At 44.7% G+C, this 143,101-nt stretch overlaps 5 protein-coding genes and 1 long non-coding RNA gene across 7 annotated transcripts; 5 read left to right on the plus strand and 1 right to left on the minus strand.

The window, feature by feature from the left end:
* Positions 1–11,348: 11,348 nt before the first annotated feature.
* LOC119863163 (putative methyltransferase DDB_G0268948) lies at positions 11,349–15,887 on the plus strand. Its single transcript, XM_038420980.2, is given in 6 exon segments — positions 11,349–11,533; positions 11,996–12,156; positions 12,646–12,859; positions 15,234–15,334; positions 15,745–15,775; positions 15,777–15,887. Coding segments are annotated over 6 exon segments (729 nt in total). The 5' UTR covers positions 11,349–11,422.
* Positions 15,888–17,489: 1,602 nt separating this feature from the next.
* Positions 17,490–28,587, plus strand: LOC119863726 (putative methyltransferase DDB_G0268948). Of its 2 annotated transcripts, none has more exons than XM_043505704.1 (7): positions 17,490–17,620; positions 21,015–21,143; positions 21,356–21,537; positions 22,027–22,240; positions 25,486–25,586; positions 25,997–26,134; positions 27,173–28,587. In XM_043505704.1, the coding sequence occupies exons 2-7, from the start codon at positions 21,033–21,035 to the stop codon at positions 27,288–27,290; spliced, it is 864 nt and encodes a 287-aa protein (XP_043361639.1). In that variant the 5' UTR covers positions 17,490–17,620; positions 21,015–21,032; the 3' UTR covers positions 27,291–28,587. The 2 variants fall into 2 exon arrangements, with proteins under 2 accessions (XP_043361639.1, XP_038278470.1); XM_038422542.2 differs by having other exon boundaries at positions 21,377–21,537.
* A 9,208-nt stretch (positions 28,588–37,795) lies between these two features.
* On the plus strand, positions 37,796–76,837 carry LOC119863636 (interferon lambda-3-like). Its single transcript, XM_038422346.1, has 7 exons — positions 37,796–37,861; positions 73,017–73,144; positions 73,932–74,098; positions 74,541–74,618; positions 75,087–75,230; positions 75,504–75,581; positions 76,003–76,837. The coding sequence occupies exons 3-7, from the start codon at positions 73,937–73,939 to the stop codon at positions 76,099–76,101; spliced, it is 561 nt and encodes a 186-aa protein (XP_038278274.1). The 5' UTR covers positions 37,796–37,861; positions 73,017–73,144; positions 73,932–73,936; the 3' UTR covers positions 76,102–76,837.
* LOC122458201 lies at positions 46,604–88,255 on the minus strand. Its single transcript, XR_006278112.1, has 3 exons — positions 87,233–88,255; positions 52,160–52,337; positions 46,604–47,785 (listed from the first exon to the last, which is right to left on the minus strand). It is a non-coding gene; the product is annotated as an uncharacterized LOC122458201 (long non-coding RNA).
* On the plus strand, positions 85,362–90,375 carry LOC119863164 (interferon lambda-3-like). Its single transcript, XM_038420981.2, has 5 exons — positions 85,362–85,635; positions 86,704–86,781; positions 87,815–87,958; positions 88,790–88,870; positions 89,942–90,375. Exons 1-5 carry the CDS (start codon positions 85,480–85,482, stop codon positions 90,038–90,040), a joined length of 558 nt encoding a protein of 185 aa, XP_038276909.2. The 5' UTR covers positions 85,362–85,479; the 3' UTR covers positions 90,041–90,375.
* Positions 90,376–104,435: 14,060 nt separating this feature from the next.
* On the plus strand, positions 104,436–118,384 carry LOC119863165 (speriolin-like protein). The gene is made up of 5 exons (XM_043504841.1): positions 104,436–104,637; positions 109,352–109,696; positions 110,696–111,034; positions 114,434–114,579; positions 116,877–118,384. The coding sequence occupies exons 1-5, from the start codon at positions 104,436–104,438 to the stop codon at positions 117,201–117,203; spliced, it is 1,359 nt and encodes a 452-aa protein (XP_043360776.1). The 3' UTR covers positions 117,204–118,384.
* The last annotated feature ends 24,717 nt before the right edge of the window (positions 118,385–143,101 follow it).

The following is a 143,101-nucleotide window of genomic DNA, read 5'->3' on the forward strand; positions in this document are numbered from 1 at the left end:
CATGCACCAGTTGTGTGTTGAATAGATTATGGACTTGTTGGGGCAGGGCCTGTATACCCAGCCATGACAGTTCAGACATCTAGGCACTATTGTAATGCAAATAATAACAATTGGATGGGCTCTAGTGAACCGAAAAATCCTTGATTTGTTGATTCGTTTCTCTGCCAAAGAGACTTTCCACCATTGTAGAAGTCTTTAACATTACTCAGAAACCTGGGGAATACATTCTCTATCAATTTAAACTGTTGCCCTTTAGACAGAAACTGAACTATATAAAAATACCCAACTAAAATGAGACGTTTCAAATTCCTTTGCTCTTTCTCATGCTAATAAATCTTCCTAAGTTTTTTTCCCCCTGTTCAAGAACAAAAGAAAAAGCAAGCAGTCTCAGAAGAACCGCATGTGAGCCATAGTGGGATCATAAAAGCAAATAATAAAGATAAGCTGAAATATTGCAGAGCTCATTACATATCATGCTTTAAATGACCCACAGGGTGCTTCTTCCCATCTGCAAATGATGCATGAGGGGAACAAACTTTTACCATTTCCTCCTTTTTATTGCACACTACATGGCCTTATCAATTTGAAGTGTAAATAATTTTGATGGCTCACCTTTTAGGAACAGCGCAGACCAGAGACACTAGTAATACTTTTACTGATTCAAGAGACCTTTTCCCAGTCGGGGCCTGTGCTTTTATACCCTCATTATTCCTCCCCTGCATCGCTGGAGTATAAATGTGTCTCCTCTAACCTTTTGTGGCCTCGGACAGAAAGGGCCCAGTCATCAGTGTCACCCTTGAACCAGTGTCTCCTGTGCTAATGCACTAGAGCCCAATTCTAAAGGCCAGTGAAGTCAGTGGTAAGACTCCCACTGACTCTGGATCAGGTCCTTACTTTTTCCACCAAACCAAGCCGTAAATTGATTAACTAATTGTGTGGATCAAACTGCCAGACTAGTTCTCAAAGTCTGGAGGCAATCAACAGCAGAGGGATGCAGCTGCTAACCTCCGCATTGGCTCTCAAAGCATCTGGAAAGCAGGGATTGTGATTCATGCTGTAGGAAGATGGATATTTTATAGTAACTGCCCTCTGGAAGATTCTTGAAGCAAGCCTCACATTGTCTCTTATGGCAGTGTGCTGTCTGTTTCTTTCAGTATGGTGCAGTGAGAGATCATTTACCTCCTTATGCCAAGCCATTAACTCTTTTTGCAATCTCTCTTTTGTTAAAATGCAACATGCTCTGGCAAATTTTCTTCCATGTGCACTGAATAATTGACCTGAGTGGAAGAGAAAATTTTAATTGTGAGGCTCAAATTTAATACTAGTGAAAGGAAATTCTCGCCCCTCCCCCCTCCCCACAAAATACAATTAGAACATAAGAACAGCCATAGTGGGTCAGACCAAAGGTCCATCTAGCCCAGTATCCTGTCTTCTGATGGTGGGCAATGCCAGGTGCCCCAAAGCAAATGAACAGAACAGGTCATCATCAAGTGATACATTCCCCTGTCGCCCATTCCCAGCTTCTGGCAAACAGGGACACCATCCTGGCTAATAGGATAGGATAGGAGGATTCATCAGTGGCTATCTTCCATGAATTTATCTAGTTCTGGTCAGTGTTTATACAGCCTTGCTAAAGGTTTTTGCAAAGGTGGGTAAATAAGTGGAAATGTTCTGGTGCTGTGCGTTCTGAAACGATCAGTAGAACATCTGGGATGCCACACTTACTCCTGCTGATAGCCGTTCTTGGTAGACAATGCAAAGCACAGCCTTGAAGAATCATGCACCGATGCACAAATAGGCTGTGACATATGCAGCAGCGTTACTAAAATGTGAACTAAGCTTTTAGGAACATGTCCTGGAGTAAAAAATCAAACAACTCAAAGAAGATTATATAAACATAGGAATTTAGAATAGTCACACTGTATCAGATCCCCTTGTCCAGTATCCTGTGTCCAGCTGTGGGGAATAGAGAATGGCTGAATGGAAGTCACCAGTCATGTTGTTACCTAGAACCATTCTTGGCAAGGGTGGGGGACTATAAAGGTGAAGGAATCATGTCCAGCATTACTGCCAGGCCCTTCTATTCTGTCCCACTGGGTTTTCTCCCTAGATTTACTGTCCTTTGTACAGGAAGCCAGGGCTCAAATGATCATTCAGTTACCTTGATTTTTGAGGACTAAGAATTAAGGAAGAGATATACATCCAGTGTATTCATTTAAAACCTCAGTAAATATTTTCCAGCACTGGCAAATTGAGGTAATATCACTGAGTAAGAGCATTCCTCGGTTTCCAAATCCTATCCCCTGGAAATTAATTGCAATACAGGGAATGCCAAGTGTTAGTCCAATCAATGCCACTAATAACTCATTTTGTATCACAGAATAATCCCTCTGTCTGATTGCAAAGATACACGGCAGTGTGTGTGAGAGAGAGACTTATTATCATAGGGCAGATACGGATGTTTAGACAAGAATGTGTCCATCTACACTTTTTTCTATAAAAACAGCCTCCATTATAAACCATAGTTAATCAGGTGGTTTCAGAACTTGTGTATCTAAGGTTGGCATTCATTTATTAGGGCTACAGCAGATTACTGGAAACATTTTGAATGAGCTTGTATTAAAAGGTGACCCAGACTGAGCAACGTGCAAATACAATCTAAGGGCCTGATTTACCACAGAGAGGGTAATTAACCTTCCCAAGGGATGGGTCATTTCTCCATCACTTAGAGACTTTAAATCAAAATGTGATGTCTTTCTAAAAGACATTCTTTAGTCCCGCCCTGTGTTCTTGGACTTAATGCAGGAATCACTGGGTGAAATTCTGTGGCCTGTGAGATGCAGGTCAGACAATGCTAGGGGAGGTCAGATAATCATAATGGCCCCTTCTAGCCTCAGAATGTTTGAATCTATAGAACCACAAGTTTCATGCTAGTATATCTCCAGGGGATGCCTCAGCCCCAGTGGCGGTGCAATGGTATAAACTGCTGTAACTCAGTGGTCAGTCAGGCCCTGCAACTTTGTTAAAGGGAGCTGTGATTAGAGGAAGATTAAATGTCTCAGGATTAGAGAGAATGGAGAACTCGTTAAGACTTTTAAGGCACCTCTATGAGGCAACTGACAAGCCCAGAAGAATGATAGCCTATGGGCTTATAGCACAGCCATAGTCAAATGCAATACATGAGAATTAATTTTCTATTTATAAGGAGTAAACATGATTCATTAGAAGGCATATGCCAATTTACATCGGCTGAGAGTCCAACCCTATAAATATATTCATTTTAAAATTAAAGAGGCAATAAATGCCATTAAATCCCAAGTGGACTGTCAATTCTGACAAACTCTATACTGTTCAGACCAGTCTCACTACTGCAGCTTAATGTAAAAATCTTTGCCTCGGGTCTTAGCCATAAAAATGGACAAAGTGGTATGGCTGATAGCTGTTAGAAATGGATCAGTATGTCTGGTAGGAGGGTGTGCAGCAGATGAACTACACTGGACCCTGGGGCCAATCCATTCTGCTGATCAAATGTAAAGACCGTCTTTTATATTTAGTTGTTGATTAAAGACTTATTCACACAGAGTGGGCCTGCTTCACAGAAATGTTAGAATGTAATGCACTAAGCCAAGCTTACACAGTTCAGTACATGCCCCCTACTTTGATTCATTGGCTCATTTTATGGCAGTGTGCTAAGAGTCGAAGGGAACGTTGTCTATGGATGTAAAACAGAATAGCATTTACTGCCAGTGTAACTATGGTATTTTACATCAGCTGAGTATTTGGCCCAATGACTCTAATCTAGGCATTGTCCTTGATCTATGATGACAGCTTGTTGAAAAGGTGTGTGAGAGAGAGATGATTGAGACAGGGCAGGAACAAGGAAATAATATCCAAACAGCTGTAGTTTTCTGGATGCCATTGGTTTACTATTTTTGCCAAAGGTTCATAGTCCTTGAGAATCTAACATCCAGGAGCTGATGTAAACACAAGAGAAAATCAAAGTCCATAGCAGCTATAGATAAGCAGTTAGAACTTAATCAAGTTTGTAGGTTTCCTGTCTTTCATTTCCTTAAATGCATGAATAAACCCTACTAGTATGTGCCAGTGCTTTGAGTTGGGACTATACTTGTGTTCACTGCAGTGTCCCTTTGGAGTTGATCCAAAGCCCATGACAGTCAGTGGAAGGATTCCCATTGACTTCAGTGGGCCTTGTATCAGGGCCTTGATGAGCATGCCAGTCAAAAAAAATGCTTGTCACCAGGAAAGGTTTTCCTCCTTTCCCCCCCCTGCTGCTGGTGATGGCTCATCTTAAGTGATCACTCTCCTTACAGTTTCAGAGTAGCAGCCGTGTTAGTCGGTATTCGCAAAAAGAAAAGGAGTATTTGTGGCACCTTAGAGACTAACAAATTTATTAGAGCATAAGCTTTTGTTAGCTACAGCTCACTTCATCGGATGCATCCGATGAAGTGAGCTGTAGCTCACGAAAGCTTATGCTCTAATAAATTTGTTAGTCTCTAAGGTGCCACAAATACTCCTTTTCTCCTTACAGTGTGTATGATAAAACCCATTGTTTCATGTTCTCTGTGTGTGTATATAAATCTCCCCACTGTATTTTCCACCAAATGCATCCGATGAAGTGAGCTGTAGCTCACGAAAGCTTATGCTCAAATAAATTTGTTAGTCTCTAAGGTGCCACAAGTACTCCTTTTCTTTTTGCGAATACAGACTAACACGGCTGCTACTCTGAATGCTGCCACTAACTTTCTTTCAGGCATGGTAGCTGCTAACTGACAATGAATGCATTAGCTTGCTAAACCCAGGGTTGTGAGTTCAATCCCTGAGGGGGCCATTTGGGGCAAAAATTGGGGATTGGTCCTGCTTTGAGCAGGGGGTTGGACTAGATGATCTCCTGAGGTCCCTTCCAACCCTGATATTCTATGATTCTATGATTCTAATGCTGCTCAATCATTGCATGATTGGTAATGTATGCAGTAATTCTTCCAATCACTGACACCTTTGCAGAACATTCCCTACTTTTTGGAATCAGAAAACAGATGGCAATAAAAACAGTACACTTTCTTCTTGGAAGGTGAATAGATGAGCCATTCTCGCTTGCCAATCTGTTTGTTAGGCTTTGCATATTCAAACATTGATTTGGTCAGATAACAATTCTGATTGGTGTACTCTTGCTTTGTCAATGAAAAGTCAGCATCTAAATTTTGGCATTTCTGTGGGCCTTTCTCAGTCTAATATGCCATGAGATCTTGAGAAGTCATGTCCCAGTCGCCTGGATCGCTGGAGAAGGATAGATTTGTATTACTATCACTGGGAAAGACTTGAGAGGAGTAGGGTGAGACTGCAGCTAGAGAAGTCATAGGAGGCTGTTCCTTTTCATCAGGCACAGGTGCAGCAGGTTCACTTGGGCTGGTATGTGGACTTCCTCCCCACCAGACTTAGTAGGAGGCAAAAACGTTAGGAGAGAAGGAGTTCCTTTCAGCACTACATCTTGTCTTTGCCGTCTTTCTTTGGTCTCCTTCAATTTCTGCCATCCTCCTTTCTTTGACATGGTTTCTATTGGCCAGCGTAGGCCTACTGTGTACAAAATTCAATATGGCTTGGGCCTACAAACACTTACTTAGCCCACAAAGACAAAATCACAACCACCATTAATTAAATTCACAATCTTGATAAATTAATTTGTACAAAGCAATATCTAATGAGACAAAAAAATTCCCATGGTCCCGCTACCATCGCTCAGCTTCAATATGGAATGGAGGGCCTACAGTAGGGCCTAAAAATAGGAGGGCCTAAGACTATAGCCTTATTAGCCTATGGGTTAATCTGGCCCTGGGCCCAAGCCAATGATTAATGGGAGTTGTTTCATTGGCTGTGATGGGCATTGGATAGGGTCCCATTTGCCTAAGATCAGTAAACTATTAAGCATATGTAAGCCCAGCGGCCTGTAATTCTGGAGGGGAAAGCACTCTCTTCTCCCATCTCTTGGTGAACAAAGGGAAGAATTACCACAGAGCTGATTTGTCTGCATAAGCCGGGTGGCCAAACTGTGGCTCGCAAGTCACATGCAGCACTTTTATCATTAAAGTGCAGCTCATGGAGCCCCCCACGTTCCCCCCACCCCATTCTCCACCTACCAAACCGGCGGTGGGGAAGCTCAAGACCTCTGCCTTGCAGCAGGGTGGTGGGGTAGGGGCTTCTGGCCAGCAGGGTGGGGGATCTTGAGCCTTCAGCCCTGTGGGGCACACCTGCTGGGGCTCGGGGCTTAAGCAGGAGCGGGCCTGAAGCCACAGGAGCCAACTTTTGTTGGCACCAGTGTGAGTTCGTGCCCCCCCACCCCGATTCTGCTCCCTCCCTGCCCCTATTGGATCCCTCCCCAAATGCCCACCCTGCCTCTCCCAGGCTTGCCGCACGAAACAGCTGTTCCGTGGTGCAAGCACTGGGAGGGAGGGGGGAGAAGCAGGATGCGGAGGTGAGCTGGGGTGGGGGGGGGCGGGGAGCTGCCGGTGGGTGCAGAGCTTCCACCAATTTTTCCCTGTGGGTGCTCCAGCCCCGGAGCAACCACGGAGTCGGCGCCTATGCCTGAAGCCCCGAGCTGGCAGGCCCCTCCCTCAGGACTCAAGCCCCAAGCCCCGGCAGGTGCGCCCTGGCTCTGGAATTTCTCAAGGTTGTTGTATATTGTACGTTGAAGGTTTACTTGGAAGATCAGTAAATTTGGCCACCCCGGCACAAGCTCTTTACTCAGAATTGCAAGTGAACAGAGGCTCCAGAGTGGAAGGCGCTCTCTGTCCCCATCTGCTGGTGAAATGAGAGACGTACAGCTACATTTGCCGAAGCCTTCCCCCGAGAACTCCTCCAGTGATACTTTGGGAAGTCAGCCTAGCTACAAACTCAGAATTGGCTGGAATAAGTGGTGGCGCCTCAGGTTAGGACCAGACAGCACTTCCCAAGAGACCGGAGACAGGCTTGTCCGAGTGCCCCGAGATCACGCTACCCCCTGACACAAACCCAGAAGTGGGGGTTAGTGGATGGGAAAGGAGGAAGTGATGTAGTAAAGGATGTTCACCTATTGGTTATTCATTCCTGGTGGCTGGGGAGCTGGTATTGGGCTACTGGCACAGTTCCTGGGGGGAAGGTTTTTATTTATCATTCATGTAAATGTATTGTTGCTGTGTGTCATAGGGTGGCTGGCCCTCTTAAATGAGGTATGTCCTGCTCCCCTGTGTCAGCACAGGGGTTCCCAGGTTAGCCATTAAGAGGGCAAGGCAGCACCTGGGGTTATAAAGGATCAGGGAGAATCAGCCAGGGAAGAGGTTCCTGGAGGAAGGCTGGAAAGGAGCAGAGGCTTTTGCCAGATGGTCTCCCCAAGCTGAGAGCCAGGGCCGAAGACAGAAGGGGAGCTTTCCCACTGACATCTCTATGCTGGAGAGCTGGGGCCAAGGGCCAGACAGCTGAAGGCAGGGGAGCAGCGGAAGGGCTTTCGTGCCAATATTTGAACACTGGAGAGCAGGAAAAGGCTAACGGAGCAGGCGAGTGATGGATGCTCTTCTAGTGAGGGTGAGCGCCTCCCAGCCGAGAGGCTGTGGGGTTCCCGCTGGGGAGAGCAGGGCTGCACTCTGGCTGGAAGGGCTGAGGTGGCTGTCCTGGCCAAAGGATGGGAGAGGGCCAAAGAAGGGCTTGGGCCCAGTATAAGACACCAGAGCATGGTATGTGCTAGGCTGATGGGTTATAGGCAATGGGATTTTAAGGACTATGTGCGCTGGGTGTGATAAATGAATTATAAATGTGATAAACATTGTTATGTTATCTTGTTATGGATTATTTTCAGCTTGTTTTAATTATAAACCGACCCCAAGGATGGGTATTATTGAGACCGGGGAGCCTGTGGTGGAGTCCTCAGAGGCCCAAGAGAGGAAATGAGACCTTAACCCTGGAGTGACCACAAGGGGGCACTTGGACATGAGGGTGAATCGTTCACACTACTTTCCCCTAACGTTTTCCTTGTTTCAAATCCAGGCCCACTGCCCGCAGTGGAGAATGGTTCCCTATCGAGGATACCTAGGGAAAGTATTTAGTGATCCCAGAAACTCTGGATGGGGCTTGAGCCAATGGTTTTTGCCAGTTTGAAGAGGGACTCCTAGCTTTTTGAACCCAATGCTTGTTGCTGGTGTCAACACCCTGGCAGACGGGTTACACCCAAAAGAAAGAGAACTCCCAATAGCAGGTAGTTGTGAGAGGACTGTGCACACCTTACGCTGAGTGATGTACGCTCCAGATGGGCAGTTCCTTGTGTACCCAACTTCAAAGTCAAAGTCTGGAGAGATTTTGCAGGACACCTAATGGGCCTTCGCTAATTAGAGCTTCTGTCTAGTAGGTGGAGAAGGGTGAGATCAAATAAAATTAACAAAGAGAAATATACTCAGCTGTCCGTTATTTTTCTGGAAACCTGAGCAATAAAGTTTTGATTCAGCAGTCCTACCTTATTAGCAAAGCACTTTAAGTCCATGCTTATCTTCAGATGCATGCTGAAGTCCCATCGGCTTCAATGAGACTTAAGTATATCCTTAAAATTAAACAGGGGCTTAAGTGCTTTGCTGGATAATAATGGACCTAAGAACATTGGCTAGTACTTTACTGAATTGGAAGTGACAGATCCTCAGCTGCTGTAAGTTAGAGCTCTGACTTCAGGTATAAATCAATGTACCTTCATTGACTTTATATGTAAACTGTTATAACTCTGACTCTGGCCAAGCTACAGTGGTTTTTACCGACTGAGGATTTGTCTCTAACATGTTCAGACATCAGTGATTTTGCTTTTAATTTAGGTATTAGAAATTCTAAAGGGTGAATGAAAATCTGTCCCTTCCATCCCGCCACCAGCCCATTGCACAATACAAAGGGGACACTCAACAAAACTAAAGGGTGGGACATTTGGAACCAACTACACAGTCTGCAGTCACTGGGATTCACTGCTGCAGCAGTGCAGTGAGACAAAGTATGTGAGCCTGATTTTCCACTGGTGGGCACCTTCTGTAGCTGTTTACATGTGTCTAAAGTGCCTGCACAATGCTCCAAACTCAGCCTGACTGTGCTTTGCATTCATCTTCCACAGGACTCAGTGACTGCCCAAGGAGACCAGGCGTGTGATGGATAATTTATCTCACACTTCAGGAACAATCCCCTGGAGGCACCAGAAAGAGATTCCCCACATTGCACTGTGCAGTATAGCACAGTGCTGCTGGTGGGATCACTACTGAGGATGTCTCCTTTGAAGCATTGGGTACTGTCCACTTCTGAAGGCAGCAGACTGAACGAGGCTAACCAATGAGTTGATCTGTTATGACAACCTCTCGGCCAGTTGTACAGCAGTAACTGTATCAGTAAAGTTAAAGTGATACAATTTCAATGTGTTGACAAGCCCTTACGGTCGGTCGAAATGAGTAGATATTGCTCCTACTTCATTGGGCAGTAGAGGGAGCAACTTTCCTATAAATCAGAGAAGGAACTGGGATATATTGACAGAGCTTCAAGAATATGCAGTCTTCTTGTAGCTGTGTGAGTCCCAGAATATTAGACAGACAAGGTGGGTGAGGCAATATATTTTATTGGACCAACTTCTGTTGCTTCAAGAGGGGTTTCTAGTTATTTGACCTCCCACTCAATTTAGTTTGGGGCAGAGAGTCAATTACTAACTGCATTTTTCAGAGAAGTCTTGGATTACAATGATTTTGTTCTTCCTTCTTTCAGATGGGTGTTAAATTATCAGACATGCAGGATTTTGCATTCACCACTATTGGTATGTCTACACTTTGAGCTGGGGGAGGGGCCGATTCCCAGCTTGAGGAGACATACCCACGCTAGCTCTGAATGAGCTAGCTCACTAAAAATAGTGCAGCCGTGGCAGCACAAGCAGCGGGAGGAGCTAACTGCCCCAAGTAAGTCCCTAGAGTCTCAGGTGGGATCTTGGGGCAGCTAGTCCCTCCCACTCCTCATGCTGCTACCATTACTTTATTATTAGTGCACTACCTCGATCAGAGCTAGCGGGGGTATATCTCCAAGCTGGGCATTAACCCTCCAGCTCGAAGTGTAGACATAACCTAAGGGTGAAACTCACCCCCATACAGTGAAGATATCCTTAAAACTGGTGGTTATTAGTATTATTAATTATTTGTATTATCGTAGTGCCTAGGAACCCTGCTCTTAGACCAGAATTTCATTGTGCCAGGTGCTATACAAACACAGAACAATAGTCACTACATTCTCGGACAGTTTATTATGATTGCATTTAATATTCCAGTAGCATCCTGTTGTGCCAGGCATTGAACACACACATACAAAGGCCTGGTTCTGCCCCAAACACCTAACTGTCTAGGGCCCTGATCCTGCTAACAGTTTAACATGATTAACTTCACTAACATGGCTTCAGTGGAATTATTTATGTGCTTAAAGGTTAGTAGGTGTGATCTGAAAACGAAAAAGCTAAAGGAAGTGCCATCTGCCCTCCAGCCAGCAATCACTGGCAGATTTGGCAGGGGTAGACCCTAAGGAGGGGTGTGAAGGAGAAGAAGAGACTGACGACCTTTTAGTTTTTTTAGCCACTCATTTGTTAGCTGTTTGTCATTAGTACAGCCTTTTAATTACCAGATTTTGGTTCTGCCCAGACCATGAATGCAAGAACAGCCTTTTGTCAATATTTGTTTTCACTTCCACTCTTGGCTTAAACCAGAAAGCACAGAGATTGGGGGGGGCGGCGGGGGGGGGTAGTGTTAAAGTGAACCAGACTTTTTCTACCCCTAAAAGAAGGAGTTCAAGTTCAGTATGAGTTCTGGGCTAAGAGCTGGTTCTCATTTTGTTTGAAGTCATTTGCCTGTCGCACTAAATGACCTACCGAACTCAGTATTTGCTGCAGCAATGTAAAGTTATTTCACTGAAGTAAGCTTGTAGAAAATCTAAGTTCACTAAAAATAGCTGCAAATTGAGTACACTACCATTAGAATGGGTGGAGGAGGAATAGATAATTGATATTTCTCGTATGATTTATGTTCACAAATCTTTCCCATGGTCAGGAAAATTTCCCTTACATTTCAATGAATTTCTTTTTTGTGCATAGTAAAATACACCCAGATTTCAAAGGTAAGACAGGAACACTTCTTAAGCTGTTTTCAGTTAAGCCTGCAGCTGTTGGGGGATGTGGTTCAGACCTGGCACTGTTTGTGCAGCAGGCAAGCATGTCTGGCTCAAACCAATCAGGACACTGAAGTCATAAGCTGGCAGGGAAAACAGCCTCGGGGATAGTCGAAGCACATCAGTTGGCAGTCACAAGGAGGTTTCTGTGATCCAACCTATCACATGGCTAATGTAACAAAGTGAATTTGCCTAATCACCTTAGGTGCCAGTTTGCTGGAACATGGCTGTGCGTTTGTTTGAGGCATGACATCATGCAGTTTCCTATCAGAAATACAGATTCTCTCCCTCTGAAAATCTCCAAAGTGTCATCTTCTCCTACTTGGAAGAAAAGGTAAGTGACCCTGTCAGGCCCTAGGCTGAGAATACTGTGGAGAAGACCTATAGAATACAGTAGGAGTGAAACCAATAGGATACTACAAACATTACTCTAATTACCTGAAAAAAGAAAAGCAGTACTTGTGGCACCTTAGAGACTAACAAATTTATTAGAGCATAAGCTTTCGTGAGCTACAGCTCACTTCATCGGATGCATCCGATGAAGTGAGCTGTAGCTCACGAAAGCTTATGCTCTAATAAATTTGTTAGTCTCTAAGGTGCCACAAGTACTGCTTTTCTTTTTGCGAATACAGACTAACACGGCTGCTACTCTGAAACCTCTAATTACCGGGAGAATCAAAGCCTTTACTCTGTGACTAGGACTGGGTACATATACAGGGGCATAAAGAAGACTATGATTTGGACCTTCATAAGAATTTGTGCTCCACTTGCTGAGACGTGTCTGTTCTCTCCTCAGAAAGTACACCCCGTTCGGCTGGCAGTGGATGTCGGTTGTGGGTCGGGACAAAGCACTTGCATACTTGCAGCTCATTTTGAGAAGGTAGTTGGAACAGACATCAGTGAAGCTCAAATCGAGGCAGCCAAACAAGCTCCCTCCTTCCCAAATGTTTCTTACCAGTAAGTGTTCCAGAAAAGGATGCTTTTCCTTTGGGTGTATCCAGAGTGCTGACCTTTGCACAAAAAGCAAGCATTTCATGAACAGGACAGATACAGGCCATCATTTTCAAACAAGGTCAGTCATTTCTAGGTGCCTGATTTCAAACACATTTGGTCTGCTTTTTCACAAAGTACCCAGAACTCACGACTCAATCTGAAAGTCGGCAGGAGCTGCAAGTGCTCAGCTTCTGAAAATCAGGCCACTCCTAATTAAATGCCGAAATATGGATTTTGGAGCTCCGATTTTGAAAACTTGGGCTGACGTTCTTAGGCCAAACTGCTCTTCGGTTCCAAGGGAACAAAAAAGTTAGGCTTTTCAATGTCAGATTTTCAACAACACCACATTTCCTCTCAGCAGTGTTCACACCTGACAAGTTTCATGCATGTCAGACCCCAGTAGAGACGACTCCTTCTTCCCATTTGAAATATCTTCCCTGTTTCCTTTTATAGTGTGTGCCCTGCAGAGGAACTGCCATTTGAGGATGGTTCTGTGGACCTCATTACTGCTTTTACAGCTGCCCACTGGTTTGATATGCCGAGGTTCATGAAAGAAGTGGATCGAGTTCTCAAGCCACATGGCTGTGTGGCCCTTAGCACGTACACTACAGACTTCAGTATGCACTATAAAGACTGCTCGGAAAGGCTTACAGAAATCTTCACTGAGGTGGGAGAAGAAAACAATCCCCTTTTTTAAAAAAAAAGACACTCTATATAGTGGGAAGTGTATAGTATATTTTAAGGTTGCCAGACCCTTTCCAGTATAAGACCCTGTTTTCAGCTGTTTATAATTTTGACAGACCTTAAGCGTTTGGGCTGAAATTTTCCTTTCTGCCTATCTCCCACAGCAAAACCCATCAGCCATTTCCAAAAAACAGAAATAGAGACTAATAGGTGCCTTTGCCCATTTCAAAACAAATTCTTATACCCATTGTGTTGAGAAGTTCTAGCTCCTCACCACTCTGGAGCAGAGCTTGGAATTTGCAGAGTGGTTGTGCGAGGGATGGGCCTTCAGATTTTTTCCCCCTGGGAAAACCACCCAAACTTGGCTGAGTTATAACTCTTTGAAAAATTTCAGCTTGAACATTCTCAGTAGAGGCTTTGGCAGCTAAATTTTCTAAAGATTCCATCTGCAGTGAACATGCTCCAGCTCCTGGTGCTCGCTCACAGACTGTGAATGCACCATCCCCACACAGCAATTGAGTGTGCTCCATCCTGAAGCTGTTGGGGTTGAGCTGGATGTTTCCTGCTGCAGGTCACTGTGGTGCTGGGCACCAGTCCTCAAAGCAGGGACACTGTCTTCAGTGGTGCCCTGGTAATGCCCAGGCAGATGAGCAGGAAGCAACCTGGCTCAATTCAGAGAGGACACGAGTCATGGTAGTAGAGGAAGTAGATTGGGACAAGAGCTTGGGGAGGGCGAGGAGTCTAGGGCTTGGAGCCAATGAGAACAGGGTAATTGGGCATAAAGCACGTACAGGCTGGCAGCTATAACTGGTTGGCAAGGAGAGAAGGACAAGGTGCCCGAGAGTGAGATGAGGGGGTACTCTGAGGTGGCATGAGGAGCTTGGGGATGGAGACTGGGATTTTTAATGTTTGTGAAGCTCTCAAACACTATAGTGGTGAGCAACACAGACAAGCCCACAGGGAAATTAATACCTGTGCATGGCAGGGTTTGAATAGTATGCAGGAAATAAGGCATGAGGCCACACGTTGGACAATCAGGATAAAGCAAAATATTAAATAGCTATTCATTATGTGAGCATTGTCCATCTTGTTCACTGAGTTAGGCAGGAGGCCTGTGGAAAAACTAGTATCCAGTCATGTAACTTAAAGACTATATCATAAAGAAGGTGTACGATGGAGGCAAATTAAGGTTACACAGACAACCTTAATTCTGGCTTTTCCTAGCTTTGAGTGCTTGACTTTGTATCCTGGATCTTTTAATATAGCTTTGGGGTTGCATGTAGGGCCTGAGCCAAAGTCCATGGAAGTATGCAAGAGTCATTTGACTCCACTGGGATTTGGATCCGGCCCTTATGGAACGCTGCCAGGTGAAGTGGTACATTTGGAAAGGCTGGCTTATGTTCAGATAGCTTCCATCACATAAAACCCATTCCCAGACAAAAACTACCTTCACACTGAGGTATGGTTCAGAGTACATATGAATTACTTGGGATAAATTACATTATTGGCTGTTGTAATTATCACCTAATAAAGTATTACAAACCAGGACATTCAGAATTATTGTTAGACTTAAGGTAAGGAAATGACTGAGGTAAGGTACCCAAAAAACATTAATTCTGTCCTCTATTGATATCATGTAATGCCAATAGAATTCTGACTAAGGCATTATAATGCTATGGTCTCTTTAGATTGAACTGATTGTAAAGACATATTAGCTTTCTGTCTTCTCCCTCCTCCATAGTGTCACTCAGTTAGGGGGCCGTTTTGAAAAGGGTATCTGAGAGTAAGGCTACACTATGCCTCAACAAAGATGGCTGCTGTCTCCATTCACTTGGTCATCATAGTATTCCTGTCTGCCTCCTGATGGCACAGGTGGCCACCATCTTCCCTGAGGTGGCTTCATACTCATTGCATGGGCAATGATTATTTTGATAGAGGCCATCTTAGCTGAGGTCAGCCTTATGGCCTAAGTCCCATGTAAGAACAATGGAAGAAGTTATGTCTGCCATTTTGAAGTAGTGCAGTTTTTCATGGATATTCTCTGTAAAAGAACATTACTATACCACGCCAACAGAAAGAGATTCGGTCTAGTACAAACAATAATGGGTGGGTGGTTGAGGGGGAGGGAAATGACCATTAAATCCAAAATACAATTGTTCAGATGTAGCCCATTCACACAACTTCTGTGAGTATTACATATCGGGAAGTCTGAAGGGTCTGTATTATTCCATTATTCTCCTGTGTAGCTCTAACTGGCCCTCAGGCCAGGCAGCCCTGAATCAGCGAGTGCAGCTCAGATGCAGTGGAGGATCAAGGCCTTACATAACATTTTTGCTGTTTCTGTTCTGACTTTACAGACCCGGGACCTGCTTCTTGAATATGCAGATGAAAAAGTAAAACTTGTCATTGCAGAGTATAAAGAGCTGTTTGAGTCTGTGCCTTTCCAGGACAAGAGGAGGTGAGAAGACAAGGACAAAGCTGAATTTTATGTAATCTCTTGCATTGTGGTCTGTGTGAGCCCTGGAATGTTGGGCACTCGGGCAGCATTCATTGGTCTTCACTTTGAGACTGCAGGTTGCAGAAGATTCATAGAGTTTAAGGCTAGAAGGTAGCCCTGACATCATTTGGTCTGATCTCCTTCAAACACATCTCCAGTCCCTGGTCTGTCTGGTTTATCTGTGTGATCTCCTCATCAAATGAGAGAGGTTTCCCCATAAACAAATGCCCAAAAAGGGCAAGGGATAACAGATCATGCCCCACATCTTAATAATCAGCATGAGCCAGGTCCTCAGCTTGTATAAATCAGCATAGCTCCATTATCCTCCAGGCTTACTTCTCCAATGCTCTGGTTTCTTCTCACTCTTGCAGAGTTACCCAGATCTTAGACAAAATTCCCATAGTCTGTTTCTGGGGTGATCGGGTTATTCCAGTCCTTCTCCATGTATCAAGCCTTTCTGAGGAGCAACCCTGAAGCAGCAAAATCCCTCCTCCAAAAAACTGAACAAAGGTAAAAACAATTGAAGAAAATGAGCAGAACATGGGCAGCTCTCTTGTATGACATAGGTGAAGAGTGAGGTTGCAACAACTCCTCCAACACTTGGGGGTGGGGGAGGCAGTCACTGCACTGGTGCAGCCCTCTTTGCTCTGGGTCACTATTGTGAGTCTGGCTTTTTATGGGCCAGATCCTCAGCTGGCTTAAATCAGCAAAGCCCCATTAACTTCAATAGTGCTATAGCAATACTTCAGTGGTATTATTTAGGTACTTAAAATTAAGCAGATGTGATTTGAAAACAAAAAAGCTAAAGGAAGTGTCATCTGCCCTTCAGCCAGCAATCACTGGCAGATTTGGCAAGGGTAGACCCTAACGAGAGGTGTGAAGGAGAAGAAGAGACTGACGGCCTTTTAGTTTTTTTAACCACTCATTTGTTAGCTGTTTGTCATTAGTGCAACCTTTTAATTGTCAGAGTTCCAGCAGGTCCTGGTTCTGCCCAGATCAGGAATTCAAGAGCAGCCTTTTGTTAATATTTGTTTTCACTTCCACTCTTGTCTTAAACCAGAAAGCACAGAGATGTGGGGCGGCAGGAGGGGGTATGTTAAAGTGAACCAGACTTTTTCTATTCCTAAAAGTTCAGTATGAGTTCTGGGCCAAGATTTTCCCATTTGGTTTGAAGTGGTTTGCCTGTCCCAACAAATGACCAACCAAACTCCAGTATTTGCTGCAACAATGTAAAGTGATCTCACTGAAGTAAGCTTGTGGAAAATCGAAATTCCCTTAAAATAGCTGCAATTTGAGTACACTGATTAGAATGTGTGGAGGAGGAATAGATAATTTATGTTCCCAAATCTTTCCCATAGTCAGGAAAATCTCTCTTTCATTTCAATTACTTTCTTTTTTGTATGTAGTAAAATACATCCAGATTTCAAAGGTAACATATCAGCTCCCAGAAAGTAATATGCTTCCTTAGATACGTTTAATCTCCCAAAGAGCAGAATAAAAAAATGCCCCATCCATCATTCCTGGGCGTTTGTCTTATTGGAGATAACAGAACTTTACAGAAATCACAGAGGCTAGCACTACACACACAGCAATTCACGTGAAGCATAGGCATATTACCAGGTGCTCCAAAAGAAACAAGAACTTTTCTGTATAGAAAGTGTGGTAACTGGCTGGAAAAGCTTTCCAGTTTCACATCTCCAGGGGACTGTTACAGCCAAGAGTGAGGAAAGGAATAACAATTAAACCCTCCAAGTACCTGACAGTATCCTTTTGCATTCGTCAAACTTAATTCTATGTAAGGTTCCAAATGCAAATCTCGTTGTAAAATTCAGAAGTAGTCAAAATCACGCTATAAAATATATTTACTTTAGAATACTTGGCAGAGTTAAACTTTGTTTCCCAGAAACACATCTCCATAAAGAGATGTCTTGGTCTAACTGACACAGGTTTTCCAAGAAAGAGAAGAAACATCATAAATGAGAGTTCTACTGGCCAGTTCTTAAAATTCATTTGATTGGTTATATTTATTCAGCTGAAAACCAGCAGCCAATGGAATCTTCTGTTCTCAAGTTTCCAAAACAATGGATTGCGCTCAGCTGACCTGGGCATTAACAAATCAAAGCTTCTGGGTTCACAGGTTGGCTTCCCCCAAGCTGCAGAAAGAATACAACTAATTCATCAACTACGGCAGGAGTTCTTGCTTCTTGGGCAGGGAATCCATCTGTTTCAGTGACATACAGATACAAGGTACATTTCCTTGAATTCATTCACAGTTTCTTTTGGTGTTTATCATATGCTAACTTGTGCCTGGCAGGGCTTCTCAGATTCAGAAGCTTTTATCTCTGTGAAAGAAATGCACAATTAGGGATTGCAAAACAATTGACTGAAAATGTTTTTGTCCAGTGGGCAAATGATGATGCCTCAGCCCTAACTTTTACCTCCTATAAATTGTTATAATTCATTATGTCTCTATGTCCTTTACTCTGCTTCCTGAAGCGTTTTTCTTTCAATGCCTTTTTGGCTTTGACAATAAAAGCATGAAAAACTGAAATAAATTGAAATCCTTTAGAGACAGAATGGTAGTTTCTAGTCTATAATATTCAGGTACTGATACCAGTCCCATCATAGCTGAGCTTAGAGGTCTTAAACGCTCATCTTCCTTGATATATTCATCTGCACCCTGTCCCCATGACAGATTCAGATACGGGAAGCTGAAGTTTCAAACTTTGTAAAGGGCTGTAACTGACAAGTTTTCCAACAACCGCTACTACACACAATCCTTTGTGAACATAGTTTATAATGATATTAACCCCTTTTCCCTCTGCAAGGCTGAATGCCATAGCACACCAGTGGGTTGCAGAATTAGCTAACTTTTAACTTCAAAGTCAAATATTGTCTACAGAAATCTGATGTGGAGACAAATAACCTACCCAGAAGTCCCCTTATGCAAAAATGCGACAGACTGCACTGAAGATACAAGCAAAGATATTTTGATTAATGCTGTCTTATAATGTATGGATGTACACAGAGATGGCAAGGTACTTTGGTTGGCAGCTATTGCTAGCAGCCTTTTGGCAGTAGGAGACTTAAACCCATCACAATGCCTCTTCCACAAGAAGATATTTTTGGCAGCCCAGAAGGAAAATCTGGCTGTTGCTAAATTTCTTCACTGTTAGATATAGGGGGAAAAACCTAATAACCAAGATAACAGGGGAGGATACACAGTATCTATTTCTGTATCTTATCCTAGATTCTATCCGAGACGGATGTAAATATCAGTAAATGAAGTGATATTGCTTTCTGGTATCGAGATTGTTCTATATCCAAGGTTTTATCATTTTGCATAATGTACAGGTTTTTTTATTCAGCAGATTTCTTTCTAAATAGAATGTGATATGCCCAGTGACTTTGCATTATGTGGTTATACCACTGATCATATAGGCAGTGTTATTTCATCAGATATGAATGCCTTTGGGACTATAAACTGTTCAGACCTGGCTATCCTGTCCGATTGTGCAACTCAGCTGCCACAGAGTATTCCTGCTTGCTTGGGACTCACCTGGCATTTGGGGGACCCAGGCTGCCATCCCTTAAAACAGGCAGAGCAGAGATTTGAACGAGGTTCTCCCATGTGAGTGCCCAAACCACTAGGCTATATACAGTAGTAGTTCTTATGCTCTCTCTGTGTGGCCCAATGAATGTTGAATTGCTTATACACAGTGGAACTGCTTCAACAAGCCAGAATGAAATTTGAAAGGTGGTTCTCATTTTACTGAAATGCCCTCTTTTTAGTTTTTGCTACAATGTTTTTGTAGTTTTAAAATATTTTTCCAGGTATTTTTGTCACTTTCATTTTTTGGGGGGATTTCTTTCCTTTATTCCCCCATCCCCACAGTTATTTCAGAGGCAGGAGGGAGACAATTTTCAAAAATGAGTGAGGAGGGAAAAAAGGGAGGAGAGAAGGTAAAAGAAAATAAGAAAAACCAAAAAATTAATAGAAAAACTTATTTTAAAATAACAAAAAAAGAAAATGTCACATTTTGCAATGTTTAAGTGACTATTTTTTTGACAAATTGTCAGTTAAAAATAAGTATTTTTGACAAAAAATAATTTGACATATTTTGACCAGCCCTGCTGTAAACATAGGCCCAGATAATCGGCTGGTGCAAATCAGCATAGCCCATTCTCTTCTGATTTCCAGCACTAGATGATCTGGCCCACATCGTATTTCCTCCCACAAACCCCTGTATTCTGCTTTTTACATTTACCACCTATACCCAAGACAAAGACACTTTTTAAAAGCAAAGTTCACTGACCCATACTGAACAAGAAGTATCTTTGCCCTTCACTGATTCCAAGGGTTAGAACTTCAGTACGTAACTTGAATAATATTTAATTGAGTTAATTACATAGTCAGTGGAGTTTGATCTTACGGCTTGTGATGTTGCACCCCATTATGCTTTATGAAAATATGCTTATGAATGTATTTATGACATAACTGAAATATGTTTTATGCTACATATGCTGTTTAACATATCTCTGCAAAGGTTATGATCCACTCAATATATTCATCCTATTTCTATGCATGTATCATTTTTGTATTCGAAGTTATGAATATTGGCTGCGTACTTGTTTAATTTTAAGTAGCCTTAGTAAAGCATTTGATCAGCTTCTTTAGAAAGGAATTTGCAAGTTAAGTGCCCAGTCAAGAAACACTTAAGCTAACAATGAACTTGGAGACGTCAATCCACATCTGAGTTTTCCCAGGAATGTGGCCTGGATGGTAAGGATCTCAGTCATGCATGGACATGTGACTTGCCCATGTGATTCCAAAACGCCATCTTGGAGCTGGATTTTGCATAGGAGAGAGGAGGGAGTCTCCTGGGAGGCCCCTCCATTTGGTCTTCAGCTGGCTTAAGAGAGAGCCTCTCCACCCCCAAAGGATACCTGAAAGAAACTGGAACAAAGGACAGTAACCACGGGGGTGTGAGTGATTGCTGGACCCAGACTAGAAGGAGCCTAGTCTCCAAAAGAAGCTTACTGGAACATCTCTGAGGGTGTGATTTCATCTGTAATCATTGTCTTATTGTATTAGGTTTAGACGTGTGTGTTTTGTTTTATTTTATTTTGTTTGGTAATTTACTTTGTTCTCTGTTATTACATGGAACCACTTAAATCCTACTTTTGGTATTTTATAAAATCACTTTTTACTAATTAATTAACCCAGAGTATGTATTAATGGGGAGGGGGGGCAAACAGCTGTGAATATCTCTCTATCAGGGTTATAGAGGGTGAAGAATTTGAGTTTACCTGTATAAGCTTTATAGAGGGTAAAACATTTTTATTTGAGGTTTGGACCCTATTGGGAGCTGGGCATCTGAGTGTTAGAGACAGGAACACTTCTTAAGCTGTTTTCAGTTAAGCCTGCAGCTGTTGGGGGATGTGGTTCAGACCTGGCGCTGTTTGTGCAGCAGGCAAGCATGTCTGGCTCAAACCAATCAGGGCACTGAAGTCATAAGCTGGCAGGGAAAACAGACTCGGGGGTAGTAGAAGCACATCAGTTGGCAGTCACAAGGGGGTTTCTGTGATCCAACCCATCACATGGCTAATGTAATAAAGTGAATTTGCCTAATCATCTTAGGTGCCAGTTTGCTGGAACATGGCTGTGCGTTTGTTTGAGGCACGACATCATGCAGTTTCCTATCAGAAATACAGATTCTCTCCCTCTGAAAATCTCCAAAGTGTCATCTTCTCCTACTTGGAAGAAAAGGTAAGTGACCCTGTCAGGTCCTAGGCTGAGAATACTGTGGAGAAGACCTATAGAATACAGTAGGAGTGAAACCAATAGGATACTACAAACATTACTCTAATTACCTGGAGAATCAGAGCCTTTACTCTGTGACTAGGACTGGGTACATATATAGGGGCATAAAGAAGACTAAGATTTGGACCTTCATAAGAATTTGTGCTCCACTTGCTGAGACATGTCTGTTCTCTCCTCAGAAAGTACACCCCGTTCGGCTGGCAGTGGATGTCGGCTGTGGGTCGGGACAAAGCACTTGCATACTTGCAGCTCATTTTGAGAAGGTGGTTGGAACAGACATCAGTGAAGCTCAAATCGAGGCAGCCAAACAAGCTCCCTCCTTCCCAAATGTTTCTTACCAGTAAGTGTTCCAGAAAAGGATGCTTTTCCTTTGGGTGTATCCAGAGTGCTGACCTTTGCACAAAAAGCAAGCATTTCATGAACAGGACAGATACAGGCCATCATTTTCAAACAAGGTCAGTCATTTCTAGGTGCCTGATTTCAAACACATTTGGTCTGCTTTTTCACAAAGTACCCAGAACTCACGACTCAATCTGAAAGTCGGCAGGAGCTGCAAGTGCTCAGCTTCTGAAAATCAGGCCACTCCTAATTAAATGCCGAAATATGGATTTTGGAGCTCCGATTTTGAAAACTTGGGCTGACGTTCTTAGGCCAAACTGCTCTTCGGTTCCAAAGGAACAAAAAAGTTAGACTTTTCAATGTCAGATTTTCAACAACACCACATTTCCTCTCAGCAGCGTTCACACCTGACAAGTTTCATGCATGTCAGACCCCAGTAGAGACGACTCCTTCTTCCCATTTGAAATATCTTCCCTGTTTCCTTTTATAGTGTGTGCCCTGCAGAGGAACTGCCATTTGAGGATGGTTCTGTGGACTTCATTACTGCTTTTACAGCTGCCCACTGGTTTGATATGCCGAGGTTCATGAAAGAAGTGGATCGAGTTCTCAAGCCACATGGCTGTGTGGCCCTTAGCACGTACACTACAGACTTCAGTATGCACTATAAAGACTGCTCGGAAAGGCTTACAGAAATCTTCACTGAGGTGGGAGAAGAAAACAATCCTCTTTTTAAAAAAAAAAGACACTCCATATGGCGGGAAGTGTATAGTATATTTTAAGGTTGCCAGACCCTTTCCAGTATAAGACCCTGTTTTCAGCTGTTTAAAATTTTGACAGACGTTAAGCGTTTGGGCTGAAATTTTCCTTTCTTCCTGTCTCCCACAGCAAAACCCATCAGCCATTTCCAAAAAACAGAAATAGAGACTAATAGGTGCCTTTGCCCATTTCAAAACAAATTCTTATACCCATTGTGTTGAGAAGTTCTAGCTCCTCACCGCTCTGGAGCAGAGTTTGGAATTTGCAGAGTGGTTGTGCGAGGGATGGGCCTTCAGATTTTTTCCCCATGGGAAAACCACCCAAACTTGGCTGAGTTATAACTCTTTGAAAAATTTCAGCTTGAACATTCTCAGTAGAGGCTTTGGCAGCTAAATTTTCCAAAGATTCCATCTCCAATGAACATGCTCCAGCTCCTGGTGCTCGCCCACAGACTGTAAATGCACCATCCCCACACAGCAATTGAGTGTGCTCCATCCTGAAGCTGTTGGGGCTGAGCTGGATGTTCCCTGCTGCAGGTCACTGTGGTGCTGGGCACCAGTCCTCAAAGCAGGGACACTGTCTTCAGTGGTGCCCTGGTAATGCCCAGGCAGATGAGCAGGAAGCAACCTGGCTCAATTCAGAGAGGACATGAGTCGTGGTTGTGGAGGTAGAGGAAGTAGATTGGGACCAGGAGCTTGAGGAGGCTGGGGAGTCTAGGGTTTGGAGCCAATGAGAACAGGGTAATTGGGCATAAAGCAGGTACAGGCTGGCGGCTAAAACTGGTTGGCAAGGAGAGAAGGACAAGGTGCCCGAGAGTGAGATGAGGGGGTACTCTGAGGTGGCATGAGGAGCTTGGGGATGGAGGCTGGGATTTTTAATGTTTGTGAAGCTCTCAAACACTATAGTGGTGAGCAACACAGACAAGCCCACAGGGAAATTAATACCTGTGCATGGCAGGGTTTGAATAGTATGCAGGAAATAAGGCATGAGGCCACACGTTGGACAATCAGGATAAAGCAAAATATTAAATAGCTATTCATTATGTGAGCATTGTCCATCTTGTTCACTGAGTTAGGCAGGAGGCCTGTGGAAAAACTAGTATCCAGTCATGTAACTTAAAGACTATATCATAAAGAAGGTGTACGATGGAGGCAAATTAAGGTTACACAGACAACCTTAATTCTGGCTTTTCCTAGCTTTGAGTGCTTGACTTTGTATCCTGGATCTTTTAATATAGCTTTGGGGTTGCATGTAGGGCCTGAGCCAAAGTCCATGGAAGTATGCAAGAGTCATTTGACTCCACTGGGATTTGGATCCGGCCCTTATGGAACGCTGCCAGGTGAAGTGGTACATTTGGAAAGGCTGGCTTATGTTCAGATAGCTTCCATCACATAAAACCCATTCCCAGACAAAAACTACCTTCACACTGAGGTATGGCTCAGAGTACATATGAATTACTTGGGATAAATTACATTATTGGCTGTTGTAATTATCACCTAATAAAGTATTACAAACCAGGACATTCAGAGTTATTGTTAGAATTAGCTTTCTTAAGGTAAGGAAATGACTGAGGTAAGGTACCCAAAAAACATTAATTCTGTCCTCTATTGATACCATGTAATACCCATAGAATTGTGACTAAGGCGTTATAATGCTGTGGTCTCTTTAGATTAAACTGATTGTAAAGGCATGTTAGCTTTCTGTCTTCCCCTACCTCCATAGTGTCACTCAGGCCATTTTGAGAAGAGTTTATTTCTTCCATTGCTCTCAATGAGAGCAGCTGCTCTCTCCATTCACTTGGTTATCACAATATTGCTGTCTGCCTCCTGATGGCACAAATGGCCACCATCTTTCCTGAGGTGGCTTAATTCTCTTTGGGTGGGCAGTGATGATTTTGATAGAGGCCATCTTAACTGAGGTCAGTCTTATTGCCTAAGTCCCAGTAAGAACAATGGAAGAGGTTATGTCTGCCATTTTGAAGTAGGGCAGTTTTTCATGGATATTCTCTGTAAAAGAACATTACTATACCATGCCAGCAGAAAGAGATTCTGTCTAGTACAAACTACGGAGATAAAGGAAGAAGGAGGCATGCGTCAGGACCCTAATTGGGCCCTGGGTAATTGCTACTTCCCACTGCCCAACACAGATGTACTGAGGTTGAGTAGTGCCCATATAAGAAAAATTAAAACTACTGATTATTCCTCAAAAAAGGTTTTTTATGACTTTTGACTGTAAAGGCAACAAGAATAAAGAAAAGCAAGAATAAAGACCAACACTGAATAAGGATTAATATAAATGGCAAGTTATACTGAAGACAAGCACAAGTACATGTAAAGTTATTATTTATCGGCTACTTACTATATTCTTAACACTATAGTATCGATACAGACGTGAGATCAATTTAGCTCGAGCAACCAGACTTCTTTGCTCCATAAACTTATCCTGCATTTGTCCGAAAATACGTTACCTTTCAGTCGGCCATTTTCTACACTGGCCAGGTACAGACAGTCGAGAAGTGCATGTCCCTTCAGTTCAGGGAGTGTGGGTCAGGTTTCCCTTATGACCGAAACACACACACAGTGCCATGCTTTAGTACCTTTTATCTGATTTGTTGGCCGTGTTTTAAAACAGAGCAACCAATTAGGGTAGGCGAAATTTTCAGTTTGGTTAGTATTGTCATTTTGACTGTATAATTTATGCTTACTTATCTCCGTGTACCCAATTTTTTTATAGATGATTTTACCACATAGAAGTCAGCATAGATTGTAATCTAGTTGCAGCAGGTTTTGACCACAAATCTTAGCTTCCTTTTGCAAAGCTTGCTTTTTAGAGCTTCCAGAATGAGGCCTAACATTGACAATACTTTTGTTTAGTTCAAGCTTGACAATACAATTATTCAAATTATTCACACAAACAATAATGGGTGGGTGGTTGGGCGGGGGGTGTGGGGGGGGGAAAGAATGACCATTAAACCCCCCCCCCAAAAAATTGTTCAGATGTAGCCCATTCACAAAACTTCTGTTAGTTTTAAGTATCGGGGAAGTCTGAAGGATCTGTATTATTCCATTATTCTCCTGTGTAACTCTAACTGGCCCGCAAGCCAGGCAGCCCTGAATCAGGGAGTGCACCTCAGATGCAGTGGAGGATCAAGGCCTTACATAACATTTTTGCTGTTTCTGTTCTGACTTTACAGAGCCAGGACCTGCTTCTTCAATATGCAGATGAAAAAGTAAAACTTGTCATTGCAGAGTATAAAGAGGTGTTTGAGTCTGTGCCTTTTCAGGACAAGAGGAGGTGAGAAGACAAGGACAAAGCTGAATTTTATGTAATCTCTTGCATTGTGGTCTGTGTGAGCCCTGGAATGTTGGGCACTCGGGCAGCATTCATTGGTCTTCACTTTGAGACTGCAGGTTGCAGAAGATTCATAGAGTTTAAGGCTAGAAGGTAGCCCTGACATCATTTGGTCTGATCTCCTTCAAACACATCTCCAGTCCCTGGTCTGTCTGGTTTATCTGTGTGACCTCCTCATCAAATGAAAGAGGTTTCCCCATAAACAAATGTCCAAAATCGGGAAGGGATAACAGATCATGCCCCACATCTTAATAATCAGCATGAGCCAGATCCTCATCTTGTATAAATCAGCATAGCTCCATTACCCTCCAGGCTTACTTCTCCAATGCTCTGGTTTCTTCCCACTCTTGCAGAGTTACCCAGATCTTAGACAAAATTCCCATGTGTGTTGCGGGAGTGATTGGGTTCTTCCAGTCCCTCTCCATGTATCAAGCCTTTCTGAGGAGCGACCCTGAAGCAGCAAAATCCCTCCTCCAAAAAACTGAACAAAGGTAAAAACAATTGAAGAAAATGAGCAGAACATGAGCAGCTCTCTTGTATGACATAGGTGAAGAGTGAGGTTGCAACAACTCCTCCAACGCTTGGGGGTGGAGGAGGCAGTCACTGCACTGGTGCAGCCCTCTTTGCTCTGGGTCACTATTGTGAGTCTTGCTTTTTATGGGCCAGATCCTCAGCTGGCTTAAATCAGCAAAGAACCATTAGCTTCAATAGAGCTATGCCAACTTAAACCAGCTGGAGATATGGCCCAGTATTTCTGCCAGAATCCCCTATGTGCATTGCTGTCACTGGTGAAGTCTAGCTTGATACTTCATAAAATAGGCAGCTTAGCTAATTTCCTCCTTCTGGTACTTAATACTGAGTATTTCCTTCTGGCACATCCTGAAGTTTAATTAGCAAAGGAATAAAATATTGAGAGCTTGAGCTTCTAGTTCCATCTTATACCCAATAAACCACAATCTCTTGGTCTATATGGTGGCTTCAGGCTCTTTGTACAAACCCAGTAACACCAAAAGTTTCACAAATGGGCAGCCTACCATACGGTCCTTAGTAATTACGATTAATGACTGGCACAGATAATGTGCTAAAACTGCTTTTGACATAATAAGTTTCTCTTGAATTCCCCTTGTGTATCCATTTTTCTGGTAAGAGTAGAATGTTTTTGGTGGGACAGGTATGTCTTAGGGCTTGTCACCCCCCGAGTGACATAAGTTACATCGACTTAAAGCAGTGTCCACACCACACTGTTGGCAGGACACAATCTCTTATTGATACATCTTCCACCTCTCATTGAGTTGGAGTGATTATGTGGACAGGAGAGCGCTTTCCCACTGGCATATCATGTCTTCACCAGGTGCACTACATTGGCACAGCTGATCAATGCAGCTGTGCCAGAGTAGCGCTGTAGTGAAGACAAGCTCTTAGGCTGCGATGCTAAGAACTGGCCTGGCTGTTACCTCTACCTCTGGTAGGACAGGAGTCTGTCTATGCACTGAGAAAGTAAGTGACCCTTCCTCCATTTCTTGTTTCAGGTTCCTGGACACCATGGGAGTTTGCTCTAATGAAACCCAGGTAGAGATCAGGATAAGGAGTGTTTGTGTTCTAGGCTACAAGGGGCAAAGAATGGAAAATCCAGCAATGACCCTATAGCCAGAAGAAAAATCCCGATTTTGGTATCTACTTATAACCAGATCGATAAAGACAAGGTAACACACCATGGAAGGGATCATTTGAACTACTCATACACATTGCTGGGTTCCAGGTTAATCGTATCGGCTCCAGAGAGAGACCTCGGCATCAGTGGAGAGGAGTAAACAAAATATTAAGATGCATGAGGAGTGGGGTTGAAAGTAATACAGCCTCCCTAGGAACTCTGTGCTCAGTCCTGGGCATTCTGCTTCAGAAAGGAGATCGCAGACAAAAGTGTTCAAAAATGGGTGATGAAATTATTAAACGTCTGCAGAAACTTTGAAGAAAGAGATCTGATACTGGCCACTACTGGAAACAGGCTACTAGAAAGGATGGACCACTGATCTGATGTGCTGTAGTATTTTTTGGCTTCCCATGGTGAGGCAATGTCTCAGCTTCTCACGTACCACTCTCATAAATCTGTCCATTTAAAAAAATATATATGTAGTCCCAATGGATGATAATTATACAGGGGGTCAGCACAAAGCCTATGAAATGCTTAATCCCTATTTTGTTCTGGCTCTTTGCATGAGGTGACTTTCCCGTACTGAAAACAGGATAATGGACACATTCTCTTTTAGGATCTTCTCTGAGCTGTTCCTCAGTTTAGCATTTCAGAACTGCTGTTATTTTATAGTATGCAGAAGGAACGGGGGAGGGATGGTTACATACACCAAAACCATTTCTTTGGACATTAAAGAACACTTCACAGCATAAACACTGTGAGGAAATGGCAATGCAGCAGTCTCTAAAGTGCAATAAACTTTACAGCTACAACACATTTACAAGTCTGATAAATTTGAGTCTTTTTCCTGGACCTGGATGTGTTGCTGTGACCCTGCTGGTATGTCACTGCCCAGGATGGTTTTGGAATCTATGCAGTGGCACCCTTTCTCCAGCCCACCTGTCCAGTGACCTCCCCCTCTGAGGCTGGCACTTGATGCAGGGTTTAGAGAGCATGGCCCATTTAAAATGTTGCCCGAGGCAGAGGACGTGCTGATTGTTCCAGGAAGAGGAAGTGCTGGTTGTTCCAGGGGTGTGGAGAGAGGGAGAGTAACAGGGAGTGTGTGCCTGGAGCTCCAAACAAGAGGGCTGTGATGTTGTATGATTAAAGATGACCATTTATATCATTGATGTTGCAGTTGGATAACAATGGCAATATCAAATCTTGCACAAAGTGTATTATGTAAGGTTTCCATGGAAAAATTACAATCTATTGAGTATGATTCTCCTGATTAAATCACTGTATCTAAAGTTATGAATATTGGCTATGTATTTGTATCTCCAACATGTGGTTTGTTCCTGGGTGACACCCTACAGATTTACATCAGGCTAGATAGCTATGTGTTGATGGCCCATCAAGGACACTCCAGTCACACAAAGGCCTGTCATCCTGTCCAGATAGCTCTTCCTGCAGATGCCTGAGACAGCAAGGGGCTAGTGGCCACCCCTGTCATTCAGCAACACATGTAAAGGCATGTGGTGTGGACATGTGATCTTGGATGCCATCTTAGGCCAGTAACTTTCCATCCTGGTCTGTGGGCTTTGTTTGGGGCCCTTGAGACACCTCCATTTTGTCTCTTTCCTACTCTAGTTCTCTGGATTGTGGATTCACAACTGTGGTTAGATGTTTGGCTCTCTGTGTGTGTGTGTGTGTGTGTGTGTGTGTGTGTGCGTGCGCGTGTGTGTGTGTTCTCTGTGTTCTCAGTTGGCACGGCAGACCTCAAGCGGACCACCCAATGACTACACGATCAGTTAAGGGATGAAGGCACCAGGCGAAGCACAGTACTAGTATCCCATAGACTCTACCGGACCACTAATACATGTATGCCCGTAACAATGGCATTGCTCCACACTACCCCAAATTCGACCCAGCGAGGTCGATTTTAGCGCTAAACCCCTCACCGGGGAGGAGTACGGAAATTGATTTTAAGAGCCCTTTAAGTCGACAAAACAGGCTTGGTCGTGTGGACGGGTGTAGGGTTAAATCGACCTACCGCTGCTAAATTCAACCTAAACTCGTAGTGTAGACCAGGGTTTAGACTTGGTTGTCTGGATGGCAGCCAAGGGCTGGAATGCGTAAAGGGGACTGTTTGGCTTCTGGTTAACCAGTGTGGCATTGCAGAAGCCCTTTTGTTACTGGCTTGATGAATCTAAATTATAGAACAAACCATCAGTTCTGGGGGATTGTCTGCCCTATTTCTCACAGTCTGCCCTTTGGGTGGCATTCTCAGTGTGGTCCATCCGAGGCACCCAATCACAAGGGCTACAGCAAGCAGGCCCTCACATAATGAAGCAACCAAAAACCTACCCAAAGCCTGGGAAGGACAGAGCGGCTGACCAGGGATGCTCCAGGACAGAAGCCAGGAGGGGCACTGCAAGAGTGGAACCAATAGGAACTCCAGGGGAGGGGGAGGAGTTTATACCTAGGAGATTGGGCGCCACACTGAAGAACTTACCAGTGGAGCAGGACAAGGAGCCAAAGGGTTTGCTGTAAGAATTGTGTTGCAGGGACTTTGCCAGTTGGATTTAGGCTCCTTCACCCTACTGGAGAAGAAGAGAACTAGAATTGCTGCAGGCTGTGCGAATTGCAGGCTGTCTTTGCAAAGACTCAAGGGGAGTTTGAAGGAGTCTGTGCGACTATCGTCTGTGTCCCTCTTTAAGGAGCTGGCCATGCCCTCCAGAGGGTTTGGACGCTATTCAACAGAGACTGAGAAGAGTGAATCCTCCCAGAGAAGGGCCCTTTAATGCTATATAATATAGATAGCTCTCTATATCAAGTTCCTGAAAAGACTAATCTCAGGTCTGTACCCTAGCAGACGGATAAGCGGAGACATAGGAAAGGGGAAAGAAATAATATACTTGACTTTAGCTCAGTGCTTTCCCTGAGCCGGTTACACTTACAATCCAGGGCCTTTACGCTGCAAACACTTTTGCACGTGCTCAACTTTACTCACATGACTTTGGTAGGATTGGTTATGTGCTTATAGGTAGGTATGTCTGTAAGTATTCGCAGGATCAGGGCTTAAGCAGACAAGTGACCAGTCAATGGGGGGAGGGCAGGAATACAATCAAATGTATAGCATTTTAATATGTCTATATGCAGGGGAGGCTAAGCCTGCCCAAACGGGGCAAGAAATGCTGGAGGTGGTGCACCTCTCTTTGGAGGCCCACCACCTTTGGATCGCCGCTGCCCGCAGCTCCCGAAAAGCAGGGGGGCCACCAGCATCAGGACTGTGGCCCTGCCTGTGCTCCACCCCATGGCCCTGCCTACGCTGCGCTTCTTTCACCTGAGACTCCACACCCACTCTGCCTCTCACTCCACTCCACCCCCTCTCCCCATCCCTCACCCTTAAGGCAGGAGGGGGCAGAAAGAAGTGGGTGGCAGGGGGCTCGGGGAGGGGGCAGAGAGGAGATGGTGGGGGGCCTCGGGGGAGGGGGCATAGAGGAGCAGGCAGAGGGGGCCTCGGGCAGAGAGGAGCAAGTGGGAGGCTCTTGGGGGTGGTGAGGAGCACATGGCAGGTGGGGGATCCTTGTGGGAGGAGGCAGAGAGGAGTGGGTGTGGGGGTGAAGAGGAGTGGGTGGTGGTTGGGGTGGGGCCTTGGGGGAAGAGATAGAGCAGGGGCAGGAAGAGGTGAAGCGGAGGCGGGGACTTGGGGGGAGAGGCTGAGTGGGAGACAGGGCAGAATGGAGACAGAGCCACGGTCCAGGTGACAGTGGCCCTTCCCACCTCTAGGGAACTTCCAGCGCTCGCGCCCAGCTTCCCCTAAAGCAAGAGTCACGCGTTTCCTATGCATATATACTTTGGCAGTTTTCAGAAAGACAAAATGTGTGCCAGCTAGTCCCATTTGCCCTCAATAACTGGCAGATTTGTGAGGGATCAGTCCTGAGGAGGGATCTGATGGAGAAGACGAGAATTGCCTCTTCTTTAACCTCTAGTTTGTGAGGTGTTTCTGGGCTCACGCCTGCAAGTCACTGAGCACCGTGACCATGATCCAACATAGCACTTAAAGTAGAGACTCACCTTTGAATACCTGAATGGTCCCAATGACTTTCCTTAAATGTTGTTTGTTCTTTTGTTTGATGGTACAGATCCCTATTAACTTGTGATCCAGTTCAGATGAATGTCCAAAACCTTGGATACTTACGTGAAGCTTATCCAAATCACATTTTCTGGCTGGAGTATCACTCGTTCATTCTTTTAATTCCAGTAGTTTCAGTATGTTCTGGTTGAACCCAGACCAGAGACACTTCAAGAACAAGCTAGGAACGCAACAAGAACAGCCTTTTGTGCAATATTGCAGTTCTTTCACTTCCAGTCTTGGCTTAAACTAGAAAGTGCAGAGACCCGGCGGGCGGAGGGGGGAGACTTTTCAAAAGTGAGACAACTTTTTGTTCCTCAGAAAAGTTCAGCATGAGTTTAGATGAGGGGCCAGTTCCCATTTTATCTGAAGGGGTTTGCCTCTCCTGAGAAATGACCCGCCACCTAACGTGATCTCACTGAGCACACAGTTCGAGCACAGAACTATTAGGGAAGGAATAGGTCATTAATATTTCTCTTACGTTTATAGGTATTTTATGTGGCCATATCTTACCCATACTCAGAAAAAATCCTTTTCATTTCAATGGGAGTTTATACATAGATATATTAAATACAACAAAATACATCCAGATTTCAAGGTAATTTAGCAGGCCCTGAGTCTCACATGCTGCCCTAGGTGCAGGGGTCAAAAAGAATACACCATAACTGGGTGGGAACCATTAGTCTTCTTAGAGATAACAGAACTGCACTGAAATCATTGAGGCTGGCTCTATAGGGACAGGAATTCACATGAAGTGAGCATGTTAGCAGGAGCTCCAAAAGAAATAAGAATTTTCAATCTACAAAGATGGTAACTGACAATATAACTGATAATATACAAAGGCGGGAAAGCTTTTGGTTCCACATTTCTAGGGGACTTAAGTCATAACAGCTGAAAGGAACAACAATTAACCCAACAAATACCTGACAAGATCCTTTCACATTCATCAAACTTCATTCTGTTTAAGGTTCAAAATGCAAATCTCATTGCAAATGTCAGGATTAGTCAAAATTACCTATAAAATATATTAACTCCAAAATGCTATAAACGTTTTTCTTTGTTGTCTTTGTTTCACATCCTGAAATGATGCAGGGCCATCTCAGGCTGCCAGGCATGGGTTTTCCAAGAGAAAGAAGAAACACTTCTGAATTAGAGCACTATTTGTCATCTCTTAAAATTCAATCAATTGGTTACATTTATATAATCAGAAGCCAATGGAATCTATTGTTCTCATGGTTCTAAAACTAGACTGCACTGAATTGAAATACATAATTAAGATGCTGTCCGATTCAAAGGCTGGCCTCCCACCAATGTGGAGAAACAGTGCAGTTAATTAATGACTTTAGCACAGAATCTGTCTGCTTCAGATTTCAGTGACATACACGGATACAAGGCACTTTACTTTACTTTACTGTTTTGCTGTTTCTTCCAGACTGTATCATATACAAAAAATTTTCTGGTAGGGCTCCTCAGTAGAGCTGGTTGAAAATGTTTCAGTGGAATAGGTTTCCATTAGAAAATATTGTTTTGTTGAAATCAAAATGTTGCACAGGAAAGTGTCAATTCCAACAGCAATTTTTATAGAAAAGATTCAAAATCAAAATGGAATACTTTTTGCTTTGTTTTGACATTCATTTTGAATTTTTATATTATAATATCTATATGATATAATTAGTTACATTTTGATATTGAAACACAACCTTTTGCCTCTATCAAAATGAAACATGTTGACATTACTGAAACATTCATTTTGATAAGAATTGTTAGATTTTTCCAGAGCAAAATATTTCAGAATATTCCATAAAAAACATTGACTTTTGGCCCTGATGCACTGTTGGGATTTCCCACCAACTCTATGTCACAGGTTGAGAAGCTTTTATCACTGTGAAAGAAATGTACAATTTAGGGTGAAAATAAAATTGTCTGAAAATATTATTGTCCAGTAGGCTACAGAAGGGCAGATGATGGTAGCTTAGTATCTTTAAAGAATTACAACTCATACTCAATGTGGATCACATCTTAAAAGAAATCTTTCTCAAAACCCCTCCTCTGGCCTTCAAACAATCCCCCAACCTCTCCAAACTCATCATTAGAAGCAAGATCCCTAGGACCAGAAGCCGCCAACTCAAAACCAGAACAGATGCAAAACCTGCAGACACATCTCCCCTGCTACAATGATCAACACCCCCACCCCCAATCCACATTTCAAGATCCATGGGTCCTTGTGATGTAACCCCATACAGGACTGGAAGGGGTTAAGGTGGCCAGGGAGGCCTATTAACTCCACAGGCTGCACCTGGAGGAAGAGCCAGGGAGCAGGGAACTGATTGCAAGCAGGCTCAGCTGGGCAGGAAGAGTTGGGGCCTATAAAGCCAGGAAGCTGGCAACAGACTGGGGCATCAGTCATTCCCTGGGAGGAGGGTTTGGAGCTGGTACACCCAGAGAAAGGAACCATCCAGGAGTGGTCGGAAGCAGTTCTGGGAAGGAGTAGTGAGGGTTGGGAGAGGAAAGCCCAGAACTGCTGGGTTGAGTGTCCCTGGACTGGAAGCCAGAGTAGAGCATGGGTCCGGGTTCCCCTCCCAGCCACTGAAGGAGTGACACCCGAAGCAGTGAATGGGCAGACTGCCTAGTACTGCTGAAGGAAAGACTTTGAAATACCCTCGAATGAGGGAATGCTGAGTGACCTGGCTAGAGGGCTGCGTCATGAAGAGGATGCTGTGGTTCCTGGAGTGAGAGAGGGGTTGCAGACCAGAGAGTGTGATGGAGTAATGGCATGCAACTGCAGGAAGGGCAGGATCCTGATGGGAGATGAGAAAAGGGACCCAAGCCAGGAAAAGGACAAGGGGTCCAGAAAGCACCAGGAGGAGGCACCAGACAAGCAGTGAATGGAGCACCCCATCACAGTCCTACACATGCTTATCACAACGTGTGGTGTACCTCATCTAGTGCACTAAATGTCCCAACACCAACGATGTGGGTGAAACCAGACAATCACTGTGCTCTTGAATGAACTCTCACAGGAAAATGATAAAAGACAAAAACACCCTGTCACCTGGGCTGAACATTTCTCACAAAACGATCACTCCATATTGGACCTCTCAGTCCTCGTCCTCAAAGGAAACCTGCCCAGCACCTTCAAAGGAGGAGCCTGGGAGCTTACATTCATTACTCTGCTAGACACTAAAAATCACGGGCTGAACAGGGACACTAGATTTATGGCTTATGACAACAACCTGTAACCCACTAACCCCGCTTTTTGTCCTAGGACTGCAGAGGTGTTAACGGACCACTCCACATTGAATGGTCCGTTAGAATATGTGTTAACTACTTATTCTACCTTTTATAAAGCTGTGACACTCTGAGCATCTTTCCCAGCCTGAAGAAGAGCTCTGTGTAGCTTGAAAGTGTCTCTCTCTCTCGCCAAAATATGTTGGCCCAATAAAAGATCTTACCTCCCCAACCTTGTCTCTCTTATGGCAATTATAGTCATACAGTTATACCATATAGCTCCTATGTGGATACTCTTACCCTGGTATATAAGTAACCCCAGTGGGGTTATACTGGTATAACTAGGGAAACCTCCTTGTGGAATCACAACCTCATGGCAAATCTACACTTAAACTGCGGCAGCGGCCCAGCTCTATTGCTTGAGTGAAGTAGCTAGCTATGCCAACAGGAGGGATTTTCCTGTGGTGTCACTACTCCACCTCCTGGAGAGGTGATTAATATGTCAACAGGAGAATTCTCCAGTCAACCTAGCACTGTCTAAACTATGGGGTAGGTTGCTTAGGGGTGGGGATTTTTCAGCCTAAACTAAGTCGTCCACATTTTGTAGCATAGTCAAGCCCTTAATGTGTTGAGTTGGTCACTCCTGGGTTTAATTTTCAAACCTCCTTGATCTAGCCATATAGCTAAATATCTCTTTCTTGGGGAACACTAAGTCCTTCTGTGCTCTGGCATGTTACTGAGCTTCTCTGCCTCCATTTCCCCAGCTATAAGGTGGTGCTGATGTTTACCTCCCTCCTAGGGATGTTGTGAAAATTAATTATATGGAGCCAGGTTTCAGCGGGGTCACTGTGTTAGTCTTTATCAGCAAAAACAGCAAGAAGTCCTTGTGGCACTTTAGAGACTAACAAATTTATTTGGGCATAAGCTTTCATGGGCTAGATCCCACTTCATCAGATGCATGGCGTGGAAAACAGAGTAGGCAGGTACAAATACACAGCATATGAAAAGAAGGGAGTTGCCTTACCAAGTGGGGGAGGATCAGTGCTAATGAGGCGAATTCAATCAGGATGGATGTTGCCCATTTCCAACAACTGACAAGAAGGGGTGAATATCAACAGAGGGAAAATTACTTTTTGTAGGCCAATTTAGATATGGCCCATTCTCAACAGTTGACAAAAAGGTGTGAGTATCAACAGAGGGAAAATTATTTTTTGTAGTAACCCAGCCACTTCCAGGCTTTATTCAGGCCTAATTTGATGGTGTCAAGTTTGCAAATTAATTCCAGTTCTGCAGTTCCTCGTTGAAATCTGTTTTTGAATTTTTTTTGTTGAAGAATTGCCACTTTTATTGAGTGTTATTTATTGTCTGTTATTGAGTGTCCAGGGAGATTGAAGTGCTCTCCTACTGTTTTTTGAATGTTACAGTTCTTGATGTCTGATTTGTGTCCATTTATTTGTTTGCGTAGAGACTGTCCCGTTTGTCCAAAGTACATGGCAGAGGGGCATTGCTGGCACACGATGGCCTATATCACATTGGTAGATGTGCAGGTGAACAAGCCCCTGATGGTGTGGCTGGTGTGGTTAGGTCCTATGAGGGTGTCCCTTGAATAGATATGCAGACAGAGTTGGCAATGGGGTTTGTTGCAGGGATTAGTTCATGCGTTAGTGTTTCTGTTGTGTGGTGTGCAGTTGTGGTGAGTATTTGCTTCAGGTTGGGGGGCTGTCTGTAAGCAAGGACTGGTCTGTCTTCCAAGGTCTTTAGATGGAGCCAGATTTTCAGACCTCTGCTCACCTTTAGGCACCTAAACAAAGACTAGATTTTCAAAAATGTGCAGTATCCAGCAGTTCCTCTTGTGACACCTAGAGCTGAATTGTTCCCAGCCCTGTGCTGGAGCACTAAGCAGAGGGTAGGGTCAAAAGATCACTCCCTATTCAACCTGGTGCATACATTAAGGGGCCAGTTATAATTCTAACATACTGGGTATTTCGATGACCCTTGGTCTGTAAACTGAAGCCACCATTTGTGTGAAGGGCCAGAGAGGAGACCAAGAGAAATGGGGTTGGAGAGAGAAAGAAGGGGCAAATTTGGATCTCAGTTGCACTGGTGTAAATTTGGAGTAACTTTTGGAATGTAGGACTCTCCATACTGGATCAGACCAGGTCCACCTAATCCAATATCCAGCCTCGGACAACGGCTAGTACCAGCTACCTCTGATAAAGGTGCAGGAAACCCTGCGGGAGTGGAGGCAGTTATGAAATTAGCTGAAATAGTTAGCAGCTGTTTCATGGCATGAGACATGAGAGTTTATATCATACCCCAAACTCCAATTTGTTGCTTTAATCTTTACTATTATAACTCTGGCCATTCTTGTTATCCAGATAGATGTCCAGTCCTTTGATGGCTTCTGCTAACACTTGGCCTCACTGCTATCTTGTGGCAAGGAGTTCCACAGGTGAACTGTGTGGCACACTTATTTTCTTTTTCCAGTTTTAAGGTTGGTGCCTTTCAATTATAGTGCATGCCCCATGGTTCTTGCTTTACAAGAAAGGGCAAGATCAGTATCCAGCCCCATGCTGCTCAATTCAAAATTGGTTCCTGAAGCAACTAGTGAGCAACAAAATCATTTGAGGACGGGAGTGGTGTGTGCTTGGTTCTACATGTCAGAAGGCAGGCGGCGTTCTGTACATGCTGGGGCGTGAAGAGGCTGAGGCTATGCAGGATCTGTCCAAGGGTCTCCCCAGTAGGGAGATGGTCAGGGTAGTAAAGGCAAGTTTTGTTGCATTGTACCCCCAAATCAGCTGGCAGTAGGGCGGGACACAGTTCCTTCTCCATTTCATAGGGACAGAGCCCAAGCCCCTGTATCCCTATTCAAGGCCTGGTTCAACAAATCGCTTTTAGCACATGCTCCACTTTAACCACATGCTTAAGTCCGCTGAAGCCAATGGGACCCAAGCATGGGCTAAAGTACTTTGGTGAATAGGAAGGTGTAGCGGGGTGCTCACAAGCTCCAGCCCTGGAAAGAGTTAAAGCCAGCCCTGGGAGAGGGCTGGGGCTGTGAGAACCAGCTGGGCTGATGGAGATGGCAGCCACAACTGGGGCCACGCCCCAATCAGGTTGCAGCTGGCCCTATAAAAGGCCCATGAGCCAGGACTTTAAGACACTCTCTCTCTAGCTTTTGAGAAGGAAGGACATGGCTGCCTGGGAACTGAGCAGGGACCTGAGGTAGGTCAGTGCTGGGGGAAGGGCAAGAGGGGCTGGGGAGCTCCAGCCTGACAACCCCCCAGGCAGCAGGGCCTTGTGTGGGGCCTAAACCAGGTGCTGAGGCTGCAAAGGGGCAGCCCGGGGCTAGGCAGAGGCAGCAGGTCCTACTCCCCTTGCCAACGATGAGTGGCCATTACTAGCTGCGGTCGGCACCAGTGAGTGGGGGCTAAATGATGACTGGCAGTAAGCACTGAAGCAAGGTGGGATTAGGGGGTTGGGGGTTTCCTGGGGAGGGGAGACCCATGGACTGAGGGGATACTGCTGGGACAGAACCCCCAGACAAAGGGGCAAGAGGGTCTGGCAGTGGCGATGACACTGGCCTGCAGGGGCCTCTCCAAAGCTGGCAAACGAGCTAATTCCCAGACAGCCAGCAGGAGGTGCCGCAGGGGTGAGTCCCGCATTGTTACAGAAGGGGATTGCTCCTGTACTTAAAGTTAAGCATGTGCTTAGGTTAAAGAGGGGCTCTGGTGATAATGGAGCAGAAAACGATCGATTAAGTGCTCCTCTCTGACTAATGCAAAGTGATCAATCCCAGTGTGCTTTGACTTCCTTGATTAATGAACAGCAGAAATGCTGCTACAAGCTGAAAAAGTGCTTTGCATAAAACCCCGAGTCAGCTATAGCCAGTGAAAGGCATGGAGCGGAGTAATCACCACTGGAGCTGATAACATCCCATTTCCAGGGTGCCCAATCTGAAAACAGTCACGTAACACAACCCTTTTAAAGAGTCACCCTTTAGAAATGCCAAGGTGAGCATGCATGACAGAGAAAAGCAATAATGCTCCCAGCTGGGGAAGACACAAGATTTGGGGAGCAGTATTGTTTTGTTCGTTCTCAGGCCACAAGTATCCCACACTAACCCACAGAGTGAAAGCCAAAGGAAAGATACCAGAATGGAAATAATGACTGAGCAAACTGGCCACTGGACTGAACTTTTACATCACTGTGGAGGAAACATAAGGGCCAAATCCTCAGCTGATGTTCATCAGTGTTGTTACATCAGCCCCTCTCTATCCTCATCCTGAGCAGAAAGCGGCTAAAGGATTATGCCAGTTTATACCAGCTGAGGATCTCGCCCAGTGTCTTTAGTTTATATAGATAAAAATGTACATATATGAATAATATATTTTCACCATTTAAAATATATTGTAAAATCTTTTTATAGTATATAAAATATATATCTATGTTTTGAAGCTCTGATCTATCTATAATCCTGTGGCTGTAAACTATGTTAGATATATAAATTGTCCACATAAACCTCATATAAATTAGTGTATTAAAATTTTACTACATACATATGGCTGTAAAATTCATTAAGTCAGTATCTGCTATATAGTAGATATCTTAGTCCCATCTATTGGAAATGATAGGTGCCAGGTGAGTATTTCATTTAAAGAATGTCATCTATTCACTCATCATACAGGATGGGCGATTAATGTGTGCCCACCAAAACCAGGTATTTCTAACAAATGTTGCAATCCTATTTGATTAAAGTTATTTCTTGAAAGGAGTATTTGTGTGATCAAGTGTGGGTAGAGTTGCCAACTTTCTACTCGCACAAAACCTAACACTCTTGCCCCGGCCATTCTCCGAGGCTCCACCCCAGCTCACTCCATCCCCACTCACTCTGTCGCTCGCTCTCCCCACCCTCACTCACTTGCTCATTTTCACTGGGCTGGCTCAGTGAGTTGGGGTTCAGGAGGGGGTGAGGGCTCCAGGGTGGGGCTGGAGATGAGAGGTTTGGGGTTCAGGAAGGTGCTCCAGGCTGGGACCAAGGGGTTCAGAGTCCTCTTGCCCCGCACTGCCCGGTCCCTTTTTGACCAGGCGTTCCAGCTGAAAACTGGACACCGGGCCATCCTAAGCATGGGGTCTGCTTTTTGAGGATAGTTTGCAAAATACAGGCTGAGGATAAAATTCAAAATGCAGCATTAGGGTGTGAAGAGCACTAGCCCCTCCTACATCCCACTTAAGCCTTATTACAAGGGCTTTAAGTGGCACCCGATATAAGGAAAGGAAACAACCAGCAACAAATGAATGGGAAGGAAGTAATGGGTGACATCGGGGTAAAAGGAGATGACAGACTACTTATAGAAACAGAGATTCATTACGTTCATGACCGAAGTAATAAATTGTATGTTTCAAAGAGGAAAGAAAACAGAATCCGAGAATTATAATTAAAACTGCTGCTAAGTACCTATGGGCTAGCAACCTACATGAAGGAAGTGTTGAAGATTAAAAGAATGACTATTTTCAGCTGGAATGCCCATAGCCTAATAGCACAGAGGCAGGAATTAAAGAAAAATATCCAATGACATGAAACCACAGCCTGCTATAAGATGCATACAAGAGACTTGGACTAGATGACCTCCTGGACTCTCATTCCAACCCTGATAATCTATGATTCTATGACTTGGCATGACAAGCAAAAATGGACTATACGTTCCTGGGATATGGCTTATATAGACATGACTGCAAAATAGAAAAGGGTGGGGGTGTCTGCACCTTCATTAAGGGGACCTGAACCAACTTGAAGTAGAGGTTAAAAAGCTAAACATAATGCTACTGAGATACTGATACAAAACAACTCTGCTTCTCTGATTTTATAATGTTTATAATACAGGCAGGAAACTAAAGGTGATGAACCTAAAAGAATTAACTGCAGAGATCACATGCCTGTTCATTATCTGTGGTGACCTGAGGTAAGGTGGGGAAGTGAGGAAAATGATAAAAAGGGGAAATGTTAAGAACAATTCTTTGAAGAAAATAAGTTAGCAGTATTAAATGATGGAGCACCTACCAGGGTCAATACATCTGGCAGAAGCTTCTCATACATGATCTGGGAACAGCTTCAGGCACCATTGCTAGGAAATGCAGCTGGGAAATGTACAGAGAGGAGGGAATGGGTAGCGACCATTTCCCAACATCAATTACATAGCAAGGAAAAGGAAATACTGAAGACAAGGAAAATATCCCCACTTGAAATCTAAACAAAGCAAATTGAAAACTCATTAGAAACAAAAGTGAGGAACTTGTGAATGAGCAATGTCTAAATGAAGATATTGAGGAATTCTCTTGCAATGTTACTAGGGGAATCGTAAAGACAGCTAGCCTAGCTATTTCTAGGATACCAAGGCTATGTAAAGATAGGAACAGTGCACCATGGTGGAACTAGGCATGTGAAATGGCAATTAGGGGAAGGAAGAAGGCATATGTGACAGCAAAGAATTCATTAAATAGAGGAAATGTGAAAAAATAATGAAAAGGCAGTTGCACAAAGGGCAAGAAGAGAAAGCTGGAGACCATACTGTGGTAAAGTAAATAAAGATACCAATACAGCAGAGGTATATACACAAATTAGGGAAATGGATGGAATGAAGAATAAGAGCCATATAATACCAAGCCTTGTGAAAGTCAGTAATGATGAACTCAGAGGATAGAAATTAGGGAGAGGAAAAGATGCATTCAGGATGATTATGAGATGATGAAGAGGTGGGAGGAGAATGTGGCTATTATTTTAAATGAAAATGTTAGTATGAGAGAACTCCCCAAAGTGCTAAAGAAGCAAAATGGAGTAGTGGGTAGACCTGGAGTAGTGGGTGTGCCTAGATCTTCTCCCCCCCCCCCCGGCCACAGTCAGGGTGGCTAAAACCCTGAGGCGGGGAGTAGCCCTGAGAGGCATCCAAAGAGCCAAAAGAGGGTGAGTAATTATGGAACTTAATTACCACCCCCACCTCACCAGAAGGGGGCTGAACTATAAACAGTGACTTAGCTGGAGAGCTGGGACGCCAAGCAAAGAGTCTCCAGGGAAGAAGCCCTGGGGGCACTGCCAGGAGTGCTGGGGGTGTTGCAGCACCCCCTGGCTTGATGTGGCTTCTGTCATATATAGGGTTTGCAGTTTGGTTCAATGGTTCTCAGCACCCCCAATATTAAAATCACTCCAACATCACTGAGCACTGCTGCATATCAGAGCAGGGGATGATACCTGCGTGAACCAGAAGGGGCTGAGGCACTTTGAAAGCTAGGCCAGGAGGGGCAATAACCAGGGTACTGTGATAGGCTTTGTTGGACCGTTTACCCTGGAAGGGGTCTGTTTTGTGTGTTTGTTTCACACGTGGACTGTGTGTGACTTGGCTGGAGGGCCGAGTCACTGGAAAGCCACCAGGGACATTTAATGGCCAGCAGGGGTCACTACAAGCAGCACTACGCAGAGGGAGTGCAGGTGCAGGCACACCTGGCTGGGAGGGGCACTCGCATGAAGAGAGGGGACCCCATCACAGGGTGATACTGAAATGATATAATAGGAGAAAAGGTGAAATGCTTAAGGAATGGAAACATTCAATGATTGTCCCAGTGAGGAAAATGGGTAAATCGTGCTCAAGACTTGAAGCATACAGATCAATTACCCTCCCAGCCTGTAGAGGTAAAACTGTCATGCTGTCTGGAGTGGTTCATGACCGTGACTGCCAAATTCAGGGCAGTGTTGTAGCTGTCTCGGTCCCAGGATGTTAGAGGCACGAGGTGGGAAAGGGAATTGTGACGGGTTGTCACCCCCAGGGTGCAGTCTGGGGGCCGGGGGAACCGCTGTGCCCTCTAACCCAGCTGGGCAGGCCTTTCTCACTCTGCTTTGCAGGAGATTCAGCCACTCCAGACCCTGTTATCACCCAACATGACAGCAGGTGGCGCCACATCAACTGAGTCATCTGACAGGTTTCAGAGTAGCAGCCCTGTTAGTCTGTATTTGCAAAAAGAAAAGGAGAACTTGTGGCACCTTAGAGACTGACAAATTTATTTGAGCATAAGCTTTTCTGAGCTACAGCTCACTTCATCGGATGTAAGCTCACGAAAGCTTATGCTCAAATAAATTTGTTAGTCTCTAAGGTACCACAAGTACTCCTTTTTCTTTTTGAGTATCTGAGTGCATTACCTAAGCCTCTCAAGGACAGATAGGATACAACAGCCAAATTTCCAGCTCCCCAGCCTTGCCCCCTTCCTGGAGTATAAACCCAGAATGATACTGTCTTGCACTGCACAGGGATCTGTATAATGTCAGATCATTTATATATTTGCTTCTCTCTTGAGGTGGGAAAGATGCAACAGCCTTTGCTCACAGAGCTGAGATTTTTTCCCAGACACATCACTCAAAACACACTGGTTAAGAGAAAGCATAAAACAAGTTTATTATCTACAGAAAGAGATTTTTTTTAAGTGATAGCAAACAAATCAACACAGATTACCTAATAAATAAACAAAACCGCAAACTAAGCCTAAAGGACTAGATAGGATTTGAATCTGTAATCTCTTACCCTGACTGATATTGCAAGCAGGCTTGCAGCTTCTTAAAGCACAAGCTGCACTTGCTTTGCAGCTTGGGCTCACCTCTCCCATCCCAAGTCCTTTCTTTCACTCTTCTTTCAGGTGTTGAGCTGTGGGGGAGTGAAGACTAATCATGATGTCACTCCCCACTTTAGATAATCAGGGTAGGAGCCCTTTGTTTCCAGCTAAGTTCCCAGCCCAGCTTGTGGAAAAATACAGGTACCAAAATGGAGTTCAGTATCATGTGGTCTGGTCACATGCCCTTGTTGAGCCCTAGGAGCCATTACTCATAGGCTGGCTGAAATGTTCACAAGCAGGCTAAGCTCTTCCATGGACCATTGCTTTTGCTTCTTCCTTGTTGTTCCTGAAAGTCTGGTTGTGGTTGTAACCCAGAGTAAGCACGTTTGAAATACAGATCCATAATCAATTGAGAGATTAGTAGCACACTTGGAAAGAAATAGGTTCCTGGATGGCATGCAAAGCAGGTTCAGCAGAGGTAGAAGCGTGATTGACCACATTGTCGGTAGAGACAGAAGCACAAAAAAAACACTAGAAGCAAAGAATTCATGATCGTAACCTAGGACGTAGGAAAAGCCTGTGATGTGTTAGAGAGAGAGGGACTATGTCATAAAGTGGCCTCCATGGGTATTATAGGAAGAATGTATAGATGGATAAGGGACTTGTTAAGGAAAAGAAAGATACACAGAGAAAGCTTGTTCCAGTGTATATTCAATTGGAGGGAAATTATTAAAGATAAGTGCAAAGGTAGAACTAATTTATTTAAAAGTACCTCAGGAACATCCTAGGGAGCAGATAAAAACACAGTGGAAATGCTGTACAGAGCGCTAATTAGACCAATTATTGAGTATGGAAGCCAGCCCTTTGGGTCAGCAATGAACACCACTCTGAGAGAACTAGACTATATCCAAGCATAGGCACTGGATATCAGATGTGATGCCTATACCTCTATGTGTACTACAGAGAGCAGCCAGTGAAATGCCTATATCACTCTTAGGATAAAACTCCTAGACTTAACTTTTTGGGCCAGAGTACTAGGTAATAGTGAAGAAGACAACATGAAGCTAACACATAGTAATTGCTGGGAATTACGGGGAGGACAGAAATTCAAAATTCCCCCTGGAAATAAGGTACAGAAGTGAATAAAGGATCTTAATGAAAAGAAAGGATTGAAAAAGACCAAAATCTACAGCTATGGGAAAATACTCTATCACTGGAAAACCATCGCCCCACAAGATAGACATGTAATTATAAAATGAATTAAATAAAAGGAGAAGACTGATACAGAAAGTATCAGATCAATGTGTGTGATAATAAGGATACGATTGCCAAATATGTGCAGATAGCTCCAAATAGGAAGGGACAGAGAGTGAGAATAACTTTCTGCTTGCCTTCCCTCAGACTCAAGAAAGTCGTGAGGCTAATTAATTTTGTATCCATCTTTACAACTGAGCTAACCGGGATTATGCTAGCACTAAATTAGGCTTTAGATGTACAGCCAGCTGCTGTGGCCATCTTGTCTGATTTCTCATCCGAGCTGTAGGCAATTTACAAGGGTCAGTCTGACAGCATAAATGATATTCTTAATGAAATATTACTGCTAACTGAACTGGCGCAATTGGACATAACCATAGAAATACCATGGATCCCGGTGCACGTAGGGATAGCAGCCAACAAACTGGTGAATAAACTGGCAAAAAGTGCTGTTAATCATGAACAAGACTACCTAGGGAACCCCTTAAGCAAACAGGAATTTAAACACCCAATCAAAAATGAGCTGAGGAAGAAATGACAAGAATTGTGGGCAAATGAAACAAAGGGGAAAAAAATTAGGAGAAGTTATGTCCAGCAGTTTAAAATGCTGATCTAACCCCAGGCCCTGAGAGGAAGAGCAAAGTGGCTTTATCTAGAATTCTACCATGACATTTTGGATTAAAAAGTAATTTATTTCTAATTAACAGTCATAAAGGGGGATTATGCATAGCAGATAAGGTTCAGGAAACAACAAATCCAATCCTTTGGGATTGTAAAGACACTACCAGTGAAAGGAGGTGATTGTACAGAAAATTCAGAGGCCATAAATTATCTATTTTCCTTGCAACCTCTATCAACAATACAAGGAAGATGGGGCCCAGTGCAGAAAAAACCTTCTTGGCGATTCTTTAAGAATACCAGGAAAGGTGCAAGTCATGAATGAGATACAAAGTACAGTGCATGGCAGTCCGATAGACTCCAGAATCAAGTTCTTTGCCACAAAACCCAAGAAGAGGAAAAAGAAGAAAGGGGGCTGCAGGGAGAGAGTCTGTAGTCATTCTCTGGGGAACAGAAAAGGTAGGAAACGGTACAGGGAGACCATAAGGAGTCTGAGAGTTTAGACCTTGGCTACTGCCTACAGGGTCCCTGAGCTGGAGCCCAGAGTAGAGGGAGACCTAGGGTTCCACTATCAGCCACCAAGGAAGGTGGGATGAAAACCACTGAGGTAAAGGGTGCAAGGACCACAGACTCCAGAAACCAATGGAAGACCTGCTGTAAAGTAATTGGACTATGTTACCCCAGAAGGGATGGACTTAAGCATGACCTGGCCGGAGGGCCAAGTTGCAGAAAGAGAGACCACCACAGTGATGGAGCAACTGTTGTCAGGGGTTGTCATATGGGCAGAGAGCCACTAGCCCACACCTGGCCAGGAGGAGGTGCTCCTCCAGTGAATGAACCCCTTACAAATACCTCTTTCCTCATTCTGTGTCATTCTTTCAACGAACGACGTGACGCACAAATAACTGCTTCAGAGTAGCAGCCGTGTTAGTCTGTATTCGCAAAAAGAAAAGGAGTACTTGTGGCACCTTAGAGACTAACAAATTTATTAGAGCATAAGCTTTCGTGAGCTACAGCTCACTTCATCAGATGCATTTGGTGGAAAAAACAGAGGGGAGATTGATATACACACACAGAGAACATGAAACAATTAATTTGCAAACTGGATACAATTAACTTAGGCTTGAATAGAGACTGGGAATGGATGAGTCATTACACAAAGTAAAACTATTTCCCCATGGTATTTCTCCCCCCACCCCACTGTTCCTCAGATGTTCTTGTTAACTGCTGGAAATAGCCTACCTTGCTTGTCACCATGAAAGGTTTTCCTCCTTACCTCCCCTGCTGCTGGTGATGGCTTATCTTAAGTGATCACTCTCCTTACAGTGTGTATGATAAACCCATTGTTTCATGTTCTCTGTGTGTGTACTTCAATCTCCCCTCTGTTTTTTCCACCAAATGTATCCGATGAAGTGAGCTGTACCTCACGAAAGCTTATGCTCTAATAAATTTGTTAGTCTCTAAGGTGCCACAAGTACTCCTTTTCTTTTTGCGAATAACTGTGTGTGTTTTAGCAGATCCCTCCCTGAGGATTGAGTGCACAGGACTCTGAAACAGTTACTAAATCATTCATAGCCTGCTTTTGCATAGTCCCTTATCCCTGAACATCTTGAGGTAAAAAGTCCATAAAAGCAAACGAGGTTAAAAGACAAGGCCAAGGGAAAGAACTTGTGTTATCAACCCCAACCCATCTTCCCTGGAAAGGTGCACTCACATTAAAATCACAGTCTGGTGCAATATGAACATGGCACAGAGGTATTGACAATTGAAATCCAAATTGCTTTTATTAATAATAGCCCAGAAGGATGATGGATTTGACCATTAGGTCTTATCTACATGTGAAAACTCTCAGGAAAATTAATTGGAATTAATTTTTGAAGTGGATTAGCAAAACTGCATTAAATCTGCATTTTGGGAATGAATTAAATTAAACAAAACTAAAGCCACTTAATGAGAGCATCCATACAGTGTTTTAATGTAATTTAATTAATCCACTTTAAATTCACACCTTGAGCTAATTTGTATTAGTTTTCCCGAGTTTCGGTGTAAACAACTCTTTAGGCGGGGAGATAACCACCAATTGTCTCCAGACAACATACCAGGGGTACAAAACTAACATCTCAAAGAGAATTCTGTTGCTAATACGATTTGTGCCAATATTACACGAACATAATTTGGCTGAGCAGAGAGAACTACTTCAGATCATTAAGGGTGAAATTCAGCCCTGTACAGACAGACAGCTCAAGGCTTATGCACCTTTTATGACCTTGAAACTAGCCTTTAGTGGGATATAAGTGATATGCAGGCCACATGCTACTCTTCTGTGCAGGGGTGAATCTCACTGTAAATGAATAAACCCAGTTTTAACAAGCCAGGTTAGTGCATCACGTAATGGACTTGGCTAATTTATTTCCACCACTGGCATTTAGTTTGAATTATTTATAATGCTTCACAAGTTACAAGTAAATGCACAGCTGTGTAGCTAGTGAGTGTGGGATGTGAGCTTGCGCCAGCCTTCCGCGGTGAATTCTTTGTGGAGCAGTGGGGAGAGAAGGTCGGTTGTTGTGAGTTGTACGATGTGTGGATTAGTGAGTCTCCAGACTCCGGCATGAGTGTGTTTGCAGCCTGTCATGCCACAGGGAGGAAGAACGGAAGGATGCAGTCCGGTGGGGTGAAACCCGTCTAAAAGAGTTAAACGCACATTAATCACAGTTACCACAGATGTGCTGGAATAAATTAGTTGCTTCTCAGCCAGCAGGGGTGAGACTCAGATGTCGGGTGATAACTTACTGGAAAGCTGGGCCTCAAAAAAGGCCGAGAGAATAGCCCAGAAAGGGAAACAAAGGCACCGGCTTCCTCCAGGCTCCTGGTGTGCTCAAACCCCCATTCCACCCCACAGCTGCCCTCATTTGACCTCTTCCCGCTCGGTTCGACCTCCTCCCCCACGTGTGCCCTGTCCCTGCTCCTCCTCCTCCCTCTCCCCCTCCCCTCAGCGCCTCCTGCACGCTGCAGAACTGGTGATCGTGATGGGCGGGAGGCGCTGGGAGGAGTTGATCGGCGGGGCTGCCAGCGGACAGGAGGTGCTGGGGGAGAGGGGAGGAGCTGGCTGCCTGTGGGTGCTAAGCACCCACTAATTTTTTACCATGGGTGCTCCAGGGCTGGAGTACCCACAGAGTCAGCACCTATAAAGGGGAATGAAGATGGAGCACAGAGGACGGGGTGAGTTGTTGAGAAACTTTGAATGTTAGCCCTTGCAATGAGAAGCTCTGGCACTAGGAGGCATTGAGTCCCACCACTTATGTGCAATCCTGGGGTGGAGTTTCTATCTTCACTGTAGTAAATGCTACCCTAGTGGCTGTCTAACACCAAACTGGAGGATGCTGGAAACTATAAAGATATCCACAGACACCCAGCCATAGTATCTTAGGCCCAGCTCCTCAAAGGTATAGAGAACCTGGTCCTTATTACTCTAATGTTCATTCACACAGTTGTATTATGGCTGCTCCAGATAGGTGATCAGAGCCCTGTCCCACCTCCTCATCGCCCTTCCACGCAGCTGGTGACTGTAACTGGGCGGCGTGTGCTGCCTGCGTGCAAAAGGGAGGGGAAGCCAGAGGGTATTTGCACTTCTGGCAGCACCGAATAGCTCCGACGGGGAGTTTCTGGGCTGGGGGGACTGCCTGAGGGGAGTGCATTCTACGCCTCGCTAAAAGGTGTAACAGGGCCACCAGTGAGCACACTGTCCTCAGGGTCCCAGCAGGTGTTACACTGACCCCCGCTCTATGCAGACTCCCTGGGCCAACTGCATCTCTAGTGTATGTTCCATTCAAGCCAACTGAGTTACACCAGAGAGGAATTTGGCTCAATGCCGCCAGGCATGCGGCACTCCTCGGAGCATTACCACACCACAGGGCTCTACCTGTCAGTCTTGGTGCAGCCCCATGTGATGTAACAAACCCCTTGTCGTGGTGCCCAGCTGGTGACAGTGAGTAACAGGGGTTGGCAAGGGTTCCCAGTCCACTTGTTGGAACCAACTGGAACTGTTGGATGAATTTCGACAGAACAAATGGGCCCAAAGAGTTAAAGATGTTAACCTGTCCCTGTCGCTGTCCACAATCATGTGACACATTCAGGGTGTGTATACAGAGCCCTCAGCCTGCTTAGCACCCTGGCAAACACACCATCCTTTTGAACCTTGTATTAAAGGCACAGAAAAGAAGGGAAACCAATGAAAGCATTTGAAATATAAAGTATTACGTGTGGCGTTCAGTGTTGCAACATCCCTTGTTCCCTTTCCCATTAGCTGGAGAGAGTCTTTAGAAGGACTTCTGCCCTCCTTCCACCCCTCCCCCGCATTTGATAGTCTTTTCACTAGTATTAAAGATGGGAACAACCGTCCAATTTGGGGGGAAGAGAATTTAGTTGAAATGGGCTGGAGCCGTTGTTATAGCTACTAAGATTGAGCCGGCTTCCTTGAAGACCAAACAAAACACACACACAAAAGTTGTGGGGTGGGAGGGCAGGGAGAACTAAAACAGCCAAAATGGAAAACACAGCTTCTGTCTCTGGTATTGACTCTCCCTTGCAGGATCACTGCTGGAGAAATACCGGCACAGCCAATGGTCTAATCAGCCACTTTGAGCCCAGTATCAGCATCAGGCTATATGTATGTTGCAAAATATCCAGTCTTGACTGGCTAAGCCAGGCTCTTATTAAACAGATGGCAAAAAAGAGAGAAACGGGGAAGAAAAGGACACACAACAGGGGTGGGAGTGACAAAGTCTCACAGCCCAGATGGTTTGGGTGATTTAGGTGAGGCTGGGATTGGTGACAATGTCAGCTGGGTCCCTCTTTTGGTCTGGTCAGGGCATCTCTCAGGATCAGGACAGTGAAGGACAACGGTGTCCCAGTGGATTCTGGGGGTCCCAGAAGATAGTAGGAGGGCCAGGCAGGATGGTGAAGCTTACCCCTTCCTTTCTCCTATCTTTCACTCAGCCAGCATCTCCCCAAAGGACCCCAAAAGGGAGTGCTGGGGAGAATTGCCCAAACTCTCATTATTTTATCCACCAATTAGGCCTCATTTCTGAGATACCAGTTTTGGTTCATTGACTCCCAGTCCTACACTTCTCTTTTTTTCCCAGGCCTGATCTTAGCACAGGCCTTGAGTCGTGTCAGTCAGCCTTTTGGTTTGGACAAATGCAGCTTTTCTATCTCCTTTTCCAACCAATATTTATTGTTTCAGATTATTGTGGCCTTTAAAATTTTTATCTATTTCCCCATAGTTAGGTTCACAACTGGGGTAGGATGCCAAAGCCCCGAGTACCATTACAGTCCCCTGGGTGGGGGAGTTCTGTTTTCAGGAGTGACCCTTTTAATTCTTGCATTTTCTCAGCCTCAGAGGCTTTTCTCTAAATGGATCTGTTCAGCTGATGCTCTATGATTTAGAGGCACTAATGTAGAGACTCATTTTTTCCCAGATGAAAAGCTGTATTCTTTTTATTGGAGTCTAAAAATCTTCACGTGACATAAAGGAAAAAGCAATAATTCTCTTTTTTTCCCTAGTAAGTCTAGTGTATAACAGACTAAGTAACTTATGGATCACTCAACTATATAGCACTAAGTTCAGTTTGTTTGTCCCCTGAACTCTTTTCCCCTCTGGATGTACCCATAGCAAGAATTCACGTACACCTGAATATAGTGATGCCTAAATACCTTTGAGGATCTGGTATATTCCACTATATTCTACTGTATTTATCTATTATGCTAGCCTGCAACTAGCCTCCCTCTCAGACATCAAGAACATTTTATAATTACAGTGGCAGAGCTCAGTTGGAATGGGAAGCAGAAGAGCCTAAACATCTGTAAAAGAAAATCACATTTCCAGCTTTGAATTTGAAAGCAAGCCCCTTTCTTTGGTGCTAAGCTCCCTGAGCCTGATTCTGAGCACATTTACGCCCATTTTAGACGAGTTACTCAGCTGCACAATGGCAGCTAGTGGTGAATCGGACTCTGTGAGGCTGCAGATCAATTTTTTTAAAAAGATGATTGAATCTAATGAAGTTTATGACTGAAAATCAGGAGCCAGGTGCTCAGCTGAAACAGGCTGGACTTGCTCCATTGACTATTATAAATGATGTGTATTACATAACACCTATAAGCCACATTCATTGACCAGGCCCCACTGTGTTAACTGCTGTATAAATGCAGAACAAATATCCGGTGCCTGCTCCAGAGAGCATGTATAGCACGCGGCATTACTGTTTGGCTAACGGAGAAACATGGGGAGAATGCATATGCCATAGTGCCCTGCTCCTATATCACTGAATGCTTGGGACCATCCCCGCTCCCTTGGGGAGGGAGGTATCCTTATTGGAACAGCTCTAGACTTCTGATTTTGCAATACCTTCCCCACCCCCACTCACGCTGGCTCCCATGTTAGACTATATTTTTAAACCCTCCCACTCTTGCTCCCAAAGAAGAAACAGCCTTGCGCTGAAATCAAAATGTTTTTTGAACAGGTGGCTGGTTTCCTTTGAGAGAGTCTGCCGTTCAGAGGAAATTGCTCAATTATCCCTTTACTGCTCTGACAAGGATAGATTGGATCACGCTGTAATAAATTAGAACTGAATATACTAATTGGAAGTAAGTGTCAAACACTCCATGTTTATGTGCCAGGCACACTGCAGTTTTACCCCTGAATTTAAAAGTGCCAGCATTGACCCTGGTCAGCATAATTGTGCCTGGAGCCATGCAGTATGCAGCCTGTCTTGGAGGTGGGCTAATGGACAAAGGGTATGTTTTCTTCACACTTAGTGAGCTTATGGAAGAGGATGTAATTAAAGAAAGTAGGGTCAGATCCCCAGTGAAAGCAAGGCAGGCTTGCTCTGTTGACTTCAGTTTCCCCTAACTGGGATGGTAAGATTAGAGGGTAGAATCCATTAGAGAGAGGAGATGGGACTGGCTGCAGCCCCAGGAACCAACTTCAACACAAAGCGGGTCAATGGAAATACTCAGTGATGTGCTGTCAGTCATACTCTTTCCCATTAATTTACATACCAGGCTTGGCTGCCATGATCGTATTCAAACTGGACTGGCTCAGGACAGCTACACACACACACACACGGGTGCCCCCGGGAAGGAGAGAGTCTTGTCACAGGTTGCAGAAGCTCCTCTTCCTGTCCTCAGATGTCTGAGCCAGGCCTGGATGACATCAGGGCAAGTTAGAGGTGGGGACCTAGGGGGAAATCTCTAGGTAAATATGAAGTGCTGAAAGGATCTTCATGGCTATTTACTTCTTGGCTCCTCCAGTGCTACCCGAGCTCAGCTAAGCCCCTATCCTGGCTGTGTGAGCAATTTCACACACACCCCTTGCCAGCGTTAGACAGGCTGGTTCAAAACCCGGCTGTCGGTCAAGATGAAGCATGGCTCGTTGTGCTTGTGTATTTCTTTACAGCTGGCAAAGAAGAAAGAAATGATTTTGCCGCATTTCATTGGATGTAGGACTAGAACTGTTCACTTCTAGATGCTTGGGCCTAGGTGAAGCAGCTGTACTCTGAAGCCTGGTGAGAGTAAACAGATAGAGACTCCAATTTACAACTCCATTGCCTGGTTTGGGGTACAACTTAGCCCACCTCCGCAGGTGCAGAGAGTTCTCTTGGATCGGAATGGTTCTTGTTCAGCTGTGCCTGGGGGTGGGGTTGGTGGTCACACAGAAAGGTTGGAGGCCCAGCAGAGCAGGGAAATGGCTGAGGGATCCACTAGTACTGCCTTTCCCGACATAGCGGGGCCTGGACGGTGTATACATTAAGATAGCATGTGACAGAGTTAAAAGGAGCATCAGTAGGTTGCATTTGTCTGAAGAGGGGCTCAGCTTTCAAGACGCTGGAAGATGCTGGACTATGGGTGCTAGGGCCGGGGCACGGGCTCTGCTGACTGGGTGATTGGTTGCAGTGGCAGGAGTCGGAGCAGCAATGATGCCATTCTGCAGCTGTGGGTCAGCGGGGAAGGGATTCCCTCCCGCTCTACCTTGCCGACTTCCCCAGAGCAAGCCTGTTTACTCCAAGGCCTTGCCCATTGCCATAAGCTAAACTGTACTAGGCCTGCTTTAAACAAACTACACATGTCTATGTAGCCTTCTTCACTGACTTCACTTTTGGGGTTTAAAAATCACTGGCTAAATTAAGCCAGGGCAACTTTCTTGTGCAGATAAGGTGTGAATCAATGAAATAGCGCCTCAGAGCCAAATTCTGCTCCATTACACCCAGGCAGCCCTTCTGAAGTCAATGACATTGGAGCAGAATTTCAACCCAGGTCTAGATTTGCCCCAGAGTCTTTAGAGAAGCCTGACAAACCTGCTGGGCTCCGCTTAGTCTCTGAGCAGCCTGGGACTCACGAAGATTTTAACTGCACCAGAACCAGCCAAAGATACTCTCCACTCTTACCGCTCAGTGAACTCATCCTGAGTCAGTGGAAGCAGCAGTATCTGAGATTCCTGTACTTCTTCCCTGCTCCTTGAAGAGAAGGAGGCATCTGTGATAACAAATAACTGAGCTGGATTTTGATCTCATTTACATGGGCATAACCAAAATCAGGATCTGTCCCACCATGTGTTAGATCATTGCAAACAATTAAGGGCTTTTACTGTTTTACTCTGGAAGACATTTCTTCTACTAATGACATCACTATGTAACCTTGTCAGTAGCTCCTCCCACCCCCCAAAAAAATCCCAAAGACCCATGAGGCCTGTTCCAAAGACTCTTCCCTCTTGGCCATACTTCCTACACCAGGGGCCAAAATTGGTAGGAGAGAGGCACAGAGCCATTACTGCATCTGCATCCCCTCCAAAGCTGCTAGGTAAATTCCAGGTTAGCAGTTTGGCAGCACAAAGCTTGCTGCGAAGCTGTCATAAGTAGATACAGCAGCTGGAATGGAACTGAGAATCGGCTCCCAGAGCAAAATGTCAGTGTTGATTGGAACAGAGCTGATGTAAGCCGTGTAAGGACATGTTATTCCTTGACTTTAGCAAAGCTTTTGATACAGTCTCCCACAGTATTCTTGCAAGCAAGTTAAAGAAGTGTGGGATGGATTAATGGACTATAAGGTAGATAGAAAGTTGGCTAGATCATCGGGTTCAACAGGTAGTGATCAATGGCTCCATGTCTAATTGGCAGCCGGTATCAAGCGGAGTGCCCCAAGGGTCGGTCCTGGGGCCGGTTTTGTTCAATATCTTCATTATTGATCTGGAGGATGGTGTTTGCAGATGACACTAAACTGGGAGGAGTTGTAGATACGCTGGAGGGTAGGGATAGGATACAGAGGGACCTAGACAAATTAGAGGATTGGGCCAAAAGAAAGCTGATGAGGTTCAACAAGGACAAAGAGCAGAGTCCTGCACTTAGGACGGAAAATCCCATGCACTGCTACAGACTAGGGACCGAGTGGCTAGGTAGCAGTTCTGCAGAAAAGGACTTAGGGGTTACAGTGGATGAGAAGATGGATATGAGTCAACAGTGTGCCCTTGTTGCCAAGAAGGCTAATGGCATTTTAGCTGTATAAGTAGGAGCATTGCCAGCAGATCGAGGGATGTGATTGTTCCCTTCTATTCGGCACTGGTGAGGCCTCATCTGGAGTACTGTGTCCAGTTTTGGGCCCCACACTACAAGAAGGATGTGGAAAAATTGGAAAGAGTCCAACAGAGGGCAACAAAAATGATTAGGGGGCTGGAGCACATGATTTATGAGGAGAGGCTGAGGGAACTGGGATTAGTTAGTCTGCAGAAGAGAAGAATGAGATGGGATTTGATAGCTGCTTTCAACTACCTGAAAGAGGGTTCCAAAGAGGATGAATTTAAACTTTTCTCAGTGGTGACAGATGACAGAACAAGGAGTAATGGCCTCAAATTGCAGTGGGGGAGGTTTAGGCTGGATATTAGGAAAAACGTTTTCACTAAGAGGGTGGTGAAGCACTGGAATGGGTTACGTAGGGAGGTGGTGGAATCTCCTTCGTTAGAGGTTTTTAAGGTCAGGCTTGACAAAGCCCTGACTGGGATGATTTAGTTGGAGATTGGTCCTGCTTTGAGCAGGGGGTTGGACTAGATGGCAGTTGCCTGATTTAGGGTGTTAATAATATTAATTGGGATAGTATGGGTTTTAGGCTTGCCAATCTGTTTGATCAGAAGATAAAAGTTCTTGTTCCAAATCAGGCTCCACAGAATTTACAAAGGACCCTCAGGGGCATGACAGGAAGCTCACACTGAGACAGATATAGCTGTAAAGACTTTTTATTAAAATCAATGAAATAGTAATTAAATGGTAGAATAATCAGAGTTACTAAGTTACAATTGCATTACTGCTATTCAAAAGATACATATGGTATTAGGGTATTATTTGCTACAAAGCTTTGGTTAATATACTCACACCCTTCCTTGATAACCTGGTGGTAAGAGACACAGGACCAGGCTCGCGGTTCAAGTTTCTCAATTCTTGAGTGAGAGATGCAGTGCTTAGAAGAAGCTAATGCTAAGAGCTATCAAAGCAAACTTAGAATTTACTTGACTAATTTAAACTTAAAATCAAAACCTAATAAACAAGTATTTATGGGGACAGTTTCAATGCCATTTTCATAAAGATGATAGGCTGGGTCAGACTGAATAATGGTAATGTTTTCAAAAGTGGGAATAGGGGAAATAACTTAATTTCCTATGAAAGTACATTGCTTTGGAGTAAAACAAAAATTTGGTTCTGTGACAGGACACTCCAAAGGACCATACTGGTACCTCTTTTGGTTGGTAACCATGCAAAATTGGTTATTTCTAGCAAAGGGTCACCCTCTCCATTGGAGTTTTCCACTTGGTCACCAGGCATGACGATGATAAATTCCATACTTTCTCTTGCTGCAGTCCACATAGAGCAGTGTCTGCTTCAAACACATTACACCTACAGATGTACTGAGGCCCTTTTTCAGAGCAACAGGCCATCTGTGGCACTTTCCAAGTCTAAGTTGGAGTGTGATAGATCACCAGGGGAGGTGCATTTATGCGTTCCCTATAGATGTCATCCTTGAGGTGACCTATAGAATGGACAGCAACCAATTGCCTGTACACATCCTTGTCTGGGTCAAACACTGGTAACGAGACTGTGAATGAAACATACAAGGATTATGCCATCATACAATCTTTAGAAAGAAAACAACTGTCTCGGTTGCGGTGAGGTGTCACAGATCCCATTTCTCTCAGAGCACCCCCTGATAAATGATGGCATGAATCCAAACATGTGGATCATTCCTTTTTTAGTTTTTGAAAAAACTTGGGACAGTACCAATTTAACAGTTGCTCATTTTTAATTAAGTTAGGAACCTTTCTCAATCTTAAGGATTGTAATGCATCAGTGCTTGCGTTTATGACGTATTCTCCATATGCAGAGCATATAATCTTCTTTCCTAAATGTTGATCCCTGTGCTGATCATTGTTTAAAGTGATCAGCTGATTAATTTTACATTGGGTCTCATTAAACAGTTGGGTTATGTCATGCATGTTATAAACAGTAAATTGCTCTTCCTGTGGATAAGTCCTGGGTTGAGTATAATAGTCCGTTTCTTTTGTATTAGTATGTCCTGTTTCACGTGCTCAGGCAATTGAGCACGACCGTGTCATCTGGTTTCATGGGGTTGTAACAGTTCAGTCCCAAATTTGTGATTTTGGCTCAGTTTTACCCTTAGAGCAATGATAAGGGTGTAATAAATCAGAAATATCAATGTCCATTTCAGGCTGCAATCTGCTGGACTCCAGTTGTCACAATTCTGTCAGATGCTGTTCACTTAAATCCTGAGGAGGAAATTGCTCCTGCAACCTGAATGATCGATACAGCTTTAACTGATTAGTATGAAAGATTCTGTCTCTATTACACTTGCTTCCTGTTATCCTAATTTTATACACTGCTGAACTGAGTTTATCAATGACTCGGAAGGGTCTGATCCATCGGTTACACAGCCCATGTTCTGGTGTTTTATATGATAACAGCATTACTTGGTCTTTAACCTTCCAAGTATTCTCTCTCTGATTTTTGTCAAAGTAAGTCTTTGCCTTTCTTTTGGATTTTCCCAATTTGACTGCTACTTGCAAGTGGATTTTATTAAATGTTTTTTCAGATTCTGCAGGTAGGTATCCATTTTTATTCCCTCTAATTGAGTGCCACTGGTGTGCCAAATTAAATATTTTGGTAATCACATTGTTCAGCCTGTCATCACTTTAAAGGGTGTTTTATCAGTAGATGCAGCCAGTGTTGCTCTCAATGCCATTAAAATTAGAGACGTGAGAGCATCCCAGTTATGTCCATTGGCATCAACCAGTTTCCTCAATATCACTTTTTATAGTCCGATTGGTTCATTCCACCATCCCAGATAACTGTTGTCTGTATGGAATGTGTAGTCTCTGCAGGACTCCCATTAATTTAAGACAGTCCCTAAAGAACTGTCCAGTGAAATATGATCCCTGGTTCAATTCTACCTTTATAGGGATCCCCCACTGAGAGAAGACTTGCTCTACTAGGACCTTGGCAGTGGCTTTTGAAGTATTGGCCTTAAGAGGAAATGCCTCTACCCACTTTGAAAAAGGATCGACTACCAATAGGTATTGGTTACCTCGTTGAGTGCTTGATAAAGGACCTACAAAGTCAATCTTCAAAGCCATCCCAAGGACCTTCATACACCTGAGACTTTAATGGTGCATTTCTTTTCGATGGAGTTGGATTGGCTTGGGCACATGCCAGACAGTTATCACAATATTGTTGCACATCCATCCTAAGAAGTGGCCACCCTGGGACAATGATAGTAACTGCTAACTGGTGCACATATTTTATCAGCGATGCATACCTAATAGGTGCGCCATCAGAAGATGTGAACCCATTTGTCTCCCAACATGGTAGAAACTCTTTGAGAGAATTGCATACCCATGTGGAGTCTGAAAACAGACAGATACTTTTGGATGTGGTGGTGATGGAGAACTGCACACAGTACTCCAATACACAAGCCACTGCTGCTAATTCAGCATATTGAGCTGAATGTGTAATGCATGAATATACCTTCTCCCAAGGCTCTCCTTTCTCCTCGAGAGGAACTGCATAGATTTCAAACCCGATATAAGGTTTGCCTTGATGGTAATAACTAGAACCATTAACAAAGAAATGATACCTATTAATGGAATCTGTTTCCTGGCTCAATGGTTGGAAAAGCTTTTGTTTTTCTTCCCCCCCTTAGATCCAATTGATCAAGATTGGGACACACATATGGCCCTCCTTGATACAGTAGGGCAGTTGATAACAAAGATAGTGTCCTAATAGGTTTTACTGCAATATCTTTTCCTTGCAGCAGTAATGCCTGGTGGGCTAGGTGAGCATTTGAGACTTGCCCATCTTTTACCCTGTTGGACAGTAAGAACTGAAGGGGAGTTTGCGATGAATGTAATATGATCGGGCTGAGACCAATTAGAAAAGAAAAGTGTTGTATGACCCAACTGGTTGCCAATAGGTACTTTTCACATTTGTCATACTTAAGTTCAACTGACAACATTAAATGTGAGGCATAGGCCACAGGTCTGATTTTTCCCATGCCTTTCTTGTGAAGCTACTGCCGCTAACGCATTAATACTCACCGATACCACCAGATGATAGGGTATCCAAAACTTGTTACTGATGTCAAGGACAGTAAACCACACAGCCTCTGTATCAAAGGACTTGATTAGATCTGGAATCTTGGCCACTGTAGGGGCACAAGTGGGTGTGACTTGATTCAGGTGTCTGTAACCAATTGTGAGACACCAAGAACCGTCTGGTTTCTTTACAAGCCAAATAGGGGAATTGGTAGTGGGAAGTACATCTACATAGTACTCCCTGTGTCAATAAAGACTTAATAGTCTTTTCTATGTATGAGCTTGCCTGTTCTGGGTAAGGATATTGTCTTTGGGCTGATATATCTTCTCCTTCCACAACCATAGTGACTGCCATACATCCACAATTATGTTTGTGTTTAGCAAAGGCATCTGCATGCTTGCGAAGTAACGCCTGTAACTTAGGTTGGTCTGCATGATTAGCCACTATTTTGTTTAAATCATACCCCTCAGGTTCAGAGTCCTTCACTGGAGATACCATGGCACACTCAGGTATGATCACTGTTGAGTTATCCTTTGCCTGTTTTACAGTAAGACACAACAATTGGTTATCCAAATTAAGAATACATCCCTGTTTGTATAGGAAATCAGTTCCCAATAGGCTATTCCTTGGGACTGCTAATTTCATCAATGCAAAGGTATGAACCTTTCTTAGGTGACTTATTTGTACTTCAATGGGTTTAGAAAGTGTGGTAACAACCTGATTACTTGTAAAAGTTGCAAGTGTTTTTGTACGCCCTGATGATAGAGAAGAGGATCTAGGATCCTTGACATGGATAATGCTAATTGCTGCCCCAGTATCTATAATAAAATTCCTGTGGTGGCCCCCTACCACCGCAGATACAGGGTTTCCTGCTTGCATGCCTGCCTAAAGGGGCTATGACTACGCATGGAGCCGACTGGCATCATGATGAGTAATTTGTAGAGTATGCAGACAAATAATCTACGGGTTTTCCCTGGATCTCTCCAGAGGCTGTATGCCGAGAGAATGAAATGGGTCAATCGAGGCCACCGGAAGGTTCAAGGATGCTGGACCTTGGCCTTCCATGATCAGCTCATTCATGTGGGCTTGGAGTTCCCGGATATCCGGTCGTTGAGCCTCAAACATCTGCTGCATTGTTTTAAACATCATTACAACTGAGTCCTCATCTTTGTGGGGAGGCGGTGACTTGGGTCTCTGCAGGCATGAATTGTTCTGTGTGGCATTTGAAAAGAAAGGAACACGGTCCCGGGCCCGTACATGGGATCCAAACACATAATCCTGTCAAGAGGCACGCTCACTTGAAGGTCCAGGGTTACTACGTGAGTTAGGGTCATTTTGCCAATGCTAGCACCAAGGGAATTTAGGAACACCTCAGCCTAACCCTGGGGGTCCCTCAATCCTCACAGTGGGATTAGCTCATGGTTCCTGAAGTATTGCAACAGGGCTCCACGCCCACCTATTTTGGGGCCTCCCTGAGAATATGCCTTGGCCAGTAAGGCTAATGCCTTCTTTAAAGAAGTATGATCAGTTATATGCATGTTAATCATTTCCCGTAAATGAGGAAGAGAGTTATTAACTAACAAACTAACGTATAGTGGCTCATCTGTTTCTTCTTTCATGTAACCGTGCCATGCTGCGCTTAACCGCAGGTGAAATTGTTGTGAAAACTGAAGAACTATACAAGTTCTGAGTTATTGCGGCCTCTTGGCAGCAATTAATAAATAGATTTATCAACTCCCCCGCCACCACTAGTGTGAGTCATTGGGCCCAATACTACTGCTAATATCTTATTGGTACCATTTGTTAAAACTTCAACCTTTAACAAAACCCCTTAAATGCATGTATCGCTTTCAAGAATAACACTATTAGTCTTTATCTTGCAAGATTAAATTTCAAAACCTCTAATCTAAAACTCTAAGTTAAACCACAATACAGAACAGGAAATACTGGGATTGGTGCCAAACCACAGCCACAGGAAATCAGGTTCCTGTGCTCTTAAGAGTGAGGGGTTAAGACAAACAATCTTGCTCTCTAATTCTCTGTAACTTTAACTCTTTACTTATGCCTCTGGTGAGATTCTCAGGGGTCTAAGGATGCCTGGAATCCCTGAAAATTCCTGTCACACACTCCTCGAGTCTCCTGGCTGGCTCACCAGTCTGTTGCCTGATTTATGGTGTTAATAATATTGATTTGGATAGTATGGGTTTTAGGCTCGCCAATCAGTTTGATCAGAAGATAAAAGTTCTTGTCCCAAATCAGGCTCCACAGAATTTACAAAGGACCCTTAGGGGTATGACAGGAAGCTTACACTGAGACAGATATATAAGAGTTAAGAGCTATCAAAGCTAACTTAGAGTTTACTTGACTAACTTAAACTTAAAATCAAAACCTAATAAACAAAACTAAGAACAAAAGCTTAGGGAAACCAAGCTTAGCCTAGTCCCCTTGAAACTTAAAAAGTTAAGAAAAACAAGTACAGTCTACTAATAGTAGTAGTTGTAGTAGATAGATAGAATAGAATAGAAAGAGATAGAGGAATAGAATAGAGTAGAAATAGAAAAGGAGTACTTGTGGCACCTTAGAGACTAACAAATTTATTAGAGCATAAGCTTTCGTGAGCTACAGCTCACTTCATCGGTCTCTAAGGTGCCACAAGTACTCCTTTTCTTTTTGCGAATACAGACTAACACGGCTGCTACTCTGAAACCAGTAGAAATAGAGAGAGTGAGTACTCAAGCAAGGTGGGTCACCTCTTTTATAGGGCACAAGTGCCAGAAATCCTTCCCCCATGCCCAAATTTCATTCCTCACTCACAAAATGTTAGGGTATGCTTATTCCATAGGCTACTATGTTTGTGCGAATTGATGACATGTATATACACACACATGATTTTTTTGTTCTTTTTCGTCATGTCAGTTCTTTCCTTGTGGTGTACCTGTTAAGTCTGTGGGTACAAACTTGGAAACCCCTTATACCATTCTTCCATTATCTATCTGTCCAGATAAAAGTTCTTAAACATATGTGTCGGTACTTATCTAGGTAAAAGGCATTCGTATAAATATGATAACTTTGCCTTAGCTTAACATACAGGATATCGCCTGTAGGTCCCTTTGCATTAAAGCCAAATTTATTTTAATACAAATTTATATAAACCTATTACAATAAACCAAAATACTTAAACTATAAGAAAATATATATATACAAGCAAGCAAGTTAATCCTATAGGCTACAATGACCTCCTGCGGTCCCTTCCAAACCTGATATTCTATGATTCTAAACCAATGGTGAGTGTGTGATGCATGTCCCTGATCCAGAGGACATGGGTCTGCTACAGATGCAGCTAAGGATGAATGACTTTTCAGCTTGAACTGTAACAGCTCGTGCTTTTGTCTCGGGGGGCTTGTTTCAACCCCAGGTGTGTTGAACAAGATAGCTGCTATCACATTAGCACAGCCCATTTTTCTCCTCTCTTTGCAAAGCCAATGGGCAAGGGGTTTTTTGAGTGCTCCTTCCCTGAATACATATTCCAACATGTTTGTTTTTTTTTCAATGAAAGAAAAATTTATATTGATCAGACAGCAGCAAAAATATGTGGATACACAGTGCAGTGAAACATCTGTCATACAAAATGTTAAGAGTTTGCCTTCAAAAAAGGTTATGATGAACGGAGAGGTGATTTTTAGAACCACGAAAAGAGTATTGCTAACTCTCAGGACTTTCTCGGGAGTCTTGCAGCAGACAGTGTTTTTGTTCGAGCCCCAGCTGCTGGAATCAAGTTACTACTGGAGAATCTCAGCTTTGAATGGTTTAAAGTAAGTTCCGAGCCCTCATGGTTGCAGAGAAAGGCATGAAAATGTTCATCCTAAATGCTCCAATTCTTCAAGGCAACTACAAAGAACCCAACATTTAATCTCACGATTTTTAAGACAATCTGGTGAATTTCCAAGGCTTGACTCATAATTTTTAAACACCTGGGGTTGCAACACTATCACAAGTGCCTTAACTGTATCCCTTTTGAAGGGAAAGTGGGAATGTATAAAAATCCAGAATCAGTTGCACTCATTGCATTGGCTAAGGGAGCATTACCGCTTTTCAGATACCTTAAAACCAAAAATACATTTGTGTCACCTACTATTAATGTAGCCCTTCTTGTCAGCCATAGCAATTATCCATCCTAGGTTTCTTTCATGTAAGGTAAAATATGGCTAGTGGGTGAAACAAAAGTATCCATAGCTCAGCTCCTCAAAGGTATTTAGGTGCCTAACTCCCAATGGAGTTTGGAGCCTGAATACCTTTAAGGAGCTGGGCCCACATCAATAAATTAAACTGGGCCAGATCCACTGGTACTTTCTAGCTGCTGGGGTCCACTCCAGTGACTCAAAGCAGCCAGGAACTCTGCTTACTGATGCCTTGTGCTGTCTGAGCAGCTGGTGCGTAGCAGTGAATCTGCCTCACTCTCTTTCCTCACAGAATTACTGTATCTTCAGAATGCAGCTTGACATGGTGATTACTGCATGGATTTGCGAACAGAATTTTCCCCTTTGGGACACAGTATTGATTCATAATTGCCTTAGGCCCTTGCTAATATTTTAGCTCAGTGTTAACCACTCCATAGCAATCTGAATTACAACAGCATTTATAATAATCACATGTATCATTGCACCAAACAGTTATTCTTTGTGTTAGCTAGTGTATTAAGTATGTAATGAAACTGGAACACAGAATGAGCCATTGATCTCCCTGTGTCATAAATCAATACCTAGGTTACATGGTGGTAACATTTCACTGCTTTTAATTAAAAATGATATTTGGAGGATACGTATTCTGCAGGGGCTCTTTTACACTCTCTAAGTTGGAGGCCCAGTTGAAACCCGTTTAAAATGTGGGCCCAGATTCTCAAAGATATTTAGGCTGCTATCATCCATTGAAATCAGTGGAAGTTAGGTGGCTAAATACCTTTATTGCAGGAGAATATTGTACATTGTTCTTGGTGTAAAGGAACAAAATGAAAGTAGTGCTTGAGAGAGATTCCACTAGAGTGGAGTGTGAAGTTGATTTTATCTGCAAATATATCTGGGCATGCTACGCACATGAGCGTTTCTATTGCAAATACATTGCAAACGAAGTTTGCAGGCGTAGAAGAGGGGATTTTGATGTAAATGATAGTCCAGTAAGAGTTTGACTGAGAGACTCAGATCCACTAAGGCATCAACTGATTTGAATGGGAGTTAGGCACCAAAATACCTTTGAGGAGATCTGAGCTAAACTGACTAGGTTGTTTACCATCGTTGTTTGCAGTGTTGTAGCCAGGGTATTAGAGAGGCACGGTGATGAGGAAATTTCTTTTACTTGACCAACTTCTGCTGGTGCAAGGCACAAGCATTCAAGCTACTCAGAAGCCTGGAAGAAGAGCTCTGTGTAGCTCTAAAGCTTGTACCTTCCATATTGTTGCAATACAGGATATTACCTCACCCACCTTGTCTAGCTCATTTAAATCTACCACTGACCAGCAATCAGATGGCACGAAGGTGTGGGTATGAATCTGGACTAGATTCAAACAAGTAATTGATGAAAGGCTAACTCTCCCATTACCAGTCACAGGAACCATCTCTTCCCCTTGTGTCTTCACAGCAGAAAAGTGATTAGCTGTCAAACAAAAGTGAGTCTGAAAACAGACATCCACAAAATGGAGGCAGAGCAGACTTCCCGTGGTGCTCCCACAACCCAAAATTAACCCTGCAGACATAATCTCTGGACATCCTAGAGCATGGGAGAAACTCTCATGCCAGCTGGCCTTACCAATGCTATATTCATTAAGAACAGCAGGATGATATTTACTTGATCCTGTGTGAGCACAGGGAGCTGGACTTGGTGACATCTTGAGTTCCCTTCCAGCCCTACATTTCTGTGATTCTGTGTTGACAGACAATATTACAGTAAAGTGTCTCCTTTAGATACCCAGATGGAGCTTCACAGACTGCATTATCTTCCATTTTCTGATGTATAAATAGAATAAAAATTATTAGCAAATGCACATACCCCTTCCCCTGACCTGACTAGCCTCTGGGAGAGAGATCTCATCTCTATTCTCAACTGCCCCATTTCAGTGCCAGTGATGAATGTGTTCACGAACACAAGGGATAAAAGCCCATAAGTGACTTAGGAGCCTATTTCCAATTGACTTTCAGGGAAATGTGGACCCCCAAAGGCCCAGATTCTGAAAGGTATCTGGGCCTGGAACCCCCAGTGATTTCTGTCTGGGCCTTAAGTCATTTTTGAAAATGGGGCATAGACTTCAAAATCACGTAGGCCCTTTTGAATGTTTTTTTTTCCAAAATCCCTCACCTAAAACAAACACACAAACAAAATACCTGTCAAATAAGAGTGACCTATATATGGCCAAAACACGTTAATGTGGGCCTGGAAAATGTTTTAGTCAAATAACGAATTATATCTACAGTATCTAATGTTCCTTAGAGTAAAAAATACAGTTTAAGAAATTTGTGTAAGTGATAAGTCTCCCTGTTCTCTGGAGGTCTCTTTCATGAGCTGTACGTTCAGAGATACCATCTTCATTTCCAGGAATTAAGGTGAGGAAGTTGCTTGCAGTTGTTTTGTGAACAGTGAAAAGGGAGTATACTGATTCACAAAAAGATGCTTACAAATGTACTCTGTTGTTTTCCAGATCATGTACCCTTTCCCCTGGTATATTTCCTAAGTACTATGACAGGGTCCAGCCAGATGGCTACAGGAGAGTGATAGAAGGCAGATATATTAGCCCCAGGCTAAGCAGGTCCCTTTTCCCTGGATAAGGTAACAGGAGCAGTTCCAGAACAGTTAGGAACTTGCTGGAACCAATTAAGACAGACAGGCTATTTAGGACACCTGGAACCAATTAAGAAGCTGCTAGAATCAATTAAGACAGGCAGGCTAATCAGGGCACCTGGTTTAAAAAGGACCTCACTTCAGTCAGTGGGGGCTGCACAAGGAGCTGAGAGTGAGAGGGTGTGCTACTGGAGGACTGAGAAGTACAAACACTATCTGGCATCAGGAGGAAGCTCCTGTGGTGAGGATACAGAAGGTGTTGGGAGGAGGCCATGGGGAAGTAGGCCAGGGAGTTGTAGCTGTCATGCAGGTGTTACATGAAACACTGTAGACAGCTGTGATCCTCAGGGCCCTGGGCTGGAACCCGGAGTAGAGGGTGGGCCTAGGTACCCCCCATCCTCCCAACTCCCTATTGGATACAGGAGGAATTGACCTGGACTGTGGATCCCACCAGACGGAAAGGTCCCTGACCTGTCCCCCGATCCACTAGGTGGATCAGCAGAGACTGCGGGGATTGTTCTCCTTCCTTTTCCCCATTTTGGCTAGTGATGAGGTTAGCTGGGTGAATGGCAGGTTTGAGCCACTAGCAAAAGTGGCCAAACTGAGGGCTGAGGCGAGCAAATCCGCCAATAAATGCAGGATCCACCAAGGCAGAGGAGGAACTTTGTCACAACACCCAACGCTCTCCCAAAGGCTTCACTACTGGGAATGGCAAAGTGTTATTCCTCAGCATCTTCAGGGCATGTCTGAATGTGCTTTCATCAAAGACAATACATGTGGGAATCACAAATCTGCATGGCAGGGCCCTGTGACTTTGACTTTACCGGTGGAAGACGTGCCTAAATAATTGTCTGTGAAACTTTCAGTCCTTATTACCCTATCACATGGGGTTTGACCCCTTTAGGGGAGATGGTCCCCACCCGTGACTAATTAGCTGCCTCACAGGTAAGACTGAGGGGCCAAGGGTCAGAAGAGCACCTGGTCCTTATAAGAACCAGGAAGAACTGCAGATTAGTTGATTGCAGGAGCAAGGGAAAGCAAGCAAGCCTGTCTGGCTCTTGTAGGAGTCCCAGGCTCAGGACAAGAGGGTGGGTGGGCTGTCTCTGGGAACTGTAGCCCATGTTGGGCTGAGGATCTACTTTGTTCTGACAGTTTTGACAACACTTCTGGTTAGCCAATACATTATGCCCTGAGGCAAGAGCCTGAAACAGTCCCTGGAGTGATATTGATGCTTCCTTGGCTAGTGGGAGCCCAGCAGCTTCCATATGGTGGAGAACGGGGGCCACTGATTGCGCCCTGGGTATCTGCTGGGCCCCCATCCGCACTCCTAATAAATGGAAAGGATGGAGGGCATTCTCTGCCTGCTGATGGCTCAACAGGAATAATAGCTCCCCTCCTGCACAGTCAACAAAAGAAGAAGGAGACTCGAACACCAGCAGCAGAAATTATTCCTGAGACATCCTGAGAAACAGAGCCCATAAGAAGACCATGAGGCCTTCCTCTGCACCTTTGAGAGGGTGACCAGTGCCAGTGGGAAGAGTCTACGTGGGCAGCCCCAATCCTTTCCATAGGGCTTTGGAAGAACCACCAGCCCCCCCGCCCCGCCAGTCATTCCCACAACCTAGTGGGAGCTTTTAAACCTCACTGTCAGCTGCATTACTTATGAATTGCATGTCAAGAGTTAAGGATCCAGCATGCTGTTAGCATTAAAGAAGCTCATGTGGAAATATAGGGCCATATTCTGGCTTCCTTTGAGATTTTTCCCCCACGGGGCACTGTCCCGGGTCAGATCATGGGCAGCCAGACCTAGTGGTCAGAGCTAGGGTCCACAGTCAGGAGCCAAAAATCAGCTGGGTCAGGATACTGGGAGATCAGACACAGGAGACAAACCAGAGGTCAGGACCACAAGTCAGAGGTCAAGATGCCAGGAAATCAAGCCAGGGGAGAAGCAGGCACAAGGAACACAGTCCAGAGCAGGGTGGATCCCAGTTGTTCAGAAAGTTTCCTGTTGCTGGCTTAAGTAGGGCCAGTGGGCCAATCAGCTGCTCTGGGACTCCACCAATGGGACATCAAGGGTGGAGCCTCAAACTGGGGCTGGGCTTCATGGGTTCTGGGTCAGCAGTTGTCAGCAGGCTGCCCAGTGGAAAGTTGAAGTGTGGTTGCTCCTGTGAACCCTATGGACCTGGGTCTGAGGGTCATGACAGGCACAAACTAATGTAGTTTTCACAACTGTATTTTGCCCCAAATTCTCCCAGCCAGGTGTGTACATTACATCATCTAGGAAGAAGAGTGATCCACAGAGGCGGGAAGTCTTGTAGCTGCTGGAAGATGGGCTGGATCTCAGTTGAGCAGGCCCCCGTACTGATTCTGTATGAGATGGCCTCTCTGAGATCCAAATGGAGGGCTTATGAGCACTGACTGCTTTGCATTTTAGTGTGGTCAGCACAGGGGCACAGCTATGGTGGCCCAACTAAAATTCACACAGTCAACACAGGTTTCAGAGTAGCAGCCGTGTTAGTCTGTATTCGCAAAAAGAAAAGGAGTACTTGTGGCACCTTAGAGACTAACAAATTTATTAGAGCATAAGCTTTCGTGAGCTACAGCATTTGCATCCGATGAAGTGAGCTGTAGCTCACGAAAGCTTATGCTCTAATAAATGCTCTAATAAATTTGTTAGTCTTTAAGGTGCCACAAGTACTCCTTTTCTTTTTACAGTCAACACAGGCTCTCCATGGGCTGTCCAGCTGGATCTCAGAAGGGTTTTCCTGGCTGCACCTGCACCATGTGTAAAATAGCCAGCATTGGACCCAAGATAAGGAAAATGTTTGACTCTGGGAGGTAACAGACATAATGGTGCTGTGAAAAGGATGTTGCTTTGAAACTCAGGTGACCATGCTATATTTTGATCTCGATACAATGAATTAACTGCAGCTTCTAGTTAATAAGAAGATTAGAAGAGAATTAGAACTCAAAACTCAGAGATATTACAGCCCAAGCAACCATAATGCAACAGGGTCTGTGAGTTCAGAGCCTTGCTGATGAGAGGCTGAGTCCTAATCATGGAAATCAGCCAGGAGATGAAATTCAGCTCTTTTCAGTTGCTTCTTAGCAATACAGCCAACTATTAATAAATGCTTGCCCTAGAAGAGAAATGTGGACTTTTGCTATTATTTTGTCTCGGCTTTACTTTCAGTGTGTTTGTACTCAGAAATGAAAGATGACTTTGATTGTTTCCATCTTATTCTCTGACAGGGTGAACTCCAACTCACCAAATGTTCCCCAGCTAATCTTGGTTTTGCCTACACATGTGAGAAGATGCAGCGCAATGCATGCAAATAAGGAGATACACACACAGAGAAATCTCGTCCATTTACAATAACTCTGCCTAGCACCTTTCGTAGCTAATTATTTATGCACTCCTCCTCCTGGTTATCTGTACAACACTTCGCTTATTACCCACCCTGCCTATCATTTTCCATCAACTTGCCCTTGTAGTTGTTGAGCAGACAGTCTCCTGATTTAGGGGCTGATCCAGCTCCCACTGAAGTCAGAGGTACAATTATTATTGCCTGGCTCTGACCATTAGCTCTGGCTGCCTATGGCCTGGCACTGACAATGGGCCAGGATCCCTTTGCGCTAGGGCGGTACAGACACAGAACAATGCTCAGGTCATTTATTTCCTGTGTTCAGAACATACGAACAGCCATACTGGGTCAGACCAAAGGTCCATCTAGCCCAGTATTCTGTCTTTTGACAGTGGCCAGTGCAAGGTGCTTCGGAGGGAATGAACAGAACAGGTAATCATCAAGTGATTTGTCCCATGTCACCTATTCCCAGCTTCTGGCAAGCAGAGGTTAGGAACACAATGCCTGCCCATCCTGGCTAAACGCCATTGCCGGATCTATTCTTCATGAACTTGTCTAGTTCTTTTTTTAAACCTTGTTATAGTCTTGGCCTTCACAACATCCTCTGGCAAAGAGTTCCACAGGTTGACTGTGCATTGTGTGAAAAAATACTTCCTTTTGTTTGTTTTAAACCTGCTGTCTATTTATTTCATTTGGTGACCCCAAGTTCTTGTGTTATGAAAAGGAGTAAATAACACTTCCTCATTTACTTTCTCCACACCAGTCATGATTTTATAGACCTCTATCATATCCCCCCCTTAGTCCTCTCTTTTCCAAGCTGAAAAGTCCCAGTCTGTTTAATTTCTCCTCAGATGGAAGCTGTTCCCTACCCCTAATCATTTTTGTTGCCCTTTTCTGTACTTTTCCAATTCCAATATATCTTTTTAGAGATGGGGTGACCAGATCTGCACGCAGTATTCAAGATGTGGGCGTAACATGGATTTATATAGAGGCATTATGATTGGAGTGTTAGGGGTTCTCCTTTTGGATCATATCACATCCCATAGTATAGCACATTATTTCTTCCTGTTTGGTTTTGTTCACATTTTTGAAGCTTCTGTTCTGGCGGTGCCCACATTATGCCTGTCAGCTTTCTGTCTTTCAGCTGCAAAGCCCTTAGAGTCCCGTAATGGCTCTCTAGCAAACGTGCTTTCCACACTTGGGGTCAGATCCAGTTGGCCTGACGCATGCCACTAGACTTCATTGTGACTTGCATAAGATGAGCAGAATTTTTCCCTTAATGGAAAGTATTAGGGTTCTATAGTGACCTTAAAATGGAAGTGTTCTTCTCCCGCCCCCGCTCCTTTCCTATATAGCTGCGTGCATCTGCCATGTGTCACCTAGTGATTAGGGAACTAAACTAGAATGCAGGAGATGTGGGTTAATTCCCAGCTCTGCCAGTGGTTTCCTGTATGACCTTGGCCACATCAATTCCCTCATTCTGCCTCAGTTTCCCCATCTGTAACATGGAGATGATACTGACCTCCTCTGTATAGCGCTTTGAGATTCAAAGATGAAAGTGCTGGATAAGAGCTAGGTACTATTATTGCTAGTTGCTTCTAAAGCTATCATAGCCACAATAGGCAATTAACAATCCTGAATTATTAAACACCCCCAAAAAGTTCTTTAAAATGTCTTGTGAAATAATAGCTACATACAAATGGGTTGAAAATTTCTTTGGAACATTTCACTTCTTCAATACCATTAATCCATTTCTCGTTCTTGAATAAGTTGCCTGCATAGCTGGACTTCGGAAGCAATATGTTGATGTAACTGAACCAGTTTCATTTTTGCTTCATTAGGTCCTAACCTGATCTTAGCAAGGCATACGTCACAGAGTCCTGTGTTGATACATGCAGTCGAATTGGATTCAGTGTATTGTATGGTCTGCTAATAAGAAAAGGAGTACTTGTGGCATATGCTCAAATAAATTTTAGTCTATAAGATGCCACAAGTACTCCTTTTCTTTTTTGTGAATACAGACTAACACGGCTGCTACTCTGAGGTCTGCTAATAGTGTCCAATACTGTTTACTTTAGTGGTGTCAGAAAGCTGCTTTTCAAACATCAGGAAACGTCTCTCTTTTGTCAGCTACCTCAAAGGGTCCCACTGACTGAAACTTTGAATTATTTGGGCTAAGAATTATTTCCATATAGTTGTGGATTTTCCTGTTACTCTGAATAAGAAGCCCTGATCTAATACATGTTCTGGTTTGCTTTGCACACGGCAAAGGCAATGAAATTTACAGGCCAGGAAGTGGAAGGGAGCAAAATCTTCTAAACAAATTGTTAGTTTAAAAAAATCATCAAATCCCACTAGTGAGAGAATACACAGAGACTTAGGCATGGGAAGCTGGTTAGCTTTGGGTCTGCAGTGCTTTCATAGGCTGAATACCACTGAAGTCAATGGGTCTTTTGTCTGAGTAAATACAGGCAGACAGGGCCCTTTAAAGCTGAATCAAAAGGTTTTCCTACCTTCCAAAACCTGCGTGTAGTCATTCAAGAGTCTGTTTCCTAGAAAGGAGCGATCTGCGTTTTTCAAGTGTTACTAGAGCCCTTTGCTCTAGTCAAATGCAAGCCCCTGAAATCCAAGTCTTTTCAGAACTGGTACGTTGTACTGCTTTAACTATAGCGGTATACTGGTGTGGCTAAACAGTACAGACCTCGTTACTGTTCCCCTCAGCCCCCCAAAAAGAATGCAGATGCTTTATACCAGCAATAGCTCTGCCTGTACAGGTAGAGACAAAACGATACTGGTATAAGGCACCGTTATGCTGAGATAACTGCATCCACACTTTGTTGAACTGGTATAATTGTATTAATTAAGAAATCATAGTCAGGCCTGGGTGACACTTGAAAATCATACCATTCTATGTACTGACAGGTAAGCAAAGGGGAAACAACTTTTAAAATATATTTATTTTATGTGGTGTAGCTTTATTATTTCAGAGACCCGTTTGGGTCGCATTTAAATGAGGAAAGGGAGCATGAGATCTGTTAATTTAAAAGTTGTCTGGCTCTAATACTCAGACTATGTCTGAATAACGGAGATCAGCCTTGACCGAGGCAAGAAAACGACAGTAGAATACAGGCATTGAATACAGCAGAAAGATCACAACAAAAGACTGGAAACAGATGATAACACACATAGGAGAACAGCCTGAGGTCTCGGGATGGCAGGCAGGGGAGCGGAGGACTGCAAAGAGCTGCACCTAGGAGGGGAGACAATCACTCTAATGTACTCTTCATTAATCCAAGCAAAGCTTTGCTCCTATTACTGCCATCCTTGTCTCTCCCCCTCACGTGTGTTCTACAATCCCATTGTGCCAAGACTCCATTTAGACTGTAACCTTAGAGAGGGGATTGCCTTTATTTTGTGTACAATGCTTATATAATGAGGCCCTGATCCTGCCTGGGGCCTCTGTGCACGAGTGAAATAAATGCTACTGCAGCTAACTGGTAATGCTAGAGTACAAAAGACCTCCACAGAGATAGTACGTTCTTGTCTTTTGTGGTGAAAAGTAAAAGAAATGGGATGGATAACCGAATACCCACCCAGCCCGAAATTACTGCACGTCGGCCTTTACTGTAGTCCTCGGTGCACATCTGTGATGTGTCTAGACATAAAAGGCCAGCCCTGGCTTGCTGTGAGTAACCTGGGATCTGTAGGAGATTGGTGAGAAGGTTCCAACCCACCTTCTCATTTTACATATTCGAGGCTGTATCTGCAAGGAAGAGGACTTTAACAACAAAAGGGGCTGAGATTCTTCTCTACACTAGACCCCAAAGGGCTTTGCAATTCAGCATACATACACACCTACTCTAGGCAGGGAACTCTTACATAGTTCACTCGTGACATCACGGTGTTTTCTTCACCTGGAAATCCCTCAGTACTCAGAGCTCACCTGTAATACCTGCCTCACTTTTGCTTTCCCTTTCCCTTTCCAAACACTTGGCTGCTCTTTGCTGGGTGACAGCAGAGCTGGGTTTTTCTGCCCTAGACTAAAGCAAAATGACGTTTCATGTAATTTTTCTTAACCAGAAAGAGCCTTTTGGTATAAAAGCAAGAGCAATGGAGAAGAAAAACCACATTCAGAGCCAAGAGAGCAGCAAAGCAGCCCTGAGACACAAGAGGCAACTAAAGCAACGTCCCAGCAAATACACGGCAAGGTAAGGGTGACTCACCTGCAGCCTCTCCTTACGACACGATTTCTCTTTACTGAGTGCTTCTATTGTGCATGGATTAAAAATAGGTCAGTCATCAAATTATGGAGCCGAAACAATGTCATGGGATTTAGGAGCCCAGCAACAAAATATACAATGACGATCAAATTGCAAATAGACAAAAAAACAGTCAGTAGCCTGAAAATTATTTATCAGAACTATTTGGCAAGTGGCAAATATATATTTGCATAAAATTAGGATTAGTTCACACTTTGCTATACTAAAAGAAGCAGGCTCAATTTATAACAAATGCTATAGGATGATGGATCCTGCTCCACCGATTAGCTACTTTATTGTTTGACTACATAGTGTGCAAGTAGTTACAACAGCTGACGTCCGAAGGGTGGTCTGAAAAGAACTGATAATTCTGCTGAATCTCAATACGTTGTTTTCTTCTTTTTTAAAAAAAAAACTGTCACATCTGTCAGCTCTTTAATTTAACAATCAAATGGTTGTCTTGAGGAAGACTTGAGAAATGGTAACTATTCTTTGACTTCCCAGTCCCCCATAGGAAGCCACAGATCTCAGCTGGGCATTTCATTGATTCTGATGTGTCACCAGCTGCCTCCTGCAGTAGATTTAACAATGTTTTAAGAAACAGTAAAAAGAAAATGTAGACCTAGGTTTATCTCCAGTGCAGGCCTAGCTTATGAGACACCATCCAACTCGCTGGCTGGTAAGCCTTGCAACCTGGCATGTCAGTTATGTATTTCTCCCGTTCTGTCTCCGTTAGGGAAAATGGTGAACGTAGGCTACAAAGTTCTCTTTGCTCTGGCCATCTGGACGATGACTACAGAGGCCTTTCCAAAAGGCACTGAGAGGACAACATGCCACCTCACAAAATACAAGTCCCTGCCACCTCAGGAACTGGAGGCCTTCAAGAAAGCCAAGGACAAATTTGTAAGTGTGAAGAACACACACTGGGCAATAACAGCACTGTGAGCCCTGGGCTGTAATCTGAACAGCAGCCCTCTCTGCGTGTCCCTTTGGACTCAGGGAAGAAGCTCAAAACCAATTACCAAGGAGGATTTGGTTTTTCAATTCTCCCAGCTCTAGCACCCTGTTGGCAAGCAGCAGGGCTCTAGAGCAGCACCTGCTGAACCCAGGTCCTCTCCTCACTGGAGTAGGATGACAAAGCACAGTTTAAAGTTTGTCATGCGTATCCCTGTCATATCCCTTGGGGATACCAGCCCTAGAGATACAAGGGAGACATTTGATGTCAGCATCTCTTCTCCCTGCATCACCACTGGGATTGCATGGATAGAACTGAGGGAAGAACTAGTACAGGTTTGTTCCTGCTCCTACATACATATGGGTCTCTGTTCTTTCCTTCTGCCTACAGGAGGACATCATGCTGTTGTCAGACCGAAAATGCAGTACCAGGATTTTCCACCGGAACTGGGAAGTCCAACAGCTGTCGGTACGAAAAATCTCAGTCAAGGGGTACAAGAAGGTCACATGGTACCAGATGCTTGTCTCCTCACGTGCCCCCTCTGAATCTGATCTCACTTAGCCCTATGCTAATCTGACACGTGGCACTCTGACCATTGACTTTGAAGAAACTGATTTAGTCAGGAGCATGTCCGATCTGACTGTGGCTCTTTCTCAGTGTAAATAAGGGTCACCCCTCACCTTCAGTTCAGGTGCCTTGTCACTGGCTATAAACTGGTGTCAAGAAAGTCTTGTGGAGATGAAACTGTTTCCAGTCAGGACTTGTTTTAATATTTTATTTATTGACAAATCAAGAAAGCCCTGAGTGGCTTCGGAAAATCTCCTGTTTCAACCTAGTCTACCCGCCTCTACGCATGGGAATTTCTAGTCCTGTATCTGCACAGCTGTGTATATTTCTTCCACAGACACTGTCTGATCTACAAATTTCTCTCCCCAGGAGCACGATAGAGTCATTCTGGTAGAGAAGGAGCTGGACTTTACCATTAACGTGCTGGAGAACGTTGAGGACCCCAGTCTGTCCAAGCTGCTCTCAAGGCCTCTAGAAATCCTGACGCAAATCAGAGGGGACCTGAGGAGCTGCGTGAGTATTCAGTGCCAGATGTGAATCTCCTTAGGAATTATCCAAATGGAGCTGCTTGACCTTGTACCCACAAATACTCGCATGTGGCTCTTGCTTTGGGCCCATCCTTATATAGGACATTGAAAGCAGGGGTAGTTGATACGATATGCACAAGGATAGCCATCTAGACTATGCCAGGGCAAGAACTGCTCTGCGCCTGGAGAGAAAGGGCTTTGGTCCACTGTCGGCTGAAATCTCTGGGCACCAACCAGTCTGTATCAATTTTGTTTTCAGATCAGAGAAACTCATTCTCATCGACACTCCAGGAAGCTGAACAATTGGCTCCAAAATTTCCATGAGCGCAAAGAGACGGTGAGTCATCAGTCGAGACAATGAGGAAAGTAAACTTCCATGCCCATTAAAGAAGGAACAAGCCTACTAGGTTCCCATCCCAGAGGCTAGGGCGGGATTTCTACAATCTATTCTCTGGTGCCTTGTCCAGTCTGTTTCAATAATCCCAGAACTGTAGTTGTGCACAAATCTAGTAGATCTCAATAAAAAAAACCTATTGTGTCTGCTGCTACACTGACTGCATCTTCCGAGCACCGTCTGTAAGAAGATTATACCACCAGGGATTTTGACCCTCTGCAATAATCAGGCTTTTTAGGAAATGCGGGAGGAGGGATGAAGCAGGGAGATTTCTATCCTTATTATCTCTCTTCATTTTTAAGAATGGTGGCTTTAATTTAGACCCATTCACACTTCCTGTTGTAAATAATCTCTCATTTCCCAGGAAATACCTGGCTGCCTGGAAGCATCTGTGATCCTCAACCTCTTCCAACTGCTGAACAAAGACTTAAGATGCGCAGCCTACAGGGAGCTCTGTGGGTAGCCATCTGGTCTCTGCAGTGCCTGTGTCCACATCTACTTAGAGACCGGGGAGTCCCCAGCCTGAGAGCACTGCATACATATTGGGAGAAGACGTGTGTCAACCAGGAACATTCATCTTCTCTCTCTGGCTTCTGCTCATAGCTCCCCAAGCAAACTGATTCCATCCTTTTATACCACAGAATTACACAACAATTGGCCTCCAGGTTGCTCCAACTTCCAGCGGGTGCCGCACTCTACATTCCTTACATTAGATTAATTGTAGGACCATTTTTCATCACAGTTGGAATTTAGGACTTCAATAGGATTTGGCCCTCTGGGGATATTATTTACTGAATGTAATTGTATTGTCACTATATGAATGCATTTTAGCCAAGGTTACATATCCAAAAATATTGGAAACATTTAATAAGCTTTAATTTAAAAAAACAAAACAATGCACTCCAGTTCTAGGATTTATACACTAGTCACAGCTTCAGATCTCTTAGAAACAACCTCAGGAAATGCATTCTTACTATAAATATCCTTGACAGATGTATTTATACAGAGTATATTTTTATCGTGCTGCTTCTTTATGTATTATTACCCAACTAAGAAGGGGAATTGATTTCTATAACTTCCAGACTTGAACCAAAGTGTTATTTATTATGGATCAGCTATTTATTATTTATGTATTTATCAATCACTAAGATTATGCCTTTTTATTTATAATTGTGAACAAATAAAATTGTTTTCCCAGGCCTTGTATTCCTGTCTTTCAATTAGAAGCATTTTGTAAACAGAAAATTGGGTGCACTGTAGTAATAATACCCAGCTCCTGTAGAGTGCTGTGCAGCAGTCGATCCCACAGTGCTTTACAAAGGAAGTCCTTCTCATTATTCCTGATTTTACAGATGGGGAACTAAGGCACAGAGAGGCAAAGCGACTTGTCCAAGATCACTCAGCAGGCCAGTGGCAGAGCCAAGGATCCTGAGAGCCGGTCTTATACTCTAGCCTCTAGGCCACATTGGCTCCCTCTTGCATTGCAAAGCTGCTTGCTTTTGGATCACCCTCACTGCATTTCCAAACGGGCAACTAAAGGCCAAAGAGAGCTGTGAATCTTGTCTTTCTCTTTCCTTTTGGCATTACCATTAGAGCTAGACAAATGTTCCCTGGGGAGTCCTCACCACAGAGCTGGTACAGGAGAACATGGCTTGTTGTCAGGAGTAAACTAATAACGGAAACAGAAGGAAAACAGCAACAAAGGTTGCAGACAGAAGGAACACAGCAAGAAAGGTTGCAGGTTATCAATATGCCACTCTTCAATGCCCCAGAGAACATCCGCTTTGACAAACCTTCACAGTGGACAGACTGGAAATAATATTTTGCAAGATTTCACATTGCTACCAAGGTCCACAGAGAAACTGGAGATTGCAGGTATCTTCTTTCATTTATGCTGTGGAGACACAGGCAGAGCATAACTCTAAATCCTTTTCATTTTTACTGAAGACAGTCACAAACGTGACTATGCAAGCATTCTAGCTCGCTTTGATACATTCTTTATACATCAGAGATTAGTGATTTATGAAAACTAGAGAATTCAAGAGCCATGGGAAAATGTTGACTTTTTCATAAGAGTTCTGCATACTCTGGCTGAAAACTATGATTAAGGGAATGCAAAACATGAAAAGAGACAGGCTAGTTATTACAGTAACTGATTAAAAACCTTTCTCAGCAGCTACCATTGAAAGATTTAATTTTAGCCACAGCTATTCAAATAACAAAGCCATCAGAGCTGGTGAGACAGGAAAACCAAGAGCAACTCTCCAAACTTGAAAAGCAAAAACTAGCTTAGAAGCTGTTAACAGATGCAGCGTGAGTATTAAAAGTCATTACCAAAGAGCTCCCTGAGTAAGAGGGACAGATTCAGCCTACGTCAACAAAGTGTGGAAAAAGTCATAGTCCAAGAGATGATGCATGTCCAACCAGAGGCACACGGTGTACTAAATGCACAAAATATAGACATTTTGCACCTGTTTGCTGCACCAAAGCAGTCAGGGAGTTGACTCATATTACAGACAATTAAAAGCCATTCTTTCTGGGATCTATCACTTGTGATGATATAGAGCCTGCTTGGAGAGTGAAACTGAATATTTATGGCAAGACTGTTGACTTTAAAATTAACTCAGGAACTGACATGGCAATCATCTCAGAGGGGACCTGCGAGCACCTTCAACCCCTCACGGAGTTCAAGTCACCAGACACAGCTCTGACCTAGCCCTGGAGGGATTCAGAACTGGATGGGCCAGTTCGCCACAGAAATAACTTACAAAGACCAAAACTATGCATTCACAGTGCATGTGTTCAAAGGATCAAAGACCAGCAACCTTCTCAGCCACAGCATGGCAGCCATATGAGCCTAGTGAGAAAAATAGAGGAACTCGATGAAGGATTTGATAATATTGGACTTCTCAAAGAAAATCCAGTACAAATCAACTTAAGTGACAATGACGGATCATGTAGTGTACAAACACCTCTACCAGAGAGACCTTGAAAGAGACTAGCTGCATATTTATGTGACTTCAGAGGACATCATTACCTGGTTGTTGTGGACTGTTTTTCCAGGGATATAGAAATAAATATACTTGAAGGACATAACATGTCACAGTGTAATCGAGAAACTAAAGTGCACTTTTGCTCACTTTTGGTATTCCACTACAACTAGTGACAGACAACAGATCACAATTCAGTACAGCAGAATTTAAGTCAGTCTGAACAAAATATGATTTTGAACATATTACTAGCAGCCCACATTACCCACACGTGAATAGAGAACTGAGAGAGCTGTCCAGACAGCCAAGAAAATCCTACATTCTTTGCTCTTCTGAGTTACCGATAAATACCAAGAGCAACTACTGCATATAGTCCAGCACAACTCCTCTTGGGACAACAACTCAGACCTGTTGTTCCAACGCTGGAAAAAAGTCGTCTCCAAAGTGGCCAGACATGAAGTCAGTGGCCAAATCACACAAAAAGGAGGCAGGGGAAGGGAAAGGTTACAAACACGTTTACAACAGACATCACTCAGAGAACTGCGAGGTCTAGAATGTGGCGACTCTGTTGATGTCAAATTGGATAGAGATAAGGAATGGACAACTCCAGCTGACATAAAGAAAAGAATTCACCTCCAAGATCATATATGATTGAGACCAACAGAGAAGAGTTCAACAGAACCATCAACATCTACAGTTTCTTCCTCAGAAAGAACAATTAACAGAGCAAACTCTACAGATGGCCGATACAGAACAAGAAGACGACAGTTCAAGAAATGCAGATGAACCAAGTCATTGCAACTAACGGACTGCCAAATGACCAAGTTGGTATGCATTCGGGTTGTGCAATTTAAAAACCAGTATGATTCAGAGACACTTAACAGACTGATCCATACTGAACTTCAAAGCTAGTATGATAGTATAAGTATTCGCAAAAAGAAAAGGAGTACTTGTGGCACCTTAGAGACTAACAAATTTATTAGAGCATAAGCTTTCGTGAGCTACAGCTCACTTCATCGGATGCATTTGGTGGAAAAAACTTTTGGTTTTTGGTGCAAAGTTTTTTCCACCAAATGCATCCGACGAAGTGAGCTGTAGCTCACGAAAGCTTATGCTCTAATAAATTTGTTAGTCTCTAAGGTGCCACAAGTACTCCTTTTCTTTTTGCGAATACAGACTAACACGGCTGCTACTCTGAAACCTATCATAGTATAAGTATTGTAAATGGTAGGAATGTAGAACTGATAGGAGGAGCTGGAATGGAGTGCTAAACTGTATTACACTGTTCAGCCACAAGGTAATGCTGTGTGTAAAATTCCTTATTGAAAGCTAACCTTAGCCATACCTGCCAGAGCATCTGGTGGGTATAAACAAGCTCTGTGACCATCCATATCTGGTACAGAAGAACATGACATATGCCACACTACTGTTCAGTGGAGTCTGGGATAGCATTTGGCAACCACACTGTCGGTTCTGATCAGCTTTACAAACCACCCACTAGGCCAGAAGGTTAAGGGAGAGCCTGAGGGGGCAATGGGCCCTGACCCACTACAGCTACAGAAGGTGTCAAGCCTGGAGTGGGGAGTTACAAATGCTGAACTTGGCTCAGGTGGGACCTGACCAGGAAGGAGAGCAGATCTCTGATTCCCACGCAGGAAGAGAAGCTTGGCTGAAGTCAGGGCGCTGCATGGGACCACTGGTAGACAGAGCCTCCCTGAAGGAAGGTGGGGCTGCAGCAGCGAACCAAGGCAGTGGTGAAGGAAATCAGGGGGAAGTGAGTGCACCCAGGATTCTCTGTGCTGATGGAGGGCTTCAGGGAGCAGGAAGACTCCAGCTGGGTCAGGGACTGCCCTGCCAGGGGCACAGAGAAAACTCCATTGCAGCAGAACCAGCCGGGTGGCAGGAAGTGCTGAGAAGCTGTGCACTCAGCCCAGGGAAGAGGCTTAGAGAGAGCAGAGCTGAGACCCTAGGAGCCTGGCAAGAGGCTGAGTCAAAGGCCCACGACAGGGCCAGGTAGGAAGTGTTCCAGGCAGGTCACAAGGAGTCTGCGCAGCCCCGTGTTCACACAGAGACTTGGATTCAGAGTTCATATGCCATCAAAGTGTAGGTTGCATCAGGGTTGATCTCAGGCCCACCTCATTGTTAACCTCTGTTCAAGTTATCACCTGGTGGCATCCTAGATTTCTCTTTGATCCATTTCATCTACAGCCCCAACTTTTAAACAAGGGTCCCTCTGTCTGTCTGTCCGTCTGTGTGTACTTGGTGTGGATGACCCCCACAAGTTAATTAGCAGCCAAAAGCACATCACCTGCCAAAGACGAAACGCTATGAACTGCCGTTCCCCAGGCACCGCCATGGAGCTGCCAACACCAATGGTAGCTCCCAAACTAAATGAGTCTGTTTGCAGGGGTTTGAATAGAGGGATAAAAAACATTCAAAGAATCCATGGGAGTAAGATGCTCACCGGGCATGACATGCATAGGCTGAGTGCAAGTCAGACTGGGTAGAGGGTTCTGAGCTAGATGCAGCCAGAAACAGTCCGAGATGTGACTGGTATGAAAGAACAACGGAAGAGGTGTTAGGCCGAAGAGAGAAGTATTCTGCAGAGTCTTTGTCAACCAGCTTCTCTCCCCAACAGACCCATGCACTCACAGCTCAGCTGCAACGATTTCTTACTAGGTCTGGACGAAAGAAAGGCTGCGAGTTCCCTCACTACAGTGGTTTGAACGGTTACAACAAAAGATGCATGTGCTAGTTCCTAACTCTGCGACTACGGCCACTCCTCATGCTGAATGCCAGCGTATCCTTGCCCTAGGGACGACTCAGGCCGAGACCTTGGCCTGCCCTTGGTAAGCCATCCCTTTTTGGAGGGAAATTAAGTATTGGCTTGTCGGTCCCAGTCCCACTGGCCACAGATCAGGCTTGTTCCGGGTGATTTAAGTGGGAGTCTCTGTGAGTTGTCTTCCTGTTGGCCACCTGTCGGAGCCTCTGTTGCAAACTACCTGCTTACAAACCCCTCTTGACACACGGTCCTGATTTATGTCGGTGCCTCTGAGAACACACAGCCCCTCCCCAGTGGTGAAAAGGAGTCCTTCTCTAGACCAGTGCCCTGAGTCTGGCGGACCTTGGAAGGCTGTTACCTCCGTGCCCCCCCCCCTCCAGTCTCTGCTGATTCCCCCGGGCTGTATTGTACTATTACTGCACCTTCCACTAACCTCCTCCCAGCCCCAGCCTGCTCCCCTGCCACACTCTCATTCAGCCTGGCCCAGCTCTCAGACAGCCTGTGGCTGGCTCTTCCCCCTTGGACCATTGCCAAAAGTGCTTCCCAGGTTTTCCTTCTCCCAGCCATTGCTTCCCAGGTAAATCACAAACATGGATCATTAACCTGGATCTTATCAAGACTGCGAGGGGAGGCTCCCTGCTGGGAACAGTCCCTTTCTGCCCATTAAGAAAAGGAGTACTTGTGGCACCTTAGAGACTAACAAATTTATTAGAGCATAAGCTTTCGTGAGCTACAGCTCACTTCATCGGATGCATTTGGTGGAAAAAACAGAGGAGAGATTTATATACACACACAGAGAGAACATGAAACAATGGGTTTATCATACACACTTTAAGGAGAGTGATCACTTAAGATCAGCCATCACAAGCAGCAGGGGGGGGGAAAGGAGGAAAACCTTTCATGGTGACAAGCAAGGTAGGCTAATTCCGGCAGTTAACAAGAATATCAGAGGAACAGTGGGGGGTGGGGTGGGGGGGAGAAATACCATGGGGAAATAGTTTTACTTTGTGTAATGACTCATCCATTCCCAGTCTCTATTCAAGCCTAAGTTAATTGTATCCAGTTTGCAAATTAATTCCAATTCAGCAGTCTCTCGTTGGAATCTGTTTTTGAAGCTTTTTTGTTGAAGGATAGCCACTCTTAGGTCTGTAATCGAGTGGCCAGAGAGATTGAAGTGTTCTCCAACTGGTTTTTGAATGTTATAATTCCTGATGTCTGATTTGTGCCCATTCCTTCTTTTACGTAGAGACTGTCCAGTTTGGCCAATGTACATGGCAGAGGGGCATTGCTGGCACATGAAGGCATATATCACATTGGTAGATGCGCAGGTGAACGAGCCTCTGATAATGTGGCTGATGTGATTAGGCCCTATGATGGTATCCCCTGAATAGATATGTGGACAGAGTTGGCAACGGGCTTTGTTGCAAGGATAGGTTCCTGGGTTAGTGGTTCTGTTGTGTGGTGTGTGGTTGCTGGTGAGTATTTGCTTCAGATTGGGGGGCTGTCTGTAAGCAAGGACCGGCCTGTCTCCCAAGATCTGTGAGAGTGATGGGTCGTCCTTCAGGATAGGTTGTAGATCCTTGATGATGCATTGGAGAGGTTTTAGTTGGGGGCTGAAGGTGATGGCTAGTGGCGTTCTGTTGTTTTCTTTGTTGGGCCTGTCCTGTAGTAGGTGACTTCTGGGTACTCTTCTGGCTCTGTCAATCTGTTTCTTCACTTCAGCAAGTGGGTATTGTAGTTGTAGGAATGCATGATAGAGATCTTGTAGGTGTTTGTCTCTGTCTGAGGGGTTGGAGCAAATGCGGTTATATCGTAGCGCTTGGCTGTAGACAATGGATCGAGTGGTATGATCTGGATGAAAGCTAGAGGCATGTAGGTAGGAATAGCGGTCAGTAGGTTTCCGATATAGGGTGGTGTTTATGTGACCATCCCTTATTAGCACCGTAGTGTCCAGGAAGTGGATCTCTTGCGTGGACTGGTCCAAGCTGAGGTTGATGGTGGGATGGAAATTGTTGAAATCATGGTGGAATTCCTCAAGAGCTTCTTTTCCATGGGTCCAGATGATGAAGATGTCATCAATGTAGCGCAAGTAGAGTAGGGGCATTAGGGGACGAGAGCTGAGGAAGCGTTGTTCTAAGTCAGCCATAAAAATGTTGGCATACTGTGGGGCCATGCGGGTACCCATCGCAGTGCCGCTGATTTGAAGGTATACATTGTCACCAAATGTGAAATAGTTATGGGTGAGGACAAAGTCACAAAGTTCAGCCACCAGGTTAACCGTGACAGTATCGGGGATACTGTTCCTGACGGCTTGTAGTCCATCTTTGTGTGGAATGTTGCACATACCAAACAGACTATGCTGACAGCTTGTGCCACACACTCTCAAAGAAACTGCGGAACCACCTGATCAACATCCTCTACAGCAAAGAGGGAAAAATTAAGAATGAGCTCTCAAAACTGGATACTCTCATAAAGAACCAACCTTCCACACAAACTTCCTCGTGGCTGGACTTTACAAAAATTAGACAAGCCATTTACAAAACACACTTTGCTTCTCTACAAAAGAAAAAAGACACTAAGCACAAGAACAAATCCGCACAGACACACCCCTAGAACCCCGACCTGGGGTATTCTATCTGCTACCCAAGATCCATAAACCTGGAAATCCTGGACGCCCCATCATCTCAGGCATTGGCACCCTGACAGCAGGATTGTCTGGCTATGTAGACTCCCTCCTCAGGCCCTTCGTTACCAGCACTCCCAGCTATCTTCGAGACACCACTGACTTCCTGAGGAAACTACAGTCCATTGGTGATCTTCCTAAAAACACCATCCTGGCCACTCTGGATGTAGAAGCCTCTACACCGACATTCCATACCTTGCTTGTCACCATGAAAGGTTTTCCTCCTTCCCCCCCCGCCCCCCCCGCTGCTGGTGATGGCTTATCTTAAGTGATCACTCTCCTTAAAGTGTGTATGATAAACCCATTGTTTCATGTTCTCTCTGTGTGTGTATATAAATCTCTCCTCTGTTTTTTCCACCAAATGCATCCGATGAAGTGAGCTGTAGCTCACGAAAGCTTATGCTCTAATAAATTTGTTAGTCTCTAAGGGCCACAAGTACTCCTTTTCTTTTTGCGAATACAGACTAACACGGCTGCTACTCTGATTTCTGCCCATTGTGAGAGTACTGAGACCACTGTCCTCCCACCCTTCGCTGATCAGCGATGACTCGCAGAGTCACTCCTGAGGGCGGGGGAAAAAATGAATGAAAGGGCTGCTCGGTGGATCATTACGGTAACACAGCAAATCTGGAAACTGGGCAATGCTAAGATTAGAATCAGAACTCGCCTACTCTAGGCAGGGAAGCCTTGCATCGTTTGGTCATGATGTCATGCAGAGTTTCCCTCACCTGGGAATCCCTGGTAGTGGCACACGCAACTCAGGAGGGCAGAGGGTTATGAGCTAGATGCATCTGCCGTACTTTCACTTTCCGGTTTCCATTGATTCCAGCCGCATGAGAGCGTGGGTTTTTCTCCTTTGACAAAAGGAAAAGAAGATTTCGTTTTATTTTTTCCTAAAGAGTATAAAAGCAAGAGCAATGGAGAAGAGAGGCTACATTCACAGACCAGAGGGAGGCCAAGCAAGCCTGAGGAAGAAGAAGAGACTAAAGCCATTTCCCAGCAAACATGCTCCAAGGTACGTGCCACTAGGTCTGGGGCTTCTGTCTAGCACATGGGCTTACTAGACTGATCTGCTATGATCTACTCTAAAGAGTAAGGATCAAACATTATCCGTCCCCCTAAGTCTCTTACCTTGTTAGTATTAGTGCTGGGGGCCATAAATTAAGAGGCCTGATCTGAAAACATTTGTGAATAGAAGAGTTGAGTTTGCTCAGCTGCGATCTTTGGGGTCAAGCCACCAATGTATATATTTGATTGTAGTCCTCATCTTCCTGCACCCCCTCTTTCCCCACCTTGTCAGTTTATAGTCAAAATACAGTTTATAATCCTTGTAACCTGGCAATGGAGTGATGTGTGTACTTCCCCTCTCTGATTCAATTAGGAAAAATGATGGCTTGCAAACTGCTCCTCGTCCTGACCCTATGGACAATGTCCACAGAGGCCTTTCCCAAAGGTGCTCAGAGGAAGATGTGCCACCTCTCAAAATACAAGTCCCTGCCACCCCGGGAACTGGAGACCTTCAAGAATGTCAAGGACAGATTTGTAAGTGCAAAGAAGACACATAAGTAGGGCAATAATGGCAATGTGGCTGCTAGGCTGTAGTTTCAACCGCAGCCTTCTCAGCATATTACTATGGGCAGATGAAATAAGATGGGAGGAATATGCTTAGGTAAGTTTGGGGTGTAGGGTTGCAGACAAAATAGAGAGAAGTCTCTCTGCCTGGATCTTCTTTGTTGGTGATCCCCCACCCAGTCTTAGTTAAGAAAGGGCAAAGCTCAGAATATTCAGCTCCGGCAAGAGTCAGGGAGAGGCAGAGTCATGGCCGGGGCAGGAAAGTGGGAACTGATCTAAAGCAGAATTACAGATTAGACAATAGCAAGGGAAGAACGGGTTTCTTACTATTAGAAAGGAGCGAGGAGAGAAAGAAGGGACAATCTGTCTAAGTGGGTGTTCCTGATTCGAGTCAGTCTAAGGAGGTGAGGGCCTGGCCAGCTCAGATTTCTTACAGAGTCAACCGTCCTTAATCTTAAATCTCGGAAAGTTTTGAAAGGGGTTCAAACTCTGTCCTGAGTTACAATCAAACCTAGAGAATGAGACCCAGTTTTTAACTATAGGCGATCTTTCCCTTCCAAAGAAAACTGAGTCTAGTCCCTTAAACAGACAATCTGAGGAGCCCAAATTCATGTCAAGCCATCAAGCAGCATTAGAGAGATCAAGTCATTTATTTTTCAGTCATGAAAACATTCCACGTTAACCAATGCTGAAGTGGAGGAAGTGCTCCACTCAGATGAGTGGTCAAGAGTTAAAGGATGCCGCTTCTCAGTTAAACTCCTGCACAAATGCAGTTCACAACCTGAAACCAGCAAACCAATATGACAAGCGCGTGTTGTTGACATCTGTGTCATATTTGGCACCTTCTCGGAAAGAGCCAGGACTCCAGTACAACAGCATTGTTAGGGGATCGAGGTGTTGAGTCAAATTGTGCCAGGATTTTGCACCTTTGCATGGCTGAATGGGGTTATATGATGTAACTGAGGGCCAAATTTGGCACTTTCTCCCCTGCTTTGCTTCCTTTACACATGTCTCTGCGTTCTTATTTTGTGCCTCCAGGAGGACATCATGCTGTTATCAGACCGAAAATGCAACACCAAGATTTTCCACCGGAACTGGGAAGTCAAAGAGCTGTCGGTAAGAAAGACCTCTGCCAAGAGAGACAAAGTTACAAAACAGCACTAGCTTCTTTCCAAAGTTGCAGTACTGTCTCTTTCTAAGCTGGATGCTGCTTTCACGTGATCCTTTTGTAGAGTAACATGGAGAGGGAATTTATTCCCAAATGACACAGGCGTCGTCTGAGGTTGGAATCCGGCCCTTTTTCTATATCTATATATTGTATACCCTTCGGGCTGGGAAGCCAGACAAACGTTGACACTGTGGATCAGTTAAAATATTGCAACACAATATTTAGCACATGATAAGGCAAGCCACTGAAAAACAGGGGCAGCAGACAGAACAATATATTGTCTGGCTTCAGATGGCATCAAATAATTGAGCCAGGAAACAATTTACATCTCAGCATCTCTAGTTTAGCCCTGACAAATGGAAATCACTGTTCCCTGTTAATACAAGGCATGATACTAACCTTAACCTCAGTGCTCAACAAACCAAAGGCTTTGTCACCACCAACTCATCCACACCTGTCTTTACCATCTATTTCCAGACTGAATTGGTTAATCTCCCTCACATACGCAGCTCCAGGTCATATGGCAGGAAATCCTTAGTTTCTGTATTTTGGTTTTCCATGAGAGAATATTTTAGTTCTCTAAAAGCATATCCACATCTATGCACCGCCACTTTGAAGATCCAGAAACCGTTCCCCAAATCACCAGCAAAAATAAAAATAAAAAAATACTTGCACTGCCCAACTATGTCTTCAGATTGTAGTAACGTAAAAAAGGTTTGAGATTGATCTGAAGCACGAAATGTTGTTGGATTCCAAGGAAGGAAGGTGTAAGCAACAGAGTCCAAAGGTTCGTGATTAGCAAGCTCTGTGTACAGAGTGGATTCACGCCTCCCCTGCGTCTTAGGTCTCTTCCTAGTGGCCACGGCTTTGGAAAGTCTCCTTAAGCAGGCCACTCCTACCTGCTGCTAACACAGACATTCCTTATCTCCGTGTCTGCAACTCCCCTGGACACGCTGTTTTACCTGCACATTCTCTCCCTAGCTGCATGACAGAGTGACCCTGGTAGAGGCGGAGCTGCACCTCGTTATCGATGTGCTGGAGAACTTTGGGGATCCTAGTCTATCCGAGCAGCTGATGAGGCCATTAGAAATCCTCAGGCAAATCAGAGAGGACTTGAAGAGCTGTGTAAGTATTGGATTGCAAATGTTTCTTGCCACAGTGGGTCTGGGAATTGTGTATTGAACTCCGAACAGCACTAATTTCTTAAGTGGATCCAGGATCTAGGAATCCTTGGGCCAGCAGGGCCGGCTCCAGGTTTTTTGCCACCCCAAGCAACAAATTTGCAGCCCCAAGTTCCGAGAGCACAACTGGCCAAGCAAAAAATAAAGGATGGGCGGAATGCCACCCCAAGCACGTGCTTGCTTTGCTGGTGCCTAGAGCCGGTCCCGTGTGCCAGTAATTGTGGACTTTGGTTTCCACCACCATTTATAACAATGAAAGTGTCCGGATTACTTAGTTGCTGTATGCCTTGCTCATATACATGATCTAATTAGCTAATTAACTTGATTAACTAGTTAGGGACAGATGATGTCTGGCTGCTCTGCTACTGTGCAAGCGGCTATGTCCCCACCTTCAGCTCCTGGCCTGTAGTTTGGTATCACTGCAGACACTGTGCTCTCTTTAGCACAGCTACTAGGTTAGGTGGAGTTCCTCCCAGAGTTCCTCTGGGGAGCACAAGGCATTACCTCCCCCTATACAGGGTCATTCCCACAGTGTCGGAAAAGCCCTTAGTTAATGCTTCAAACACTTCTGAAGTTGAACAATATCATACAAATGCCTGGTATTATTAATAGAACATGGAAGGTTAACATGGAATCCACAAGTGTAGAGAACTAGAGAAACTCAATCAAAGCAAGATCTGCCTTGGACTTGTACCGAGAGGAAGGAGGCTCAGCCACTGTTCCTGAAATCTCGACTCATGTGCCAGTCTCCTTCATGTATTGACTTTCTTTTCAGTCCAGACATCAGCCTCATGGCCATCAACGCTCCGGGAGGCTGACTAGCTGGCTCCTAAAATTCCATGCAGCCAAGAAAATGGTGAGTACTTTTGGCAAACACACAAGATGAACTTTCATCACATGTTAGTGGAACAAATCCATACAGGATCATCAGCTCCATTCCGTTCCCATGGGGCCAGTGCAGGATGGTGCCTTGTATATTGTCCAGGACCTTCTGCTGTCTAGGCGTCCTGAGACTGAATTAGTTCAGAAAGCTGGTAAATCTCTCACATCAGGAAGGGTTGTTACATCTGCTGTCAGACTGTGACAGACCAGGCATCCAGAAAACAGCCTTTACCTTGTGGCCTAGTTTGGCTCCTCCCATACGATGCAAAGAGCAGAGTTTCAGATAAACACGTGGCATCTGAGCCTCCATTCTCTGTACCTTGTACCTTGTGGAATCATTTATATTTGTGCAAAATGCTGCTGACTCTGAAATCCCCCCTCCCTCACACTGTTGGCAGAGCTTTACACCAACTTGCTATTCGCTTTGAAGAGGTGGAGATGCTGGGCTGGGCAATGGGAAAAGAGGCCCAGAGATCATTCATTCGTACAGATCTGCCAGTGCCCAGGCCTTCTTAGGAATTAGATCTAGACAAAGATAATACCCGTCACATTGACTGTTACCCCAGATCATTGTGCCTTTTGCTTCATTCAGACTCGCTGGTTAATGTAATAGACTACACCACACATTGTTATATATTTAGAATTACAGAACATTAGAGCACCGTGTAAATGAGTATTTACTTAGGTTAGAGTGTTTGTAAGGTCTTGTCTATGCAGGGATATCCAGGAAAACTAATCTGAATTAACTAAAGATGTGAGTTTGAAGGGGATTATTTAAACTGCATTAAATCCCTGTATGGATGCTGTTATTCAGAGTTAAAGTGATCTCTGGAAGTGAAGTAAAGTAACCAAATTAAGACCACTTTAATTTTGAATGAGGGTGTTCACACAGGGATCTAACGCCATTAACTAACCCACTTCAAATTCAGACAGTTTGTTCAGATTAGTTTTCCTGGATGTCCCTGTGTGCAGTAGCTTTCGCTCGCCCATTGTGAGCCAGCCATTCTCTGTTACAAATGTGTTCACTCCTTCTCTCCTGTCCCAGGAAACTCCGGGGTGCCTGGAAGCATCTGTGATCTTCAATCTCTTCCGACTCCTGAACGAAGACTTGAAGTGTGCAGCCTACATGGACTTCTGCATCTAAAAGCAAAGTCTTTACACTATCTCAACTCATGCATCTAATCAGACACTGGAGAGCCCAGTGAATGGGAACCCTGAATCCTTCCTACAGGACACTGTATTTTACCAGGCATGATGCTCTTTCTGCCTTGGCATCTTACCACGGATACTCATCACCCATGATCTCTGAACAAACGATTCAGATACAACTGATCTTCAGGAAGAGACCTCTCCGACTCCAACTGCCAGTAGCTGATTGGTTGTAGGCCAATTCCTTAAGTGCAGCTAAAGTGTAAGGCCTGTTCCCACAGAAATCAATGGGAGATTGGCCATTGATTTCAGTGGGATTAAAATTTGGCCCTAGAGCATAGTATTATTAATTATATTGGTTGATTGCTACACAAAAATATTTGCCAATAGTATGTTGTGTTGCTGTTATTTATTTTAATTTAAAGGACTAGTTTTTCCCACCGGTTGTTTGATTTACAGACTAGTGCATATTTCATTATTGTCTTAGAAAGATGCTGGAAAATGCAATAATGTTGATGCATGGAAGGTGTTGCAGTATTGGACAGATTCCGAGAATCTATTTTTGTTTTACTGGCTGACATAATGATAAGCCATCTGATGCAATCCTTATTTAAACAAATCTGATTTGTATTTAAGTTATTTTTTGTATCCATCATTTATTTATATTTATGCATATTTCTCAAATGAACTATTTTTATATTTAATGTAAAAATGGAAGAAGTCAAATTAAAACTGAAATGATATAAATTGATGGTTGACCCTTTACTTGTTGACTGCATTATGTTCTGATCTCATCATCTCCAAAAAATAGAAAATAGCAAAAGTCATTAGAGGCAGGGAAGTACTTCCCGATGAGGAGAAATTGAAGACATTAATGCTGTTTAGATTAGCTGAATGGTGAGAGGGGACATAACAGAGATACTTAAAATAATGAAAAGTCTAAAGTTATAGGTATATTCCCACGATGAATAGGGAAATCCAAGGGAACCCCTGGTGGCAGGACTGAATATTATGGGGCCTTTAAATTGGGCAAAAAGCACCGACTATAATTACTATCCTATACTTATTACAGAATATGTGACATACTCTTCTAGAGTAAAATGCTGCTGTTTTAAGTGGAGCTTGAATGTAACATATATTGTTATTTACTTCCTTTTTATTTGTATGCATTGAAATCAGTGTGAAGACACAGCTCTGGGAAAACTATTCAACCGCTGTTGCAGAGTACATAGTGGCTGCAATTTACCCTGCTTGTTTCATTTTTTCCACCTCCTTTTTGAGGGTAGCCCATGAATTTAAGTACATGCTATGTTCTTTGCTGAATGGGGCCTCAGTATTGAGTTCTTGGTGCTTATCTGCAGAAAAAAATCACAATGGTCAAATGCAAAAATATTCCCACCAACCTGAACAGGAAGAATATCCTGAAGAAGCGTTTTGAAAAGTTTGGGCAAGTGGAGCAGATTTATTGCACACACGGAAAAAACTCTGACAATTGTGTACTTCTCTGACCATGAGAGTATTCAAGACTGGAATCTTAAAAAATATATCTACTGCATATCATTATAGGAAATGGATCAAAAAGGGCTACTGTTCTAAACTTCCACTTTTGAAAGGCTTGACTAGATTGTACATGCGAATGAGTTTGCAAAGGTGGTCTCATTTTAGTCAGATGAGAAAGTTTGTGTTACAAACCATTACAGAATTGTCAGTCTCATATTCAGACAGGCCTACAACTGGAAAATCAATATGTTTACAGATCAAAACAGAGATGTATTGCCAGACCTGTGTGTAAATGGCACGGCTCGGATCTCAACTTTGCCTGACTCTATCAGTGCTATTTGTCCCCCAATCTCATGAGCACAAAATAGTTCATAGTTTACAAATAGAAAAGCCTTCAGAGGGTGCAGGATCAGCCCCTTAATACATCTCCCTATCAGTATCCTAAAATATATCTTCTGGTCTTAAACCAGACCAGCTGAACGTCTTTTGGATTGGGGCTTCCATTTCATCTGATTTTCAGATATTTTCCTGTATATTTAGCCTAAATATTCCTCTTCTAAATTTCTTCTTGGTACTTAACACTCAGTCATACACACTTGCATGATGCTCAGTAATTCCTCTCCATCCTTGGAGGTTTACAGCCTTCATATATTTGTAGATGGCTGTCATATCTCCCCCAAGCTGTTGCTTAGCTAAGCTGTATGTTTCTAACTCTTAATGGTAGGTTGTCAATCAGTCTCCTTTAGGTCCTTACTAATATTTGTTGCTCTTCTCTGTTCTTTCATCACTGTGTCTACAACCTTTCTGGCCACGGGGTTCCTGGAAGTGAATGCAGTAGTCCAGGTTAGGTCTCACCAGTGACCAACTAGGACCATCACTCTGCTTAGTGATGTAATACCTTGATATAAATAGGACAAACTCAAATTAGTCTCTCTTTCACTGCTGTACCACAGTGCAAACTTGAATCCAGTTGCTGCCTGCTATCACCCTTGGGTCACTTTTCAGATTGCTTCTTTCCAAGTCTCTCTTTTCCAGTTGAATATTAGTATTTCACTTGATTTGTCCCTAGATGTGTATAGCTTGCATTTCAAAAAATTGAATCCCAGTTTACTTCCTACTCAAATCTCTATACTCTCTAGGGCCATTTGTATTATGTCTTTGTCCTCGCTAGTGTTCACAGCTCTTCTTTGTTTAATAGCTGCAGATTTTGTTAATATACTACTTCCTCCCTTTTTCTCTATCAATAATGAAGATGTTAAACAAGGTTTCAATATTCCACTGATTCTTAAAACAGAGCTGAGGCTAGGCATAAACAGACTGAGCAATTGCTTAGGGCCCTGAGCAACTCAAGGGGGACCCCTATTAATTATTACAGGGATTCACAAACTGTGGGTCAGGACTCCCAAGGCTGGTGTTAGACTTGCTGGGGCCCAGGGCCGAAGCCCATGACCCATCACCCAGGGCTGAAACCCAAGCCCCCACTGTCCAGGTTTAAGATTACAGGCCCACCTGCCCAGGGCAGAAGCCCTTGGGTTTCAGCTTTGACACCTCCCTGCCCCCGGCCCGGGATGGCAAGGCTTGGGCAGCCTCTGTCTTCGGTTCCTCCCCCACCCCCCATCCCGGGGTTGTGTAGTAATTTTTTTTGTCAGAAGGGGGTCATGGTGCAATGAAGTTTGAGAACTGCTGAATTATTAGAATATTTTGGAGGGAGGGAATATTCCTGCTTAGCGCCCCCAATGCACTGGCACTGACTTAAGACACCCCATTAGACAATTTCTCCTAAATGGAGGCACTACTACTCTACTAAATGGAGATACTACCATTTATCTTTACGACCATTGGCTAGTTTACAATCTACGTGGCAGTGCGTGTATCAGATCCATCCGGAATTAACTTTGCACAATACGTATTTGTGAACAGTTGCATCAGATACTAAAATCAAGATCTGTTATTGCGCCTACTACATTTGCTAATCCTTGACTTCTGCCCAAAAGAAAGATGCATGGTCTGATTTGCTCTTGTTACCACCATCCTCTAAACATTGAGAGAGTTTGTTTTTCTCTTAATATGTTTCCTTGTTTTATATAGTCACCTCCCTTTCCCCTTCCAATGGCAGATCAAAGGGTTGCCTTAATGAGGAGCACAAAGGCAGCTGTGTGACTGAGTAATGAGGCTTAGGAGCAAGATCAGTGTTCTCACACTGCATGGCTCTTCCCAGATTCACTCCACCCTCTTCTCCCCTCCTCCACAAACCACCTGTCAGACAGATGGATCTGAGCTTGGTCCCCACCTGTCTCTGCATTTCTTGTGGGAGGGGGATGAGTACAAATTTATCCCTGTTTAATTGCTGTCTCTGGAGAGGAGATTCCTGGGTGTTTGCTCTATTGTCCCCAGTTGGTGCCAGTCTTTGGGAAGGCATAAGTTCCTGGTGGGTTTGTCCGCCCTGTTCAGTGTCTTGTAGCAGCCTGCACAGCCATGTAATTCATCATAGACTCATAGACATTAAGGTCAGAAGGGACCATTATTATCATCTAGTCTGACTTCCTGCACAATGCAGGTCACAGAATCTCACCCACCCACTCCTGCAATAAACCTCTCATCTAAATCATGGTTTAAAGACTTCAAGGTGCAGAGGATTCTCCAGCAAGTGAACCGTGCCCCATGCTGCAAAGGCAGGCGAAAAACCCCCAAGGCCTCTTCCAGTCTGCCCTGGAGGAAAATTCCTTCCCAACCCCATATATGGCAAACAGCTAAACCCTGAGCATGTGGCCATCTCTGTCTGTTGTTGCCATGAGGAAAACTGAAATGGATCCTCTTTGAGGTACAGCAGCTGCAAGAGCTGGTTCCCCCGCAGTCAGGAAAAAACAGAGGAGGTTAATAAGCCCCCACCATCTTAGAACAAATTACATTTTTGTTTTCTTTTTGCAATGCATAGATTTTGCCCTCACAGAATGCATAGGGCTCCCCCTACACCACCAGAAAGCAGGAGGCGTGGGGGGGAAGAGAGAGGATTTGGAGTCACAGGTAGTATTCAAGGTACAAGGTACGCCCCCTTTGCACCTACTCCGCTTTGCACCTCTTCCTAGATGTATGAAACCAACCTCTGCTTTCACACATCCTCAGCATCTCTAACACTTTCTCTTTCCCCATCTGTCACCCAGTGGTTCACTAATTTCATTGATATGGCATATGATATGAGTGAGCTGGTTGCTCTTCACTGGTTTCCGGCTAGCCCAGGGGTGCCCAACCTGTGGCTCCAGAGCCACATGCGGCTCTTCAGAAGTTAATATGCGGCTCCTTGCATAGGCACCAACTCCAGGGCTAGAGCTACAGCCGACAACTTTCCAGTGTGCTGAGGGGTGCTCACTGCTCAACCCCTGACTCTGCCACAGGCCCTGCCCCACTCCACCCCTTCCCGCCCCCTCCCCTGAGCCTGCCGTGCCCTCGCTTCTCCACCTCCCTGCCAGAGCCTCCTGCATGCCAGGGAGCAGCTGATCAGGAGGTGCAGGGAGGGAGGGGAAGGGCTGATCAGGTGAGTGGGAGGGCTGGGGGGTGGAGGAGCTGATGGGGGGCTGCTGACCTATTAGTGTGGCTCTTTGGCAATGTACATTAGTAAATTCTGGCTCCTTCTCAGGCTGAGGTTGGGCTAGGGCATTGGTTACTGAATTGTGTAATTCAGTAACTGCCTGGCCTACTCAGTTATTCATCACTACCAGCTGATTACACTGGCAGACCCTGGGTTTGGCTGTAGGGTCCTACAGACTGTCCTGTACAAAATAAGTCTGCCACCTGTTGGAAACTGCTTGTTACTTTTGCACCCTGGGAGGGCTTGGTGTCCTTTGTAGACTGAGAAAGGGATGACATTCTACTAAGGAAAATTAAATCTGTGTCATTATGTTGCAACTTACCTTACTTCCCCTCCCTCCCCTCTGAGGAGTCTGAATAGGTTGGACTTTGGATTTTATTTCTTTACAGTCCCAATTTCTGCTTGCATTTTAAGCTCAGAAAGTTTGTGACTCAATCCAACAGGGCAGCTTTATGTTATTTACACTCCAGATCTCATAGAACTCTTTGCCTCATTGCTTCTTGGTAGGCGAAGGCCAGTGAAAATAAGAGTCCCTGCCTTGAATGACCACCCGCTCTTGAAATACCGTTGTGCTTAGTACTGCAGAACACACAGTCTGTTATTTTCCATCAGGCAGCCAGCAGGTGAATCATGCTTAATGTACTGAAATACACCGACCAAGTGATGCTGGAAGTGCGGTATTGTGAAAGCCTTAGCTAAGACTTTCCTTGCTTTAATGCATTTAGAACCTGATCTAGAGATCAATGAAGTCAGCAAGCAGACACGAGTTTCAAAGCAGTTCATAAAGAGTGTTGAATACTTTGAAATATCAGGTTTTAGGGAAGTATCAATATGTCTTTAGGCAAACGTGGCAGCTAGAGAGCTGTCAAAAGGCAGGAGCTTGCTGTGCAGCCAGTTAAATGAGACTGCTTATATTTTACATGCTATGTAATCTTTCGTATTGTTGCTGCTTTGTCCTGAGCAGTTAGTCAATATAAGGGGCCTTGCAGGTTATTAGGAGGAGAAATTGATTATATGAGTTGGGTATCTCTGATATCACATGCTATCTTTTAGGCCTCTGCTGGCCTGCCAAGAAGAATGTCTCTCCCCTCCCACCTCTGCAGGCTTCCAGAAAGAAAAGTGGAAATATTAAACTGTGAGGTGTAATTTTCTTCTCTCTCTTTGATCGTAGCAGCCAAGCACATACTATGCCCATATGGACAGTATCTGGTCAGAGGGTGACTGCTAACTCTTAGCCTTCTGAAGTGCTCAAACACAACTCATCAGGGCATCATGATAGTGTAATGGTACCCTCCCAAGCATATTGTTTAACTATTGCAGTGATCCCTGCTCACCTCAAAACTGCCTTAGGTCCTGTCCCAGAGTACAATGAAGTGAATGACTCCAACTGATTTCATTGGACTTTGGATCAGATTTAAGGGTTAAACTCTAATATTGAATATTATCTGACCGTCAGATGAGAGCAAAATACTTTATAATACAGCACCGATTGTGACACTTTCTAATATATCACTGACTAAACTGGCAGTCAGTGGCTGGATCATGGTGTAAATTTCTAATGCTCTTCTGTGTATAGAAGAGGCCAGCTTCATGCTTTAGAGATAATAGATTGTTCAACTTTTATATATATATATTTAAATAGAAAATATTTGATTTAAATAATTTAGTAAATATTTTAATAGTTTAGCTGTAGAGTATCCCATTCATAGTCAGTCTATGAAAGAACCGCTCAACTTTCCTGTCTTGCACCCTGAGACCACAGGTGTTCGTGATACTTCCTGGATCGCAAACATGTGGGCCTAGATCTTCAAAGGCATTTTTGTATTTCATTGTGAATTACAAGACAGAATCAAATGGGTCATGGATCTACAAGTTCCTGACCTCACTTGGCATAATCTTCAGGTCCTGATGAGAGAGAATTTTCATTGAAGCAGAAGAAGGCACGTGAAAGTGAATGGAGGAAACACAATGAAGAGCAAAGCTATCCACATTCCCCTCCTTGCAGATCTTTAATAATATCCACAGCCTGTGTAGTAAGAGGTTTGTTCACCTTTGTAAGAGCCATGGCTGTTAGATATTTTTTCTGTTGTCAAGGATTTCCTATTTATCCAAATAATTTTTATTTGCATCTGGGGGGCAAGACAAAACCAGAAAATTCTTGAAAAGTGTTCCATTAACATCTCTAAGGTGTATTTCATAAATAATGAATAACCTACACTGAAGTTCGGTTAGATCCTTTAGGTGACTGGCTAGCAGACCATCTTCCTGTCTCTTCCTATAGCTATGAATAAATCGTTATTGTGGTTTAACATTCCATTGCACAAAGCGCCATCAGCTCACGATTAGTGGGCTTGGAATGTTGAGCCATTCAAGTAGCATGACTGAACGGACATGACGCCATTACTTTTAAAATAATGTCTTTACTGTTATCAGAATAACCACAAATAGTGTGTGCATAATGTACATTGCAGGAGGTCAAAGGAAGCCTAAATAGCAATAGGATTTTAATGGCATATATTCTCAAATTGATAAAGGTATATGATAGCATAAATGGGCCCTTTTCATACTTTTGAATGCAAGGTAACTGTCAGTTTCTCCTGGGATAAAATGACACTTAGCACAATAGACTGTGGTGCCAGATCTGCAAGTTCTGGAAAATTCCAGATGGCCTGAACTGCTACACTTACCAACTCAAAATGGAGGCAATAGATACTTCCCTTCCTGTCCTCCACAGAAATTAGGGTGGATAAGGAGGAAAAGCCAGTCTCCTGACCCTCTCCCAGGTGACCATAGCAACACACCGATATCCCATAGTTCTAACTCCAGGACCCTACTTTTATGAGAGCAGGTGGGGGCAGTTCACATTTCAGGCAGTAGACAGTGACTGTAAAAAAGCATAGAATGGAGATGCAGATGTGGCCCCAGGGACACAGAAGATCTATATGACTTGAGGAAGTGATTAGCAGAAGAGCCAAGAGCCCACTGACAGGCAGGTATAAGAAAAAGGAACCTGGTTGGGGATGGTGTGACTGATGGGTGGACAGATAACATTGGAAGGTCAGAACCAGAGTTAAAGCACCCCTCAGACCCTAAAATATAATTGGTCTCCATCCTTTATATTCTTAAAGCACAGCATAAAGCTGAGACAACGTACAGCAGTGGTGGGCCGATAATTCTGCTGATGTCCGTCTGAGATTGGTTTGCATTTTCATACTATTCTTATCTACCATTTTTAATTTATTTTCGAATAATAAATAAAATCTTACTGCCTCCCAAATCACTGTGCCCTGAGCCCAGACCTCACGGGCTTGTTGGTTAGAACAGGCCTGGTCTAGATTTGAGCCTTTACAGTTCAGAACAAACAATACTTACTAAGCCCTGGTCTGCACTACAAACTTAAGTTGGTATAACTACGTTGCTCAGGAGTGTGAAAATCCACACTCTTGAGCAACAGTTATACCAACCGAACTCCCAGTGTAGATAGAGCTATGTCAACAGGAGAGCTTCTCCCGTTGACATAGTTACTGCCTCTCTGAGGGGCGGAATACCTACGCCAATGGAAGAAGATCTCCCGTTGGTGTAGGTAGCGTCTTTGCTAAGAGCTAAGCTGCACCAGTGCAGCAGCAGTACGGTTAAGTGTAGACAAGCCCTAATGTGTATTATAATAGCAATACTGTCATTGCCGTTCTTGTTTTCTCTGACAATAATCAAAGTCCTTCTGTGCTAAAGTTTGGCCTTGCAATTTGTCCACTCAGGAATTTGATTATCGCATCACTGTCTTTCAGTCACTTAAAAATTTAGCCGCTAAAGCCAGTTTCCTTGCCTGTTGATCTGATCATGTAACTCCCTCTGCATCCCTCCATTTGCTATGGCATCAACTCCCCATCGACCATAGCATAAAATTGTAAGCTTCTTGTCACCATTATCAATGCTCTGCCTTTTCTTACATATTCTCCCTTGTCGATCTTTGCTTTACTCCCCCACCCCCCAAACCCTTCCGTTCTGCCAGAGCTCCCAGCCTTGTCTGCCTGATTGTCTGTTTCTCACACAATCACCTCTGGACCTTCCTGGGTTGAGCCACTATGCATGGTAGGATTAGAGCTGGGTGAATAACTCATTTTTGTTCAGTGGCAGTTCCAAACAATCAGGAAAAGATATTTGGCTAAAGTCAAACCAGATCTGTTTTGTGTGTGTGTGTATTTAAAAATATCTGTTCCAGAGCAGGGATTCAAAAGTGAGTATCCCACACCAGGAGTCAGTGCCCTAACGACTGGCTAAAAGTGACTGGGTGGGGCAGTGGAAGCACCACAACTACATCTTCCTCCTCCATTTTCTGCATGGCCGAAACTGTTCTGACTAATGTCAGGTTGACTGAAACTACATTTTTCATTGAATAAACTAATCAGCTGAAAAACTTCACCCCGCTCTAGGCACAACCTCCTTCAGCTTATCTGCAAAGCTCCTAGTCAGTCTACATTCAAAGACCTATTTCTGATGTGCTGCTTACAGGGAATTGAGCTGACCCGAATGCAAATTGTAAATCATTTTGCATATTGTCATTCTCTTCTTTCCCTTAGCCTCTGTGGATGTGTCCGTGAACCTCTAAAGCTGGGACTGTCCTTCAGTGTTTGGGAAGTGCTAGGCACATAGCCTGCACTACCATAATTATAACAACAATTATTGTCTCACAAAACATAAGAGTAGAGCTGGTTGCAAAAATTTCAGCTAAACAGTTTTCAGCAGGAAAATGAAGTTTTCCTTGTGTGCACCCAGTGATAAATGCCAAAATGGCAGCTTCTCTCTCCTTATATCTTCCCAAACTTACTGTTTTGTCCCCAGACCAGGATGACCTCATGCTAGTCTTCCCTTCCTGCGGACTGTCCATCCCTCTGATTATTCATATGTTAGTGAGGTTTCCATTGTTTTGGTCATACCTTATTTAATTTAATTGGAGACAGGTAAATAGCTGCCTTCCCTCCTGTCTATGATAAAACCTTTTTATCCTTGTTTGGTCACAGACTTTAAAGTCCATCCGTGATTATTCATAATTCCTCATATAGAGTTAATACATACATTTTACAATTACATTAGTCACCAGTGTGACATTACCTTCCGTAAATGACCTTACTTGATACTGCATACAATCAGTTGATTCAATTACTTAGCCTCTTGCAGCTCATAGCTCTGAGCCATTAGTCCTAGCAGGATGCACTTTACCTTGACCCTACTAAAGTACCTAGGCTTTCGGAATGCCATTGGCAATTTTTGGGATCGAGGATGATTCTTCAGCTTCACATCTTCCTGGCTTACTGAGGCTTTGTCCTCCCTCCAGAGTCTTTGGTGTGTCAGTCTCAGATATTTTTTTCATTCATAAAAAACCAACCTACCTACTTCCATCAAGCAACCTGTTTCTTCAGCACTTCCAGCATCAGTGTGCATGCAGACCGCACATCCTTTGAATGCACTATAACCGGTTCTGTTTTATGCACTGTCAGTAAATACGTAACTAACACTTTGCTGATTGCTTTGCCTAGGATATAACCCAGCAGTGTGTTTGATTGACTGTGTCCGTGATTGAGAAGTGCACTCACATTCATATCCATTATACCCACCGCTTGTGTGAGGAGCCCATGTCCTCCTTTGATGCCAAGATCAGTTTTGAGAACATGACTAAATGCCTGCAGATCCTGAAGGAGAGGTACCAGGACCTGGATAACCAGGATATTTACTGCAATAATGAAGTAGAGTTCAGAGGCTACCGTGTCCTGCTCAGTCTCAGCAAGGGATATTCTCAGGTAAATCTTTAGTTCATTGTATCTGATCTATTCCTTCAAGAAAACTTAATTCTGTTTTGTTCATAGCACATAGATTAAGAGATGTGTATCACTGAGGTATTGTGTACAATGATGTACAATAGTTGACGTTCATAAGGCTAGGCAGCAGGTTATTAGTACTTGCGATTACAAGTTTTGGACCTGGACCGTGAGCTGCCAGACAAGTTTGATGAAAATTTGTGGGGGGAAGGAAGAGACTAAGGCCACAACACTTCCGCCAGCTTCAGGATGTACCTTGAGATCCTGATCCCAAGACTGAGAACCACAGTGCAGAACATCAACTAATTCATCATTAAGGCTATGTTTTAGTCACAGATATTTCTCGTAAAAGTCACAGGTCATGGGCAGTAAACAAAAATTCACGGCCCTTGATCTGTCCATGACTTTTACTATATAGCCCTAACTAAAACTTGGGCAGGGGGCCACTGGTGCTCTGGCAGGGAATGGCCAAGGGCACCATGGGTGCCAGGGGAGATGGCCCGGGACCCCCGCTGGTGCTGCAGGGGAAGGGTTGGTGGGGCTGGCAGGGTCTCCCTACCCAGCTCTGCGTGTCCCCGCAGCTCGTAGGCTGCGGAGGGGCCAGGGGCTGCGTGTGCTGCTCCCACCACAAGTCAAGCACCAGCTGAGCAGTTCCCATTGGCCAGAAACCTCAGCCAATGGGAGCTGAGGGGGTGGGGCCTGTGGGCGCAGATCCCCCTGGCCTCTCCGCCACCTAGGAGCTGCAGAGCTATGCCAGTGGGAGTTGGGGAGCCTGCCCCCCATGCCCTCCAACCCTTTGCCCCTACTCCTGAGCCTCCTCCCACACACCCAAACTATTGCTGCTGGCTCATTGACTGCCCAGCTCGGGCAGCCCCTGAGCCAGCACCAGGTGCTGCAGAAGTCAGGGAGGTCATGAAAAGTCATGGAATCCGTGACTTCCGTGACAGACTCACAGCCTTATTCATCATGTGTGCTGATGTTGCATTGTTTTCCTTAGCGTTGGGGGTAGGGAGAACATTATCAGAGGATGTTGTGAAGGCCAAGACCATAACAGGGTTCAAAAAAGAACTAGATAATTTCATGGAGGATAGGTCCTTCAATGGCTATTAGCCAGGTTGGGCAGGAGTAGTGTCCCTAGCTTCTGTTTGCCGGAAGCTCGGAATGGGCGACAGGGGATGGATCACTTGATGATTACCTGTTCTGTTCATTCCCTCTGGGGCACCTGGCATTGGCCACTGTCAGAAGACAGGATACTGGGCTAGATGGACCTTTGGTCTGACCCAGTATGCCCGTTCTTATGTTCTTAATGAATGTCCCTGCTGAGATGGAGCCTCCTAAACTACCCTCCAGGCATAACAGCAGCAGAGTGACCTCTGGCCCTTGTGTTGTTCCATACCAATGCCCTGTAAGGTGCCAGCTTCCCTTCCATTGTCCACATACAGGGTTCCAGTACCGTGGGGCCTGTGTCTGTAGATGCATATCTGCTGATCTCCTGCCAGTGAAGGTTTAGGCTGGTTCTTTGACACATGAACTATTTTCCCTGATTGATGTAATCAGTCTCTGCTCCATTCATGGCTCTTGTTTTCATCCTCTTGGCCCATTTTCATTTCTGTCTTGGGCTTGAGGTTTGGCTGATGTAAGCCATGCAGATGTTGCTGGTGCTGTGCTCTGCAGGCATGCCCAGATTTTGCAGGTGCTCAGCACCCACAGTTGGGACCAGATTTTCAGAAGTGCTCAACTCCCACTGTGCCATTTATGGGCAGTGTGCTGGCGCACTCTACTCACTGCAGATGGGGCACTCTACTCACTGGGGATTCACTCTGCCTGGCCAACACCCATTCCTGTGGTTGCACTCTACCGTGCTGTCTTTTTCACAGTCTGTGGCCCTTCGCTTACTCCAGGAGTCTTGCTGACTTATTAGGTGTAGTCCTTGATTTCTTTCAATGGGTTCATTGTACAGTTGATAACCCTTGATGGGCCATCGAACAGGCTAGGCAGTGCTGATGTCGATCTATCTGGGGGTGTCACCCTGATGCACAGCACAAGTTTGAAATACAGATATACCATCCATATCGATAACTAATACAAGGGTGATACAAACAAGATTATCATACTTGGCAAATCATAACATTTTCACTGGCACCTTACACGGCATATTTGGCACAATTTATTGCAATTTTACAATATTGGTTTAATAATAATATAAAGCATTCCACATATTCCATAGAGTGTCACGGGCTACACATGCATTAGACAGGGGAATTGGTCCTGAGGGTAAAGAGATATTCAAATAAGCCCGTGATTATTTGAAAAACAAAATGTTGAAAAAAGCTCACTCGTGTTTTGGTTCATGTTTGAATTTTTACCAGAAGTTAGTTTTATTTTTAAATTGCTTCGTTGGTAAATCAAATCTATTCCTCTAGACAGTAGTAGAGATTTGGCCAGTTCCTCAGTTCTCCCACCTATTTGTGCCATGTGAGGAATGGCTTTCCCTAGGATATCACTTCAAACTGCGCAGATCTCACAACCCCATCCATGGCATCTTCAAAACGAGTGACAGCCCGTGACTGCTCAGCACAGAAACAGCCCTGGGGAGAAGGGCAAGGGTGCAGGGAATTCTTTCAGCAGGGCTTGGTTAGTTCTACGTGTTGTGAGACAGTGACGGGATACCCAGCTGACTTGTGCTCTGGGAGAGGGGTGTGTGGTTGTACCCAAAATCTCACTGAGGACACAAGAAGCATCTGTCCCTCCCGCAATCAGGTGTGGGCTCTGTGTGAGCAATGCTGCCATTCTGCTTTCCAGAAATGGGGAGGGTGCTGAGGTTTAGCAGTGTCACAGGGGAGCAGTCTCCGCCCTGGCTAAACCACCATCTATGCTGGAGGGGTGCTGGAAAATTAGGTATATGAACATCCCTTGAATGTCTGTTCCCTTCTATTCATAAGCCCCAACCCCTGTAATTCCAGTCCTATCCCTTCCCTTCCATTCCTCTGTAGGCTCTTCTGTGCCCAGAGGAAGAGGTATAGTCGTCGGGGTATCACCGACAGCAGCACAGCACACCCTAGTGGTCTGAGACCAGACAAACAGGTTCCTTTACTGTTTCCGTATACCAAGAGCATATGTTCCACTCATCTATGCCCTAGAAAGGCGAGTGGACTGGTCATCTCTGAGTAGGAGCCGCACTCTGTGTGCACGTCTGTTTGAAGCAAGACTTGCAGACAACCTGTGGGTAAAGAGCTCTACTGGGGCGCACAGCATTGTGAGTTATCTGTTGTGTGCTCAGCCCCATCCAGTGTGATGAGCTCCGTGGGACGTCCTGCACCAAGAAATTATCTTCAGGGCTAAAATCCCAGCTGTTCCTTTAAGAGCAAGTGATATCATAATGGTGTGGGAACATTCTAAGGTTTCCTGTGGGCCTTTCCGAGCCCTGAGACAGGTGACTCTTGCCCCGCTGAGGCTGTCTGCTACAACTGACTCCACCAAGGACAAGGAGGATGACAATGACAGAGGATAATGAGTGGATGAAGACAATTCAGAATGAAAATGAATACCTGAAAAATCAGGTTAGGTTGCTCCGGGAGAACTATGAATTACGTTCGTTACTGAGTCAGCACTATGAAAACAGCAACGAAGGGCGAATTGTCACTTCCCACCCTGCTCCCGTACATCCGAATGCCTGTTCGCCGGGACAAGGAGGTAAGGAGAACCTGGAACATGTATGCTGTTTGTTCTTTTGAGTAATGGCCCTCTATTCAATAGGTGAGAGCCTTGGCTGAGCTCCCCCTAGTGCTGAGGTTCCGTTCATCTAGGCCGGCAGCAGGCTTAGCGGGGCCCAGGCTGCTGTGTTTGGATCCACCCACTTGATCTCCTGTGCACCGGGTCTGGGTAGAGTCCACTCATTGTCGCAAGCTCTGGGCTTTTAGGCTTATGTACCCAGCGTGCATATTCTCTGTCTAGCCCCTTTCTGAGATATGGGATTCTGCAGTGCTACTACCTAGGCCCTGAAACCAGTGCCAGCTCTCCCAGACCTCCCCAGTCACTACTGCATGCTCCCCAGAGTTCCACCAAAGCCTTGGACCCTGTGTGCTACTGTTTCACCCTTTGGGGATGACGTGACAATTAAAGCAAGGGACACACAGACTTTGCAAAAGCACTTCTCCTTCCACCGGCCCAGTCTTGCTTTGTGGCTCTCATCTCTACTTTGCAAGAGAACCCCCCTTTCTAATAGCACATTCTAACACCTTTGTCTCTTCCTGTTCTTCCCATGAGGTTTTTTCCATTCCTTGATCTTCAGTGTGCTGCGACAGATCAGTCATCAGCAAGTCAGTAGCCTTTGGCTGGTTGTCTCCATTGTCCTGCTTGGGCAAGGTTATTCAGTTGTTGATGGTCCTCAATACCTGTCCCATTCAGGTACCAAGCTCTCTCACCTTAACACAAGTGGGATGATGCAACAACACAGTAAAGGACATCTCTAATGGTGTAAATATACAGAGAGTGAGTTAAATCAATCTGGAATTCATAAGGTCACATAGACAGACATATTACCAAACTGTCACACAGTAATTCTCTGGCTGCAAGCAAACTGTGTGCGCACTCTCACCCAGCCACGTGATATGAGTATGAGTCCTTTACTCCATCTGAGCCCCTCCTCTATCAGAAACTGGGTCTTTGTTCTTGCTAAGAGAGAGATACTACAGCAGGGATTGGCAACCTTTCAGAAGTGGTGGGCCGAGTCGCATGCCAGGAATACATTTTAACGTTTTTTAGAAGGTCTCTCTATAAGTCTATGTATAATATAACTAAACTATTGTCGTATGTAAAGTAAACAAGGTTTTCAAAATGTTTAAGAAGCTTCATCTAAAATTAAATTAAAATGCTGATCTTACGCCGCCAGCCTGCTCAGCCCGCTGCCAGCCTGGGGTTCCGTTCATCTAGGCCAGCAGCAGGCTTAGCAGGGCCCTGGCTGTCAAGGGGCCAGCAGCCAGAACCCCAGACCAGCAGCAGGCTGAGCGGGGCCGGCAGCCGGGACCCCAGACCAGCAGCGGGCTGAGCGGCTCAGCCCGCTGCCGCTCAGCCCGCTGCCGGTCTGGGGTTCCGTCCACCTGCTCCTGCCACCCAGGGTCCCGGCTGCCGGCCCCGCTCAGCCCGCTGCCGGTCTGGGATCCCGGCCCAGCCCACATAGAGTGGGTACCTACCTTCTCCCTGGTTCTAGCCCATTCTCTTCCTCTCTCTCTGCACTGAGCTGAGGGTGGGAGTGCACTGAGCACAGGGCTGGAGATGAAGGAGCAGACTAGGGGGTTGGAGTGTAGGGTCTGGCCAGGAGCTAGAACGAGGGAGGGGGCTCAGGGTTAGGGCAGAAGGTTTGGGGGTGGAGTGCTTACCTGGGCAGCTTCCATTTGGTGCGAGGGGTGAGGGTGTGAATGTAGGGGGTGCAAGAGTCAGGCCATGGGGTGTGGGGGGGCTGGGTATGTGGGGGGGTACTGGAGTCAGGGTTGGGGTTGTGGGGGATGCAGGGGTCAGGGCAGGAGGCTGGGGTGTGTGTGAGATGCAGGGGTCAGGGCAGAGGGCTAGGGTGTGTGAGGGAGGGTGCAGGGGTGAGAGCAGAGGGCTGGGGGTGTGGGCTGGGGTCAGGGGGGTGCTCCCAGCTCCCTGCCCAGAGAGGCTCACAGCAGGGGGGCTGGAGGGGATATGCCCTAATTCCACCCCCCGTCCCCACGGCCCCGTCCCCACCTCTTCTCTTCTCGTCTGCCTCCTCCCCGGAGCAGCGAGCGCGCTGCAGCTCCTCTTCTCCCCCTCCCATGCAAAGGCCATCAGCTGATCGGTGGCAGGGAGAGGAGGAGGGGCAGGAACCCAGCACGCTGGGGGAAGAGGCGGGGGATGGAGCTTGCCTGCCCTGCAGCAGCAGCCGGCAGGACCAAGCTTCTTCACCCTGCCCTAGGGGAGGGAAGGGGAGGGAGGGGTGGCAGAGAAGAGCAGGCCGGGGCGGGCAGGATTTTTAATGGCTCTCTGCTGCCTGCCAGGTTCCCGGCCTGGCTTCAGCAGCGGGCTGAGCAGGGCCGGCGGCTGGGACCCGGCCGGCAGCAGCGTGCCATTAAAAATCGGCTCACATACCGTCTTTGGCACACGTGCCATAGGTTGCCGACTCCTGCACTACGGTGATGAGCATGGTATATGACTCTATGCAGATCATTTACATGAACAATGCACCCAACATCTCCCTTTTAGAGACCCCTGGGTCTAACCAGCAGGTTATGGCTCCTCCAGTACCTCATTGGGCAAAACTGGGAGAGACTTAGAAACCTGGTATTCCAGAATCCTTTCTGGAATTGATCTGTTATCATGGAGATGGCCAGCCCTGTCTGAGGAGGTCTCAATTTATTTTGCAGACAAGACTGCCCAGATTCACTGAGCTGTCCACCAAGCAATCCGCTCTATTGACTGCAATATCACACATTCTTGGGGAAGGGGAGGGAAAATGTCACCCCCTGACAGATAGTGTGAACTTTCAAAGATCCCTTATCCCCCAGTCAGATTCTTACTGTGATTTCCTCCAGCAATGCTCTAGGCCCGCCATCTCTTGCAGGTGTTCGTTACCCCAGATGACCTGCAGGAACGACAAAAATAGCTAGGGCTTGTTAGAAGACATAAAGCTCATCTGGTGCAAACCAACATGGTTCCATTGAACTCATGGAGCAACATTGGCTTACATCAGCTGAGTGAAGATCTGGTCCATAATAGTGTTGATAGACAATGGTCATCCTATCATCCAGACAGATTATTGATAGGGTGCTCTGTTGTGTCTGTAGTTCCCAGGAGCTCCTTAAATCAAGGTTTTCTGGGAGACTGAAGACTAAGCATTACTACCAATGGCTGCTCTGTATGAATATAAGCTTAGTGCTCACTGAATTACCATAGTCCAGTCCCTGCATGCTCTGGGCTCTGTGTAAAACCTGGGCATTCCTTTCTTGTTCTGAAATCCTCCTCAGGAATCTGGAAGAGATGCCCCCAGCATGTTACATTCCTCCCTTCTTCCAGTGCTGAGAACTGGCTGCTGTTTGTGAGGTGTGGGCAGTGCAATAGATCTGTGGGGGCTTCTTGGCTCATTCTCAGGGACAGGGCATCTCCATCCAACTGTAGCATTGAAGCCAGAGGCCATGTTAGGGAGGGAGTTTTCATCATCACTTCCCCGAGGGGAATTGGGCTGAGCCCCAGAGATGGGTGTAACAAGGCAGTTGTTGTGCCTGCCCTGATACTTGCCATTGGTGGGCTGATGTGGCTCAGGATGTCAGGGAATGCCTGTCTGCAGTCCCATGTCCCGGAGACATATTGACAGTGTTCAGAACCAGCATTTCTGATCCCCCGCTCTGAACAGCAAAGGTCTTTCCGCTGCCTGTTACTGCTTCAACATTGGTCCACATGGACCCAGTGCAGCATGTTCTGTCTAAGGCACTGCCCCTGGGCAGAAGGGCACAGGGACCCAGGAAACAAGTTTTGCAACACAGGCCCATCCCTTAGCCAAGTGGTATAAGGTGGACACCTTCTTGTCAGCCAACACATCCTTTGGGAGACAAGGCAGGCCTTAAAGAGAGAGAATACAGGAACTATCCAAAACAAGCATTCAGTCCTGGGGATGGCTGTGTTTGGGGGTGGGGAGTTCTGTTCCCCACTCTCCTTGTTCCATGGACTGTTAGTAACAACTCACTAGCGAGGATTCCTGGCCGCACGCCCGTCTGAGAAATAACCTGATCTGACCTGTTAATTTATTTTCTCTGATGACAGCCCCGCCAGCAAACTGATTCCACCTTGGTGCAACAGGGTCACCCTCCCGTCTTCTCAGATGACCCCCACCTACCCCAATCTTCTCTAACGTGACACTAGCCAATTGTTGTTTGCTTTTCCCCTCTCTCTCTCCAGGACTGTCTTCTCACGCTCACTGGAGCTCTCGGTTTGGAAGGGTCTATCTACCTGGGGACACTCCACTGGCTCCCTTGACGTCTTCGAGGAGCAGTGGGCGCTGTCCAGGGTTCTCTGTTCGGTGTCCCCGTAGGTTCCCTTCGTTTAGCCCTGTGACCTCACTCCCGTTCCTGTTATCTCCTTAGTTGTCCCCCGTAATTATTTGGAATCCTGGACCTGTGGATCCTCCCCTTAGGCTGCGAGGAGGTCCTTTAGCAGTGAGCCAGCTTCCGCCCACCCACTTCCTGGATCCCAACCGGAAACGACTGAAGGGACACCAATAAGGTTCACTGTCAATGTGTCTGACAACACTGCCCTGCTGCCAGGGTCTGTCAGGCACATGGCACCTCCCATGGGGGATTCATAGTCATTCTAGCATCAGAGAAAAAGAGATCAGCTGTCAGAGTAAAAGCCTTCTTTTGAACAGTAACACTGTATTCTCTGTTCTCTGTTGCAGCCCAGCCTCACGGAAGAGATATCAAGCCACCGGAGAGCCCAAGTCACCTACACCCTTCACTGCTGCAGGAGTTCAATTATTCCCCTCTCCATATTGCAAATGAGAAAGCAACTCTGTCTAGCCCCAAAGCCCAGGCAGAGGCTACATTTAAGGGGATTCCCAATAATCCCACTTTGTTTCAGCCTACACCTAGGGAGAGGAAACCAATCCTGCTTTCCAGCACTTCCTGGACCACCAGGGTGGAGAAACAGCTGCCAGAATCCATAGACCTCTCAAGGCTGAAGAAAGTCTGCTTCACAGACGTCACTTCACCTGGAGGAGATAAGGCTCGTTTATATGGGATGGGTAAGAACTGACCCCTCTATCATAGCTCAAGATTTCATGGAGCGCTCAACATCCAGGTGACTACAGTAAGCATTTCAAGTGGTGTCTGTGCTTCTCAGGATGAGGCCACGAGGGCAGGGGCACCAGTGCTGGACCGAGGGACCATGTCTTCTAGAAGCTAGGGCGAGCCCTGAATCAGTGTTATATTGCATTTAGGTTTGTGTCTCATATAGGGTTTTTTTTCAGCTGATATGGCTAGTCCCCTTCCTCTTGTTCTAAGGTGAACAAGTTGCTTGTGGCGGATGCAGGACATAAATCTTTGGCTGTGACAGTTTGTCCTCTGACTTCCAGGAAAACTTGAAAGGGTTCAAAGTGAGGTGATCCCCTTGCCTGATCCTGTGGTCACACACATACAGTGGCAGAAATGTTAGTTCCAGGAACCCCCCAAACCAGCCGGCTCTTGGCCTCAGGCTGATTTGCCACCAGCCCCACCCCAGAGAGGGATGCACCCGAAAGGAAAGACAAGATGGAGAAGGGGTCAGGGCTGACCCTGCTTTCACAACCCTGAACTCTCCAATTACTTTGCTGAGTACGTCCCCACCAAACTTCCCAAATACACTTGTCCTTGGCTATGGGACATTCTTTGAGAGCAGTGACTAGAAAAAGCCATGGAGTTTCCCATGCCACTGACAACTCTGCCAGTGCACCTCACCACCTGTTCTTCCAGCCAAAGCCCTCTCTGAACAAAGACAACACTCCTGAGTTGTGTCCAGTTATGTTTGTATGAAGAGAGCTGGGCAAGACGGTGTGTCCAGTTTTGAATGTTGGTGATTCTAGAAGTTATCAGACACTGAGATCCTCAAAATGGGAGGCACTAAGCAGGCACTTGGATTTATGTTCATAAATACCTAGACAAATAATCAGAGCTGGGCCCTCTAGATTTCTCAGGCCCTCTTCACTGGAAATCTATATGAAGCCATGGCTAACTCTGATCCTATACCCCCTTTTGCTTTGTTGTAGCTCACCAGCAGCATGGAAGTGTCCTCAATGCACCAGACCTGCTGAGTCAGCCCCAGCCATCGTCCCTGGGAGAATTTGTTTCCTCAAATCCCCTCAGCATTTCACACAAGGAAGGGACCCAGGCACAGGCTGTGTTTCCAGGATACTTCAAAACGCTGGAGCCATTTCCCCGGGGAATTCCCCCAAGGAAGCCAGTCCCCCTTATAAACAGTGCACGGGACACAGTGGGTGAGAAAATGTCCCTGGACTCAGAAGAGATGCACAGGAAAAAGAAAGTCTGGTTCTCAGAGAGCCCGGGAGGAGATGAGCCGCGGAAGCCCCATACCTATTATTTAAACGGTAATGATGTGATTTCACCCTGGTCTTGCTGCTAATAACTGTAGCTAAGGATGGGCTTAACTGACTCTAATCATAAGCTGTCTCTGCAAGCATGGGGGAGTGGGGGCTTTTTGTTGCCCTAGAGCTTTGCCACACTAGGATAAAAGGCATCTTTTAAAACTTGATCACCAACATTTTCCATCTAAGGAAAGGAAGGAGTGATGAGAGCAGCAGAATAAGGCCAATTGATTTTTATAAAAAACAGACTTTAACAAATGCAGAGAACTGGTAGGTAAGGTCCTATGGGAAGAAAATCTAAGGGAAAAAGTTCAGAAGAGCTGGCAGTTTCTCAAGGAGATAATATTAAAGGCACAACTGCAAACTATCCTGATGCAAGGGAAAGATAGGAAGAATAGTAAGAGTGTAACAGGTCAAAAAAGAACTGGATAAGTTCACAGAGGATAAGTCCATCAATGGTTATTAGCCAGGATGGGCAGGAATACAAAACCATGTTCTGAAGTGTCCTTAGCCTTTGTTACCAGACGCTGGGAATGCGTCGTGGGGGATGAATCACAGGACGATTATATGTTCCATTCATTCCCTCTGAAGGACCTGGCATTGGCCGCTGTGGGAACACAGGATACTGGGCTAAATGGATCATTGGTCTGACCCAGTATGGCCGTTCTTATGTTCTTAAGAGTCCAATATGGCTGCATCAGGAGGTCTTTAATGACCTGAAAATCAAAAAAGAATCCTACAAAAAGTGGAAGCATGGATAGATTATGAAGGAGAAGTACAAAAGAATAGCACAAACATATAGGGACAGGGTCAGAAAGACTAAGGCTCAAAATGAGTTGCACCTAGCAAGAGACATAAAAGGCAATAAGAAGAGGTTCTTTAAATACATTAGGTGCAAAAGCAGGTTGAAGGAAAGTGTAGGTTCCCTACTTACTGAGGAAGATGAGCTAACAGCTAATGACATCAAGAAAGCTGAGGTGTTTAATGCCTATTTTGCATCAGTATTCACTAAAAAAGGTTAAATGGTGACCATATACTCAACACAATTAATATTAACACCAAGGGGGAAGGAATGCAGGCAAAAATAGGGAAAGAACAAGTTATAGAATATAAATTAGGTCTATCCAAGTCAGCAGGGCCTGATAAAGTTCATCCTAGGGTACTTAAAGAACTACCTGAAGCAACCTGGGAGTCTTTAGCAATTTGCTGTGATAATTCATGGAGGATGGGTGAGATTCCAAGGACTGGAGAAGGACAAGCACAGTTCTAATCTTTAACAAGAGGAACAAAGGGGACCTGGGCTATTATAGTCCAGTCAGCCTAACTTTGATATCTTGAAAGATACTGGAACAAATTACTGAAAAATCAATTTGTAAGCACCAGGAGGCTAATAGGGTTATAGGGACTACCTAACATGGATTTGTGAAGAACAGATTGTGTCAAAACAACCTAATTTCCTTCTTTGAGAGGCTTACTGACCTAGAGGATAAGAGGGGAAGCAGTAGACTTGATATACCTTGATTTTAGTCAGGCTTTTGACACAGTCCCCCATGACATTTTCATAATCAAACTAGGAAAATATCTAGATGAAATGACCATAAGGGGGTGTACAACTGGTTGAAAAACTGTACTCAGAGAGTAGTTATCAATGGTTCACTGTCAAACTGGGAGGGCGTATCTAGTGGTGTCCCACAGAAGTCAGTACTGGGTCCGGTACTAGTCATTATTTTCATTAATGACTTGAATAATGGAGTGGAGAATATGCTTATAAAATCTGCTGATGACACCAAGCTGGAGAGATTGCAAGCACTTGGGAGGATAGAATTAGAATTCCAAATGACCTTGACAAATTATAGGATTGGCCTGATTTCAACAAGGCGAAATTCAATACAGACAAGTCCAAAGTACCTGTACTTCACTTCGGAAGGAAAAATCAAATTCACAGCTACAAAATGGGGACTCAGTGATTAGGTGCTGGTACTGCTGAAAAGGATCATAAATTGGAGTCAACAATGTGATGCAGTTATGAAAAAAGCTAATATCATTCTAGGGTGCATTAATAGCAGTGTTGTATATAAAGCATGGGAGGTAATTGTCATATGTAAGACATGGGAGATACTCAGCACTGGTGAGGCTTCAGCTGAAGTATTGTGTCCAGTTCTGGGCATCACACTTTAAGAAAGATGTGAACAAATGGGAGAGAGTCCAGATGAGAGCAACAAAAATGATAAAAGGTTTAGAAAACCTGACCTGTGAGGAAAAACTGATCATGTTTAGTCTTGAGAAAAGAAGACTCGGGGGGACCTGATAATGGTCTTCAAAAATATATCAAGAGCTGTTATAATGAAGACATTGATCAATATTTCTCCATATTCACTGAAGGTAGAGCAAGATGTAATTGGCTTAATCCGCGGCAAAGGAGATTTAGGTTAGGCATTAGGAAAAACTTTCTAACTACTGAGGTAGTTATGCCCTGAAACAGGCTTCTAAGGGAGGTTGTGGAATCCCAATCATTGGAGGTTTTAGGAACAGATTGAACAAACACCTGTCAGTGATGGTCTAGGTGTACTTATTCCTGCCTCAGTGCAGGGGGCTGGGCTGGATGACTTCTTGAGGTCCCTTCCAGCCCAACATTTCTATGATTCTATGTTTTAATTAACATGTTTCAAAGTCCTAGAGTACACAGGGCAAGTGTGTATTTTAATATGTGCTCCTAAGGGCAAGGTGAACCTGGGGTCCCCCAATATGATTTTTAAATACCTCTATGCTACAGAGCCTTTGTCAGAATGGCTTCATCACTACAGCTAGGCTGTAGAGTCCCCTAATGCAGATACAGCTCACGCTGACACAAGGAGTTTTTCTGCTGACATGGTAACACCTCCTCCCCATGCGACATTGCCTATGCTCACAGAAGCACTCTTCTGTCGACATAGCTGTGTCTATACTGGCAGTTCTGTTGCTAGGGGCATGGTTTTTTCCCACCCCTGGCTGACATAGTGATGCCAGCAAAACTTGGTAGTGTAGACCTGACCCTAGTGTGGATAAGCCCATCTGGAAGGGCAGTGGGGCTTTTATGGCTGAGAAAAGCCCTGAATGTGACCTGCTTTTCTCCTTATACATGTATTTATTTCCAAAGTCCCTTTCCACGCATATTTACATAACCAATCCATTTAAGGAGGCAGATGTTATCCAGTTCATGCATGGCACTGGGAAGTCAGTGCTGTGTTTGGTTGTGTACGTGCGCATCTATGTATATAACTTGTGTGAGGATATATTCTCTCTCCTGGCATCTGGCTCAAACCAAGCAGTAAAACTTCAACCTGAATCTAAGCACAGTGAAAACATTTGGCCTTTGTGCCTTAAGTTACTATAAAACTAACAACCAGCCTGTCCTTCATATAGAGTTGGAGCTGAACAGCAAGAAAAATGGCCGCATAGTAGGTGAGATTGCCTTCCAGCTAGACAGGCGCATCCTTGCTTATGTGTTTCCTGGAGTAACGAGACTTTATGGCTACACAGTGTCCAACATTCCTGAGAAAATCAAACAGGTAAATCCTTCCTTGAATCTGCTGTGGGACAGGATGGTGCATAGAGCCGGTTGGAAATTTTCCAGTGGGGCAATGTCCATTTACTGAAAGCAAAAAGTTTCATGGAAAGGGGTCATTTCTGATGAAAATTCATTTAGAAAGAAAAATAGAAAAACAGCAAACCAACCAGGATGAAACCTACTATTTCAGAACAGAACCTTTTGGGTTTTTTTCCATTTCAAAATAAATTTTCATTTCAATTTTTTTCAATTTTATATTCTGTTGCATAATATATAGTGTTTTAAAAGTCAGAATCAGAACAAAACATTTTGATTTTGACAAAATGAAAAATTTCAGTGGAACCAAAATGAAATTTAAAAAAAAATAATTTTTTTGCAGGGCATTTTGAATTTCGTTTTTTCTTTCATTCCACTTCAGAACAGGAGACATTTTGAAATCACAAAATTCCCTGCTAAATGAAAAATCCTGTTCCCACCAACTCTAGGGGTGTATGTGTGTGTGTGTGAAAGAGAGAGAGCATTACAGTGGGACTCCAAAAATCTGAAATGCAGCCATGCACCAACATTGAAAATTTCATGGGCTTCCAAAGGGCTTTTTGCAGTGTCCCAGACTTTCATGCATTTTGGTCTTAATCTCTCCGAAATCAGTGGGAGTTAGGCACCTACATACCTTTGAGGATCATCTGGGCCTCTATGTCTCAGTTTCCCATCTGTGAAATTGCAGATAATAATCCCTCGCAGGAGAGTTGTGAGCTACACTTATAATACTCTGAATGCTACAGTTATGCTTATTGATACATAAATTAATCACTGGGCTCAGAAGCCCCAGCTGCTTAAAAGGCCTGGAGCTCCACATATGCGTAAAACTTGGTAATAAGAAAAATAAGCGGTTTTGTGCAGTGAAAAGTCTATTTGGCTTTTGTGCAGAGAGAGCCATGGCAATGTGAAACAGATTGTGGGTGTGTCTACACTGCATTGTAAATCTAGGTCTGTGGGACCTGGGGTTGCAGATTCAGTGTTTCCAACCACGCTTGAGCATCCACACTGCATTGTAAACCTGGGTTTACAATTGCTGGTGCTGGCTCTCACAGCTGTGCTAATGTGTCCATGCTGCACTACACAGATCTTTTGACTCAGGTCGGCAGCTTGAGCTGTGTCCACACTGCAGAATGAGAGGGCTTGGATCTAAGTCACAGCGGGACTTGGGCTCTGACCCTCCCCTCCAGCTGGGCCCTAGGACCCAGGTCCTGAGTGCTTGCTCACCCAAATCAGACTGATTTGTATGTGGACAGGAAGGGGGCTTGGACTCAAACCTGAGTCAGAATCACGGCTTAGTGGGCAGTGTAGACATACCCTACATGCCCCCTGCATGGAAACCTGGGCATGTGACCTATGAGCCTCATGAATCGATGTTGTGTGAATGGGGGGAACACATAAGGCTGAGGATGTTGTAGTCTGCCATGGAAGAGGCTGTCAGTCAAGGAGAAATACTGATTGTTAAAGTTGGTAACTGAATGAGGGGACAGACACCAATTTCCTCCCAGCTAGCAGGTCTGCTCTTTTCCCACACGGGGGAGGCCAGCCAGGTAGCTTAGGGGAGAGCGTGGGGCTTGTGTTGCACAGTAACGAGCACGGTGAGAGCTAAAAGAACTCCCATGTTCCGGGGAGTGTTGGTTCTCCTTGGCAAGAAGGGCTGCCTAGTTCTCTCCCCTGAGAACTGGAAAGCTTGCCAGCATCCTGGCTCACTTCAGTGGAGCAGCATCGATTTACACCAGCTGAGGGTCCAGCCCCTTAACATGCAGGCCAAACCCAGCTCAGTCCATACAGTTGCTCATTAGCTGCCTGTAGAAAACCAAGGGTTCATGGAGGGGTGGCCAATGTGCAGCCCTCCAGCCAGGTGAGGCCTGCAGAGTCTGGGACTTTTTTTTTTTGTAATATCTTCTCTGTGATGTTTTTGGTTTGAATATAAAATCCCAAGTGAAAAATTAGACAAACTAAAGTACCCCAAAGTACCTCCTTGGATGTTTTTCAGCTTCAACTTCAACTTCAGCTATCGCTGCATCTAGCCAGGTGCAGCTTCGTTCATCCCTGGCTGCCCCTTCCGTGTCCCTTCCACAGCTGTACTGGGACTTTGTTCTCCAGCGTGCCAGTTTCCAGCACTGTCATCGCTGAGCTGCAAACAGACAAGGATGCTTTGGATCCAGCCAGAAAGTGGTGCCTTTAGGAATCCCCGGGGCCTGCCCATGATTATCTATGAAAGACGCTAACAGCTTCTCCCTGGTTTTTTAAACCTCCTAGGCCTCCATGAAGTGCCTGGATGGCTCTGTGGATGAGAAAAAGCACCGAGCCATGATGCAGCGCTACCTGTCCCTCGCTGCACGCCTCGAGAAGATGGGCTACAACCGGGATGTGCACCCAGTGTTCAGCGAGTTCCTAATCAACACCTACGGCATCCTGAAACAGCGGCCAGACCTGCACTCCACCCCACTCCACAGCAGCCCAGCTGATCTGCGCAAGATCGTGATTGACATCGTCCCATCCAAGTTCCTTGGCGACACCTTGCTGCTGCTGAACTGTTTGTGTGAACTCTCCAAGGAAGACAGTAAACCTCTCTTTGCTTGGTAGTGGACAGTGCTCATCATACCCCCGCTGACAAAACTATCCTCCCATAGACATGGACTCAAACCATGAGTTTTAAATACAGACATGGATTTTTTTTTTATCTGTGTCATGAGGCTCAGTCAGAGCAGTTAGCTCCAGCAGGAATACTGTGTGTGTTTGTTTTTAATGTGAGAGGTTTCTAGATTTTTCCCATCCTCTTTTCTATAATCCTATCCTAGCCTGTGTTCTGCTTCCAACAGGAAAAGCCAGCAGGCTAAAGGCAGTCACTTCCCCCTCCACCCATCACACTCTTCCCCCCCACCCGAAATGGAGGGATCAACTTTGCACTCAAAGCTGGGAAAGCTTCCACCTGCAGTCACTGCAGTGTCCCTGCTGTGGCCTGCTCCAAAGTCAGTAGGAGGTGCTGTGACAGACACTGGGGAAGGGAATGAAATACATCCTGCTTGTATGCACTCACCTTTCTGACTGGAACGAATAGTAAGAGCCAAACGGGTTGGTGCACCAGCCATGCTGTCCTGCTGCTGAATGACTTTTCATGGCCTCTTGATGTTTACAGAACAAAACACAGTCCAAAAAGAGAGAGCAGGAGAGAGACGCAGCAGGGTTACAGAGCTGCCTTTGACTCCATTGACTTTAGAGCTGCTGCCTTTTTCAGCTAGGGCTGGGGAAGCTCATCTCATTGTGTATCCTCTGAGCCAGGAAACTGGCTTAGGAAGACCATTAAACTGAGTTTATGGCTGCTCTGAGTTGCAGGCCTGGTGCACTGGGGACCTGCATGTGTAAATCACCCTTCACCTGGAAAGCAGCAAGCCCATTGAAGTTTTAACTGGCATTGGGTAACAATGATTACTGTGTTTGCTTTTGCATAGCAAGTGCCTTCAGACCTGTTCCATTCTTAGGAGAGTAGCCCTTGCTTCTCTGAGTAATCCCATTGGTACGAAGAAGGATTACCCACGTGAGTGAGAGTTGCAGGACTGGGTTCTTTATTTGTGAGGTTTCTAGCTACTGCAGAGGGATTCAACATTAACATGGATCAGGAATCCCCTAGTTCCCCTGAAGAGAGGAAAGACACCAGGGCTGTGACATTGGGATCTGAGGATGGGGGTGCTGGGAGAGGAAGTCACAGAGCCTCAACAGTAATCCAAAGTACTCCCTCTCAGTAAGAGGATCAGTCTGGTCCAAAAGCTGAGCAGTGGTATAATGAATGCAGCCCTTCTTGTCGGAATCCCTTCCCTCTTCTCCGATACACCGCATAGTGCTGCTAGATATGGGCCATGGCTCTGCAATTACAGCCAGGCTGTATGTTGATACCAAGGAGCAGTCCTCAACTCGTGGTCCGCAGACAAGTCTCTCATATCCGCCCATTGGTTGCCTGAAAATTAGCCATACAACAGAATCTTTGAAACATGCTGGTCACTGCAAAAGTATTAAAGAATCTGCAAGTTAACTGGCCTGGTTTTCTTGTATGGGAGTGGAAGAAAAGGTGATGAAATATTGAAACAGCCCCTATGTGGGACAGGTGCCTGAACCTTTATTCTGTGACCCCGAAACGCAAGGCTTGCTCATGCCACTGCTCCTGAGTAGCACCAGGAGGAAGCTTGCAGCATTGTGGTGCAGATATTCCTCAGAGCATTTATGCCACTGCTGTAGAGGAAGCTCGCAATACCACAGCCCTGGCGCTCCCATAGGGCCTCCAAAGGCTTGTGCCATTGCTGCTGAGGAATTTCACAGCCTTACAGCCCCAGTGCTCCTGTACAATTACTGAGCACTTGTACAACTGCTGCCTAGGAAACTCCCAGTGCTACAGTTCCAGCATTACTGTAAAGCCATGTGGCCCTGTGCAAGCCCTGCGGATGTGCATAGGATAGTCAGCTAAGGGTAGTTTTTTCTGTGCAAGGCTAAACATCGCACAAATGCCACATGTTTTCCCTTCCCTTGGCTAGTCCTTGTCAGAGGCTAGAGCACAATGCAGTACTGTGTTCTCTGCAGCCTGACATTCAGAAATACCGTTTCTTGGGAGATATAAAGGAGGGGTGCAAAGGTGGTGCTGGGATTGCTGCCTTGGTCAGGGTATGCACAAGGTGGGGGGGGGGGTTTCCTGAATGCACAAAGGGATATGCACCCAGGCCCTGATTCACAAAGGCACTTAGGCACCTAAATACCTTTTTGAATCTGGGCCTGTGGTGGCGTGTATCAACGCCACATTGGCAAGTCTCGTGCTGGGCATGCTCCCGGTGGCGGGAGCATATAAAAGGAAGTGGCTCAGCTCAGTCTGGGCTGACTGAGGAGGAGAGCAGATGCGTGCTGCAGGCTCCTGCTAAGAAGCTGCCAGGACTCCAAACTGCTGAGGCCGAACACCCTGATTATGCCTCAGGAGCCCAGTCAACCATGGGGACCGAAAGGGATGATGCGCTGCTACCAGCAGAGGTGATACCAGAGCTGGGACTAGGGGTAGGAAGCGACCCAGGGGATGCGCTTGGGGATATGGAGATCTGAACCCTGCAACAGGATAACTGGTTTTGAAGAGCCCTGGGTTGGAACCCGGTGAAGTAGGGTGGGGCTGGGTTCCCCAGGCCTCCCTGCACTTGCTCTTAGGCACTACTGCTGCAGAAGAGGGTAGCTTCTTGGACTCTCACTGCTTACTCCTGCCAGAAGGGGCACTCTTTTAGATTCCCACCGCTGGAGGCACTGCAGTCTCGGAGCCAAGCAGCACCTCAGAACCCCTTCCCTATGTTTCTGCCAAGCAATGTTAAAATCCACTGTGGTGCTGAATCTGCAAAGGCTGCTGAGGATATGTGTTGCGTCGGCTGCCCTGGCCCAAGCCCGTTTCATCTGTCCTATCTCCTTTCTTGTCCTCAAACAAAGGACATGCAAACAAGTAGTGCAAGGGGCCAGGCTGGCGTAGGCTATTGACACTTCCGGGGATCTGCCCCCCCCTTTTTTTTTCAGCGTCGCATTGTCTTTGAGAACTGCCTGTGATATATTCCGTAGAGAAGAACTTAGCACAACGTTAAATGCAGTGACTTGGAGCTGCCCCCTTTCCAAGGGCCGAGTGGTAGCTGTGGCAGCCTCACGTTCTGGCGGTGCAATATCGCACAGATCACTGGGTGTGTGGCAAGGCTCTGTCTTTTCTTGCTGATGCACGGCCGTGCATGTGTCCCATTTATTACCCGTCATCTAGGAAGGACACACTCAAGTGCTATTTTTATAGCTTTCAGATTTGTCCGAATCTCTTTGGTACCTTTTCCTGGCAGCGCCCATCTCCATGGGGGGCACCCAGCTGGTTGGTAATAGAGGGGGAACAGAGAGCTCACCTTTGCTCTCCCCAATCCTGCCACCACTGCGTGCCTGGGCAGAGCCGCCTGACAACTCCTAACGGCTCTAAGGAGCAGAAACCACAGCTGGGGCGAGATGTCCCTGCCTGCTGCATCTAAGCAGCGTAGGCCAGAAAAGGGCAGTTGTGGTGAATGTATTTGCAGCGGCTGGTGTCCCCTTCCTAAGGAGGGATACAGCTCACCAGGAGGGAAGGTTCTGTGGGGTTGGTGGGGCACAGAGGCAGGAGAGCCATGTGGGACCCGGGTGCTAGCGCTTTCTGTGCATGACATGGTTCGGAGAGCACTGTACTGCACACAGACTCAGGACACAGTCTGGTGACACCCCTCTCATCACCCCCAAAAAAGGGGAGATGGATTCACAGCCACCACTCGGAGAGCTGCAGTCTTGGCAAGTGACGTCTCTCCTTCACACACAGCTGCCTGGGATTGTCTTTTCACAGCAATATTTTCCCTTTAGTGAAATTTGGCTTTTTGACCCAAATGAAAATTTGTTGCTGGTTTTTTTGTTTGGGGGGAGGGTTTGAAGGGGGTTATGAAAATCTAACCCCCCCCCAAATATTTCAGTAAAAGTGTTTGGGGTTTGGTTAAAAAAAATTGGTTTTCAAAACTGGGTTTTCCCAATAACTGTGCACTTTTTGCCAAACGTGGCTTTCAACGCTGGAAGGTGTTTCAGGTTTCTGTTTCCTGTAAAATATTCTTGGAAATTTGGAAAAACCACAACAGCTGCCAGGCCTGGTCCGAGCCAGCTTCCCCATGGCTGTCTATGGGTTCTGCAGCTGGATCCTCGGTCAGGATTGTCTGCGTGCTGGGAGGGTGGAGTTCACTGGACAGCTGTGGAAAGCCCAAAGGAAATGAGCTGTTGTCAGCCCAAAGGCCAGTCCCTCCCTGTCACTTGACTCCTGGACACCAGGGCACTTTGGTGAGCTACAGGCCAGTTTGAGTGGATGCAGAGGATGCTGGGGAGGAGAGGCACAAAGAGATGGCTGAGGCCCCAGCACTGCCCCTTTCTCAGTAAGCGGGGAAAGCCAGGCTGATGGCAAGGCTGGGCTGGGTTGTGACGGATGCCGCAGTACAGAAGAGCGGGTGCTACAGACGCCACCATTAGAGGGAAGGGCCAAGCCATCACCTCCTCCCTCCTCACCCTTTTCTGGCTTGCCCCTGGGATCGTAAACCTGCCAGTCTGTGCAGACCCCAGTGCCTGCTTTCTGCAGCCATGGGGCTGCTGGGCAGCAGCTCCAGCATCCCCACTGGGCACTCCTTGAAATGGGTACAGGTGTCAGAGCACAGCCAGACAGGACTTCAGGAAACAATCTCCCTACAGGCTGCAAAGAAGGGGCCTGAACAGGGATATGTGGGGAGATGAATTTTGGTGCTGGGTGGGAGAGGGGCTGGAGATAGAGGGCTGCTTGGAGTAAGAAAAAGCCAAGGGAGGAGGCAGCAGATGGGGAGCCCCCGACACCTCCTCTCACGGTCTGATGTGCATTTCAGGTTTAATTAATTCCCCTAAGATCAGAAAGCAGCTTGACACCCCTCCCAGCAGTGATAGCAGGGGATTGGACTCAAAGACCAGGAGATTTGTGTTCTTAATGGACTGAGCCAATTCACATTTCATTTCATGCTAAGAATTGACATCCAGAACTTCCTGCTGCTGCCCTCGCACTCAAGCGACACGCTTTTGGGGGTATGGTTTGCGTGGTTGGGTTCTGTCAGTTGCTTCCCGCCCAGCCTGTACTGAAAGCAGAAGCTCTGTCTAGTCATGATCTTTGCCCTTTGCCAGAGTCACAGTGCTCTTATCATTAGTCATCCGTGGAGGTGCCATTCATTGAGGCCAGCATTGCTAGGGTGACCATATTTCCCAAAGGGAAAACAGGACAGCCCCAGCTGCTCGCCCGAGGCCTCCCCTGTCCCCACCAGGCCGTTGCTGCTTGCTGGAACCCTGCCAGCCCCCTGCATGCTGGAATGCTGCCTCCACCCCGCTCATACAGGGCTTGCAGCTCCACTCGCCAGCCCCACCTCGCACGTTCCTCCACCCCACCACCCCATTCTTTTGACAAAAGTGGGCATTTGTCCTGTTTGCTCTTGCCAACTGATAAAGTTGGCAAGAGCAAACAGGACAAATGCCCATTTTACTGGGGGGGGAGGGAGGGAGGGAAGTCGGAAGGCCAGGACAGGGCTTAAGAAAGGGGCTCTTCCTGGCCAAAATGGGATTGCATTGCTAAGCATTGCTCTTCAGCTGTGGTTAAGGACTGAGCATCTGATACTTCCAGACAAGGATATTTTAAATAATGGAACCTTTCCTCCCACCTCAGAGTAACGGGTGTGTTTGTCCCGACCCAGTTGCAGACTGTAATTTCTTGTGTTTCATAGAAGAAGCCTGTGAACGTGACTTTTATACATGCCATAGGCGCCGACTCCATGGGTGCTCTAGGGCCTTAAGCACCCACAGGAAAAAAATAGCGGGTGCCCAGCACCCACCAGCCACAGCTGTGCCGCAGGGCTGCCAATCAGCTGTTTGACGACTGGCGAGAGGTGCTCGGGAGAGGGCAGAGAGCAGTGAGTGGCAGGCCTTCAGGGAGGGGGTGAGGTGGGAAGAGGCGGAGCAAGGGCACGGCCTTGGTGGAAGGGGCGGAGTGGGGGTGGGGCCTCGGAGTGGAGTCGGCATGGGAGCACCCACTGGGATACATGCTATACAAAAGTAGCTGTGTATCCATTCATCTGGGAGGGTAGATATATACTGCATTTGGCTGCTAACTCCTTTCTTATGCCTGGTCTACATAACTTGGTGCGTGGTGTAAAGCAGTCTGTTTTGAGGTACGCTGAGTGGCACTTGGTTGGCCGTTCCCTGAGATAAAATGTTTGGAGCTGTTTGCTCATGTGAACAGGGAGTAGATACAGTAGAATCTGAGTTAGGAACACCTCGGGATCGGAGATTGTTCATAACTCTGAACAAAACATTACGGTTGTTCTTTCAAAAGTTTACAGCTGAACATTGACTTAGTGCTGATTTGAAACTTTACTATGCAGAAGAAAAATGCTGCTCTTAACTCATCTTAATTTAAATAAAACCAGCACAGAAACAGTTTCTTTTGGGGGGGAGATGTTCATATCTACACCACAACATATTCAGCAAAGGCATTTGAAAATGAGAGTACATTACTAACGCCCCAGAGTCAGCTTGTACCCATCACAAATTGGAGGTTTAGGAACAATAGGCCTGTCTTCACATGCATGTTTTATACTGGTGCAACTCCATGCGGTATCCTACGGGGGTCAAAAGGATTATTCACCCACAAAGAGATGAGCAGAGGACTGTACAGAATGGACTACCATGCAAACCTCCAATAGCGGAGATGCAACATAAAAGTCAGTGGAGTTCTTAGTCTTATGAAGCTATTCCTCATTTATATTAGTTTAAATGAGAGGTCTTAGTATCAGCAATATAAGAAGGAGTGTCTATATGGCTTGAGTACACATCAAGATTGCATACCTTCAGAGTGGGACTTCAGTCCCACTGTGCTGGCATTTTGCTGGGAAAAAATCTCACTGCGCCCTGACTAGCTATGAGTATCACTCCAGTTTTGCTAAGGCGGACACCTGTCTGCAGGTGAAGTTGACTTCCTCTTGTGATGGCGGCCTGTGCCCTCATAGCCATGAGAACACCCCCCACACTTACAGAGGTGAGGTAGGCTCAGCTGCAAACACACCAGGAGCACTGCTACAAAGGTGGAAAGAGGTGAACTAAAGAACAAAATGGCAGGACCTGTGAAAGATGGGAGGAGGAGCTGAGGGCTGCCGACAGCCTGGAGAGAAGGAAGTCAATAGCTAAGTTCAATAGCAGGCTGAGTAGCTGGATGTGGTGTGACGTGCTGACAATGGCAGTTCTGTAAACATCGAGAAACCATTCCTCCCTCAAAGGGCTTGAAGTTGCTGCTATTTGCAGCAAAGCTGGTAGTAAAAGTCTGCAGATTTGGGCAATACACCCGCAGCAATAGTCCCCATAATACCAGGAAAAAGGCAAACACTGTTTCTGCCCACTTAAAAGGATCCTACAGTATCTACCATGCCAGTGCTCAGTACAGAGCTTCTCCGCTCCAAAAAGCCTCAACGACAAGTAGGAGCTACTCATCTGCTAATGTCCAAGTCCCAAATACTGGACGTGAATGATGTTCAGCTTGGGATGAAGTGCTGTGTCTGAAATATATAACCCCCTTTTGGATGAGTACCTTCCTTGGATTTTATGTACTGAATGTCTTGGAGATTTCTTTTTGAAAGCATTTTTGGGAAGGAGCTAAGCGATGATACCCCCATTAGCTACAGAGCTATAGATTTAAAGCCTCCCAGCAAGATGCCCCACATTATTCGGCTTGGATAGGAAGTAAGAGGGGTTGATATCACTTTGTCTTTCTGCTCCCACACTGCCTTGATATTTTCATTAAAAATTCCTGGCTCCATGATTATAGCATCTACTATTCATCAAGGGCCAGGGCCAGCTGTTAAATGCCATTTGTGACAGCTGTTCAAATTCAGGGGAATAAAGGAACCAGAAGACTGAATGACTTGGAGCCCATACATGGCAGGAAATTAGTTTTATTCCCCAAATCTCCAATGTGTCACAGTCTAGATTTATTAAAGATAGAGAAGAAATGACTCCCTCCTTATCTCCCTCTGGAGCTCATGGGACATGATTTCCTGTCTTTATCTCAGGGAAAATGGTTTTCCTGTTTGGTTCTCTTTGCCCCACATTATGTGACTTCAGCAGGAAATAAGATGCGTTGATATCATTTTGTCTTTCTGCTCCCATACTGCCTTGATGTGTGTCATCTGACTTCTGCCACAGACAGCAGGCTTAATGACGGCTGAGAGGGTTTGCAAAGCCAATCTGTTAGTTCATCCTGACTGCCCTTCCTCCCCCACATCCACCTCCTTATTTCTTATGCTTCAGCTAGACAGGCTGATAAGACCTTTTGACAATTATCACCCTTTTTGAAACACTGAAATCACAGTCAATGACCCTTCCCCCCCAAAAAAAACAACAGTCCGCCCACCCCCAAATAAAAAAACAAACCAACTTTCTTTGCCTAAGTGTTTGGAAGAAGAAAGGACTTCACACAGGGTGTAAGGAACTGACTGTATTATCTTAATTTTTAAGGGATGATTCTTATTCTAGCCAACCAATTAAAAAGTCTGCCAAATTAATTGGAAAGATAGCTTAAGGCACAGTTCTATCCTAATGTAACTTTTTAAAAAATGTCTTTGTATAGTGTTCAAAGTGACGGTGTAAAAATGGCATAACTGGTCTTATATTATCCCAATAATTTACATATTAAATATGCCCAATTTAAAACAGGGTGCTTTTTTCTGTCCTCCCTAAAAACTTAATTTGGGATCTGGGAGTCAAGCTGGGTCCTTTCTTGCTCCCACATCGTCACCATTAATAAAGGCTCTGCAAGCCAAATTAGGCACTCAAGCAACAACTGCACAATCAGCCCATGTGGCTGTGTATGGGTTTAAAAAGGTGTAATCACTCATCCCTGGACTGAGAATTTAATGTGACAGATTATCAACTTGTGCAAATTGTCCTTAATCCAGTGTACATTGGTGTAACTCCATTGATTTCAACAGAGTTACACTGACTTATACCAGCTGAGGATCTGACCGGATAAATAATTCTGTTTGATGCAGTAGAAGACCTCTAAGGCAGCTCGCTCTCTCCTGTGTTGGCTGCTGAGGGGAGTAAAAAGGAGATGTATTAGTTAAGTAGGATGACCATATTTTCCAAAGGGGACACCGTGCGGGGCTGGCCCAAGCCACTTGCCTGAGCTCCCTCCCACCTGGCCTTAGGGAGACGCCCCTCACGTACGTGGGGTTAGCCCGAGCCGTCTGGCATCACTGCTAACCCAAGCCCTGCCATGCAGAGCGGACATTGCTGCTTGCTCCCTCCCCACCGCAACATTCCTCTGTGCCTCACTAGGATCTGGACTGCAGACTTCATTCATCTAGCTGCAGTCAAGGGGGAGTTATCGCCTAGCATAATCATGAACAGCACTTAGATTGTTGTTTCAAATCATTCCCCGAGAGGCCTTTTCCCACAAGCAGGCACCCTGGTCTCTGTAATCATCAATCAATATACAGCTTAGAGATTGTTTAACTGTCCGATGTGCTTCTTAGGGCAAATGTAATATGCATTTAGCAAATATCTTTTGATCCATGTACCATTTCTTTGTGTCTCTCATGAAGCCTTTGCTTGAACTAACATGCCACAGCTAAGACTGGAACGTTCTGCTTTGCGATTTTCGTGCCTTAAATGCTATTTATAGAGCCTTATTAGCACTTTCTGCAGCTCCGCAAAGTTTGCAGGATAATTCGCTTCTGGCTATGTATCTAATTTATGGTTTTATATTGCCGTCCAGCACTGTCATATCTCAGCACCTTCCATATCATCAGAGACTTCAATATAATCACTACTGACAAACCTAAATACTGGGTTTTATTTTTATGCACAGTGACCCTGCATCACACACTGGGCTACAGAACTGTCTCACAATGCTACACTCCGGAGCTGAATATCTTTGGGTGACAGAACTCTCTGACTGAATCACATGGCAGCCCTTTGCACCCACTCATTGGTAGCAAAATTACCAAAGCTTAGAAGTTCGGGAGCCACGTGAGGACTGCTCAAGGCAAATATTTCAAGTAGTGGTAGCTTTGTGGTTAACTAATACATGGAACTGTGTGCAGCTGCTGTAATCCATGAGAGTGCTGGTATCGTGTATTTTTTCCCATGCATGAGGAGCAGCCATGTACTTTCGATTAAGATTAGTTTCTTTTTTAGATTAAGGATAATAAGAAACAAAGAGCGAGAAGAGAAAAGAATATAAAATCTCCTTGTTTCTCATTCTGGAAGAGCCTTCACCTTGCAGACTCCTTAGAGTTGCAGTACACAGAAACAACGCGCATCACAGTAGACATTACTCCTTCAGGACAGATAAACGGAACATGAAAGTGATCAGTGACATTCTGGCTACTGCTACAAACCACATGACTGTCTCCAACAAATATACCTTTAGCAAAAATCAGCATATGTCCTGTAATTCTGTTACACACATGATTCTATGTGGGCAGACTGGCCATCACAGCCCCGGTTAGCTGATGAGACTTCTGGGCAATACCTGAACTAACTCCATTCTACCCGTCACAGTCACTTTACCTCAATGCTCAACTCAGCTTGCTCAGCGTTTTCCAACTCCAGCTGTAGGTTTTATGTCTTTTGCCTACTTTCCTTTCTTCCTGTAGATAAATGAAAAAGAACTTAAAAAAACCCAAAAAAACCTGACCCATCCGGCATTAAACATTGCCTACGCCAAATTCACGCGGTGAAAACTCTATCATTAGACCTAGTGCCTAAAGCTGTTTCAAAGCTGTGTCAGTGTCAATCTTTCCCTAAACTTGGAGCAGGCGGCATGGGGCTGACGCAACGTGATGCTCTAAATTACTCCCAGGCATATTTCACTAGATAGCCATTAATCAGGAGTTTACCCCTAGAGCCATAATGACCCACATGGAAGTGTGTCACCCTCCCAGCTAAACTGCATCTGCTCCCATTTAGTGAAATGAAGAATGTTAGTACATGTGTCATTGCAATAATTCTGACAGGTTGCATGCACACTGCATTTCTGATAAGGCTATGTTTAGTCTTAGACGGGGCTGATGCACAAGGACTTGGGGTCAGAGGTGTGTCTGTAAGCAACAAGGGAAGATTTCTGAGTCATGCTCAAGAGCACCGGAAGTAACTGGCAGCTGCTGTGGTGACCCACACACTATGTGGGTGAGACATATTTCAAGTGCCTTAGCCAGCTAGAGGATCACAAATATTTTAGTCCTCTTCAAGGGAGCAACATAATGTGTCTTAGGTGTCCTCAGGCACCCTGCCACGCCCAACATAGATTCAAAGACTTAAGGCCAGAAGGTACCATTCTGACCATCTAGTCTGACTTCTGACATGCCACAGGCCAGAAGATTTCACCCAGTGGTCCTACTTCAAACTCATAACTGCTCACTGAGCCAGAGCAAGTTCCTTTATGAGAAAATGTCTTGGGCAGAAGTTCGGCTCCCCTTAGCTGTGCTAGCTGGGCAGGGTGTGGCACACCTGGTGTGATAACTGGGCCAAAAATTTACCCTAATTGTAAGCTTAACTGTAAGCAGTCAGTGAAAGTTCACAGCAACCTATAATAATAAATGTTGATGGGAAAAGATGTAAAAGGGAGACAGACTGAATTAGTCCAAACAAAAAGGCCGACTGATGTAACTCAAGCACTGTGTTCAGTTTAATGCCTCGTAAACAAGAGACACGTGGGACTGGAAATAATGGTCCAAAACTTGTGTGTCAGAAATTAGGCCTAATTGGTGGGAACAAAATAATGAGGGGCTGGGCTATCCTGTTACTCCCTTTTGGAGTCCTGAAAATAAAAATTTCTGAGAGAAAATTGGGGATCAAACACAACAATTGTTGACGGAATCAGAAAGAAGCAGCTCTCTGCCAACAACCACCGCAGCAAGCTTTACCATTCTGGCTGCCATCCCATCATTTCCTGGGACAATGAAATCTACCATAACAGCTTTTCCTGATCCGGAGAGATCCAGACCAGAGCCGGCCTGGTAGAGGGACCCAGCTGACATTGGCGTCTCCACCTGTTTTGGCTAAATCCCTGCAATGTTAGGCTTTGTCACCATCATCCCTCCCCCCATGTGCCTTTTCCTGCCTCACCTTATTTCTTCTCTTTCGTATCCCTTGCCTTTTTCCTTTGGTCTAATAAGAGTCTGGCTTACTTGGCAAGGACTGTATATTTTGCAACCGTGCACTAAGGCTGTGACCAGAAGGGCAGCTAAAAGCAATGTCCTAAAGAGTCTGAAAGAGATTCAAGTTTGCCAGGTCTTTGAATGGCTAATAGAGACCATGTGCCAGGCCTGTGGCTTTTCCAGCAATAAGGCAGCAAGGAAAAGTCAGCTCCACGGCCACAAGCCGCATTTTTCATCTTAGCTGTTGTTCTCTCTCCCTTCTTGTGTGTGTTTGGCTAGGAGACGGGATCGGACTTTAACATCAACTGCTCCAGCCCATCTCTGCTAACTAACTTCTGCTCTTTCCTCCCCCAAAGACAGTTGTTATCATGCAAATGGCTATCAGGCGGGCAGGGAGTCCTCCTAAAGAAAAAGGGAACAAAGGATGATGTTGAAAGTTCCCTTCCCTCTTTCCCTGTTGAAAGAGGCCCAGAGCCGCAGAGGTATTTAGGAGCCTAGCTCCCATTGAAATCATTGGAAGTTGGGTGCCTAAATACCTGTAAGGATCTGGGCCTTAGGCTTGTTACCTGAGGCCTTGCTGAAAGGTGGCAGTTTCCCCCTTTAAAATCATTCTCTGCCTTCACTGAGGAAATTGCAAGCTGCTACTCTTGCCCTGCAGTCAAAGCCTAGGTGGAATTATAATGGGCAAGAGGAGAGTGAGGGTACATGTCCCTGGGCCCACATTATTACTATCCTGTTGATATCCCCCCACAGGGTGGCTGCAGGACTACGAGAAAAGAAAACAAACCTGTAACTAGTAACCTCTGTGCCTGCCATCATGCTAATCCCTTTGCTCCTACGTTGTGTTCCTTTTCCCCTAACTTTAGTCTCTTTATTATTTTTCAGATTGTTGGTTTTTTCAAGTCTTCTGTGTTTGCAAAGCACCTGGCGTATTTTGCTGCTGCCAATCTGAGTAATAATGGTGGTGGTCGCTCTAAGCGGGGCGTGTGCGCGCGCACACGGCGAAACACTGCGTGAACAAAAATTTGCACAGAAGCACAACAATTTGCGCAGAAGAAATTTTTTGTGCACACAGCCTGTCAAAAATTTGCGGAAACATTGGTGGTGGTGATGAATAGAAATAATCCTAGTCTTCAGGAAGGAGCAAACAATAGAATAGCAGTTATAGGTTCTTATTCCACCCCATCACTGTGATATCTGAGCACCGAGCAATGTGTGACTAATATCTTTTATTGGACCAACTTCTGTCCAATAAAAGATATTGGAGGCAAGCTTTCAAGCTACACAGAGCTCTTCCTCGGGCCTGGGAAGGGTATTCAGTGTCACAGCTAAATATTCAATGTATTTAGCTGTGACACTCTGAGTACCTTTCCCAGACTTGAAGAGGAGTTCTTCTCTCACCAACTGAAGTTGGTCCAATAGAAGATATTATCACGCACCTTTTTGTCTCAGTAATATCCTGGGAGTGACACAGCTACAACAGTGCATATGACTAACATTTGTCATGTGAGGTTTGATCTTAGTTTCATCTACTCCCTATGGGAAGAATTGTGTATGCACTGGAGTGTTTTATTTTGGTAGAGCTTTTAATTTTATCTATGACAGGTTTCAGAGTAGCAGCCGTGTTAGTCTGTATTTGCAAAAAGAAAAGGAGTACTTGTGGCACCTTAGAGACTAACAAATTTATTTGAGCATAAGCTTTCGTGAGCTACAGCTCACTTCATCAGATGCATTTGGTGGAAAATACAGTGGGGAGATTTATATACACGCACAGAGAACATGAAACAATGGGTTTTATCATACACACTGTAAGGAGAGTGATCACTTAAGATGAGCCAGCAGCAGCAGTGGGGGGGGAGGGGAGGAGGAAAACCTTTCATGGTGACAAGCAAGGTAGGCTATTTCCAGCAGTTAACAAGAACATCTGAGGAACAGTGGGGTGGGGGGAGAAATAACATGGGGAAATAGTTTTACTTTGTGTAATGACTCATCCATTCCCAGTCTCTATTCAAGCCTAAATTAATTGTATCCAATTTGCAAATTAATTCCAATTCAGCAGTCTCTCGTTGGAGTCTGTTTGTTTTTGAAGTTTTTTTTGTTGAAGGATAGCCACCCTCAGGTCTGTAATCGAGTGACTGGAGAGATTGAAGTGTTCTCCGACTGGTTTTTGAATGTTATAATTCTTGACGTCTGATTTGTGTCCATTTATTCTTTTACGTAGAGACTGTCCAGTCTGACCAACGTACATGGCAGAGGGGTATTGCTGGCACATGATGGCATATATCACATTGGTAGATATACATTTCTCTGTGTCTCTATTAAAGAAGTCAGGTCTGACTAATGAGATGTAGGGGCCAGAATTCTCCAGTTTCACTCAGTTTTGCAGAGTCAACAGCATCAACACTTTTGAAGAAAAATCAACAAAAATGTCACCTGAATTTTACTGATGGGCCACATTGTACACTTGACATCATAAATAACTTCTGCTTGGAATATTCTTATTGAAATTGTGATTTGTGTTAAGAAATGAGAACTGTCACCTACTGATAGGGACATTTCTCAGTAATATTTGACACTGTGGGGAAATATAAAGGAATAGTGATCAACTATTTATAAATATATTGATTTAGCAGAGTTCTGTGAACAGCACCATGCATGTGTTTAAGGATTAAATAAAGCACATACAGCAAGACAAAAAGAAAGGATTGTTGTTAGCATTTCCCCAAAGATCTCAATAGCAATTGTTAATAATATGCTGCCTTTATTACTCTTAAATACTTACTACAGTATCTCCCACAGACCCCTTTGTGCTGGACATTGCACAAACACATAGTAAGAGGCAGTCTGTCACTATTTGCAGGTTACTGATAGGCATCTGGGTGCTGCTAAATCCATAGGGCACCCATCTGCATAAATAGGGATCTTCTCAATGCTGGACTAAGCCAACCAATCTGAGTTGGCAGGGGCTGGGATCCTGGCTCCCATGCCCAGAGACCTTTCAGTATAGTCCCGGATTCACTGCCTCTGGGAGGGATGAATTTCTTGAGGGCAGTTTCTCTGAAATTTTCCAGGATTCCTCTTCAGAGCTGTAGAGCTGCTGTCTGCTCTGTCCCAGAGCTGCCCACCAACTGTCTGGCACTTTTGGCTTTTAAACCCTTATTCCAACCCTTGACATGATTGACAGGGATGGAGGGAAAGTGCCAACATGGCCCACAGCAGCTCTTTGACCCTTTTGTTCCCGGTATGAGCTTTATATACCCTATCATGCAGTCCCTGCCCAGAGTGGTTACAGTCTAGAGTCCAGATCCAACAAACACTCCCGGGAGTAACTTCCGACATGGGAGTAGTGCCACTGAACTTGGGTAAATAAGAAACAAACTCGCTTATGTGTGTAAGTCTTTGCACGGTTGTGGCCTAGGATAGCACGAGTGCTGGTTGAAACACTTTTCACAAAACGGAAAGTGTCATTTTTGCCAAAATCAAAACGTTTCGCAGGAATGTTTAGATTTCAATGACATTTTTGACAGGAAAGTCAAAACAAATTGTTGCCACTTGTTTTGTTTCAATAATGTCAAAACATCTTGTTTTGACTTTATCATTTTGATCGTTGACATATGAATGTTAATATACCGTTATATTTATATAATATTGTAAATATATCTTGCCTTATCAAAATGTTTCACCATTTATTAAAAAGAAACTAGTCAACATTATCCAAACACATTTTGATAGTTCAAAATTGAAATTTTTCTGAATTTTATTTTCACTGGAAACTTTTTTGAGATTGTTTGTTTGTTTTTTCATTGAGATTCGGAACGGAAATTCCTTGGTTCAATCAGCTTTAGTTGAAACAATCTGCACCAAATGAATCTAAGACACACTGAGGGAGTGAAGAAGGAAAGTCAAGGGTAGCAGTGATAAGAACACTTTTACATCATAGTGTAAAAATATATCCATGTCTTGGGATTGTTACCTGATTCTCATTTATGCCAAGGTCACTTCACACTGCTCTGGCAGTGTAAAGGAGCCTGAAGTGGAGTAAGTTATACCCCTTTCAAGGCCCCTTTAGCCTGCTAAAGCAGTGTGTCAGTGCAGATGGCATCTCCATAAATGAGAATCAGACCCACTTGTTTTAATCGTATGTGAAAAGGGATTAAAAGTGGTCATTTCATTAAAAGGCTTTTTCAGTATTGGCTTTATGAAGCAACATCGTATTCCTCCTTCAGGAAAATCTACTCCTCTTTCAGCTTTGTAGTTATTCTACATGGTCAGAAATAAAACCGTGCCTCTTCCAATTGCAAGATGGTACTATTACATTATTGATTTGCAGATATTAAGGCCAAAAGGGACAAATTGTGTAGTCTGACCTCCTCCATAACCCACCCCATAGAACCTCACCCAGAAATGTCTCCATTAAGCCCAGAACTTCTCACTGAGCTTTAGCATATCTTTTTCGAAATAGACTTCAGGTTATAAAAATCCCACACACCACTAGGTAAGCGGTTTCAATGACACTTACTGTTAAAAATGTGTGCCTTGTTTTCAGTCTGAACTTGCTTAGCTGCAGCTTCCAATCACTGGATTTTGTTATGCCTTTTTCTGCTAGGTCAAAGAGCTTTCTCCTATTTCAATTTTGTTTGTTCCTGATAGATTTAAAGAATTCCTTCATATTGTCCTCATTGCTACAGGCGTTAGAGTTTTCACCGATACCTTTAGCTTTCTTTATCAAGTGTCTATATTCCCTAACGGCTGGTTTACACTCCTTGCTATCAACTTCCCAATTTGTTCCAGATGGTGCGGTTTTAATGATTATTTCTAAGTTCTACATTTACTCTTAACCAGGATGTTTTTTTGTAACCAAAAAAGGCTTCTTATGTGATTGCAGTATTGTGGGGGGCTGTTGGAAGGGGTGGGGTGGCTTAGGCATCTAATAAAGCATTTTTAAACAACTCTCAATTACCATTCTCAGTTACCCCTAGTGAAGTCAATATGGATTTTGCCATTGATTGGGGTAAGACTGGGCCCCACTGATGCTGGCTATCACACTGCATAGTGATTATTTTATTATTTGTACCACAATAGCACCTAGAGGCCCCATTTAGAACCAGAGCCCCATTGTTCTAGGAGCTGTACAAACACATTTGAAAAGGACCGTCCTTTCCCAAGTTCTTTAGATTCTTTTCTCTGGAATACAAGTTAATGTTGTTCATCTTTTAATATGATGAAAACAATAAAAACAGAAAGGTGAGATTTGTCCTCACTTCCTCGTGAATTATAGTGAATATGCAAGTCATTTAGACACACATTACACTGCTTGTTCTGCACAGGAAGAATTTAGACTGGATGGCTTCCACTGGTTGTTCTAACGGACAAAGTTCAGGTCAGTGATTTCCTGTTATGCATTGACTCCTTTCCCTGGCCACAAAGACTGTTCTGTTCCCCATCTGTAAAATGAGGGAAATAATATTGCTTCGCACCTTTTTATCTATTTAGTTCTTCAAAGCACGGACCGAATCTCATTTTGTCTGTCCAGTGGCTAGCATGATAGGGCCCCAATCTCAGTTGGCATCACTTTAATCCTATTGATTTATTGTTGAGATTTCTGTTTATAATTTTGATTTAACATTTACAATATTTATTACTAGAGAGGGTTTGGATTGATTTCAGTTTCTTTTCAGGAAGGTCCTTTCTTATTACCCTGCTGCATATTGGTGCAGGAGTGACTAACGTGCACTATTTTGTGCATAATCTTTTATATTGCTATAGCAATCTAAATCTCTGCTTCGGATAACCGCTTTAAACTTTATAGCACCAGAACAATAAATCTGACAGACTGCTAATCTTTCTGAGAGGGAAAACAGACCATTACAATTTCTAGCAAAATGGATGAAAATGACACAGGGAGCAGCAGAATAATTTAACAGTGGGACAGCTTTGACCAAGGCTTTTAAAAGCCCAAAAAGTGTCAGAATTACCTATGTTTGTCCTTCAGGACTTTGAGGAAGAGTTATGTCACAGCACTTTGAGAAAATGGGATTAAATTTCAATGTTGCACATTAGTGTCCTTGAAGCATTTAAAAATAGTCCTACAGTAATAAAATAGGTTTTATTTGAGTTTTCAGAAATGGTTTCTTGCAATTTGTAGACAAAGCCCCTCCATTATCAGTGCATAAAGTAAGTCTAGTTTTAGTGGAGGTATGCAAAAAAGCCATTGATCTTTACTTTTCTGAAAATGGAGCTCCCATTCTGAAATGGCAGTCAGCAGCTGAATAATAAACTCTCTACTAATGTTTGCTAATTATTTGTGACATCTCTTAGCTTTGAGGGTGCATTTGATTTGTGAGAGGAGTTAGATTAATTCAGGAAAGAATGGCTCAAAATAGCACAGTCAAACAGATGTAACTTCTAGAAAGGGAATTTCAAAGCAATTGTTTTATGTAACAAAATGAGAGCATCTATGCAATGTAATAGTGACTCAGATGCTCTCTGTGTGCAGTCTGACCTGATTTGAATAGATGTACATTTTTATGGACTTTTTCTCTTTACAACAGCCAAGGAGGGTGTTGGCTAACATGTTGACTCTCGTAGCATAGTTTTAATGGTGCAAAAGCAAGAGATGTGAAATGTACTCCTTTTCTTTTCTTTGTTTTCCCTGTCGAGAGTTCTATACAAAACATAATATACTATCTGGCTATACTTATGCTATATTACTATACTTTTCTATTAAATACAAAAGTTGCCCATATTTTCTGGAGTAGATGGTTAATGCAGAGGGCACCTGTCATAAACATGCAGTTAAGGGTAGCATAAAATCCCTCCTTTACCTGTAAGGGGTTCAGAAGCTCAAATAACCTAGTTGGCACCTGACCAAAAGGACCAATAAGGAAAGAAGATCCCTTCAAATCTGTGGGGGTAGGTTTTTGTTTGTTTTCTTTGTTGCTCTCCCCAAGACAGAGAGAGACCAAGCAAGTAATCCAGCTCCTACTGAAATGGTACATATAAAATTATAGAAATAGTAAATAATAGCAAGGAAATGCATTAGATTATCTTTTGTTTTAGCTTGTGAATTTTCCCTATGCTAAGAGGGAGATTTATTCCTGTTTTTTGGTAACTTTAAAATTTTGCCTAGAGGGGAATCCTCTGTGTTTTAAATCTTATTACCCTGCAAAATTACCTTCCATCCTGATTTTAGAGGTGCTTCTTTTATTTTTTTTTCTTTATAATAAAGTTCTGTTTTTAAGAATCTGATTGGGTTTTTAGTGTCCTAAAAAGCCATCAAGGATCTGGTCTGTGCTTACCTGTTTGGTTGGTATATTATTCTCAAGCCTCCCTAAGAAAGAGGGTAAAAGGGCTTGAGGGGATATTTTGGGGAAACAGGAACTCCAAGTAGTCCTTTTCCTGAATATTTGTCAAACTCACTTGGTGGTGGCAGCGATACCGTCCAAGGACAAGGAATTTGTGCCTTGGGGAAGTTTTTAATCCAAGTTGGTGGAATATAAGCTTAGGGGGTCTTTAATGTGGGTCCCCACATCTGTACCCCAGAGTTCAGAGTGGGGAGGGAACCCTGACAGCACCATCTACTGGCATTTAGTATCTCTAGTATTGATATGTTTGTAAATTCAGTGAAGCTGTTTATATATTGCAAAAAGGCTCCCTAACTGCTGCAATTAACATGATGCCAGAAGAACATTAGTTTTGACTCCTGCCACAGCGAATTGTGGTTATGATCAACATTCCACTCCAGGCAGCAAGGCAAGTGGATGTTGATTGCTGTGATAGGAGCTTTTAATGGGCAACAGAGACAAATTAGGAAGTGGCTGCAAGAGTGAATGAAGAAATGATGCTTTTGGCCTGGTTACAGGCAAAACATTCACGAGAAGCAATGCTGGGCTCTCCAAAGTGATTACAGGTGAAGCACCTCAAATGCTGGAAGGTAAGTGTAACTCCCTATTTCCTCTCATGTGACCGTGGCTGAAGCCTCTTGATGCCATATACAACATTAACAATGTCCTCTTTACTTTCTGAAAGAGAACCAGCCTCCGCACCTCTACCTTATTTTATGCTGGTTTCCTTGGCAATGTGATATGAGTGGAGGTCGTTTTCAGGAGGGATATCACTGGGACGTTCTACAGGTACTGTTGCAGAGGGAAAGCTTATGCAAAGAGGTGGTGTTGGTTGCTCCCTAGGAATGAGAAGGCATAGGCTCATCCTGATCTATGCTGAGAACACTCTGCCCTAATCCCCAAAGGGTGTCATCCTGGTTACCAATGGTCATTTACCATGGGAGGAGGAGCACTCATCCCTTTGTTATACCAAAAAAGTGGATGGCTCCATGTTGAATCTAATGAAGCCTGTGTCTGGCCTTCATTACTAGTCCCAAGTACAGCATGTTGTATAAGAGTAATCTGCGGTGAAAAAGCATGGATCACCATGACTAGCTACATATGCACGGGGAAAAACTGTCAAGGCCGATTCCCTACTCTGGCACTTCGAATGCAGAAGGTGGGGGCCTGCACAGATTCTAAAAATGAATATTGGCCACTCCAGGCTTGTATTAAACTCCCAAAGTTACAGCTTCTCTCTGACCTTGGATGGGTAAACGCTGCCACCACCCAAATGCAAAACCCCTTGGAGCTCAGGAAGGCACACTTGGGAATTCCTTCCTGTGGGATACCCTCAAGCCCTTTCACACACACCCCCGGGGGGGGAAGAGCTGAGAGAGAAAACAAATGAAATTAGCTGTTGCCCCCAGCTAATTAAACAACATATGCACAAACCTCTTAGGACACACAAAAAAATCCTGTTCTTAAAGGTAAATTTTATTACAAACAAAAAAGAAAATACATCTGGAACTTAGGCTTTTGCTAGATTTAAAAAACCCACTTACAAAAATTAAACATCAAGAATAATGAGGTCCAGCTTAAAGGTTACAAGCAAAACAAAAAGCATTTGGGGTTAGCACAGAGGAGCCACAAGCCAATAAAAAATAAACAAATAAACCTAATTGCATCTTTCTAAACATTCCTGATCTACTTGCATATCTGGGTTGTTAAATAAGTGGTTCTAGATAAGATCTGATGGTTTTCATATCTCTCCTTCAGCTTCTCACAGCATAACTGCTCCCTGTTCCCCTCTTTCCCAGAGAACAACAGCTGCACAAAAAGGGAAAGTTTTTTTCCCCTCAATTTTAAAAAGTTCTAGCTTTCCCATTGGCTCTTTTGGTCAGGTGCACAATCCCTTCCTTTTACCTGGACTTTTTTAACCCTTTACAGGTAAAGCAAGTAGAGAACTGCTACCAAGAGGGACTTTATAGCTAGCTAGCTGGCTGGCTGGGTGTCCATAAAAGGGAGCAGCCCCTCCCCTTCTTCCCCCCCCCCATTTATCACAACTGTAATCTCCTGGCTAATCCTATCTAGACAAGCCATTTCAGGACACTGCTCATACTTTGTATCCAGAAGCAGCAATGAGTTCTCACTGTACCAGACTCTGACCACCACTGTTTACAAACTAATACTCCTCCTGCCTGCTGTCACCTGAGACTAGCTCCTGGGGAGGGATAGCTCAGTGGTTTGAACATTGGCCTGCTAAACTCAGGGTTGTGAGTTCAATCCTTGAGGGGGCCATTTAGGGATCTGGGGCAAAAATTTGGGATTGGTCCTGCTTTGAGCAGGGGGTTGGACTAGATGACCTCCTGAGGTCCCTTCCAACCCTGATATTCTATGACACAGATCCAAAGAATGACCGTGACATTCTTGAGAGGCACTACCCTGTCCTTGATCTGCATTATGTTGTAGGAATCGGATGTAGTCCTTCACAAAGACCAGCTCACAGGAGATGATGGCGGTCCAAACTACAACTCCTATAAGGCAACATGCAAGGGAAATGCAGTTTAACTTTTTAATATCTGATTTGAAATTAAACGTTTTGGGTCAGTTCAATCAAATGAAATATTCCAATTTGGATCAAACCAACCTGGAACAAATATATTTCATTTCAATTTTTCTGGTGGAAAGGCAAATGTTTTTAGCAAAATTGAAATTTTTCCCATGGGAAAATTTTGACACGTTGTGGAAACTGCATTTTTCTTTTGGAAAATCATTCCGATGGAAAATTTTGATCAGCTCTGCTCAGAACTGGTCTGGGCAAGAAACCCTGAGTCGGGGAACATTGTGATGTTTGCTGGTTTTTCTGTGATTGGTAGATAAAGATTTCCTTGGGAAAAGGGAGAGTGACTGGGTGACCCTGTGGTTTTGGTTTTTTCCCCTATGGCTTACAGGGAAGTTTTTTTGTTTTGTTATCTAGTTTATGGAGTCCAGGCCATTGCACCAATATAAACCACTGTCTGAGGTGCAGAGAATGGGAGTATTTTGCCCTGCTCTTTTCATGATGAGAGTGAGAGAGTAAGTTACTTACACAATAAAGGGCAGAGACTGGCTCTTCATCTAAGGGTGTAAATTCACTGACTGTTGTGAAAGCTCTTCAAATACCTATTTAATTTGACTTTCAGTTTAATAAAGCAATTTCTACAAAAGGATCTGCTGAAATAGCATTGAAGACAATTGAGAAGTTCATTCATTTGCACTTGACACAGTTCTAGGAAATGTCACACACAGTAACAATCTCTTTGTTGCTTATGTCTCACATTAATAGTACCTACTTTCTTGACAGGAGGGTTCTGAACTTCTGACTGCAATGCGGTGAGTGAAAATTGCCATAGTGACTGCTGCAGAATGTTTTCTCAGTTTTTATACACAAAGGTAGTCTGCTCCTTTCAGATTTTGTATGACACATCAACTCTTCAATGATGGCCTTCAATTTGAATCCTTTGAAAAAACCACTGAGAGCAGCCAGGGAAACAAAGTAAACAGGAAAAAGAGAGAATCTTATAGAGTAGTGGTTCTCAAACTTTTGTATTGGTGACCCTTTTCACACAGCAAGTCTGAGTGTGAGCCCCCCCCTTATAAAATAAAAACGCATTTTTATATTAAACCCTATTCTAAATGCTGGCGGCAAAGCAGGCTTTGGGGGTGGAGGCTGACAGTTGACTACCTCCCATGTAATAACCTTGTTACCCCCTGAGGGGTCATGACCCCCAGTTTGAGAACCCCTGTACAGAGTCATAAACCCAGCTAGTTAGCTAAAGATTTGGTCCATAAACTCACTGGCTTTCTTAATTGGTTTCAAATTCTGAAAACTGCTTTATTGAATTTTGCTTTGACTTGTAGACTTAATGAGATCCCATAGTTTAAAGAGCCCTACATATTGTGTGATCTCTCTCCTTCTTCTTCTTTGTAATGTCCAAAGATGGCTTAAGGTGTACATGTTTGAGGTGTTAAGGTTTATTTTTTATTTTTATAGTAGAAATGTCAGCTCTTATCTTCCCTGTTTTTGCTAGAAGTCTCTATGGTCTAGATAATACTGAGTCCTGCCTTGAGTGCAAGGGACTGGACTAGAAGACCTGTGCAGGTCCCTTCTAATCCTATAGGTCTATGGATAACTAAAGAATTAGTGAGATGATGACCTCACAAGAGACCAGAAACTGAAACCTGAGCAATTGAGTGGAATAGATTCTTAGTTAGACCTTTTAAAACTCAGTCTTTGTTAACTCAAACTCCTGATAAGCAATGAAGAGAATCTCTTAACGATTCGTCTGAGAGCAGAGAACGCTTACACTCCAGTTCTCTAGCTCTCCAGAAAATATAACAGACAGATTTGCCTTAGTCTTATAAAGGGGTGGAATGTCTGGGGAATGAATGTGAGGGAGCTGAAGACAGAGTGGTCCAAAAAGCATTGCTGTCCTGATTCATAGTGTGTATTGGGTAGGTGTTGCAGGGGCCATGCTGGGCCAGCTGGGCAGTTCTTTTCTTGAGCCCTTAAATACTCATTGGAAACGTCCCATTGGAATGCTGCATCCTCCATTCTTATTTCCCTCTCTTTTGGGGGGGAAAGCCCAGAATCAGACCGCTGGCCAGCTGGAAATTGCCCCGGCCTTGCAAAATTGGCCTTCATTTTGTGCTCCTCAAAGTGGCACATTTAGTCGGAGTCTCTATTCATGGATAGAAATGGGTCTTCTCTGCTTTGCTTTTCAGCTTTGTCAACTGTTCTCCTTGCCCTTCACCCCTATGATGATACATTTGTAGGTTTGCAATGTGAACAGTGGGAAGAAATGCTAGTTAATTATAGCTGTACACCATCCAACAAAGCAAGGAATGCAACAGAAGTAACCATCAGTGGTTTTTTTTGCAAGGCATTACTAGTGAGGGTAAGAACATGCCTGTAGAATTAGCATCCAGCATATAAAGGACTCAAAGGAGTGGGAGGTGTATTGGTGGTTAGTGATCATAATTGGACTACCAAAGATTACATATTGTAAGCAAATGACACTTGAGAACTTCTTTGCAGGGGCTCCCAGCAGGAGGAAAGGGATCTTACTTTTGATCAAGTGCAGGGAAAGGTTAATAAGTTTGTGTTAGTCATTTACACGGAGGAATTCAAGGACCAGGTAGCATTAGCTACATGGATGAGTCTGAGGAATGGAGAGCTGCTTGGGGGTTAAGGGTAATATGTGTAACCCTCTGAGGGTGTGTCACAGATTACCTCTATGCTGAGCCACACAGAATATGAGCTGTTCTCCCCTGTGCCACTCCCCCCCCCCCTCCCAGCTATGGGTCATGGACTTAGCTCTAGAGTTTCCCAGTTCAGTCCCTGGTTTATCAGCCATCAAGGCAGCCATTGTCCCAAAATGGGATTGCAGGGCTCAAGTACTTATTCAAAGGTTTTTGGACATGGCTAACTTTTCCAAAATTCCCAATTATATGGATGGACATGGGGGACTGGCCAAGGCAGGAAGGAGGTTTGGCAGAGCAAAGGAATAGACAGACATTTCCACTGTCATGTGGTGATACATATGCCCCTTTCCAAGTCCTAATGCTGACATTTGATAGAACATGAAAACTCTTCCTACAACCCCAAACCTGCAAAATCAACCCCCACCCATACAGTCTACTATACATATTAATAAAAAAAAAAAGCAAACTTAGTGTGGTGATGCCCTTACCCACCAGTTCCTCCTCCCGAAGAGCAGGCTTGTCTGCTGTCTCCACCGCTCTGTCTGGATCCTAAGATCCTAGCAATTTCTCAGACATCTACATCTGCTTGTCTGCTCAGTTCGTGGAGACAGAGGATGTCTCCTCCTCATTCCTCAATGCTGCAATGTTAGGCAGTGCTAGGTTATCCAGCAGCACCTCAAGCTGCATGGAAGGACGAGTTCCAAGAATTCAGTCCTGTTCATAACAGTGCAGATGTTCTTCCTGCCCTGAGCTGGGACTTAATGTTGTTCTGGGCCTTGTTACATTGGATCTTTTGCCCTTTGATCTCTCCCCTGCACCGTTTGCCCTATGAGTGATGCCTATCTTAGCTACTCTTGCAGGCACTCGGTAATGTACTGAATGACTATCTTCAACTAGACCTGGGTTGCTTCAGCTCCCCAGGAAGGCCACATTTGTCCTCATGTCAGCCTCCGACCATCTGGTAGTTCCCTCTGGGAAGGTCCACTCTGAGACATGCTGTCAACAGCAGCAGAATGAAGTGGAAGAAGCTGCTCTCTTGGAAACAGAGTTCCCATGTACACAATGCTATTTGTATGGCTATGTGGCTTCCAGCAAACTTACACCCTCAGGTAGGCATTCAAGTAGTAGACAAGAGAGGCCACCCAAGTAGTGATGGGTGTGCTGTGAGAGAAAGGCACTTTGTACTGCTAAGCCCATTAAA

This window comes from Dermochelys coriacea, chromosome 11 (assembly GCF_009764565.3).
Source record: "Dermochelys coriacea isolate rDerCor1 chromosome 11, rDerCor1.pri.v4, whole genome shotgun sequence".
In the NCBI taxonomy this organism is placed as follows: domain Eukaryota; kingdom Metazoa; phylum Chordata; order Testudines; family Dermochelyidae; genus Dermochelys; species Dermochelys coriacea.

What these genes read in the sequence shown, in the direction of transcription:
- LOC119863726 (XM_043505704.1), top strand. Translation starts at nt 21,033, where the DNA reads ATGGCTGTGCGTTTGTTTGAGGCACGACATCATGCAGTTTCCTATCAG. An exon ending in TCTCCTACTTGGAAGAAAAG is followed by an intron (nt 21,144 to 21,355) that starts GTAAGTGACCCT and finishes CCACTTGCTGAG; the next exon opens with ACATGTCTGTTCTCTCCTCA. An exon ending in TTCCCAAATGTTTCTTACCA is followed by an intron (nt 21,538 to 22,026) that starts GTAAGTGTTCCA and finishes TTCCTTTTATAG; the next exon opens with TGTGTGCCCTGCAGAGGAAC.
- LOC119863636 (XM_038422346.1), top strand. Translation starts at nt 73,937, where the DNA reads ATGGTGAACGTAGGCTACAAAGTTCTCTTTGCTCTGGCCATCTGGACG. An exon ending in GAGGGGACCTGAGGAGCTGC is followed by an intron (nt 75,231 to 75,503) that starts GTGAGTATTCAG and finishes TTTTGTTTTCAG; the next exon opens with ATCAGAGAAACTCATTCTCA. An exon ending in TCCATGAGCGCAAAGAGACG is followed by an intron (nt 75,582 to 76,002) that starts GTGAGTCATCAG and finishes CTCATTTCCCAG; the next exon opens with GAAATACCTGGCTGCCTGGA.
- LOC119863164 (XM_038420981.2), top strand. Translation starts at nt 85,480, where the DNA reads ATGATGGCTTGCAAACTGCTCCTCGTCCTGACCCTATGGACAATGTCC. An exon ending in AGAATGTCAAGGACAGATTT is followed by an intron (nt 85,636 to 86,703) that starts GTAAGTGCAAAG and finishes TTGTGCCTCCAG; the next exon opens with GAGGACATCATGCTGTTATC. An exon ending in GGGAAGTCAAAGAGCTGTCG is followed by an intron (nt 86,782 to 87,814) that starts GTAAGAAAGACC and finishes TTCTCTCCCTAG; the next exon opens with CTGCATGACAGAGTGACCCT.
- LOC119863165 (XM_043504841.1), top strand. Translation starts at nt 104,436, where the DNA reads ATGACAATGACAGAGGATAATGAGTGGATGAAGACAATTCAGAATGAA. An exon ending in GGCTCGTTTATATGGGATGG is followed by an intron (nt 109,697 to 110,695) that starts GTAAGAACTGAC and finishes GCTTTGTTGTAG; the next exon opens with CTCACCAGCAGCATGGAAGT. An exon ending in TTCCTGAGAAAATCAAACAG is followed by an intron (nt 114,580 to 116,876) that starts GTAAATCCTTCC and finishes TAAACCTCCTAG; the next exon opens with GCCTCCATGAAGTGCCTGGA.